Source organism: Panthera tigris, chromosome E2 (assembly GCF_018350195.1).
Source record: "Panthera tigris isolate Pti1 chromosome E2, P.tigris_Pti1_mat1.1, whole genome shotgun sequence".
NCBI classification, from domain to species: domain Eukaryota; kingdom Metazoa; phylum Chordata; class Mammalia; order Carnivora; family Felidae; genus Panthera; species Panthera tigris.
The window spans coordinates 3,042,841-3,176,084 of record NC_056674.1 but is presented as its reverse complement, the minus strand read 5'-3'; the positions used below and the strand labels follow the sequence as shown (position 1 = coordinate 3,176,084).

Here is a 133,244-nt window from a genome sequence, read left to right as displayed (position 1 = left end):
GTCTCCTCCAATTATTTCCTGCTTTCGCTCCAGGGTCCAAGTCCTGGGTAATCCGCACCCGGTTTTCTCTCCAACCAGGGCCCCGCGCGCGTCTGCCTCGCGCGGTTCTTGACGCCTTCTCTGTGCGTAAAGCTGACTTAGGTCTCGCCTTAGGTTTTTGCCCAGGCCTTGTCTTTACTGTTGCCTCTGTTTCCCCAATTTGTTACAGGCCCTTGCTCATGTTACAGGCCCACTGTAAGGATCAGACGAGTGTGTGCGTGTACGGATTCCTTTCATTTTTTTAACCTGCAGATTTACTTTTTTTTATTTCAGAGACATTTTATTGAATCATATGTTTAGTACATTTTCCTGTTCTTGTTGTTTGTTCCCCATTTCAAGGATGCCAGTTATGCATTTGCCTTTCACATTTGTTAGCTCCTCTGTACTTGCTTTAATCTTTCTCATTTCCACCTGTATTTGCTTATTAACATATGTCTCTTCTTCTGGTCCTTGCTATTTCCAGTGGATTTGCTGCATGAGCTAATTTTTGGCCCTTGTATCAGTTATCTGCTGCTGTGTAACAATCACAACCTCAGCAGCATGCATCTATCATTTTCACAGCTTGGAGCTGGCCAATGTGAAGTTTGGCAAAGTTGGTTCTGTTTCCCATGTCTCTCGTATTCTGGCACCATGGGCTACCCAGGGCACCATCTCACAAGGAAAGGGAGAAGCAGCCCAGGTCGAGCCCATCTGTTAGCGCATTTCAAGTCTCAGGTTGCCTCATATCTGCCACCATCCATTGGTCAAAGCAAGTCACACAATCAAGCCCAAAGTTATGGGGAGCAGGCACATAAATTCCACACACCAACAGAGTGGGGAAGTGTACTTCTCTTATGGAGGTGGAATGGGAGGGAGTAAATATTTCCTGAACAATCCACCATAGTCCTCTATTTGTTTCCTTAGTTTTGCCAATCTTAACCTTTTCATCATTGGGGATTTGTTTTTTGTTGTTTCTTCAATTTTTTGAAACATTTATTTTTGAGAGAGCGAAAGAATGGAGGATGGGCAGAGAGGTGGGGGAGACAGAATCTGATGCGGGCTCCAGGTTCTGAGCTGTCAGCACAGAGCCTGACATGGGGCTTGAACGAACCAGCTGTGAGATCACGATCTGAGCCAAAGTCTGAGCCACCCAGGTGCCTGGGGATTTGTTTTTGTTTTGGGGGGGGGGGGGGTGTTTTAAAATGGACCCAGGTTCCTATTGTAACTCAGCTTGAAGCAGTTGTGATGCATTTCCTTCTGTTCCTCGGTCATCTTTTCTTCAGTCACATTCTTTTGTCTTTTACTCAGCATTTTGCTTGCTTTGTTCCATGTTTGCACAGTTGCCATATTATTTTAACACATAAGCTCAGGAACTGAGAGACGAGGGGTAGCCCTTTTCAACCAGCAAAAGAAACCTGAGAAGTTGACATGGTCAGTCTGGAAGAACCTGGGAAGCTGCAGCAGCTTTAAAGACCAAAATCTGTGTCTCCCCCCTATCAGGACTCACAGGTTGGCGATGCTGTTATGCGTAAAAAATTGGAAGGCGCTTAAAGTGTCTGGTGACAACGCTCATTCCCCATTGTTCACATTTCCACACGGAGGTACTTCTATTGCTTAGTGTGTCTCCCCTGGCCTCTCCAACCCCTTTAGGGGCTGAGGAACAATTTGCCAGATTGGATGGGCATCGTGGCTCACGCCAGCCCTCCCTCTCTTAGAGCCAGCTTGCCCAGTGCGGCCTGCGGCACCCAAGGGGAGGCCTCTGCTCGTCCAGTGCTGCCTGTGACCAGACAGGCAAGCATGTCTCACGCTGGGGGGAGTAGCAGCAAGACTAAAGCTACTTTCTTTGATTGGCCATAATGGTAATAAACGTGATACTTGAGCTCCAATTCTTGGATTCTGTAGCTACCTTTCAATTTATCCTGAACTTGGGAAGAAGGGTGAAATAATTGGCCCATCCCAAATCCCAAGAGTACGAGTAAATGCCACACGAGAGGAATCAGCGTGTACGAAATGGAGCTGGGAGACCAGGGTACAGGAGGAGCACAGCTTTGAAGCCAGCCCGGGTCTGAAACCTAGCTGTGTGAATTTGCCCACGCATCAACACCCTGGGCTCACATTCCTCGTCTGAAAAATGGCACTGGTCACGAGCCTTGGTTACACACGACCAGACTTGGTTGAGCTGACAAGGAATTTATGAAAGGGGGTGAGACCTGTCTCCGGCCCCAATATCTGATAAGGCTGGGGATCTCTCAGTGCTTTGCAGCCGGGAGCAAGGCCCATGTCCAAGCCCTGGGCAAGTAGAGCGCTTCGGGCGGGCCGCGGTGCACCTGCTCCCGCTTTCCCCCCATCTCCCGCGCCCAGAAGCCGCGCGGTGGGCTCTAATTGGTGGCGCTGACGTCACGTGACATGCCTCTGCACGGGATGCTGGGAAGTAACATGGCTCCCGCCTCCGGGCAGGCCCTTTGGACATCAAACGTGGGGGATTCTTCTGATGGAGAAATTGGCGACGCTGGATGGTCAAAAGGGAGGGCGGGTGTCCACCACACTCCCTCTCAAGAGGGCCTGAGAAGATGAGAGACGATGGCTCCGGATTTTAGGGAGCAGCACTTTTCTTTCCAGGTTCCTCCCGCTGCCCTCTCCTCCTCCGTGGCTCCCTCGGTCCCGTAAGATCGTGCCCCACCCCCCAACTATCCTCTAGGGGAGGTGACAAAGGCTGCAGTGAATGAGCTGGAGGAAGAGAAACACCTTTATTAGAACAGTATGGACACAAGAAGGAGGAAGGGCGTGAGAGCACAAGAGGTGAGATCCAGGGAGCCAGAGCCTTCCGCGGTGCCCCTGCAGGGGGCTGAGCAGAGACCGGCTGGCACACCCTGGCCATGCACCAGTAAGGCCCTGCTCTCTCTTGGGAGGCAGGAGGCCTGGGGCTCCACGGAGACAGGCGATAAGCCACCAGGTTTCACCGATCCATGCTGTCATCCGTCGGGCTGGAGAAACAGGTCTGTAGCAGCTTTTCACAGAACTCCAGCTCCTCCTGGATGGGGGTGGGGGTGGGGGGACAAGAGGCGGAGTCCTGAGTGCAGAGGCCCACCCCTGCTTCGGGGTCTCTGCCCTCCGCACTGCCTGACCCAGAAGCCTCCCAGGGTCCTCAGATCTCAGCGGAGATCCATGCCAGCGGGATCCATCATTCTCCCCTGTGCCCGGACTACTGACCTAGAACCAGGGGCCGTGCAGCCTCCATCAAACCCCACTGGTGAGTCCTCCCCTCAGCTCCTTGTGCCCTAACTCCCAGGTACGACCGACCCCTACTAATCACCACTTAAAACTAAAACCCCTTCCACAGGTACAAACACCACTGAAAGACTGGACTGTATGAACCTGAAAGGGTTCTGCTTGGCAAAAAGATGCCAGAAACAAAAATGAAAGAAAAACAACAGTTTGGGGTGAAAAATATTTGCAACTCGTCTGAAAAGGCTAACATATTTAATACTTCAAGAGCTTTAAAATAAATCGATTATAAAAACCACCACCCTGTAGACGAATGGGCACAGGATACGAATGAGCAGTTCACGAGAAAGGAAAGCTGTCTGACGTTACTCACTGCAGAAACGCAAATGTAAGCCGGTCTGGAATACTACTTTTTGCCATTCGGCTTGGAAAAAGACCAAATGGCTTAAGGGACCCTTGGGCGTCCTCATCAACTGGTTCCATCCTTATAGAGAGCAATTTGGCAATAGCTAACAAAACGGCCCCTAACTCTGTACCTTCACTTTAACCTACCTTAACCTGGCCGCTTTTCCCTCTCTGGAAATTGTCCTATAGCCATATTCATGCATATTAAGTAACAGGTAAAAAAGTTATTCCTTTAGCAGAGTGGTAGCAACAACCAGCATGTCCGTTAACAGGGGTCATGGTGCGGAAGAAGTGACCTCCCTTGCAGCTCTCAAAGGAAACAGGAAAAAGCCAGGGCCGCCAACACAAAATACACTCCTCCTGCACCCCTCCCTGAGACGTTATGAAAGGGAATGAGGCAGGGAACAGAAGAGTGGTCAGGACAGGTTGGTTGTGCACAAAAGGGGCACAGGAAGAGGAGAATTTACACGCACATTGGCTTGTGTGCATAGACCATCTGAGGAAGGGCACACACAGAACTGGGGGAGGCACTGGGTGGTTAAAGACAAGGGCAGCGGGGAGACTTTTCACTGCTTACCCTCCTATGCAGCTTCACTTTTGAACCACATGACTACAGGACCTTTTTGCAAGAAAGCATTCATGAAATTTAACTCTTAAATTTACCTACAAAAGAGGACTAAGTCATGACAGAATCACCTTACGGGATATCATGCCAACTGTGTCACTCAATTATGCTGAAATTAAAGCAGACCTCTGAGTATCTGGAAAGATTTCCAAGACAGACACACAGACACAGGAGAAGGCCCATGTGAAAATGGAGGCAGAAACCGGACCGGCACATCCACAAGCCAAAGATTGCCAGCAACTACTAGCAGCTGGAAGCGGAAGGATTATTCCCCTAGAACCTTCAGAGGGAGCACGGCCCTGCCGACACCTTGCCTTCAGACTTCTAGTCCCCAGAACTGCGAGAGCATACCTCCCTGCGTTAAGCCACCCAGTCTGTGGTACTGTTAGAGCAGCCGTAGGAAACTGATATGGCACCAGATCTAACGCATCACTGCCCCGTCTTCTCTGCCCCCTCACGTTTTTTCCGTCAATGTACTTGTAACCTCCTGGTGTCATACTATCCGTGTTAAATTACACTATACAAACACTGCATGTATTATGCATGCACATATACACGCACACACAAGGTATACATGTACTTGTAAGTATGTATTTCTGCGTGTCTGCATGTTTATCAGCCCTGAGCCCCCGTGAGAGCGAAGGCTGTACCCTTTTGCTCCTCCCCAAACCCCCAGCGCCCAGATCAGGGCCTGGCACATGGCTGAGCTGCCCCCGACAAAGGGAGGCAAGGAAGAATAAAGGTTTCCACAGGTGTATCCATATGTCTAAGCTTCTCACGTTGCACACTTTAAATAAGTGGAGTTTATTACATGACACTTATACCTCAATAGAACTGTTAAGCAGGGCGCTTGGGTGGCTCAGTCGGTTGAGCGTCCGACTTCAGCTCAGGTCATGACCTCACGGCTCATGAGTTCGAGACCCTCATCGGACTCTGTGCTGACAGGTCAGAGCCTGGAGCCGGCTTCTGAGTCTGTGTCTCCCTCTCTCCCTCTGCCCCTCCCCTGCTTGTGCTCTGTCTCCTCTCAAAAATAAATGTTAAAAGAAAAATTAAAACCAAATAGAGCTAACAGACTTTTTTTTTTTTTGGAACAAAAAAAAAAAAAAAGGCAAAAGGAGTGCTGGTCAGTTCACAGGTGACCTGTCTCACCAGGAGGGTCCTCACCAGTAGGCCGTGGTATCACCTGCCACGCAGGCGGCTCAGGGATCGAATGCAACAACTAAAGCACTCCCCAGCTGGAAATGAGCCCAGGCCGGGTTGGGGCTCCGTGGACCCCACGATCTGTGGGCACATGTTTCCACGCGTCCCTGTGATGAGGTCGGGGCAAGCCCCTAGGAGTGGACACTGTGCCTCTCCTGGTCATCCCTGCTCCTCACTCCCAGCACCTCTGTGAACTCTCGACAGTGTCACAGAGGAACGGACTCAGTCGAACAGTTGTCCCTGGAGTGTGACACGTTTAATTATCAGCTAAATCACTTAAATAATTAAACAACTGTACGAATATTTAATTAGTTGCTCTTTATCACTTATTTGTTCCTGATTAATTATCTGAGTTATCACTTGTTACTTATTACCTAATTAAATACACGAGTTACTTATCTCGTTTCTTATTCAATTATCTCATTGGTTGCTACTTATCAGACTTGTTATTTAGCAATCTAATAAATATTAATTGTTAAAACTCTGACAGGATGTAAATAACTATACGATTTGGCTATAAATAAATGACTGCTAACTAGCCCCTTACGGCACCCCGGGCTCCCATTCGCCCGTGCAGCAGCGCTAGCTCAGAGCACGAGGCACGCGGCGAGAGACACAGGAAGGACGCAGCAGGTGCCGCAGCCACGCCCGCGGGCCGTACCTGGTACTCCTCGTGCTGCTGTAGCAGCTGGACGCGGTGACGGAGCAGCTCCTCCAGGCCCAGCTCGGGCTCCCGGCATTCCCGCACGCCCTGGGGGAAGTCTGTCACCAGGCTGCGGGGACAGGAGAGCAATCCTTGGGACCCCGCTCTACACAGGCCCGCCCCCACGCTGCTCCCACAGGAGCCCGGGCAAGACAGTTCCCCACGCTGGGCCTCAGTTTCCCCATCCGGATGCAGATCTCACGCCGTCCCCACGCCACCCCAGGGACTACGATGAGACTGGTACAAAATAAGGCACCTGGCACAGAGCCTGGCCTGGAGCCCGCTCGGCACACGGGAGTCGCCGCCTGCGTGACGGGCTGCTCCCCGTGTCCTCTCGTGCAGACACTAATCTGCCAGTACCGTGTGTGGGGGGAGCGGGGTAAGCCTCTGCCCCTCCTCCCAGGCTGCCGTGTCAGCCCTACAAGTGAGGAAACTACTGCTCAGGGAGGGCCAGCACAATGATGCCTGCCCCCTCTGTGGGAAAGGCCCAAGCTCCCGAATCCCATCAGGGAGGAGGCTGGTGGGCGGGAGCCCAGTGGTGCCAGCCTGGGAGGTGTGGGGGGAGGGGTGGTGCCTGGCACAGGCCTCGCCCTCTCGGAGGCCCCAGCATACCTGCACAGGGCTCCAAGCACATGCTCATGGAAGGGGCTGTGTTCTGTCCGGATCAGGGCCACCAGCTGCTGGACCATCCCCATGGAGCACAGGGTCCCTGGGGGAAGGGTCTTGGGGGTCAGAGGGGCGGTCCACACCCTTCCCCCCCACACACCGCCCACCCTCCCTTTGGGACCGTCCCTGGGACCCCCGCCCTGGCTGCCCCACCTTTGTGTTCGGGGTGGCCCACCAGCAGGTTCTGCAGCAGGAACGCCGACTTGACCTTGAGCTTCTGCACCTGCTGCTGCATGGCCCGCATCAACACGGAGAAGCCGTCCAGGCGCAGGAACTGCAGAAGCCCAGCCTCCTGCTCCCGGACCAGGCCTGGGGGGAGACAAGCGGGGGGAGGAACCTCGAGGTCACGGTCACCACCATCACCAGAATCCTCACCACCGTCACCACCATCAACATCAACTTCTAGGGACCCACGCTTCATAAGCATTATATTTTTTTTTTAGGTATTTTTTTTTTACTGAGACATGATTAACACAAGCTATTAGAAGACAACACTGACCCACCTCTTCCCCATCCTGCTCTGGCTCTCGGGACCTCTGGGGAACTGAGTCTCTCTGTCCACCCTCTGTGGCCAAGCCACCCAAGGTCTGCCTGTCCATCTGTCTCCCCAGTTTTGCAGGTGACTTTCCAGATGCCACCTCCTCCAGGACTCTTTCCCGCACCCTTGCCGCAATCCCTTCCTTCCTAGCCTCCCTGTTCTTCTCCCGGGACCACTGTGACATACTAAATACATACTTGATCTCTGCCCCCTTTCCTGACACCAACGTCTCAAAACCCTTGGAAGTTTCTGGGTGATAGGAGCATCTTTTGTTCTAATGAGGTGACTCTGGGTGGACTACTGGATGGGGTTTACTTACCAGAAAGACCAACCCATGATTAGAAACTTGGAACTTCCAGCCCCACCTCCCATCCTCCAGAAAGGAGAAAGGGACTGGAAGTGAAATCAATGATCCATCACGCCTACGTGAGAAAGCCTCCATGAAAATCCCTCGAGGTGCCTGGGTGGCTCAGTCGGTTAAGTGTCTGACTCCTGATTACGGCTCAGGTCATGATCTCACAATTCATCAGTTTTAGCCCCAAGTTGGGCTCTGCGCTGACAGTGTGGAGGCTGCTTGGGATTCTCCCTCTCTCTCTCTCTCTCTCTCTCTCTCTCTCTGCCCCTCCCCCTGCTTGTGCTTTTTAAGTTTGTGCGGGGGTTTCTACAACTTAAAAAAATCCCTAAACTGTGGGGTTCGGAGAGCCACATGTCTGGGGCAGGCAAATCTATGTGTGCAGTAAGCAGGCTGTGGCTGGCTGCCAGGGGCCGGAGGAAAGGGGGCACGGAGGGGCCGCTAACAGGCGTGGGGCTTCTCTTGGGAGCGATGGAAATGTTCTGGAGTTCGGCAGCGGTGACGGTTGCACAGCCTTGAGAATACACTAAACTGTACACTTCAAAGGGATGATGGGGTTTCTGGGTGGCTCAGTCAGTTAAGCATCTGACTTCGGCTCAGGTCATGATCTCACAGTTCACAGGTTCGAGCCCCAAGTCGGCCTCTGCGCTTGACAGCTCAGAGCCTGCTTCTCATCCTCTGCCTCCCTCGCTCTTTCTGTCTCTCAAAAATAAATAAACATTAAAACTGTTTTAAAAATAAACAAAAGGATGAATTGTATAGCCTGTGAATTTCATCCCAACGAAGCTTATTCAAAAAAAAAAAAAAAAAAAAAGACAGAAAGAAACCGTCAAATGGGGGCCCCCAGCATGGCGCACACATAGACAGGGGCCCAGCGCATGGTGGAGAGCACTGCCTGGGCTCCCACCGCGCACCTGCACATCCTTGCAGGGCGCCCGGGTTGTCACTTAGGCTACCTGACCTGGTCTGTCCTTGACGCGGATTCAGTCTCCCTACCTCCGACGGTGTGTGTGCGGGCTAAGCAAGCTAATGCTCGCCCAGGCTTGGCATGGGGCCTGGCACAGAGAGTGCCCCACAGGTGTCGGCATCAGCCCCATCCAGGCACCTGTTCCCCAGGAGACAGCGTGAGTGAGAGCCACTGGTATCTCTAATGGGTGGAGGCCACCCTCTCAGGCAAGGACGGCCCCCTCCTCACGACAAGGAAGGGCAACAGAGACTGACGACTCTGACGTGATGAGCAGCATTCCCGTGGCACTAGGGTCTGGCTCTCTGAGTGACAGGGGGTTGGCAAGCTCACCACTCAGTCCTGGCACCCAGCACAGAGTCTCAACGGGTAATGGGCATAACTGAACATTCAGGTCCCCCTCCACCTGCCCCCAGGCAGATCCCAGCAGGATCTGTGCGCCTCCCCGCAGCCCCCCCGACACTCACAGGAGATGGCGAACAGGGCCTTCACGCGCACCAAGTCAGAGGAGTCCCGGTCGAGAAGCCGCAGCAATTTGCGCAGGGCGCCCAGGCCTAGCACCTGCTCCTGGATGGCCGCCACGTTCTGGCTGCAGGTGCCGATGAGCTGTGCCGCCCGCCACCGCAGCCCCGCGGGCCCTGCCTCCAGGTACCGGCCCACCAGCAGGTGCATGCCTGACAGCTGGCAGAAGTCTGTGCCAGAGAGAAGGGAGACGAGAGTTCGGGTGCTAGGGGCTGAGCTGTGCCCTCCCCCCCAACATTCGTATGCTGAAGCCCCGAGTGTCTAAGGATGTAACGTATGGGAAAACAGGGCCTTTTAAGAAATCACCCAGGTAGAGTGAGGTCATCAGGGTGGGTGCTAATCTGGTATGATCGGTGTCCTTATAAGAGATCAGGACACAGACATGCACGCAGGGAAGACCACGTGTGGACACGGGGAGAAGGCAGCCACCTGCAAACCAAGGAGACCCGAGCCCAGGAGAAACTGACCCTGCCCACACCTGGATCTCAGACTTCCAGTCTCCAGAGGTGTGAGGCGACACAAGTCTGTTCAAGCCTCCCATTCTGTGGTGCTTTGTTACTGCCACCCTCACAAGTTAATACGCCAGCTGAGGCTGGAGGGTGAGGCTGCCTCCCAGGGGAGCCTGCCTCAAGTGCGGGCTTTCTCCAGGCACCCAACCAGGCATCCCTCCGAGGTCTCAAAAATGTCAGCGTTTCTCTTCCCGTAAGCGGCCTGAGGTGATCTCTGAAAATGGTTCGCTATTCACTTGACCCGGAAAACCCGACAAAATCATGCAAATCAAGAGATTCAAATCTTCGTGTTCACTCTAAGAACACACGGGAAACTGCCCAGGCCATCAAGAATGCATATCCGAAAGGCCACCAAGTATCGGTATGCATATCCGAAAGGCCACCAAGTATCTGAAAGATGTCACTTTGCAGAAGCAATGTGTGCCATTCCAACGCTACAATGGTGGAGTTGGTAGGTGTGCCCAGGCCAAACAGTGGGGCTGGACACAGGGTCGGTGGCCCAAAAAGAGTGCCGAATTTTTACTGCACGTGCTTACAAATGCAGAGAGCAATGCTGAACGTAAGGGTTTAGATGTAGATTCTCTGGTCGTTGAGCACATCCAGGTGAACAAAGCCCCCAAAATGCGGCGTAGAACTTACAGGGCTCATGGTCGGATTAGCCCATGCATGAGCTCTCCCTGCCACATTGAGATGATCCTTACTGAAAAAGAGCGGATTGTTCCTAAACCAGAAGAGGAGGTTGCACAGAAGAAAAAGATATCCCAGAAGAAAGTGAAGAAACAAAAACTTATGGCCCGGGAGTAAATTCTGCATGAAATATATGCAAATAAAAGTAAAAACAGAAAAAAAAAAAAAAAAAAAAAGTCAGCATTTGGGGGCTTAGGGTCCCAGGCTGCAGCCCACTGAATTCCGGTACTGACCCCCAATCTCCCTGTGGGAGAACCTCATACTAGACCGGGGCTCGGCAAACTACGGCCCAGCACCTGTTCTTGTAAATAAAGTGGTATCGGCGAGCTTGGTGGTTCCTTGAGAAGTTACACGCAGCGTTGTCATATGACCACTCGTACATAAAGACCCAAAACCACGGAAAGCACAGACTCAAACAGACACTTGCACCAATGTTCACGAGGGCAGTATTCTCAATAAGCAATGGGGGAAATGACCCCAATGTCCATTAACTGATGAATGGATAAGCAAACCCGTGACCTATCCACACAATAGGTTGTTCCAGAGAGGAATAAAGTTCCAGTTACAGGCTCCCACATGGAAAACCCTTGAAAACGTCCACTCGGAGGCCACATATTCTATGATTCCATTGACGTGAAACGGCCAGAAAAGACAAATCCACACCCTCAATGACTATATTATGCCCCTGCGACTGAAAGTAGAATGTCCTCCTTCTACCAGCTCCTCAGCATTTAGAACAAAACCCCAGCACCGACTCTGGCCTGCAAGGCCCTCCACACCCAGCGCCCCCTCCCACCTCCCGCCCTTCCCTCACTCCATTCTGGCCTGTTGGCCCTACTGCTGTTCCTGCACGTCCCAGGTACGTTCCCACCTCAGGGCCTTTGCACTGGCCATACCCCATTAGCTTTTTCCAGAGCTAATCTCATAACTCACTCCACCGCTTCAGGTCTCTGACCAAACGGCACCCCTCGGGGAGACCCTCTCTGACCGTCCTGCCCCGAACCACCTCCTCACTCGTGTTCTGGGGAGTGACAGTGCACACGCAAGAGACCAGGGAGAAATGACCAGTTTGGGAGGATATCGGGGAGGCAGACGTGCCGCCGGGCTGGTGGGGTGAGAGAAGGTCCCCTCCTGATGACAAGGGGACCAGGCAGGAAGAGGCAGGGCAGTCACATCTGGGACCAGACTAGAGAGGGAGAGGCTGGAGGCCGGGAGGCTGGGGGAGAGGCTGACAGTGTGATCCCCGAAAGGAAGGACGGGGGCTGAGACACAGAGGGACCCGGGGCTGCAGAGGAGGGAAGAGACAGAGGGGAGACCAGGGAGAAGGGGCAGGACCCTGGAGGCGGGGGGGGGGGGGGGGGGGGGGGGGGGGGGGGGCGGGGCAGCCCGGGGCGTACCTGCAGCATTGTCCATGTTCTCGCACAGGTCGGCCAGCAGCTCCAGGGCCCCCTCACGCTCCTGCCGGTCAGCGGCCAGTTCGGCCTCCCCAGCCAAGGAGGGTGTAGGCTGGGACAGCACTCGGAGGCAGTTCTTCATCTGTTCCACCTCCTCCCGCTGGCCCCGGAAGGCGGCGGACATGGCCTCCTGCAGCCACTGACGCCTCTGGGGCGCGAGACCGGGCAGGAGGGTGGGGAAAGAAGCAACCCTCTGTCAGTAATTCGTTCGCGCCTAACAGTTGTTGCTAATAACGGCCAACATGCGGGAGCTGACTGCTCCTTCAATCAACAGGTTTCCGTTGAGCGTCTTTTCTATTCACAACTTTCTAGACACGAGATTTACGGAGAGAGTGGCAACGGGGTGGGAAAGAAGGCACTCCTAGGTCTCTGTCCTGAGCAACTAGAAGGAGATGGGGAAAACGGGAGGGGAAGCGGGTATGGAACATGAGGAGTGGAGATTAGAGCTCATTTTTCAACGTGTTCAGCTTGAGAGATCTATTACACACCCAAGGCGAAATGCTGGAGCTCAGAGAGGAGGTCCAGCCTAGACCTGGCTTTCTCAACCTGGCTCTACTGACACCCTGAGCTGGATGGTTCTGTTGGGGGTGGGTACACTGGACGATGTTGAGCGGCAAGCAGCTGCCCTGGTCTCTACCTACTAGATGCCAGCAGCCCACCCCCTGCCCCGAGTTGAACAACTAAACATGTCTCTGCTGGTTGTCAAATGTCCGCAGAGAGATAATATCAGAACCACCGGTCTAGAGATATAAATTTGAGAGTGGTCAGGGGGAAGTCTCAACACAACATGAGCTCACAAAGGAAGTGAGCACAGGTAGGTAAGAGGAGAGCCCTGGGGTACGCATTCATTCAGAGCCTGGAGAATGAGGAAGAACCAGCAGAGGAGAGGGAAGGAGAGCCAGTGAGTAAGGATAAAACCAGGACACTGCTGTTCTAGAAAACAAATGAAGAAAGAGATCAAGGAGATGGGTAGGAATCAAATGCTGCCTGTTAGGTCAAGTAAGATGACAGCTGAGAGCTGGCCACTGATTTCTTGTTTTTTTGTTTTTTTTTTTTTCCAGCAGGTCTGTTAGTGCTCATATGCGGGCTCTGTAGTCACAAGTCCTGGATGAATTTGGGCGAGATGTTAATCCTTCTGTGCCTATTCCTACCTCATTGTCCTAAACGTTCAATGGCATCACTGGATTAGCACAATATTTTGTACTATAATCACCATCGGCCACTAAACATCACATATAACCAGTATTGCTAACTAATCTCCAAGACAACCCTCCCAGGTGAGTATCGATATCCCCACTTCACAGATGTGAAAACCGAGGCCCAGAAAGGCTGTGACTTGCCCAAGGTCACAGTGTCGGCCACCCACAAAGCCTAACGTCAAACCTAAGTGCCTGTCCCCAGAGCCTGCACTCTTGATGAGAACAGCCTGCTGTCTTCAGGAACACTGCCCGGCGCTGTGTGGACCCCTACTTAAACGGGAACCTCAGAAATACCCTATGAAGTGCTGTTATTCTTAGCGTCATCATCAACTTGCAAATAAAGAACCTGCTGCTCAGAGAGGTGAAGTGCCATACCCAAGGTCACACAGCTGGATACTGCCGAAACCAGGTCTGCCCGGCTCCCTTTCCCTTCTCACCACAAAGCTACTGTGCAACTCTGCACCTCGACGGGATGCTGGGATCCAGGGATCTGCCCTCGCAGGCACTTCTGAGATCTGACCTTCAGTCTACTGTAACCCCACCTGGCACACACACAGCCCGCTATGCCCTCACACCTGGACTCCCGCCCCTGCCCAGGACGCACTTCCCGAGAGATTTCTGTCACACCTACCCCCTCTCCCCACTTCCGGGATCCCCACCCTTTACCTCTTCACTCATGGGCTCTGGAGGGGGCTCTGGTTCCTGAGAGCCTGCCGTGATAGCCATCTGCAGAAGGCCTTGGAGGTTTCGCGGGGGCGGAGGATGGCTCGAGTTCCCCGCCGAGGAGCCGCCGCCCCCTGAAGAGCAACCCTGGGAGGCCGGGGGCAGCGCCAGGGGGAGGCGGCTGCCCCCAGAGCCTTGGTCCGCCATGGGCTGTTTGTGAAGGGAAGAATGTGTCTGGGAGAGCGGGTGGTCACCGCTGAGGTAGCTCTGGCGTCCCGTCGGGTCGACTCCCGGGGGTCTGCTGAGAAGGCGGCGTTTTAGGGGAGCTGGGCGCCCGCCCATGACCCCAAACCACTCTGCCCGCACCCACCATAGCCACAGCCCTATTTCCTTCCTGCAGACCCACAGGACCCTTCCCCAAAGTCACACGCCCCTCCTTCCTCCCTCGCAACAGGCCCCACCCACTCCAACTAGCAACCTAGCAACCCCCTCCCCCATCGCCCCTAAGTGCGTTCCCGTCTCTTAGCAACCCCACTGCCCTGCCTCCTTGGCAACAAGCCCCCCCTTTGGACGCCTTAGCAACAAATTCCCTCTCCTTCCTCTCCAAAGAGAGGAGCCAGAGCGAGACGGACCTCCCTAACCCAAGACTCACCTCCCCGGGCTGTGAGTCGCCGCCGCTACTAAAGACAGAGTCGCCCGCACCTGACTCTGCTGGGCGCCGCCATCTTGACCGGAAATGCGCCAAACTCGCCCGGAAGTTCCCGGCGCACCCTCCCAACCTTGATCCAGGAGGCTTTCCCGGCTCTTAAGCCCTTCCCACCTGGCCGGATAAGGCGGCCGGCCCCGCCCCCCGCTTCATTCTCAGCCTAAGCTCCGCCCCGACCCATATCTCGCCCCTTAAGATCCGCGTCCCCTAGTCCTCCTTGCAAGCTCCACCCCTGCCGTGGCTTCGCCCCGCCCACAGTGTAGCTCCGCCCACACCAGTGTTCTCGCCCTGCCACCTCACGCTCCGCCCCTGTTCTGGGCCTTTCGGCCTCTCCCAGCTTGACTCCACCCCTCCCCTGAGCCCCGCCGCGTGCCGGTGAGCCGGCCGCTCCCCGTTAGGCCCCACCCCCTACTTGCAGGTTGGGCAGGTCCCTCAGCCTAGGGCCTTTTCCCCTGCACCTGGACACCTGCTGCATCTTTTACTGGAGCCCTAGGTTCTCACCCCTAATATTTGATGTAAGCAGCCTTTGGCCCATTCCACCCCACTCCTGGCCTCAGTTTCCCCAGTCGTCAAAGGGGGCTCCCTCGTTCCCGCTGCAGCGCCTGCGGACACCTATTATCACCCAGCCTCTGCCTCTTGGAATCTTCCCTGGGTCCTGCCGAGTGCACAGGAAGGGGGGATTCCTGAAGGCCGCAGCCAAAGCAAAATGCTCGGACTAGGTGGTTCGGGAGGCTTGCCAGTTCTGTGCGCCATGTGTGGGGCCCGGGTCTGGGAATATGCCCGGTCTGTAGAGCTATTTGCCTCGAGCTGGGCTTAACCCCTGGTTCTAGTCTTCCATTAGGGGCCCCGCCCTGCCCCGCTAGGAGAAGGTTGCACTCAGCTCAGGTGGCGGCCACAGTCGCACACGGATTGCACATCCTGCTGCGCCAGGAGTGTGCGAGGTTGTATTTGGGACAGAATTGGAGAGACAACGTAAAAGCCCTGGACACCCGCGGGCGGTGTTTGTAGCACTGAGCAAAATAGCTATCAGGGGTCTGGGCTCCTACCCCTACCCTCACGCCCTGTACGCTATTGTATGTCTTTCTATTGCTGCCTTTAACAAATTATGAAAGAAGCGCCTGGGTGCCTCAGTCGGTTAAGCATGGACTCTTCAATTCGTGTGATGGAGCCCTTCGGGGATCCCTGCGTCAAGCCCTGCATAGGGCTCTGCGTTGACAGTGATGGAGTCTGCTTGGGATTCTCTCTCTCCCTTTCTTTCTGCCCCTCCCCAACTCACGCTCTTTCTCTCTCTCAAAAAAATAAACAAATAAACATTTAAAAAATAAATTACGAAAAATTTGGTGGCTTAACACAACACAGATTTATTATCTTACAGTTCTGGTGGTCTGATGTCCAAAATGGTTCTTACTCAGTTAGAATCAAGGTAGCAGCAGGACTGTGTTCCTTCTCGAAGGTCTAGGAGAAAATCTGTTGCCTGCCTTTTCTGTCTTCCAGAGACCACCCACATTCCTTGGATTGTGGCTACATCACATTGGCTTCTGCTGTCTTGGTCCCATCTCCTCCGACTCTGACCGTCCCCTGCCACCCTTTCATAAGGATCCTTGCGATTACCTACAGGGCCCACCCAGATAACCAGGATCATCTGCCCATCTCCAGATCTTCAACTCAGTCACATCTGCAAAGTCTCTTTTGCTACATAAGGTGACATAGGCCCAGGTTCTGGGAAATTAGGATGTGGGCATCTCTGGGGGCTGTTATTCAGCCTACCATCCTTAGATATACCCATTTACAAGTTGATTTATATTATTTACAATACGTTATTATGCATGGTACCATACAACCTATGTAAATACAACGTGTAATTATACATAACACTGTGTATGTTAATATACGTATAATATAATGCTGGCCTACAGGAAAACTCCCCAGGTACCCTACAAAAGCCATAGTCCTTATGATGACCTTATGAGTAGGGTGATCATACAATTTTCAATGCATAGCAAGACTTCAGAGTGCAAACAGACCTCATTAATAATTACAGAATACCAAATAATGATGGTGATGACGATAATTACAGAATACCAGGCATATGGTCACCCTGCTTCTAATAGGGTCCTGTATGATCTGCCTCCTCACCTCATTTTCTGTCTCTCCCCCTCTCTTGCTCCTCCAGCCACACTGACCCTTCGAGGTTCCCACCATGCACCGTAGGGCCTTTGCACTTGCTGTCCCCTGCGTGGAAGTTACTTTGTCCACACAGCTCTGACCTTCATTTTCCTTCAGTGTTCCCTCACTGGAGAAGTCTTTCTTGGCACCGCTTAAAAAATCCTACTCCACCCAACAAACACTTCCTGCACCCCTCATCTGCTCCTCGGCACTTGTCTCCAGAGACTTGACTGTCAAAACATACACTTCGCTTATCTCGTTTATCACCTGCTGTGTCCACTGCCGTGGAAGCTCCACGGGGCAAAGATCTTTGTTGGTGTGGTTCCCTGGTGTCCCCTCACCATGTGGACGGGGCCAGCATTCAGATTTGGTGTTAAATAAAGGTTTACAGAATGAAGGCAGTTGTCTAGGAGACTAGAAGCTCTTGGGTCCACTTTATAGGGGACTTGGGGACTAAACGGGTGTCTAACACCTTTGGGTACTTGATACAGGAGTCCTGGATTATTTGGAGATCTACCTGAGCACAGATCCGTGGATGTCCTATAGTGGGCATGTAGAATTGTATGGAGGCCCACATGAAGACTGAGGGGACCCTGTGGTGGGCACAAAGAATATTCAGGGGTCTCAAAACATACACAGGGACCTGAGGGGGTTCTGGAAGTTTCTTTGTGGAGTACTGAGGATCCTAAAAGGGGGAATGGAACCAAGAAAATCTGAGAAGGTGCACCTGGGCTGTGGGTGGATATGGGGCCCTGATACTAGAGGGAGAAGGAGGCCTGGGTGGGCAGGCTTGAGGGCCTGGTTCGGCAACCCCCAAATTCTTTCCCTCTCTCTGCTTGTCTCCCTCTTTCTGTGCCCCCGTCTTCCCCAGCACGTAGCCCTCCCCCCTGTAGGGACCCCACGGTTCTTTTCCGGTTTCCAGCTCTCTCCTTCTTTTCCCTCTCCATAGCCCAGTCTTTCTTCGTCTCGGTCTCTGTCCCTCCACCTGTCTGTTCTTTTACCTGCCGCCTCATCCCCGTCCACCTGTCTCTCCCACTTCCCTCCTGCGCTCTGACCCTTCATCTTTCTGGCTGCCCTTCTTCTCCCTGGGCCTCGCCTCTACATCCTCCCCTCCCTCTGTCTCTGTCTCTCTGTTCCTCCCTATTTCTCCCCCTCACCTCCCTGTCTCTTCCCCTCACCTGTGCCTCTCCCTGGTTCTGTGTCGCTGTCTCTCCCCCTCATCCCCTCTCCCCTTCTCCATCACATCTGCGTTTCTGCACATCTGTCTCCCGGCCGACTCTCTCCCTCTTTTCCCCCAGTCTCTGCCTCTCCGCGTCGGACTCCCCCGGCTCTGCCCCTGTCCCTGCCTCGCGCCAGCCGGTCTGCTGGTCCGCATCTCTCTCGCCGTCTGCCTCTGTGCCCGACTTCATCTCCTTTTGTGTAGCCCCGTCTCGGCCCCGGTCTCTTTGCTCCGCACGTCTCTCCCTCGCCTGGCCTCCACCCTCTCCCCTCCTGCATCCCTGCATCCCTCCTCTCAGTCCCTCCGGCTCCCAGGCCCGCCCCCTGCCCCCGCTCCCCCTCCCCCCTCCGAAAGGGTTAACTTTGGGGAAGGGCCCGGAGTCCCCGGATGGTGATGTCAGCGTGCCGGAGAGAAAGGACGAGGTGGCGGGGGGAGGCGGAGAGGAGGAGGAGGCGGAGGAGAGAGGGCGCGTGGGGGGGCGGGGGGGACCTCGGCCTGCAGCATCCGCCGGCCCGCACCTCAGACCCCCCCGGCGGGGGGAGGCGCAGGAAGGGGGGGGCCGGCCAGGGACGGGCTGGGGAGGGGGGGCCGCTCAGCCCCCCCCGGGCCATGCTGACTCCCGGGGCCTGACCCCCCCGGGCCAGCCCCCCCTCCCCCAGCTCCGCGGCCCGCCGATTGGGGGGGCCCAGCCCAGCCCCCTGGGGACCCCCGGAGAGGTGGGGAGCAGCCGGGGGGGCCGGGACGGAGCTGTCGCCGGCCCCCACCGGAGGGACGGGGCGACCTGCCGCCGGGGGGGCGGCCGGGGGGCCGGTCGGGCCGGGACCAAGGGCACCATGTCGTCCGGGGCCAAGGAGGGGGGCGGGGGCTCCCCCGCCTACCACCTCCCGCACCCACACCCACACCCACCCCAGCACGCCCAATATGTGGGCCCCTATCGGCTGGAGAAGACGCTGGGCAAAGGACAGACAGGTGAGCCAGGGGAGGGGACACCTAGGGCGGGGGCAGAACAGCTGGGGGGCAGAGGGCGGGACTCCTGGGTATTCAAAGGGCAGGGGCTGATCGCCCTCTGTGAGGGTCCCTCACAGAGAGGGCACTTGGGCTCCAGTCTGCTGGGTCCCCAGGATGGAGGGGGCTGGGGGCTTGGACTCCGGGGGGGGGGTGAGGTGCGGGGCCCTAAGGCTCCCACCTCATGGTGGGCAGAGGTTGGAGGGGCTCCAGGTGGGGAAGGGAGGCCGGCCTGCGGCAGCGGACCGGCCAGCAACGGGAGCCGAGGTCCTTGCTGCAGTCCGGCCGCGGGATGGGGGTGCGCCCTGGACAGCCGCTTCCCTCTGCACCGCTCTGGATCCGGAGGGCCTCACGCTCTCCTGGCAGGCTGTCTGGGTGACCAGCGGTGAGGCTAGGGTGATGGGGCCTGCAGCCTTCTCCCCCTTCTCTGGCATGCCGGCTCAGTGTGGGCAACAGGATGGAGAGGTAGAAAGGTGGATCCAAGAGCATAGCTCCCAGGAGTGGTTGTGGAATGGGGGGGGGGGGGGAGGGCATCCTTTGCTGTTGCTAAACACTGGCCCCAGCTGTAGCCTCTTTCTTGCCAGGTGGAGGGTAGGGGGTTGTGAGGCAGGAGCCGCACACCTGTGTCCTAGGCATTGGTGGGCCCAGGGTCTCTGTGAAGCCGAGGGCCGGGGCATGAGGGAAGTAGAGGCTCAGACCCCAAGAGCCTAGCGGTAAGAGTGTGAAGGTGTCACTGACCTGAATTCCTGAGTTATGGGGGAGGAAGGGGACATGGTCTTAGACTGCTGGGTCTGAGGGAGGAGGGGCTGGGGGCCTGGACTCCTGGGTCTGAGGGAGGAGGGGCTGGGGGCCTGGACTCCTGGGTCTGAGGGAGGAGGGGCTGGGGGCCTGGACTCCTGGGTCTGAGGGAGGAGGGGCTGGGTGGGTTTGAGGGAGGAGGGGCTGGGGGCAGGACTCCTGGGTCTGAGGGAGGAGGGGCTAGGGGTCTGGACTCCTGGATCTGAGGTAGGAGGGGGCTGGGGCAGGACCCCTGGGTCTGAGGGAGGAGGAGCTGGGTGGGTCTGAGGGAGGAGGGGCTGGGGACCCAGACTCCAGGGTCTGTGGCTTTGGGGCTTACCCCTGGGGAGTGGGCATACTCTTGCATGCTCCCAGCTACAGCTGCTATTAAAAGCAGACCCAAAAAGAGGATTAAAAAAAGGTCAGGGTTTGGAAGGAGGTGGAGGAGAATGGTCTGGGAAGGGGGCAAACGTGAAAGTATATTCCCTGGGAGACCTGGAGTCTCCAGATGATTGAAGGGCAGAGAATTCAAGGAAAAGATGGGTTTAGAGGGAGACAGAGGTTGAAGGAGGCAGCAGGGGAGACAAAGCTATGGAGACACAGTGAGGAGAGATTCTGTGGAGATACGGACTTCAGGGGGCACATCAGAAGGACAGAGAATGGGGTGAGAACCGGGGTCGGCTGTGGAGGTGGTGGACAACCAAAGGGGACAAAACAGGGGCACCTGGCTGGCTCAGTCAGTGGGGCATGCGACTCTTGATCTCGGGGTTGTGAGTTCGAGCCCCACGTTGGGTGTAGAGATGACTTAAGGGGGAAAAAAAAAAGAAGAAGAATGGACAGAACAGAATGTCAATGTCTATGGGCAGCAGGAAGAAGAGTGCGTTTTGTGGGAATGACAGCTGTCAGAGCCCTCAGGGACTCAGGTCAGGGTGATTCAGGCCACTGCAGCCAGCAGGAAAAGGAGGAGGAAAGGGGGTGGCAAGGAGGACTGAGGAGCCAGAAGCGGTGAGAGTGCTCTCTGAACACACTCCACATTTTCAATCCTGCTTCCCCAGGGCTGGTTAAACTCGGGGTCCACTGCATCACGGGCCAGAAGGTTGCCATCAAGATCGTGAACCGAGAGAAGCTGTCCGAGTCGGTGCTGATGAAGGTGTGTGTGTGCTGAGGGAGGGCGTCCCTTTGGGGCTGAGGGGAGGGAGGGAGGCCATGCTGACCACCCTGCCGTCCCCCAGGTGGAGAGGGAGATCGCCATCCTGAAGCTCATTGAACACCCACACGTCCTCAAGCTGCATGATGTCTACGAGAACAAGAAATATTTGTAGGTATTTATAGACACCCAGCCCCCCTATGCACCCCCCACTCCAAGTTCCTAGGGTGGGACCTTTCTGGAAAGAAGGCCTGAAGAGGCCTGTGGAAACTTAAGCTCTCCTGGCTGGGCCTCTGAAGGCCCAGTCAGTCCCTTCCCTACTGCACAGAACACACACACACACACACACACACACACACACACACGCATGCTCGCACATAATCCTCCTGTTTCCAGGCTGACTGGCCTGACCTGGCCTGACACTAAGGCCCAAATGTGCCTCAGCAACAGGACAGTTAAGCATGAGCCATCCTGAGTGGGGGGACAGAGGCCCATCCTGCCCCTTCTTCCCCAGCCCCGGTACCCCCCAACCCTGCACCACAGGGAACACTCTCTACTAGATAACCTGGATGTCCTCAAGGAGATCCACCTTGTTAAGAGCAGCTCCCCACCCCAGTTCCATCTGCTGAGGCAACAGGGCTTAACAAAGCCTCAGGCTCAGTGAATCCTGCCTCTTCCTAAACCCCCACTCTGGAGCATTGGAACCCCCCCCTTCCCCGCACATAACTCTGGGTGCTACGATGGACACCCCAACAACGGCTGTCTTACGATTTCCTAGTCTGTATCTCAAAGTTGATTACCCCCCAGGAACATGGGAGTGGAGTCCAGCTGTCCAGGGTACAGACAATAGGCCTTTGTCTGGACTCTGGTGACCCAAGGGACAGCTGGGCTGGGCAGCGGGAGAGGGGACAGACCCCCGCCCCCACCATGCAGTCCTCAGGATGAACTGTCTCCAATACCCATCAGATGCTGGGGCTGGTTTCCCCAGGCAGTACGCTGCTGGGCCCCACGTGCTCATGGGAATTGTCATCTTCAGGCTTCCCCAGGTGTGGCAGCAGGGGGGGGCTTTGTCACCAGCTGGTGGAGGATGTCACTCCCACCCCACCACCTAGGTAGGGAGAGGGGGGGCCCATGGGAGTTTGGGCTTCACAGAGGATTATCAGCCTTCCAAGAAATTGAGCCTTTGTTTCCAGTGGTTGATGGGAATCAGAGTTTTAACCTCCTGGAGCCTGATGGGATTTGGAGTCTTAAGGATCCAGTTGCTGATGGGAATTAGGAGTCTATGTCTCAGAGGCTTATGGGAGTTGGGAGTTTTAAACCCCTTTAGAGCTTATGGGAGTTGTAGTCTTTTACCTCACAGACTTTGACTTAGATTGGTGCACACTACAATCATTTATTGCCAGGCATTATTGAGAATTCGAGTTTCTTCATCCCAGAGGCTTATAAGAATGAGAGGCTTGGCTTTCCAGAAGCTAATGGGAGTGAGGGAGGGAGGTGTCTTTATTTCCCAGGGTCTTGTGAGAATTGGGGTGTTTCTGTCCTCCAGGTGCTAACAGGGTTGCCTTATCTCCTGAAATAACTAGGAGTCAAAGTACTATACTCCTAAAGTTGACATAGGATTCTGGAATTGAGTTTTGGATTCCCAAAGGCTGAGGGGTATTGGAGTCTCTTTTGCCCAGGGGCTCATTGAAACCTCCTCCCAGGGACTCATGGGAATTGGAGTCTCTCCCCCTCCCAGGAACTCATGGGAATTGGAATCTCCCCCCCCCCCCGCCCCCGCGCCTCCCGGGGACTTATGGGAATTGGAGTCCCACCCCCTCCCGGAGACTCATGGGAATTGGAGTCTCTCCCCTCCCAGGGACTCATGGGAATTGGGGTTCTCTGCTGTCAGGGGCCAGTGGGATTGAGGTCTTGTGCTGGGGTCCAAGGGCTTTTGAAAGAGGAAGACCAGGCTCTTTGGTCCTCCACATGCCCCTTCCAGCCCTCTGCCCCCTCCACGTCCCCCAGGTACCTGGTTCTAGAGCACGTCTCTGGAGGTGAGCTGTTTGACTACCTGGTAAAGAAGGGGAGACTGACACCCAAGGAGGCCCGGAAGTTCTTCCGCCAGATAGTATCGGCGCTGGACTTCTGCCATAGCTACTCCATCTGGTGAGGGGGCAGCGTGAGGGGAGGCCGGGAGGAGCACTGCCCACGAGGCAGGCCCTGGAAGCACATGGCAGCTGAGGGGAAGCCAGTGTGGTGCGGCCCCGACATAAATCTTTATCCCTTTAAAAAAAACTGAGCTATAACTCACGTATCATAAAATTCGCCCCTTTAAAGTACACATTCGGTGGTTTGTAGTATAGTCAGTGCTGTGCGTTGCTGCTATGTAATTTTGGAACATTTTCATCACCCCCAACATCATCACCTCGTACCCATTAAGCCGTCACCCATCCACCGCCCCTGCCCGCAGCCTCTGACAACCACCAGTCTGCTTTGTGTCTCCACGGATTGGTGCATTCTGGACATGTACAGATGGACTCATACTGCATGTGGCCCTCTGTGTCTGGTTTCTTTCACGGAGCAAAATGTTTTCGGGGTTCGTCCATGTTGTAGCATGTCAGTACTTCGTTCCTTTTTGTGGCTGATAAATATTCCATCGCGTGGATATGCCTTATCTTGTTTATCCATTTGACAGTTGATGGACACTTTGGTTGTTTCTCCATTTTTAAATGTTGATTATTTTCGAGAGAGAGAGAGAGAGACAGGGCATGAGCAGGGGAGGGGCAGAGAGAGAGACAGGGCATGAGCAGGGGAGGGGCAGGGAGAGAGGGGGAGACACAGAAAAGGAAGTAGGCACCAGGCTCTGAGCTGTCAGCACAGAGCCCGAGGCAGGACTCGAACCCACAAACCATGAGATCATGATCTGAGCCGAAGTCGGACACTAAACCGACTGATCCACCCAGGCGCCCCTGTTTCTCCTTTCTGGCCATTATAAGTAATAGGGACATGTGAATATTCACGTGCTAGTTTTGTGTGTACCCGTGTTTTCGGTTCTCAGGTACGTACCCGGGGGTTGAACTGTCTGGTCATATGGGAACTCTGCTTGGCCTTTTGAGGAAGTACCAGATGATTTTCCAAAGCGGCTGCGCCCTTTAACACACCCTCCGCCCCACCAGCAGTCCATGATGGTTCCAGTCTCTGTACCTCCTTGCCAACATTTGCTACTATTTGACTTTTTTTTTAAGCTTATTTATTTTGAGAGAGAGAGAGAGCACAAGCAGCGGAGGGGCAGAGAGGGAGAGAGGGCGAGAGAGAGAGAGAGAGAGAGAGAGAGGGGGCGAGAGAGAGAGAGAGAGAAGAGAATCGCAAGCAGGCTCCACACTGTCAGTGCAGACCCCGACCCAGGGCTCGATCCCACAAACCGTGAGACCGAACCATGAGACTGTGACCTGAGCTGAAACCCAGAGCTGGACGCTTAACCGACTGAGCCACCCAGGCGGCCCATTACTGTTTGACTTTTTGGTTATAGCCGTATGCTAGTGGGTATGGAGTGGTATCTCATTGTGGTTTTGATTTGCGTTCCCTCATGACTAATGATGTAGCACATCTGTTCATGTGCTTATTGGCCATTTGTTTATGTTCCTTGGGAAAAATGTCTGTTCAGACCCTTTGCCCATTTCTTTTGAGTTATCTTTTTTGATTATTGAGTCGTAAGACTCCGTTATTCTAGGAACGAGAGGTAGCTCTAGGAATAACTCTTAAGAATTATTTATTCTAAGGACAGATCTTTTTTTGTAAACGTTTATTTATGCATTTATTTTGAGAGAGAAGGTGCGTGAGTATGAGAGGGGAGGGGCAGAGAGGGGAGAGAGAGAGAGAGAGAGAGAAAGAGAAAGAGAGAAAGAGAATATCCCAAGTAGGCTCCACACTGTCAGCACAGAGCCCGACTCGAGCCTTGATCTTACCAACCATGAGATCGTGACCTGAGCTGAGACACCCCTAAGGACAAATCTGTTATCAACTGTATATTTTTTGAGTATTATTTTCTCAGTCTGTGACATGATTTTGCATTATTAATATATTTTTAAGGTTTTTTTTTTTTATTTAACGAAGTAATCTCTGCACCCAGCTTGGGGCTCGAACTCATGACCCTGAGATCAAGAGCCACGTGCTCGCTCTTCCGACTGAGTCAGCCAGGTTCCCCTCTTTTGCGTTTTTATAGCAATGTCTTGTGAAAAGCAAAAGCTTTAAATTCTGGTAAATCCAATTTTGTCATTTTTTTTTTTTTACAGTTTATGCTTGTTCTGTCCTATCTATAAATCTTTGCCCAGCTCAAGGTCCCTAAGGCTTCCTCCTACATTTTCTTCGAGAAGTTATATAGTTATAGCTCTTGCATTTAGTCCTGGGATCCATGTCAAATTAATTTTTGTCTATGACTTGAAGTAAGGGTTGAGGTTCGTGCTTTGGCTTGTGAATGTCCATGTGAAAAGATCGTCCTGTCCTCTCTTCTGCTTTCAAAACAGGATATTAAATATGCAACATTTTAATGATTCATTGAGGTGCAAATGGATGCCTTCCGTTGTCTTTCAGCCTCTTTTGTTTGCACACCTCCCTCTCTGGGGTGGGGATTGGCGTTGGGGTGGGTATCAGGGTGGAGGGGCTCAGAGTTGGGGGTAGAGCTTGGAAATGAAAAGGCAGCCTGTTTAAATTGTCAACACCTCCCGTCGAAACCCTGACATTAAAAACACTGGCCTCTAGGGGGCAATAGTCAACATACTGAACAAGTATGACCCAGTTACTGAGCTGACCGCTTCCGACCGAAACTCTAGAGTCCTCAGGCCCCATCTCCTCCCAGACATTAGCTCTTAAAACTTGAAGGATTTTGCTCCAGGGGAGAGGGCAGGTGTCTCACGAGGGACCAGTGACTGGCTTGGGGTGGCAATGTTTTTATTGTTCAGCACGGAAGTATTTCAATAGCTCAACGTTAACTCTTCTTACCTCAAAATATCTCACTTCATACATAGTCAAGCATTTGCGGATAAAATGATATGCTGTCTGGCGTCTCCAGTGAAGGGGCGCCTGGGTGGCTCAGCTGGACGAGCGTCCGACTCTTAATGTCGGCTCAGGTCATGATCTCACAGTTCGTGGGACTGAGCCCTGCATCCGGCTGTGCACTGACAGCTTGGGATTCTCTCTCTCTCCCTCTCTCTCTGCCCCTCCCCCTCCCCCCCTCAAAAATAAACAAAATAAACTTAAAAAAAAAAATCCAGCGGAGGAAGGAAACAGTACGTAGGGGTATAGGCGAGAGAAGATTTGCCCTGAGTTGATAATGGGGGGGGGGGGGGGGCAGCGGGCAGGTGCATGGGGCTTCCTTGTATCTTCTCACTACTTTGGAGCGTGTTTGAAATTGTCCATAAGACTTTGCAGAAGTCTCCCCCCCTGAGAGATAGCGAACTGGGCCTCGGCCCCCAGGAGGAGGGCAGAGATCTGAGCGCCACCTGCCTGCCTGTCTCAGCCACAGAGACCTGAAGCCCGAGAACCTGCTTTTGGATGAGAAAAACAACATCCGCATCGCGGACTTTGGCATGGCGTCCCTGCAGGTGGGGGACAGCCTCCTGGAGACCAGCTGTGGGTGAGTGGGGGCCTGGCCCCTGTAGTCCCAGGGAGGGGGTGAGAGGCCGGCCGGAGGCTCACACTGCCTCTCTCCCTCAGGTCCCCCCACTATGCGTGTCCGGAGGTGATTAAGGTGAGTGAGCGGGTGGAGAGGCGGGAGGAGTGGAAGGAACGTGGTGGAGAGACGATGTCACAGCTGGTCCTCCTTTGTAGGGGGAGAAGTATGACGGCCGCCGAGCGGACATGTGGAGCTGTGGAGTCATTCTCTTTGCCCTGCTTGTGGTAAGGTGCCCCTCACCTCTCCTGCCCCATTTCTAGGACGACCTAGAGCCCAGAACATTCGAGTTCCGTCCTCCCCTCAGGGGTACCAACTATTTCACTGAGATCAGGAAGGTGGGAGGTCTTAGCCAGCAGACCAAGATCCTGGAGCACCCCCCTCTGTGCCCAGAGCTAACCATTCAGTCACACAATGGCGAGCTAATCCGGGTGTCCCAGAAAAGGACAGGGCAGCCGGGAGCCCTTGGACGGCTCGGGACGGTGGCTGCGCTAGGGCACCGCAATATGACAGTAGCTCGTACAGTCAGCCCGGCTCTTCCCGCCTCAGCTCCACACCTGCGCTTCTCTGCCCAGAACGCTCTCCCATCCCGACCAGTCCCGTTGCTCAGCTAGGTTACACCGAGACTTTTGTGGTGGTGCTGTTTATTTATTTTGAGAGAGAGAGAGGAGAGAGAGGGAGAGAGAGCATCCCAAGTAGGCTCCACACCTCCAGTCCGGTGTCCAACACGGGACTCGAACTCACGAACCTCTTGATCATGACCTGAGCCGAAGTCGGCTGCTTAACCGACCGAGCCACCCAGGCGCCCCCCTTAGACTCTCTTTTTGCTTCAATTCAACTGCCACTTCTCCAGGAAGCCTCCCCTGTCCCCCACGCCCCACGAGGTCGGATCCTCCAGGGTAGGCTCTGGGCTTCCCGGCGACTCTCGGTTGCCATCGTGCATTTAGTCGTTCGGTTCCTTGAGGGGGCGTCTCCCTTCCCTTCTAGATCATCGGCTCCCAGAAGTCAGGGCTTTTGTCTTTGTGTGTCTTATTTCGTGGGCTCGCGAGTGGGACCTGAGTTGGCACACGGTCGGCCCTCAGGAACACGTGTGGTGTGGACGAATTAGTGGTGCACTCCATGCGAGGCGCTGTCACAGGCACGTTATCCTCCGGACCTCTCCCAACAGCCCCGGAGAGAAGTGACCGGCCCACGCTGCTGAGAAGTGGCAGGTCTGGGATCAGTGTTTGGCATCATAAGCACTAGCCTATGTGACCAGGGAGGCTCCGTGACACTGAGGGGAACGAGGCCGAGTGGGCGCTCCGGGGCCCAGGGCCCCCCGGGGAAGCTGGAGAGGCGCCCGAGAGGCAGGCTCCAACACTACAGGCCCCAGCCCCTCTGCAGCTGGCAGTGCGGGAGCCCATCCAGCTGAGTTCAAACCCCCGCTCCGTCACCTTGAGCAAGCAAATCACCGTCCCTCTCCGGGCCCCTTTCCTCACCCGCCCAGTGGCGACGGTTAGGGTACCTGGAATTGTAAGGGTTTCGATAGCGTGTCGTATGCTCAGCGTTCTAGGCGGTTCTCGATAGTTACTGGTACTCATACTTCATTACTATTATTATTACAGATGATTCTCACGACTTACGGATTCTGTATTGCAAAGTTGCCCACTCACCACAGTTTATCCATGACCTCAAAATCAACACTCTGGGTGCTTTTGAGGTCATTCTCAGATGTGCACAGAGCAGAGAAAAATTGGAGTCCCCACCACACGCGAGGCAACCCACCCTCTGCTTTTTATGTATTTATTTATTTCCTTATTTCAGCTCATCTCGTAAGCAACTGTGCTTTTTGTGGTTTATTGAGTGCAATATATTTGCTTTTTTGTGCTTTTTATTGGTGATTTTATTTTATATTATTATTTTTTTAAGTTTGTTTATTTTGAGAGAGAGACAGAGACAGAGAATCCCAAGCAGGCTCTGTGCTGTCAGCGCAGAGCCCAACTCAGGGCTTGAACTCACGAACCGTGAGATCATGACCTGAGCCAAAATCAAGAGTGAGATGACCAAGCCACTCAGGCGCCCCTATGTTATTTTTTTTTTTAAATAATCTCCACACCCAGTGTAGGACTCGAACCCACAACCCGAGATCGAGGGCCACATACTCCACTGACTGAGCCAGCCAGGTGCCCTTTTCTTGGGGATTTTAAATGGTCCTCAGGGTAGTGTTGAAGTGCTATCTTGCGTTCCTAAGGGCAAGAAGGCTGTTTTGTCCCTCATCAAGGAAAATGTATGCGTTAGATACGCTTCATTCAAGTGTGAGTTATAATGCTGTTGCCCATGAGTTCTATCTATACGCCATATATATATATATATATATATATATATATATATATATATATAAACAAAGCCTGATGTGGGGCTTGGACCCACAAACCCGTGAGATCATGACCTGAGCCGAAGTTGGATATTCAGCTGACTGAGCCGCCCAGGCACCCTTATATATTTATATATTATACACATGTATTTATATATATATATTTTATATAAATATATATTAATATATACATATATACATATATATGTGTGTGTGTGTATATATATATATATATATATATATATATATATATATATAAAACAAGAGGTCTGTCTTCGCTTGGGCTGCTCTAACAAAAGTAGACCGTGCAGCTTAAACAACAAACATGCACTTCTCACTGTTCTGGATGCTGGGAAGTTGAGGGTCCAGGTACCAGGCAAACAAGAAACACAGGGACACATCGAACAAGACCGACAAGCAGAGTCACATCCAGGCTTCCTGGCCCTAGACCAGCATTCAGGGGCGCCCTCTCCCAGTTCCCCCAACCCCAACACCCGGCATTCTCTGTCCAGAGGCCTCTGACACCAGGGACAGCACTGTCACCCCTGTGAGTCTCAGTCCAGCGTCACCTCCCCCACGACCCCTTCCTCGACTCCCTGGCTACACCCAGCTCACGTCCCGCGTTGCCTGCTTGTTCTCTGTCCTCATCACCCACATTCCCGTCCATGTGTTGTTTGCCTCGCCCACCAACAACCGTTGCCTGTTAATTACTGTTCTACACAAAGCTCCGTGAGGACAGGAATCTGGTTTTGTCCTGCTCCAGCCCTAGTGGCCAGATCGGAACCCGGGCGGCAGCAGGGGCACCATCAGGTGCTGAATCCATCATGAATGACATCGCAGCTAATGCGCGTCCACTCGCCGGCATCTCACGGTCCCAGAGAGCGAGGGCTCATTTTGTCGGTTACTAGATCCCTGACCCATAATGGATGCTCACCTTTTGTTGAGTGAATGAATGAGTGTGACCGCATCTGAAACTGGTCTGGGGAGAAACCTGTTCTTAAGATGCAACCCCAGCCTCTTAAGCACTGGAGCCTGACTGTCCATTACCAGCTCAGAGGCCCCAGGCGAGTTGCTGGACCACTCCGTGCCTCAGCCTCCCCACCTGTAAAGTGGGGTACTAACAGTTTCCTACTTCCCGAGGCCTGTGGTAAGGACTAAATATGTCCGTGTGTGGAGCACTTAGGCTCTTACCTGGTACATGGTAAGCTCCGTAAGGGGTCCTGTCATTTCTCACTCAGGGGGCTCTGCCCTTTGATGACGACAATCTCCGCCAGCTGCTGGAGAAGGTGAAAAGGGGCGTCTTCCACATGCCCCACTTCATTCCTCCAGACTGCCAGAGCCTCCTGAGAGGGATGATCGAAGTGGAGCCTGAGAAAAGGCTCAGTGTGAGTTGGGGGGGCAGGGGGGGGATGGTGGGTCATGAGGACAGAATCCCTAGGGGGCCCATAAAGATGGCTTTCCAGGACTTGCCTGTCAGCTTGGCCCCGGGGGGGGGAGGGGGGGGGTTGTGTCGTGGAATGAGCCAGGGTCTGCCCAACCTGCCGCTCCAAGCTGGGAAGGTCCCCCACCGCGGGAAGGATGCATGCCCCAGGCAGTAGTTGTGGGTCAAGGCACTCAGTTGCCACTAGGGGAGACCAAAGTCATCCTGACCCCGGTGGAGAGGAGGGGGCATCGTCAGGGACCCCCAATGCCACGTCATCAACTTTCGACCTCACTGGTGCTTTTCTACGACCCACCCTCTTCACAGCTGGAGCAAATTCAGAAACATCCCTGGTACCTGTGAGTATGGGGAACTGGGTGCCTGGTTCCGAGAGGACGTGGGGAGGGGGGCAAATGTCAAGCACCAGCTAGGGGGTGGGATGCCAAGGTTCCTCAAGGAGGAGGGGCCGGAGACTCGGATTTCTGGGTTCCCAGGAGAGAGTGGAGTGGGCTCGATCACGGATGCCCGGCCCCCTGTAACGTTTCTCCGTCTCCCAGGGGCGGGAAACACGAGCCGGACCCCTGTCTGGAGCCAGCCCCAGGCCGCCGGGTGGCCATGCGGAGCCTGCCATCAAACGGAGAGCTGGACCCCGACGTCCTGGAGAGCATGGCTTCGCTGGGCTGCTTCAGGGACCGCGAGCGGCTGCACCGCGAACTGCGCAGCGAGGAGTAAGGCCCCCTCGCCCTCGAACACCCGCGCCACCTGCCCACCTCCGGCGAGCTGCTGCAGCGCCCCGGACGGCCAGCAGGGGGCGCAGCGGTGCCTCGCACCCGCGCAGACTCCCTGGGGCGGGCGTCAGGGCCGCTAGACAGGGCAGGGCTTAAAGGTCCCACGTGGAGCTATTCCCCGAGGAACCAGGAGGGGGCGGTAGGGCCAGCGGAAAAAAAGATGCCGAAAAGTATCAACAGGTGCTGACGCAGACTTAGTGCCTCACGTGGGTAGTGCTTGCAAATAGTAAGTGCTTCGATATTATTATTACTACTACTACGGTTATCATTGCTGACTAAGGTGAGGGTAGGATGTACACCGACACAGAGGAACTAACCGTGCCGCTACCTAGGAAGATGGAAGCATGGGCAGAGATGTTGGGTGTACCGAGCCCCAGCTGCGGGGAGGGGGTGAGACCTCGGAGACCCGACCTCTGATCCCAATTCTCCTCCTACCCCCTCACGCCCCTTGCGTGCCAGGGAGAACCAAGAAAAGATGATCTATTATCTGCTTTTGGATCGGAAGGAGCGCTATCCCAGCTGTGAAGATCAGGACCTGCCTCCCAGGAATGATGTTGGTGAGCAGGCAGGGCTGGGAATCCAGACCCCGGATTCCGGTGGGAGGAAGGGGCTGCAAGCCCTTAGCTTCTGGGTTTAGACCCCCTGACTTGCCCTGTGACCTTGTCACAACTCTCCACTCTGGGCCTCCGTTTCCCCATCTGCATGAGTGCCTTGTGCAGCTGGGCGAACATGTCTTTTGATCAGGTTGAAACTCTCTCCGCCCTCAGACCCACCTCGGAAACGTGTGGATTCCCCTATGCTGAGCCGTCACGGGAAGCGGCGGCCAGAGCGGAAGTCCATGGAAGTACTGAGCATCACGGATGCTGGGGGCGGTGGCTCCCCAGTGCCTACCCGGCGGGCCCTGGAGATGGCCCAGCACAGTCAGAGGTGGGAGCCCCCGCCCCTCCAGCGGATCACAGTCGTGGCGGGTGAGGGGGGGTGGGAGTTCAGGGTTCTAGCCCAGCTGCCCCTCGACCGTGCTGTGTCGTTGGGACAAGTCATCTCCCCTCTCTGGGCCTCATGTCCTCATCTGAAAGGAGTGTGGAAGGGAGAGGACATCTGAGCCTTATGAAACCCACACAACTGATTTAAAAAAAAAAAAAATGTCTCCTGGAAACAGGTCTCGTAGTGTCAGTGGAGCCTCCACCGGTCTGTCCTCCAGCCCTCTGAGCAGCCCAAGGGTAAGGCCAGGTCCCCGATCACTCAAGGGATAAGGGGGCGAAAACACTGGAGCAAAGATTGGCAGAACTACAATTCCCATGAAGTCTTGGGGCATTGCCTTTTTGTCTCTAAAAGGACCAAAACCTAAGGCTGCATTAAGTATTTTATTTTAGTACATTGGGCATTTCACCTCCAATAGGATTGGGTTTTTAGTGTGTCAGAGGTTCATTTATTCATTTAACAAAAGCTAAGTGAGTCCCTACCGTGACCAGTCACTGTGCTGGGTCTTAGAGCAGCGAGCATGATAGAAAAAGTCCCTGTCCCCTTAACAATGTGGTTTGGGAGACGGAAATAATGGACTACAAGTTCCAGTGTGCATCGGTGTCCACCTCTGTGAGCATGTGAGACTGAGGCTCCAAGAGCCTCCTGGGAGTTGTAGTCTGCCATCTCACCCATCTCCACTCTTTCGCAGAGTCCTGTCTTTTCCTTCTCGCCTGAGCCCGGGGCTGGAGATGAGGCTCGGGGTGGGGGCTCCCCGACTTCCAAAACGCAGACGCTGCCTTCTCGAGGCCCCAGGGGTGGGGGCGCCGGGGAGCAGCCCCCGCCCCCGAGTGCCCGCTCCACACCCCTGCCTGGCCCCCCAGGCTCCCCGCGCTCCTCTGGGGGAACCCCCTTGCATTCGCCCCTGCACACACCCCGGGCCAGCCCCACCGGGACGCCGGGAACAACGCCACCCCCAAGCCCCGGTGGTGGTGTCGGGGGAGCCGCCTGGAGGAGTCGTCTCAACTCCATCCGCAACAGCTTCCTGGGCTCCCCTCGCTTTCACCGGCGCAAGATGCAGGGTACGGGGTCCCTGGGGGTGCAGGGGCTGGGGGCACGGATTCCTGAGTCCTAATATGAGGAGAGAGGTAGGGGCCTGGATTCCCACGTCCTAGGAGAAGAGAAGATGGGTTTGGGAGGAAAGATTCAGGTGTTGGGAAGAGGGGGTGTGGCATCCATCTCTGGAGGAGGGGCCTCCCTGAAGGACACGCCCCTTCCTTGCTCTGGCTCATCTTCCCATTGGCTCATGGCAAGCAAGTTCCACCCTCGGGGGGCGTGGTCTAACGGGTGGGACAGCATCCCTGGAAGGACCATCAGTCAGCATGCCATTTGGGGTTTAGCTACTGGGAGGTGAGTGGGCGGGCGCTGGGGTCTGGAACCTCTGGTTGGAGGTGATTGCTAGCCTGCGTGCTGGACACCAGGATGACGGACAAGTGCTGACCATACTCTCCCCTCCCTATCCCCCAGTCCCCACTGCTGAGGAGATGTCCAGCTTGACTCCAGAGTCTTCTCCAGAGTGAGTCTGACGGGGAAGGGAGAGGAAGGAGGGAGGGATTTAATCCCTTAGCCCCCTCCTGACCCGCCTCCAACCATCCCCTTTCACTCAGGTTGGCAAAACGCTCCTGGTTTGGGAATTTCATCTCCTTGGACAAAGAAGAACAAATATTCCTTGTGCTAAAGGACAAACCTCTCAGCAGCATCAAAGCGGACATTGTTCACGCCTTCCTGTCGGTGAGGGCCCTGGGTCTTCGTGTGTCCTGGGCAGCATAGGACTCCAAATCCCAGAAGCCCTTGGGAGATTCCACCCCCCCCCCCCCCCCCCAGCTCTAGCCTGGCTTCCTCCTAAGGCTCATGGGATCTGTAGCTTTCCATTCAGAGTTGGGTTTGGTCACTGTAGGGGCAGGGAGGTAGGAGGGGTTTACTGTGTCCTGGGGTGCTTTGCTCTAGGAGCTAGTGGGACTTAAAGGTTTTGAGACAGATGTGGCAGTGCTTGTGGAGGAGATGTTTGTGTCATGTGGTTCTGGAGCCTGGGGCTGACACCTAGATATGAGGGTCCTGTTATGTGGGGATCCAGTTGCTCAGCTATTCCCCTTATACCCTGCCTATAGTTGGACAAGAAAACTACAAGTCCCAGCAGGCAGTGGGGGCTCCCAATGGCTTTTCTGTTATTCTTTGCCCCAGTGGCTGATGGAACTTGTAGTTCCTTGGGCAGAAGTAGTTGTAGGGTTGGCTCTCCATTCCCTGGAATCAGGTCACTGGAATCACCCCCTCTTTTTGTCCCCCTCCTGCCTCAGATCCCCAGCCTGAGTCACAGTGTGCTGTCACAGACCAGCTTCAGGGCCGAGTACAAGGCCAGTGGCGGCCCATCCGTCTTCCAGAAGCCCGTCCGATTCCAGGTAGACATCAGCTCCTCAGAGGGCCCGGAGCCTTCCCCACGAAGGGATGGCAGCGGTGGTGGTGGCATCTACTCTGTCACCTTTACTCTCATCTCCGGTAAGTTTCCCTCAGCTACACTGCCTCCAGCCTGGTGTTGGGATCCTCAAGACAGCTGAGATAGGATAGTGGCCCACGAGGGCAGCAAGAGCGAGGAGGAGGAGGTGGGGCTCAGCTAGTGCTGACTGACTGTGTGAGCCCCCTGCTCGTTCCGACCCCTACCTCCTCTCCTTCCCCCTTTCCTCGTTGACATTTAGTGGATATTTATGATGTTCCAAATGCTTTCCTTGCACTATTTCATTGAAGCTTCCCAGTAGCCTTTGTGGTGTTAGTAATCACCCATCTCACAGAGGAGAAAACTGAGTCCTCTAGAGGTAAACAGACTTGACAGAGTCACACTACAGACCATGACAGAGCTGGGCTCAACCGAGCCCTTGACCTTGAAGTTCAGAGCCCCCTTCCTACTTCCTTAAGACAGTACAGCAGAAGGGCAAAGACATGGCCCGCCCGTTGTCAAATGTCACTGCTGCACCCAGAGCAGACATCAGCAATCGACCACTGCACGTCTTCCCGCTGAGCTCAGGTGCAGCCTGAGAAACTTCAGGCCACCATCACTAATCAGGAGTTGGCACAGGAGACGAAAACCACAGAGGTGCCTTGCTTCCGGTTCAGCTTGGTTCCTGAGTCCTGCTAACCAAGGGTTTGAATGACCAGGGCTGCTCCTGTTTCCCAGCCTTGTGAGCTGTCTTAGTGTGTCACAGCTGGGAGATGAGCTTGCTCTCGGGGTTTCTAAACCAGGCTTCCCCAGAGCACTGCGGTGTCATCACCGAAATGAATGACGGCGCGTTGTTTTTCCTTTCCCTTAAAGACTAATACACAGGACTTCCTCGATTTTAAGATTTTATTTTACTTCCCATTTCTTTTCTTGCATTTCTGGCTCTACATGACCTCACCTTGAAACTAACAAGGAACAGGACCTATTTAAGTGGAAAACGGCACCCATCATTATTTCAACTCAGACCTTTCTTAGTCCCCTTTGCAGACCGAAGTTTAGTTTTATGCCCAACACAGGGCGGGGAAGTTGAGACCGAGAGAAGAGTCCTTTGCTGGGTTTCACAGGGTGGGAGGGCCTTCCTTGTCCCGGTCGGTCCCCAAGTCAGTCTGTCTCCATACCCCTTCCAGGTCCCAGCCGTCGGTTCAAGCGAGTTGTGGAGACCATCCAGGCACAGCTGCTGAGTACTCACGACCAGCCCTCCGTGCAGGCCCTGGCAGGTGTGGGGGGGTGGGGGCGGCAATGTCTCCCTCTTTGATCCTGTGGGCTGGAGGGGAGACCCCCTGCTGAACGAGTTCCCCCCAGGGCTCCGGTTTGTGTGAGCTCCATCCAGGGAACCTGGCCATCCTGACCGAGAAGGCCTCGTTGCTAGGGAGGGCACCTCCAGGGGTCCCCAAGAGGGTGAGTAGTCTCATTGTTGGGCGTAGTAGAACTTTCTGCTGACAGAAGTTCTGGAAGTGTGTTCTGGAGAAGGGGAATCTACCATCCGGGTTTGTTCAGACCCCCAAATGGCCCATGTAGGCTCCCCCGGGCCCTATTGCCAAGGAGCGTCCTCCCTAACAACCAGGGTTGGGAGGAAGGAAAGGGGACCTCTGGCTGTCATCCCCAAATCTGAGCTGCTGCTGCGACAGGCTGTCCCTTAGCGAATAGCGTCCTAGCCAGAGTCTGTGAGGACGCCTCCTGAGGGTGGGCCGCCGGCTCTCACCGGGACTCATTTGGCCCCGTTCCCACAGTCACACAGCTTGGAGGGGCCCAGGAGGTGTGACCTGCCTTCCTGAGATCTCCAGGTCCGGCTGCAGATGTGTCCTCCCGGCAACCGTCTCCCCAGGCTTCCAGCCCCATGCGGCTGCCGGAGCATGTTCCTTGGGGGTTGGCAGCCGTGAGGGTACTGAGGCCAGACTGCTTCCTCCTTCACAGACGAGAAGAACGGGGCCCAGACTCGGCCTGCTGGTACCTCACCCAGAAGCCTGCAGCCCCCGCCTGGCCGCCCAGACCCAGAGTTGAGCGGCTCTCCCCGCCGAGGCCCCGCTAAGGACAAGAAGCTCCTGGCCACCAACGGGACTCCTCTGCCCTGACCCCAGGGGGCCGGGGAAGGAGGGGAGCCCCCTCCACCCCCCTTCCCTGCCCCCCAACTGTGAATCTGTAAATAGGGCCCAAGGAGTATGTAGGGAGGGGAGAGATACAACAAACCCGGCCTTGCCCCGCAGGGATGGGGCTCAGGGGGCCGTGCCCAATGGGGGGTGGTTCTAGGGGGGACTGAGGGGGGGGAGCTGTTTCTATTTTATTTATTGATTAATTTATTATTTTATTTATTGATCAATCTCTCTGCGGGGCGGGGTGGGGGAGGGACGGGGGCTGGTTGGGGTGGCTTAGCAGATCCGGACGGAGAGGGCCATCTGTCCCTGTGTTCCCCAACTCCTCCTTCCCGGGCCCCCCCTTCCCCGGTTCTCCCCTTCCCTCAACAACCTTCTGTACGGATTTGCTCTCCGGAAGGAATTCTGGTTTCGCGTGACCCTGCCTGCGTCCGTGTCTCTGATTCCGCCGGCGGCAAAAAAAAAAAAAAAAAAAAAAAAAAAAAATTAATAATAATAATAATAAATAGCCTTGAGCAGGGATGGCTGGCTGGCCTTGGCCTCTCACTTCCCGGGTGGCCGCGATCGATCGCAGCACCGGGGTCAGACCACACCGAGCGGACTGCCGTTCACAGGGGGATCTGCAGGGAGAGCGGGGAGGCGGGTGGGGAGCTGAGGCTGGGGCCCGGCCGGAGAGTCAGGGTGCAGCCGTCCAGGCCGGAGAAGTCCACAGCAAACAGGCCAAAGAGCGTGAACAGCAGCATGGCCACGGCCCACTCGCAGGCGGCAGAGGCCGAGCGCAGCAGCCAGGAGTGGAGGATGACCACTTCACGCTGGGGTCAAGGGCCACGCCGAGCAGAGAGGACCCCGCACCCTCCCGCGACAGACTCTCGGTGAATGCCCGCCGACCTCTGTGCCTATCTTGGGCTGTGGCCCGTAGGTTCCTCCCGCTCCTGTCGCATTTCCGACATTGCAGAACAAAGTTTCTCTTATCCTTGGCCTTTGCTGACGCCATTAAGGCTCCACCCTCACCATCTCCCCACCTGCCCAGCCAGACAAGCAGCTCCCAGTTGCTTCTCCCTTCAAATAGGCAGCGTTTGCTAAAGATCCCCCCAACCCCGGGTGCCAGCGTCAGGCTACGTTGGCGACTTTCTTCCCCAACCACCCACAGCCCTAGGGCCCCTCCCAGTCATCCCCTGAAATATCTTCTTCCTCTTCCTGGTGTCCCCACCCGGTGACAGCCCTGCCACCCACTCACATGCCTAGCGGACCCTGGGGAATCACCCTCGCCCCTGCCCCTCCCCTCCCCCTCCTCATGGCCAGCTGGTCACCCCAAGGCTTGTGCTGTTGGTCTTGCCCACCTCTGTCCCGGGCTGTCCTGTCCTGTCTCCAGCTTCTTAGTCCCCTGCTCCTAAAAACCTTTTTTTCTTCTTCCCTCCCTCCCTCCCTCCCTCCCTCCCTCCCTTCTTCCCTTCCAAGTAAACTCTATACCCAGTGTGGGGCTCGAACTCACAACCCTAAGAGCAAGAGGCACATGCTCCACTGACTGAGCCAGCCAGGCGCCCCCTGAAAACCTTCTTCTGCCAGCCCAAGCACACTCCGAGCTCAGCCTAGCAGAGAGGCATCTCGCTTTCTGGGACACCCCCTCACCCAACTCCCTGCAACAACTTTCTTGCTTCCCACATAAGCTAGCACTCTCTCACTGCCCCTAGATCGGTTTAGACATTATTCCGTTCACTGAAGGATTTTTAGACCCTGAACAAGGCTGACGTCACCCCTGACCCCATGAATCTTAGAGCAAAGGAGAGGTGGGAGCACCCGAACACAGGGTGGTTACCCCCAGAACTGACCTTGTTTCTCCCCTGCTCATCAGCTCCCCATGGCTCCCTATTGCCCCTGGGCAGAAACCCAAGCCTTTCAAGCCTCACAGTAGCACTGGAGATCCTCATCTCCGCCCCGCCAGCAGCCTCATCCGTGAGCTGGTCTCTCTCCACCCTCTACACGCACCTGCAGTGTTGCCCAAAGTAGCTCCTTCTGCAAGACCAGTTCAGAATCTGTCAGTTCTCGGACCCATCCTTGCAGACACCCAGCCCTTATCACACCTCGCTGGCCATCTTTATGGTCCATCTCCCAGCCCCACAGAAAAAGGACCCTGCAGCCAAACTGATTAGCAGCCCAATTTTCCCTAAGTCAGACCACACAGGATGTCAGCTGGTTTCCCTCCAGCCTCTTCCAAACGAACGTCAGCAGTCTTCTGGCCTCCATTCCACCCTCCCCAAGGAGATCAGTCCCTGAGGGTGAATTTGCAGCCTCCCCTCTCTCAGAGCAGTTTGCCTATCAATAACCACTGTTACTATGATCAAAACAAGTCCGTCTTAATCTATGGGGACTGAAGTGCCCAGAGTCACCTGAGTCACCCAGAGGCAGCCGTGCTGGCGGAAGGCATCTGGGCTCAGGTGACTCAGCACGGGGCTGGGTAGAGTCTTCACCGGGTGCCAGGTATGTTGGTAAATGGTTAACAACCGGCCACGATTTACAGCATTGGCCAATTTCTGTGTGGTAAATACTCCCACCAAGGCCAGTTGGAGCTGCTAATATGACATCACCGGATGTGGAGCTGGGAAGAAACCCGGGCTGCTCTTGAGAGCCTGCTGGAGCTCTGCCATTGAACTTCATCACCGGTCTTGGCCAAGACACTCCCCCTCTCTGAACCTCAGTTTCCAGTCTTAGCCAACATGATGCACGGCACAGGGCAGGCTCCCCAAACAGATCCCTGCTCACTCCGTGCTGTTAGCGCGGAGCCTGCTTCGGACCCTGTTACCCCCTCCTCCCTGCCCCTCCCCTGCTTGTGCTCTGTCTCCCTTTCTCTTTCTCAAAAATAAACAAACATTAAAAAAAAAAAAAAAAAAAAAAAAAAAACTCCTGAGGAGACAGAGGCCCAGACAGGACAGGGCACTGTGCACCACACGTCGCACACCCAGCCCAATGGACAAACCCCCAGCCCTGCCACCGACCCCAGTAAGGATACTGGTCACCATGAGGATGGTACAGAGGCTGCAGAGGCCCAGGCGGAGTGGCCCGATCCAGGGAGGCCCAGGCTGGGGCAGGCTCTTCATCCACCAGAAGAGTAAATGCTGCATCCAGAAGTACAGGTTGCCCACGAAGAAGGCAAAGAAGGCCCCTGTCAGGTGCGTGGGCAGCTGGTTCTTTTGCTGGGAGAAAAGGGACAAGAGGGGAGACGAAGCTACATACGTGGGGGGAGGGGTCCTTGATCCACCCAGTAGACTGTGTTGGAAGACTGCCACACCCAGGCACCTGGGCGGCTCCGTCGGCTAAGCATCCAGCTTTGGTTCAGGTCATGATCTCACAGTTCACGAGTTCGAGCCCCGAGTCTGGCTCTGTGCTGACAGCTTAGAGCCCGGAGCCTGCTTTGGATTCTGTGTCTCCCTCTCTCTGCTCCTCCCCTGCTCATGCTCTGTCTCTCTCTCTCTCTCTCTCTCTGTGTCTCTCAAATATAAATAAACATTAAAGAAAAGGATAAAAGAAAGAGTGTTGGGCATTGTCAGCTAGAGGAGGACAGGCACTTAAATTTGTTGCCCACTGCTGTGGCCTTGGTCCCTAAAACAGTGCCTGACACATCGCAGACACTCAGTAAATATTAGTGAAGTATATCTTTCATTTTTAACCAGGGTCAGGGAGCCTAATATGGCCACTCGGGGGGTAAGAATTTGCTTCTGGAGAATGAAAAATTCTCAACTATTACAATGGTTTGTGGCTTGCAGATATATGGTATGTTATTTAATATATTCTAAATACTAAAGGCTTAATAAGAGAAAGCATTAGCCAAGGGGAAATGTCTTTAAAAGGTCCCTTAGGCGAGGTGAGCCTGGGTGGCTCAGTCAGTTAAATGTCTGACTTCAGCTCAGGTCATGTGCTCCTGGTTCATGAGTTCAAGCCCCACGTCTGACTTCAGGCTCCGGCCATGATCTCATGGTTCATGAGTTCAAGCCCCAGGTCAGGCTCTGCACTGACAGTGAGGAAGCCTGCTTGGGATTCTGTCTCTCTCTCCCTCTCTCTGCCCCTCTCCACTTGCTGTCACCCTCCCTCAAAATAAATAAGCTTTAAAAAAGACTTCTTAGGAGAGCAATATAGTATTTTTAAAAAGTTAAAGTTGAGGAACCCAGGAATAAATGAATGAGTGAAATGAATGCTATGCAGAGGTGATTGGGAATTTTTATTAAGAAGCCCAAGGAGGCAACCTCTTATCTGAACACCGTGTGGTTTCTTTAGGTTGGAGAGGTTTGGAATCCAAGACAAAACAGTAAAATTAGGGGCACCTGGGTGGCTCAGTCGGTTAAGCGTCCGACTTCAGCTCAGGTCACGATCTCGTGGTCAGTGAGTTCGAGCCTCCCATCGGGCTCTGGGCTGATGGCTCAGAGCCTGGAGCCTGCTTCGGATTCTGTGTCTCCCTCTCCTTCTGCCCCTCCCCCGTTCATGCTCTGTCTCTCTCTGTCTCAAAAATAAATAAACATTAAAAAAAAAATTAAAAAAAAACAGTAAAATTAAATAACAATGTAAAATAAATCAATAGGCTTTCTCCAACCCAATGTCCATTTATTTGTTCTACAATTATCTACTGAACTTCACAGTGAAGAATGCGGGTTCTAGAGTCTGAATCTGGGTTCATTTCTTTTCTTTTCTTTAATGTTTTTATTTTTGAGAGAGAGAGAGAGAGAGAGAGAGAGAGAGAGAGAGAGAGAGAGAACGAGTGGGGGAGGGGCAGAGAAAGAGAGAGACACAGAAACAGAAGCAGGCTCCAGGCTCTGAGCTGTCAGCACAGAGCCCAGGGCAGGAGCTCCAACTTGTGAACCGGGAGATCATGACCTGAGCTGAAGTCAGAGGCTTAACCAACGGAGCCACCCAGGCGCCCCTGGGTTCATTTCCGACCTCCAGAGACCAGCTGATTAAAACAACAACAACAAAAACCAACTCTGTCGGATTTGACCAAAAAAAGGTGTACGTAGGGCTCTTGTGGAGATGGATGAAGACACACACAATAAAAGCCTAGCGCCCCGCACCGAGCCAACACTCCAACTCTGTGGCAACCCTAAGAATGAGTGGCTCCGAGTACTTATATCATTAAAAGGGGACAGGGGCAGGGGATGGCAATCAATTACCCCAGCCTTCTAGAGTTCAGTGAAATAACGAAGCCAAGAGCCTCCCACGCGGAGCTCTATTCTGAGAGCCGAGGAGCTCACCCCTCCCTCCACCCCGACCGGATGGCCACAAGAGAAATACAAGTCCCAGAAGGCCATGCGCGGACGAGCCCCCGCAACGGGAAGCCAGCGGCCCCGGGGGATGCTGGGAGCTGTAGTCCCAGACTTGGACTGTCAGAACCTCCTGCCGGGCTCACCTGGAAATTGCCCACCACGGAGGTGCCCAGGGCACACAGGAGTCCCGTCCACAGGATCAGCAGGTTAAGCCACTTTCCGACCCCCAAGTCCCGGAGCTGGTGGTAACGGATAATGCAGATCCAGGCAGCTGGGAGGAGAGGGAAGTGGGCGGGAGCCCCGGACCCGGACTCCTAGGGCAGGGGGTGCGGAGAGACCGGCTATCTAGGGGTGGGGGGGGCCTAACCCCCATATCTGGGGGAGCGCGTGTGGGCTTGGACTACTGGGTTGAAGCTGGGGCTGGGGGGGAGCCTTGGCTGGGAGGAGCTCGCCCGAACAGAAAGGGCTAGAATATTTACCCATAGCAGCTCCCATGTTGAGCAGCTGGCTGAAGATGCAGCTCTGAGGGGGGTAAGATCCACAGAGGCTGGGGAAAATGAAGGATCATCCTGGGGCTCCTGGGACGCGGGCCCCCTCCTCTTCTCCCGCGGAGCCCCCCACCCCCACCCCGCCAGCGCCATAAGTACCTGATATAGGGGAAACCCTCGGTGAGGTTCACAGCCCTGTTGGCCACTGCAAGGGCAAAACTGAAGTACAGGGACACATCAAGGTGGTTTTAACGACACCTTTTCTTTCTGTTACCCACAGAAACAGGGACTTCTAGCTCCCTCCCCTCGGACCCAGGAGTCCAGACCCCAGCGCCCTCCTCCCTCACACCCCTGGGATCCTGCTCCCAGCCCCTCCTCCCTCAGACCCAGGAGTCCAGACCCCCAGGACCTCCTCCCTCAGACCCAGGAGTCCAGGCCCCCAGGCCCCCCTCCCTAAGACCTAGGGGTCCTGCCCCCAGGACCTCCTCCCTCAGACCCAGGAGTCCAGATGCCCCCCCCCGCCCCTCCTCCCTCAGACCAGGAGTCCAGCCCCCCAGCCCCCTCCTCCCACAGACCCAGGAGTCCAGACCCCCCAGCCCCCTCCTCCCACAGACCCAGGGGTCATCCTGCCTCTAACACTCACACAGTCCAGACTCCAGTGATAGCCCAGACGGCCAGGAAAGCAGGCAGCAGAGACAGGTAGCCCCACATGCCGGGCTCTGCAGGGCAAGTAGAGAGCCACGAACCTCTCTCTCTCTCTCTCTTTCTCTTTCTCCGGTGAGGAACCTGCCCTAAGGGTCCAGATGCATCAGAAGGTGGCCTCCTGGCTCTGAGGCCCCCATTGGCTCCCAGGCGGAAACAGTCGGCGAGGGTCCGGGCTGCCGAGGCCAGCTCTCAGCCTGAGGCGTTTTCCCTCTTTTAACAACTGTCTTTCCATCCGGACCTCCCAGTTTTTCCAGGCTGGCCTCCCCCAGCCCAGCTTCCCAACCTCTCCCAGCCAGCCCTCCACCGGCCTGGCCTCATGGCTTCCCCCGAACGCTCACCTGTCCTGAACCCGCTCCCTCTGGCACTCCCGAGTCCTGGGCCTGGGGGCTGTGGGAGAGGTTGAAAAGGGAGCAGGGGATGGGCGTGGAGCTGGGTGGTGCTGTGGCAGAGCCAAAGTCCAGCCCGGGAGGCTGCAGGACAGTGTCAGGTCAGGAGTCTGACGGTCTCACCACCACTGTCTCCGGGACCTCACCCCCAAACTGCCACTTCCCCACGCAGAACCTAGCAGGCACCACCTTAGTTAGCTTCGAGAGGCCCCCAACTTCCTTCCTCCAGCTTTCAGCAGTTCACCGTCCAAGAGCCCAGCCCTTGTCCTTCCCAGGACCCACAATCTGAGCCTGCAGCGCTCCCCACCCTTCCTCCCTCAAAGACCCGGTCGTGCAGGCCCCCAGTCCCTTCTAGAATACACGCACTTGTAGGGGCACTCGGGCGGCTCAGTCGGTTAAGAGTCGGACTTCGGCTCAGGTCATGAGCTCACAGTTTGTGAGTTCGAGCCCCACATCGGGCTCTGTGCCCACAGCTCAGAGGCCACTTCAGGTCCTCTGTCTGTCTCTTTCTCTCTCTCTCCCTCTGCCCCTCCCCTGCCCGTGTTCTCTCTCAAAAAATAAACATTAAAAAAAAAAAAAGATTTAGAACACATGCACTTGTTTCTAGCCTCTGGGGTCCCACCTTTAGGTCTTACCTCCTCTGGGACTTCAGAATCCAGGCCCACGGGTCAGACTCTGTGCTGGGAGTAGTTTCTGTCCTTATGCTGCTGGATGTAGGGCCTTGCTGACCCGGCCTCCTCGCCCTCACTTGCCTTCCCCTCTCCCTTCCTCTGGACAGCTGCTGGAATTCCCCGGTGGGCAGGCTCAGGGTGGGTGGGAAGGGAGACCTTGGTGTTGACATCTCATCCGATGAGCCTTCCCCGAAAGCAATTGCTTCCTCTGCCCAGACCATTCTGTTGTGTCTCCCACATGGCAACCCTCAGATTTCTGGTTTCCTTCCTTCTTGGTGATCAGACCTTTGGGCCCGGCCTCCTCCTGCTTCCTGTGGACCCAGGAATCTAGGTCTCCAGGCCCTCCTCCCTTAGACCCAGGAGTCCAGACCCCCACCCTCCTCCTCCCTCAGACCCAGGAGTCCAGACCCCTCAGCCCCTCTTCCCTCAGACCCAGGAGTCCAGACCCCTCAGCCCCTCCTCCCTCAGACCAGGAGTCTAGACTCTCAGCCTCCTCCTTCCTCAGACCAGGAGTCCAAGCCCCCAGGCCCCTCCTCCCTCAGACCCAGGAGTCCAGACCCCCCAGCCCCTCCTCCCTCAGACCCTGGAATCCAGAACCCCGGCTCCTCCTCCCTCAGACCCAGGAGTCCAGACCCCTCAGCCCCTCTTCCCTCAGACCCAGGAGTCCTGCCCCCAGCCCCTCCTCCCTCAGACCTAGGATCAGGCCCCCAGCCCCTCCTCCCTCAGACCTAGGAGTCCTGCCTCCAGCCCCCTCCTCCCTCAGACCCAGGAGCCCAGGCCCCAGCCCCTCCTCCCTTAGACCCAGGACTCCAGATCCCCGACCCCTCCTCCCTCAGACCCAGAAGTTCCAGCTCTCTTCTCCCTCAGCACCCCACCTCTTTTTGTTCAATTTGAGGCAAAATTCACAAAACATAAAATTAACCATCTTACAGTGAACCATTCAGTCGCGTTTGGTACATTCCCAAGGTTGTGCAACCCCCACTTCTATCTAGTTCCAGAACTTTTTCACCACCCCGGAAGAAAACTCTCCACGCATCAAGCGTAGGCCCTCGCCATCACCTCCTGTCCTCAGCCCCTGGCCACAACCAAATGGCTTTCTGTCCCTATGGATTTGTCAATTCTGGACATTTCCTATGTTTTTTGAGTTTTGTCCACGTTGTAGCACACGTCAACGCCGCATCCCTTTCTGTGGCCAAATAGTATTTCACTGACCCTGCGTCTTTGTGGACTTAAGAGTCTGAGACCCACCTTTTCTTGCTGGTACTGTTGTGTTTCCAGGACCCCAGCCGCTGGAACTTCAGGCTGTCGGCTTCCTCCAGAGCACAGATGAGACAGACAGAACATTCCTTGAGGCCAGAAGCCATCAACCCATGGAGAGTTCGCCCCTGGCCACAGTGGCTTTTCCGGCTGGAGGGCAGGCACACTGGGACCCGAAAAGGAGGATACAGGTACGATAATGAAGGTAACACAGGGTACGGTGGCCCCTGGAGGAGGGGGTGCTGACTAGAATTGGTGTCCAGAGTGTTCTGGCTGTGAAGGAAGGTCAGGAGATTCTCACAAGCTATACGTAGAAGGAGGCTGTGTGCAAGTTTTCAAGCTTCAGGAAGGCTTTCTCAGTAGAGTCCAGGTGGCCCCTGAGACCTAGCCCATGAGGGTCGAGTGCCTTTGTCTGCTGGGTTGTACAGTGTAGACCCACTAGGAGACATGAGCCAGGCCCCAAAGTTCTCCATTGCCATAAAGGGCCTGGACATTATCCTGAGGGTAATGGGGAGCCATGGAAGGTTCTTGAGCAGAGCAGATGGAGGAACGGACACTGTGCAGACAGGGAGGAGGTGTAATAATAAAAACCATTGACACACCTGAGTGCCAGGCACTGCCCCGTGACCCTGAGGGGGGAAAAATCTGGAATAATTCCAAGCTTCTCACTTCCAAGAGACAGCCCGGAGCGTTCAACTCGGCCAGACTTGAGTTCGAATCCCATCTCTGCCCCCTTAAGAGCTGACTGCCTGTATGAGCTTCCAACGTCTGCTGTCACAAAGCGCCACAAATTTAGGGGCTCAGGACAACACAAATTTGGTAGCTCACAGGTCTGCAGGTCAGAAGACATCAGTGCAGCTGGTTCCTCTGGAGGCTCCAGGGGAGAGTCCATTTTCCTGCCTTTTCCAGCCTCCATAGGCAGCCACACCCCTTGGCTTGTGGCCCCTTTCTCCATCTACAGAGCGCCTCGTTCCAACATCTGCTCTGTCATCACGTCCCCTTCTCCGACTCTGACGACCCCATGACTGCATTGGGCTCATCCACATAATCCAGGATAATCTCACCTCAAAGCCCTTCACTGGATCACGTGCGCAAAGTCCTTTTTGCGTGTAACGTATCATAGTCACGTGTCCTGGAGATTAAGATGTAGACATGTTAAGGGCGCCTGGGTGGCTCAGTCGGTTGAGCGTCCGACTTCGGCTCAGGTCATGATCTCGTGGTCCGTGAGTTCAAGCCCCGCGTCGGGCTGTGTGCTGAGGGGCTCAGAGCCTGGAGCCTGCTTATGATTCTGTGTCTGCCTCTCTCTGCCCCTCCCCTGCTCATGTTCTTTCTCTGTGTCTCAAAAATAAATAAAAATTTAAAGATGTAGACATTTTAGGGATCATTATTCTGTCTCCCACAGTGAGGAAGCTTTGGTTTCTTCAATCTGTAAAATAGAGGCCATAATATTGCTCTGGAGACAGACTTCCTGGTGGTAGTAAGAAAACCACAGCCCCAAGGGGCGCCTGGGTGGCTCAGTCGATCAGGCGTCCGACTTCGGCTCAGGTCATGATCTCACGGTTCTTGGGTTCGAGCCCTGCGTCGGGCCGTGGGCTGACAGCGCAGAGCCTGGTTCCGATTCTGTGTCTCCCTCTCTCTCTGCCCCTTCCCCGCTCATGCTCGCTCTCTCTCTCTCTTAAAAATAAATAAACATTAAAACATCAAACAAACAAACAAAAACGCAGGCCTAAAATGGAGTCACTTATGTAAAGGGCCGAAGTCAACAAACCAAAGCTCAATACCCAACCCAGGTGCAGGCTTAGCCTCCCTGCCCCCCCACCCCACCCCAGGTGGTAACATTTAACTAGTCAACCTGGAATTTCCTGGTTAGCCCTAGGAAATTTACTGATAGACTCTTTGATCCCCCTTAGGAGGACAACCTTGCCTAAAATGATGCATTCTTTGCTAATAATTTTTGTTTCCACTCCCTAGCTACCTTTAAAAACCTTTCCGTGGGGCGCCTGGGTGGCTCAGTCGGTTAAGCAGCTGACTTCGGCTCGGGTCACGATCTTGCGGTCCGTGAGTTCGAGCCCCGCGTCGGGCTCTGTGCTGACAGCTCGGAGCCTGGAGCCTGTTTCAGATTCTGTGTCTCCCTCTCTCTGACCCTCCCCTGTTCATGCTCTGTCTCTCTCTGTCTCAAAAATAAATAAACGTTAAAAAAAAATTAAAAAAAAAAACAAAAAACCTTTCCTTTCCCGGAGCCGGAGCTCCCCTCTACTTGCTGGATGGGACGCTGCCCCATTCATCAGCCACCTGATAAAGCCAACCAGGTCTTTAAAACGTATTAGGTTAAATGTTTGTTTACCACTGAGTTTGTATCCCCGCCTCTGCTTCTTGCTGTCGACTTGACCTGGGCAAATGGCCTGTCTCTCCGCACCTTGGCCTCCTCATCTGTGAAATGGGGTGCCGACTTCAGAGTCCTGGGGGGCTGGATCTGCGTGTCAGTCCGCTTAAGGTGCTCAGAACAGCATCTGACAGGTTTGTGTTTCTAAGAGGCAGCTGAGGTCAGCATTGCCTTTATCTGAGAGTTTGTGTGCGGATCAGAGAGGAAAAAAGAGGCGTGGTCAGCCTTTGCTCTGGTTATTGCTGGGTGCGGGGCTGCTTCTCCTGGGGGTGTAGCATAGCTGCCCATGGCAGGAGGGGGATCAGAGTTCCTGTGTGGGGGGGGGGCGGTTGGTGGTTGCTGGTTTTGTGTGTGTGTGTGTGTGTGTGTGTGTGTGTGTGTGTGTTTGCCATTGAGCAAATATTGATCGAGGACCCACTGTGTGCCAGCCGCTTTTCCGGACACTAGAGAGACCGCAGTGCACAAGCAGAGAAAAACTGGAGGCATGAAACTAACAAGGTCCCACCCTGCCCCAGGCCCCAAGTGCCTCTCCTGCTGGTCCCCTCCTCTGGGGGGAGTGGTGGCTGTTCCAACCACTGACTCAGTATCTTCCTCCTGAATCCTTTGTTCACTCTCTCATTTACTCAGTGAACATTCCCCTGAAGTCCCTGGGCTCTCAGGAATGAATCCGATCCAGCCCCTGCCCTCAAGGGGCTCCCTGTGTGCAGGTGACGTGCGCCCTAGTGGACGCTTTGCTGAAGGAGCACAGGGGAGGGAGGACCGAATGCTACCTGGTGTCCACTCTGCTGGTAACTCTCTGTCCCCACTCCATGCCCCAGCCCTGCCTGTGCCTGATTCCCACTCGTCTCTCCAAGATGCTAACCTCCAGGTGACCCAAGGCAACACTTTTCCCCACTCTGGGCCCCAGTACCCACCTCTCTGCACCTCTCTGGACTGGCACAGAAGCCGGGCTTACTGGTGTCCCCATGGTGGCTGTGTGACATCTTCAGGATGTCTGCTGAGTGGACAGGAGTGGGGCACCTCAAGTCTGGTGGGCTACGTTCAACTTGCAAATAGGCCCCTCCCACTGTCCACTTGCAGGCTGGGGGTCCTGGACTATTCTGGATCCTTCCGGAAACGAGTGCTAGCCAGGCTTGGCTGAGGGGAAAAGGCTGCACGTGGCCTTCCTCTGGGTGAGAATGACATTGCACTTTCGAGTTTAGGAAACTGCTTCTAGTTGGTGCTGAGGATTGTTTTTTCCTAGACCGGGGAAGCTGCCAGAGCAAGAGACCTCATCTGTCAAAGCAAGGATCATAATGGTGCCCTGGTCACATGCTTGTGAGGGTTCAGGAGTGAGTCTGTGAGAGTCCCCTTCTGCCACAGTGCTGTCTACAATTAGGCGTTAATGTTGTCGGGTCCTCCAAGTTGCGCTCAGTATTTCTTTTTTATTTTTTAATTTTTTTTAATGTTTATTTATTTTTGAGAGAGACAGAGACAGAGCGTGAGCAGGGGAGGGGCGGAGAGAGAGGGAGACACAGAATCGGAAGCAGGCTCCAGGCTCCGAGCTGTCAGCACAGAGCCCGACATGGGGCTCGAACTCACAAACGATGAGATCATGACCTGAGCCGAGGTCGGACGCTTAACCGACTGAGCCACCCAGGCGCCCCACGTTCAGGATTTCTGAGAAGTTGGACTGCTTCACAGTTCACTGCTTCACATTCATAGATGCCTGGAGCTCAGAACATCTTGCTGTGTGATGGGTCCTTCGAGAAGCAAGTGTTGTGATGGTGCTGGCAATACAAGGGATTTATTGGGGACAATGCCAGCAAAAGATAAAGGGGGCAGGGAACAGAGCTGGGAAGTTGGTAGGCCCCCAGTGGAAGATGAGGGGGAAGGAAGGTGAGGGTAGAAAGAGCTTCAGGCCGTTCAGCTCTGAGAAATCTCAGCCAGCCACCAGGGGAGGGGAGGGGCAAGGATTTCTCCTCCCAGATCCCTAGAAACAGAAAGTAGGTTGGTGGTTACCAGGGGCTGGAGGGAGGGGCAAATGGGGAGTGATTGCTTAATCACTTCTTTTTGGGGTGATAAACATGTGAAACCGCATAGAGAAGACACGGTTGCAAGACAGTGTGTACTAAATGCCACTGAATTATACTCTTTACAACGATGGTTGAAGCGGTGAATGTCGTGGTATGTGAATTTTAGCTCAATTAAAAAAGAACAAGATCACATTAGAGGAGCCCGCATTGGGTGGGAGTGGCCAGGCCCTAGTACCCTCCTTCCCCCCATCCCAACCCCACCCCTGATGATTAGTCGGGGTTGGGGAATGCCAGAAGAGAACACGACCTGGATCCAAACAAACTAGTGACTTAGGGCAGCTGGCGGCTGTCCTCCCAAGGCACTCTTCACAGTTGACCAAGATCTTTCTTCTAGGGAGAGCCACCTCGGCTACCACACTTACCCGATGTCGCTGAGCAACAGACTGAAGGAGCTGGGGCCAGACCATAGGTCTGTCTGACTCTAAAATGTTGTTCTTTCCCACATGCCAGGCTCCCTCCTCAGATACCCATCCAAACTTCCACCTGCCCCGTCTGTTCATCTGTGCATACGTTCTTGCCTTTATGCATTTATCCAACTGGGTATTCACCCTCCCGCCCACCCACCTGCCTATCTGTCCAAATATCATCTGTTTAGATATTCTTCCAGCTCTCCAAGCTCCATCCATCCATCCAGCTCTCCATTCATCCGGCTCTGTGTTCTTTTTTTTTTCTTTTCAAAGTGTATTTATTTATGTTGAGGGGGGAGGGGGAGGGGCAGAGAGAGAGGGAGAGAGAACCCCAAGCAGGCTCCACACCATCACCACAGAGCCCGAGGTTCTGTGAGCCCAAGCTTCAAACCCATGAACTGTGAGATCATGACCTGAGCCGCAACCAACAGTCAGGCGCTTAACCGACTGAGCCACCCAGGCATAACCCCCCAACTATATGTTCTTTCATTCTTTGAGCCATTCTCTCAATTCCCTCTTCCCGTTTATTCTACAATCCATCCATCAGTTTAACCACCCACTTTCCCACTGATCCAATCCACTTAATCAGCTGTCTATAGTAGTTTTCTGTGGCTGCTGTAAAATATTCCCACAAACCTAGGATAATCCAGGATAAGGTCCTCCTTTCAAAACCCTTACCTTAACCCTATCTCTTACCATAAGAAGTAATACCCGCGTTCTGGGAACTGCAGATGTCTTTGGGGGCGTCACTGTTTTACCACATCATCGATTCAACCCCCTGCACCCACACACACCTCTCTCTCTCGGTCTCTCTCCCTCTCTCTCTCTCCCCATCCATCCACCCACCCATGCATCCATTCATCCAGAGGTTTTTATCTCTGTAGGAAACAAAGCTATAAGGAGATAGTTACAATCACTGACATGGTTGAGATCGGTGCTATTGAGCAAATATGCAGATCTGTTGAGTTGACTGTCACTTCTGCCCACCTCTTTGTTCCCACCGCCACCACCTCCACATTGGGAGAGGAAAGGAATGTGGAAAAAGAATGACCCAAACATCCAAACATTTTTCTTTAGTTTACTTATTTATTTAATGTTTTAAATGTTTCCTTATTTAAAAAAAATTTTTTTAACGTTTATTTATTATTGAGAGACAGAGACACAGTGTGAGCAGGGAGGGGTAGAGAGATGGGGAGACGTAGTATCTGAATTAGGCTCCAGGCTCTGAGCTGTCAGCACAGAGCCCAACACGGGGCTGGAACTCACAAACTGCAAGATCATGACCTGAGCCGAAGTCGGTCGCTTAACCAACTGAGCCACCCAGGCGCCCCAATGTTTACTTATTTTTGAGAGAGAGAGACGGAGAACAGAGACAGAGCATAAGTGGGGGAAGGGCAGAGAGAATGGGAGACACAGAATCCAAAGCAGACTCCAGGCTCTGAGCTGTCAGCGCAGAACCCAATACGGGGCTCAAACCCACAGACCGTGTGATCATGACCTGAGCCGAAGTTGGACGCTCAACTGCCTGAGCCACCCAGGTGCCCCTATTTATTTATTTTAAGGGTGGACAGCAGTAGAAAGAGAGGGAGAGGAGAATCCCAGCCAGGCTCCTTGCTGTCAGTGCAGAGCCCAACGTGAGGCTTGATCTCATGATCCGTGAGATCATGACCTGAGTTGGAATCAAGAGTTAGACACTCAACTGACTGAGCCACCCAGGTGCCCCACCCAAACATTCTTCATTCTCCTTAAATCTTCCATCCCACTCATTCCCAGTCCATGAACATGGTATATATCTCCCTGTTTTAGATTTTCTTTCAGGTCTCTAAATAAGGTTTTACAGGTTTTCTGGAAGAGGTTTTGCACATATTTTGTTAGATTTATTTCCCCTTGCTGGATATTTATAAATATTGTGAGTCATATTTACTTAAATTTTTATTTTAAAACTTTGTTAGTTGTACAGAAAATGGTTAACAAAGCAGATCCATCCAAATCAGCTATTCTGCTTGCAAGTTTGCCTTGGGCTGGTGTCTGGGGACTTGGTTGCTGAAATATTCTGAGTGGCTCACTGTGCCTGGATTGTGCAAACCATATGGTTAATGCTGAATTCCTGCTTTCTTTCTGGGAGTCTGGAATTTTGGTATGTGCTAGGCAGAAGGTGCCTACATGATCAGTCGTTAATAAAACCTTGGGTGCCGAGTCTCTGATGGGCTTCCTTGGGCAAAAACAGCATGCACATTGTGCTGCACTTTTGTTTGGGGAAAGAGTGAGTTCTGTATGATCCTCATGAGAGGAAGAGAGAATGAGGAAACCTGCATGTGATTTCCTCCAGTCTCAGCCTGTGACTTTTCCCCCTCATGATCCTACATTGTTGTAATAAAGTTTAGCCATGAATACAACTCTGTGCTGAGCTCCATGAGTCCTAGTGAATTTCCAAACTTTGGGTGGTCTTGGGCACCTCCAACCCACAGGTAAAAAAATGTACAGTTGATATTTGTATATTGGTTTTGTATCCAGCAACCTTTCTAGATTCCGTCATTAATTCTGACATTTTATCAGGAGCTTCTTTTGGAAGCTTTGGATCTTCTAGATACATAATCATATCTGTGATTAATGGCAGTTTTATTTCTTTCTCTTCAATTCTTACACTTTTTTTTTCTTTTACTTGCCTTACTCAGAACAGCACAGAATGCAGTGGTAAGGGGACATCCCTGTCTTGTTCTCGACTTCAAATAAAGAGCTTTCGATGTTTCACCATTAAACATGGATTTTCTCTAGATTTTTTATTGTGGTTAAATATACATAACATAAATTTTGCCCTTTTACAATTTTAAGTGTGCAATTCAGGGGTATTAAGTACATTCACAGTGTTGTGCAACCATCACAACCATCTGTCTTCAGGACTTTTTCATCATCTCAAACAGAAACTTTATACCCATTAACCAGTAACTCCCCACTTCCCCTCCCTTAGCCCCTGGCAGCCAAAATTCTACTTCCTGTTTCTACAGCTTTGACTATTTCAGATAGCTCATATTAGTGGAATGATATAATATTTGTTTGTGTGTGTGTGTCTGGCTTATTTCATGTAGGAAACTGTTTTCAAGGTTCATCCATGTTGTAAAGTGTGTCAGAATTTCCTTTCACATTTTGTTTATTCATTTATGAGTTGATAGATATTATCAAGTTGGTTCTAGATATTATCTAGTTAGTTCCACCTTTTGGCTATTATGGATAATGCTGTAATAAACATCCATGTACAAGTTTTTCTTGTTTCCTTCTTTTTTTTAAGTTTTTGCTTATAAGTAATCGCTACACCCACATGGGGCTCGAACTCACAACCCCAAGATCAAGAGTTGCATGCTTCACTGACTGAGCCAGCCAGGCACCCTGAGTTCTAAGTATTATTTTTTTCTTTTTCTTTCTTTCTTTCTTTTTTTTTTTTTCAGTAGGCTCCACGCCCAACGTGGAGCTTGAACTCGCGACCCGGAGATTAAGAGTCATATGCTGCACCAACTGAGCCAGACAGGCGTGCCAAATATTCTATATATATTCTAGGTTACAAACCTTTTATCAGATATATGATTTGGAAAAATGTTCTCCCATTCCATGGGTCCTCTTCTGAGGTACTCTCTCTCCTTCAGGGACAGGCTTCTTTCATTGTTTTTATTTGCTTAATCATTAAATCTGTATCGAATGCCAGTGATGTGCCAGGCAATGCCCTTGACGTTGAAAACTCAGCTGTGAACAAAACAAGGTTCCCTGCCCTCCTAGAGCTCATGTTCTAGTTGGGAAGAAAGACAACGAACAAATAAACCAAGAGATGTATAATGTCAGGCAGGGCTAGGTGCTAGGCAATGCTCGTTTTGTAGGCGTGTGAGTTGTATAGTGGCTCAGGGCCTCACGTGGGTTGAGTGCTTCATTGTGACTGTCCTGAAACGCTTAGCAATTTTTGAACAAGGGGTCTGCGTTTTCATTTTGCTCTGGGACCCAAAAATTATTATATAGCTGGTCCTGGGGCTATAAAGCAATAGAGCAGAGTCAGGGAATGACTGGGGTAGTTGGGCTCTCCCAGCCAGAACCATTAGGGACGGTGACCTTGAGGAGGTGACATTTGAGCAGACACCTGAAGCAGGCGAGAGAGTGAGCCCTGCAGACAGTTGTGGGGGGTGGATCTCCTAGCAGACAGGACAGCAAGGAAAGGCCTTGCTTCCATCAAGGAGGCCAATGGGATTATAACAGAGTGAGCGATTCAGAGAATAGTTGATAATGAAGATGAGAGGAATAATGGGGGGCCATTGTGAGACTGTTGGATTTTAGCAGCGCCTGGGTGGCTCAGTCAGTTGAGCATCCAACTTCAGCTCCGGTCACGATCTCATGGTTTGTGGGTTCCAGCCCCGCATCGGGCTCTGTGCTGACAGCTCAGAGCCTGCAGCCTGCTTCGGATTCTGTGTCTCCCTCTTTCCCTCTCTCTCTGCCCCTCCCCTGCTCACGCTCTGTCTCCCTCTGTCTCTCAAAAATAAATAAATGTAAAAAAAAAAATTTTTTTTAAATGTTGGATTTAAATCTAGGTGTGTATCAATATACTATAGTGGCATAAAACATCGATAAGGATTTGTCATCTCACAGTTTCTGTGGGTCCAGAATCCAGGAGCAGCTCAGCTGGTTGGCTCTTCAGGTTGTAATCAAGACGTAGACAGGGCACCGTCTGGAGATAGGAGGATTGTTTCCAGGCTGGCTCACTCACATGACCGTCAAACTGTTGGCAGGAAGCCTCAGTTCTTCCCTGGCTATTGACACAAGGCTTCAGTTCCTTGCCACATTGTCTTCTCCACAAGGTGGCCTTGATAACCTCTCTGGGTTCTCCCCAAGGAGCAATCTCAGAGATAGCGGGGATGGAAGCCAGAATGTCTGTGATGACCCAGCCTTGGACACACCATCATTTTTACACAATACCCTTTCCATTACACCAGCTCAGCCCTGTTCACTGTGGAAGCAGGAGCTCAAGGCTGTGAATTCCAGTGGGGGAGATTGGGTCCCCGAGGGTCACCTTGGAGGCTGACTGCCAAGGTGTGAATTCATTGCAGAATTTTGAGGAGGATGATGATGATGATATTAGATAGATATAGATGTGTGTGTGCATATACATATACATATGTATATATGTTGATAGAGGTATTCATGAAGTAACATACAGTATATAATACTCATATTTATTCTATCATTTTATACATTTCGTTCTTACACAAGTAATACTTGACAACTGAGAGACAGCTTCCCCCCCATCATTTATGTTTCTCCAGCTTTATTGAAGTATGAGTAACAAACAAAAAGTGTATACAGTCAAGGGGTACAATATGATTATTTGACATATGAACACATTGTGAAGTGATCCCTACAATCAAGCTAATTAACACGTCTGTCACCTCACAGTTCCCCTTTGTGCGTGTGGTGAGAAGGCTAATGATCTATGACCTACTGTCTTCGCAAGCTTCAATTACACACTATGGTATTGTGAACTTGAGTCACCTATTTAGCTCATGTACACTTTGTCCAACCTCTCCCCTTTTCTCCACCCTCTCCCCCCACCACTGCCTCCGGTGACCACCCTTCCACTCTCTGCTTCTAGGAGTCCGACTTTTTTTAGATTCCACATACATATGAGATCGTGCAGTATTTGTTTTTCCGTGCCTGTGTTATCTTATTCAGGATAATGCCTTCCAGTGTCATCCGTGCTAGGATTTCCTCCTTCCTCACAGCTGAATAATATTCCATTATATATATATGCCCTACGTTTTCTTTTGTCGTTGATCCCTTGACGGACACTTAGGTGGTTTCCACGTCTTGGCCGTGGTGAATAATGCTGCAGTAAACATGGGAGTGCAGATATCTCTTTGCAACAGTGACCATTGTCTTTGGATATATATCCAGAAATGGGATTGAGGGACAACGTGGTAATTCTATTTCTAGTTTGTTTTTAATTTTTTAATGTTTATTCATTTTTTTTGAGGAACAGAGAGACAGAGCGCAAGCAGGAGAGAGGCAGAGAGAGGGGAGACACAGAATGTGAAGCAGGCTCCAGGCTCTGAGCTGTCAGCACAGAGCCGGACGGACGCAGGCCTCCCAAACCACGACCTTCGAGATCATGACCTGAGCTGAAGTTGGACGCTCAACCGACTGAGCCACCCATGGCCTGAGATTCTTCATTCCCACCAAGCACCCACGTGGTCTTGCTTGATGACGCTGGTACATAGGCCACATTTTGGGCAGCGGGCATTTGGGCACCTTGACTAAATACTCAACCGGGCCTTCCGGAGGCTGAGACTTCGAATGTACGTTTTTACAATATTCCCCAGATGATTATTTCTCTCCCTCTCTCTGTCTCTCTCTGTCTCTTTCTCTGTTTCTGTCTCTCTTTCGGTAGTAAAATACACTTAACATCCAATTTACCATTTCCACCATTTTGAAGTGTGCAAGTCAATGGCTTTCTGTACACGCACGGTGTTCTGCAACCAGCACCATTCTCTGGATCCAGAACCTCTTCATCCAAAAAGGAAGACCCACCGCTATTATTAGTCCCTCCCCCATTCTCCCCCCCCCCCCCCCCCGCCCCCAGCCCCTGGAAGTCATCATGAATCTGCTTTCTGTGTCTATGGATTTACCTCTTCTGGATATTTCCTAGAAATGGAATTCTTCCATATGTGAATTTTTGTGTCTGGCTCCTTTTACCTAGTGAGTTTTCTTTTTTCTTTTTTTTTTTTTTAAGTTTATTTATTTACTTTGAGAGAGAGAGAGAGAGCACGAGCAGGGGAGGGGCACAGAGAGAGGGAGAGAATCCCAAGCAGACAGCGCAGAGCCAGATGTGGGGCTCGAACTCAGACGCTTAACCAACTAAGCCACCCAGGCGCCCCCTAGCCTGTTTTCAGGGTCCATCTATGTAGTAGCATGTATCTGTGCTTCATTCATTCATTCTAAACATTGAGAACCGGCTGGATCCTATCTGGGCAATGTAGCCCAGAGGTTGAGAAATAAAGCCCTGGTGTCTGATGGCCAGTTAAATCCCCTCTATAAGCCTCAGTTTGCTCATCTGTAAAATGGGGGTAGTAACAGCCCCTCCCTGGCAGGGCTATTTACAAAGTTACCAGCATGTGCCAACAGCCCAGTAACTGTTGCTTATTCCACTGGCAGATATCCTGTAAGTGGTCCAATCTTCTACTGTTAAACAGTAAGGCTTTTCGTATCTTTCTGCGTTTAATTTTTTTTAATTAAAAAAAAATTTTTTTAATGTTTTTATTTATTTTTGAGACAGAGAGAGACAGAGAGAGACAGAGCAGGAGCAGGGGAGGAGCAGAGAGAGAGAGGGGGAGACACAGACTGGGAAGCAGGCTCCAGGCTCTGAGCTGTCAGCACAGAGCCCGATGCGGGGCTCGAACTCACGCACCTTGAGATCGTGACCTGAGCCAAAGCCGGACGCTTAACCGACTGAGCCACCCAGGCGCCTCTCTTTCTGCGTTTTAAACAACACCGAGGCGAAACAAACATATTTGTATATAAATATCGTAATGCTTGTCAGTTATTTCCTTAGACTAAAACCCTGGAATGGAATTGGCGAGTCAAAATTTTATTTGTATTATGAAATATTTTTCACACACAGAAGAAGAACAGATAGTGATAGAGTGCACTCATGGTCTCACCTCTGGGCTTTAAAAAAGAAAAAAAGTGCAAATATCAATGTCCCCTGTAGCTTTCCTGATTGCAGTCCAATGGCCCCACCTGCAGGGGTCACCAATAGGGCTTTCCCCTCCTTTTCTCATGCCCGTGCACATTTATATACATTTAAAACACGTCTCCACACACAGTCCCTGTTTTATGGGTTTTAAAACTTCCTACATTCGACTCTACAGACTTCTGCAACTAGCAGAAGGGGTTGGGGTTGTCAGGCTGAGCTACAGAGCGCTCATTCCCTTCCACTGCTGCATGGCGTTCTCCTGAATGAAAATGCCACGATCCAGTTATCCATTCTTCATGGGATGGACATGTAAGCCGTTTCCAGTACCCCCTCCCCCCAGCGCAACTGTTGGGAGCTTATCTTTTCGTTCACATTTGCCAGCGTTTCTCTGGGGTGGACACCCGCGAAAAGAAGAGCTGTACTTCTAAGATTCAGACATACTGATAGGTCTTTTCCGGAGAGCTGAGTTTTTAGAGTCCTTTCTGCGTGCCTGCTGTTTCTCTCCTCTGAAACTTGGGCCATCCTTAGGGGTAGGGGTGTGCCTGTGTTGGGGAGGGGGGGGTGCCTCAGGGCTGGGGCATAAACAGAGAGGGCAGGCCACCTCCCCGACATCACATAGCGACGCGGAAACCGTCAGCGTCATCCTCACTGGCCGGTCATGCCTGCATTCATTCGTTCGGTACCTACTGAAGCACCTACTCCGTGCCAGGCATTGTTCTAAGCGCTCAAGATACACAGCAGTGAGCAAAAAGAACAAAGCCCGCCTGCTCCAAGTGCGGAGCTTGTTATTCTGGGCGTAATTACGATAAATTGCTAATTATGTATGCCTCCAGGATTGGAGCCAGGGGGGTGATCCCAACTGGGGGAGGGGGTTGCCTCATGGGAGACTTCTCCAAAGCCCCTACTTGTCAGGCTCCTCCTTTCCGACCCGTTCACCCCCACAGAGCTGTCGTGGGTGCTCACGGAACTAGACGGGGTATTCGGGGCCAGGAAGGTTGTCCCGCAGGGAGGGACAGAGAGGCGCCCTTTGCAGCCCGGCCGGGCTGTCAATAAAGTTTTGTTGCCTCGGCAACCGCAGGCCGGGCGGGGTCGACGGAAGAACCCGCGCGCCCGCCCCAGCTTTCTTCCCGCTGTTCCCGAAGGGTTCGCGGGAGAAAGAATAGGCCAGGCTCGACTCTACCGTGATGGGCGGGCGCCTTCGCCTATTGAAGGACGAGCTATTCCAAGGCCAGCCAGTCACACGCGGGCTATGCACGGGCAGAGCCCGCCCCCTCCCCACTTGGACCTGAATAACCTGACCTAAACCCGAGTTTTGCCGGGAGCCACGACGCTTTCGGCCAATGGGGACGCCGACTCCGGGCCGTGGGCGGGGCCGGTCTCCATGGCAGCGGCGGAAGGACAGCTACGGGAGCCATTAGCTGCAGTTGGCGGCGCTTGGCAGCGGCGCGGGCGGAGCAGGGTTTCGTGGGGGCGCCGATGGTGGGGGCAGGCGGGGAGGGGCCGAGTTGGACTCCGCCAATGGGAGCGGCGTGAGCGCCACAGCCCCTCAGGAGTGGCGGTGGCTTCGGCCAATGGGAGCTCCCCCTGGCCGTGGCGGGGCGGACCCAGCGGGGCAGACGGGAGGCGCGGCGACCGTGTCTGACGAGAGCCGGAGCAGGCAGTGGGAGGTGGTGGCGGCGGCGGCGCGGGTGCCTCAGGAGGAGGAGGAGGAGGAGAAGCGGGTGAGGGGTGGCGCGGGGCCCGACCTCTGAGCCCCCTCTCGGCCCCCACCCCGCGCCGCCTTGGCTCCCGGTCGCCCCCAGCCCCGACCGTCCCCCGCCCTGCCCGGCCCCTCCTCATGTCCAGGCGCCCACGTCTCCTGGCCCTTTGGCGGGCCCCCGGCTGCTCTCGGCGCCCAGCCCCTTCCCTGTGCTTGCTCACCCAGGCCCCTCCCTGCACTCCCGGGCCTAACCGGACCCCTGGGGTAGCCCGCGGGCTCTGCACTCCCCTCCCTGGATCTCACTGCGTGCCCAGGCCCCTGTCCCAGGACCACCACCGCGGACCTCAGCCCCTGCATCTGGACCCCTCACTGCCTACCCAGGTCCCTCCCTGGACCCAGGCTCGCTGCTCCCTGAATGCCTACCTGCCCCTTCTCTGCTTCTCCAAGCCCCGTTCTGGACCCTGCGGCCCCCCTTCACCTTCTCGGGACCTGCCCTCGACTCTAGGTCTCCACCCTGGCTTTCCTGGGGTCATCCCTGGATCCCCAGGCCTTCCCCCCGCCCCGTGTCTCCAGCAGGCACCCCCGGCCCTTCTTTGCCCCAGCTCCCCTCCGTGCAATCTGCATTTTGTCTTTACCCACATACCTCCCTGCAGCTCCCGCCCTGTCCCAGCGCCCTCTCGCAGCGCCCCCTCTTTATGTATCCCCAGCCTTCCTGTCTTTTCTAGACCCCCTTTCCCGCAGCTCTAGCTCCTGATCTCCCTTCAGCTCCCCCTTCCTTGCGGTCCCCCATGGACTCTCCCTGACACACTGTGGTGCGGATGCCCAGCAGGCCATCCGTAGGCCGGGTTAGGGGTCTCGTTTTCTTTCCTTTTGCTGATTCCCTTCTTTCTCCCCTTTTTATGGAGCTGTTCTGCCTCTCCGTGTCATTCCTCTCCTCTCCCCCCTTCCCTGCTTTGTCCTTGGAGCCCCCCCTCCCCGGAATCCTTGGAGAGGGAGCAGGTGCTGGGATCCTTCCTCCGCTCTCCCTCCCCTCACCCCCCTCCAGGCTGCCTGGGGCTTCACCGAGAGCTTCCTGATGATTCCCAAAGGCTGCTGGGGGAGTGGGGATGGGGGGGGTGGGAGGGAGGTGGAGGCTGAAGCCAGGAAGAGTGAGGGTGGGTGGAGGCACTGTCTGTCCCAGTGGGGTGGGAAGTCTTGGATTTTTCCTTGGTGAGGGCTGGAGGTGGGGATGGGTTCCCCCTGACTCCCGCCTCCGCAGGGCTAAGCCTTTAGGGTTATCCCTGACTGCCAATTAATCAGCCTTCCCCGGGCCAGTAGGGACATGCGTGCGTGTGCGTGTGTGTGTGTGTGTGTGTGTGTGTGTGTGGTGTATGGGGGCATGAGGAGATCTGCGCGTGAGTGTGTGGGTGTGCACAGAGGGTGGTCGTGTGTGGCTGGGGGATTTGTGTCTGCACCAGAGCGTGATACCGACTGACAGTGACTGATATTTCTTTGGGGGCTTCTCCACTGTCACAGTACTTGTTGCATTCTGTCTGCACCGAGAGCCCCGTGAAGTCAGCACTGCTTTCCTCCCCGATTTGTAGATGAGACTGGAGACCGAAACGCTTGCCAAATCCTGCGCAGCTCACAAACGGCCTTTCCCGGGGCGCCGCCCCTGCCCCTGCATTGTGTCCCCGACTCTTGGCCAGAGGCAGCATGGTCCGCGGGGCACCATGGGACCTGACAGAGTGACAGCCAGAGAGCTGTGTGAGAATGACGACCTTGCCACCAGCCTTGTCCTGGACCCCTACCTCGGCTTCCGCACCCATAAGATGAACGTCAGGTGAGCGGCCTGGGACAGGGTGGCCCCAGGGCTCCGGGACCCCTCCCCTGCCTCCACGGCCCCTGCAGCCCCAAGTGGGGGTGGGGGCAGGGCCCGGGAAGGCCCGGATGGATTAGGCCAAGGCCCTGGGACCCAGGCATGCCCTCTCCCCCAGCCCCGTGCCCCCCCTGCGGCGACAGCACCACCTGCGCTCAGCGCTGGAGGCCTTCCTGAAGCAGCGGGACCTGGAGGCTGCGTACCGGGCCCTGACGCTGGGAGGCTGGATGGCCCACTACTTCCAGAGCCGGGGCCCGCGGCAGGAGGCTGCCCTCAAGACCCACGTGAGGGCACCCCTCTCTTCCCCCACCCTCAGCCCACACGTCCTCCCTGTCACCTCGGCCTGTCCTGGATCCTTCGCTGTGGCAGGCAGACCTCTGGAACCCCAGTCCCTCTGCAAAGCCCACCCCCCCACCAGACTCCCTAACTTCCTAGCTGTTGGGGCCATCTGAGACGAGGCTCAGAGAATCCTAGGAGAGTTGGGGGGTCCTCTGAGATGGAGTACAACCTCTTCATTTGACAGATGAAGAAACTGAGGTCCCGAGAGGGGAAGTGAGTTCCCCAAGGCCACACAGCGGGTCAGTGGCAGAGCAGGACTAGAACCCAGGAGAGAGAGGGCTGAGGACGAGGCTGCCCCACCTCCTCACCCCGCCCACCCCGTCACCTCCCCCAGATCTATCGCTACCTCCGAGCCTTCCTGCCTGAAAGCGGCTTTACCATCCTGCCCTGTACACGCTATTCTATGGAGACAAATGGAGCCAAGATTGTGTCTACCAGAGCTTGGTAAGAGGGCCGAACTCACAGCTACGGGCTCCAGAGGCTGCTGGGAGAAGAGACCCCTGGAGATCAGGGGGGATACCTCTGGCGTTGAGGCCAGGAAGATGTCTTTGTTCAGGGGTGGGAAGAGACAGTTTCCTGCTGAGACGAAGGAGGCCAGGCCTAGTCCCAGAGACATTCTTCCCCCACAGCAGAGCCGATGGGGGTAAGAACCCCCATGCGACCCCAGGCTTCCGGGGGCTGCTAGGAAATCACTGCCCTTGTGCGCAGGACTGTGGCAGCCCTCGTGCCGATGGGGTCCCTGCTGCGTAGCCAGCGCCGCCGGGTAAGGGACAGGCCAGTGAGCAAGATGGACCCTGCCCACTGATCTCAGTGCAGAGAGAAGGCAGGCGGTAGCCGAGTAAACCCGCAGGTGCTGATCACAGTTGCTTGGTGCTTTGGGAGCCACCAGGGAACTTTGAGTGTTCTTGGGAAGCAGGCCTAAGCACAGACCCACTGGAGGGTCTGGTGAAGTGTGGGGGTGGGGGGTGGCAGCTTGTGGTGAGTTCACGGGAGTCCAGGCAGAAGGACTACTGTGCAGGGCCCAAGGGGAGTTGGTCGCGAGAGGAGAGCCCGAGTGACGCCTGGGTCCACTTGGGACGGGGCCATCCCATTCCAAGGACCTGGAGCCAGGAGACCCTCCAGGCAGGTGTGGAGGCGGTGGGGGGGGGGGGTGGACTTGAGAAATCTGGGAGGCGGACCACGGCGGCACAGGCAGGAGGCCCCCTGGTGGCCCAGCTGGGGCTTGGGGAGGCGCAGCTCAGACAGCGGCCTGGCCTGGCCTGGCCTTTCTGCAGGAAGAAGAACGAGAAGCTGGAACTGCTGGTGGGCTGCATCGCGGAGCTGCGGGAGGCTGACGAGGGGCTGCTGAGGGCCGGCGAGAACGACTTCAGCATCATGTACTCCACCCGCAAGCGCAGCGCACAGCTGTGGCTGGGCCCCGCCGCCTTCATAAACCACGGTGGGGCCGGGGCCGGCCCGGGACAGGGCGGGGCCAGGGCTGGTGGTGCCCGCTCACCTCCCTGCTCACTTGAGTCTCTTCTTCTCTCCCCCGCCCTCCCCTCAATGTTCCAGACTGCAAACCCAACTGCAAGGTGAGGCCTGGGGAACCCCCACTGAGGAGTGGGCTTGGGGGGAAGTAAGGGGGCCCCGGGGAGGGGCATTTGGGTCAGTGACTAGCCAGAAACTGCCCGGAGTCTCCCCACCTGGTACAGCTGCCTCCTGCCCCTGGCCGGAACCTTGTGTGCATCTGCAGGGATCAGGGATCAGGGATCAGGGAGGAAGGGGCCCTGCGGGTCTCCCTGGATCTCAGGTTGCCACCTGCTGGCAGCCTTCTTCCCTCTCTGAACCTGAGCTCACTTGGAGGGGGGAGTGTGGTGGACAGGGAGACAGAAGGTGCCCCCGCGCCTGGAGCCCACCGGCCACAGCTGTGCACCTGTCATAGCAGGACACAGGGGAGCTGAGCCCCAGAAGCCTGGGGTGAGGCCAGAGCGAGCCCCAGAGGATGAGACTCTGGGAGGCAGGACTTCCAGGCAGAGGGAGCGGGATGGAGAAGCAGCTTTGCAGGGAGAGCCACTGCGTGTTCTCTGTGGCGGAGCACAGAGTGCCCGAAAGCAGAGGAGTCTCGTAAGGCCTTGGGTGTGCATCCTGCTGGGTGTGGGCCTCGTCGCGCTGTCTGTCGGAGCCCCAAGGTGCGACCGGGGCTCTGGAGTTAGAACTGGGTTTGAGTCCTGGCTCCCCCAGCCCCCAGCCTGAGTTACTCTTCTCGGGTGGGAGACGGTGAGAACGTGTCTCCGGGGATGGTGGCGAGGGGCCGGTGTGAAGTGCACCCCCGTGGTTCTCGTGTTCTGTGACTCTGTAGACCCATTACATGGACTTGACGGCGGAAAATGTGCTGGGTAGGACAGAAAACGGGGCAAGGCTTCATGACAGAGGCTCTGTGGTGAGGTGGGTGCCAGCCACCTCAGGGCCCGGGCACCAGGCACCGGTCTTTTACCTAGCGGTGCAGAACCAGGAGGCCGCACAGATGTTCAGAGCCAGGCGCTTGAGGAGGAATAGGACTTTCCAAGGTGTCGAGGAGAAACTGAGGCGTGCTAGGCCATCCCAGACAGGCACATCTCAGCGGAGGGCCAGGAGGCATGGTCGCCATGGTGACTCTGGCCTCGCGTGCCACAAAGGAGCTCAGGTCTGCCCCACGGGTGCTCCCACTGGGTGAATAATGGGGTTTGGTTTTTAGATGGCCCTGGCAGCTCAAGAGCTAGAGGCTTGTCAGGACAGGGAGGGGCCAGAGGCTGGCGTGTGACCCGGTGTGTCACTGAGTGAGAGGTTGGCTCCAGATGGAGTCGGGGGGATACAGAGGGCAAGGACGCGAGGCCCCGTGCACGGAGGCTCCGGCCAGTTGGCCTGGGATGAAGTGGGCAGGTGGCCGGAGCCACCCCCAGGTGTGTGTCAGGCTAGAGTCGGGGGAGAGATGGGAGTCCACTCCTCCCAGAGGGGGAGCACGAGGCAGGAACAGGCACAGGCGAGAGTGGCCTCAGGGGGCAGTAATCCCGGGCTGGGGCCGCAGGGCAGACAGGCACCTGGGGTGGGGGGAGACGGCGAGACCGGCAGAGCTGGGACCTCGCTGCCAAGGTGCAGGCTGCCAGGGAGTGGGGAGCGGGTGGGGGCCTGTGGGAGGGGTGGAGGAAGGGTGCAGGAGGGAGCAGGCGGTGCTGTCTGCCAACACTGCCAGGGTCAGGTTAGATCATCATCCTGCGGGGAGGGCGGAGGCCAGCACGCGGGCAGGAAGTTGGGGAGCGTGTTCAGAGGGCAGGCCCTGGAAGCTCCTGGGGGCTCCTGGCTCCTGGCCCCTGCCCGTCCTGGGATCACATTCGTCCTGGGTGGGGTGGAGCCAGACAGCCCCCAGGACCTGTCACTGAGCAGCCCAGCCCCCAGTTTGTGCCCGCAGATGGGAACGCAGCCTGTGTGAAGGTACTCCGGGACATTGAGCCGGGGGACGAGGTAACCTGCTTCTATGGCGAAGGCTTCTTTGGTGAAAAGAATGAGCACTGTGAATGCTATACCTGTGAGAGGTGAGGGGTGAGGTGGGGAGGGACCCAGGAGGGGTGAGGTGGGGAGGGCACCCGAGAGAGGTGAGGTGGGAGGGCCCCCACCAAGGGTGAGGTGGGGAGGGCACCCGAGAGGGGTGAGGTGGGAGGGCCCCCACCAAGGGGAAGGGGGGAGGGACCCAGGAGGGGTGAGGTGGGGAGGGCACCCAAGAGAGGTGAGGTGGGAGGGCCCCCACCAAGGGTGAGGTGGGGAGGGCACCCACCAAGGGGGAGGGGGGAGGGCACCCGAGAGGGGTGAGGTGGGGAGGGCACCTGAGAGAGGTGAGGTGGGAGGGCCCCCACCAAGGGGGGGGGGGAGGGACCCAGGAGGGGTGAGGTGGGAGGGCCCCCACCAAGGGGGAGGGGGGAGGGACCCAGGAGGGGTGAGGTGGGGAGGGACCAGGAGGGGTGAGGTGGCAGGCCACGGAGGGAGGTGGGGAGGCCCCGCAGGAGCACACTGCAGTGCCCGTGAAGAGCCTCCTCAGGACCCGCTTCCGTCCTCTCCTTCCGCCCGCTCACAGGAGAGGCGAAGGGGCCTTCCGACTGCGGCCCAGGGAACCTGCGCCCCCGCGGCTGCTGGACAAGTACGAGCTCCGGGAGACCAAACGGAGGCTGCAGCAGGGCCTGGAGGGTGGTGGCCGGCTGGGCCCCAGGGCCTGTGCCCACCTGTCCCCACTGCTCCGGGACCCGTTCTGTGGTAAGCTCGGGGTGGGGACCCTGTCCTGCCAGCCTGTGTCCATCCCGACCACCGACCACCGTGTCCCTCCATCGCCCTCCCTCCCCTCACCCCATATCCCCCCCCCCCGCCCCGTGCCAGTCGCCCTGCTCACATCCACCCCTTTCTCTCCCCTCCCCCTTCCACAGCTGCCTGCCAGCCCCTACGCCCCCTGCCCTGCGGCGCCCGCCCTGACGCCTTGCCCCTCTGGCTCCAGTGGCTGCCTCAGCCCCAGCCCCGGGTGCGCCCCCGGAGACGCCGACGCCCCCAGCCCCGGAGGGCCCCAGCTCCCCCCCTTCTCCGTGCTGCCCGAGTCTCCTTGCACCAGTGGGGAGGCTGTGGCCCCCGATGCTGCCTGCAGGCGGAGGCCCTGGTGGCCCTGGGCCCGGCCCCCCGCGCCCACTGGGCCCCTCAGCAGGACTGGCACTGGGCCCGGCGCTATGGGCTGCCTTACGTGGTGCGCGTGGACCTGAGCCGGGTGGCCCGGCCCCCACCTGCTGCCCCCGCCCCTGCCCCTGCCGGGACCCCAGGCCCCACCCCCATCCCCAAGCAGGCCCTCGCCTTTGCCCCCTTCTCCCCACCCAAGCGCCTGCGGCTGGTGGTCAGCCATGGCTCCATTGACCTGGATGTCAACGGTGACGGGCCATGATGGGCCGGAGGGGAGGCCCCGGGCCAGGAGAGGAAGGGATCCTGCCTAGTCCCCCCCTCCCCCGCGGCCCCATGTTCTCCGAGACTCACTGACCTCTAGAAGGAGCTCTTGGACCTCTGGGAGGGAGCTGGCCCTGGACCCCAGCACAGTTCTTACCGGGCTGGGGGCTGGGTCGGTTTGGAGACACCCAGGGATCTGACCCCTGACCCTTTGTGACTGCTGACCCCTGAGCCGCCCCCGCCCCATTGGGTGCCCTGGCCGCTGCTGCCCCACCCCCATCCCCACCTCCAACCTCAGGACTACAGGAGCCGTTCCCTTCCCTACCCCCCTCCTGCCCAGGGAGCAAAGCCATAAGGGGTGGGGGCCGCCCCTTGGTGTCTCCCCGGAAGCCCAGGCCTCAGGAGGCAGTGGAATTGACCTGGGGGCGGCCCCCCCTAGAGACTGCCCTGCGGAGGGGAGTGGGTTTGGGCTCAGCTCTGCGACTGTCTGAGGTGGGGGGGCAAGGTGGGGGGATGTCTGGGACACGTCCTCACCACCCCGTGGGTCTCAGGGAGGCCGGACGCGACCTCATCTTTCTCATGGTGCTGTCCCTGGTGCTACTGGGGTGTGGGGGTCCCTCCCCTCCCCCACACCAGAACGGGGTATGTTGGGGGATTGAAAGCACTTGAACTTTTTATTTTATTAAAACCTTGTTATAAGCAGCGTCCTTTGTAGCTTTTCATTTTGGTTTATGTGTCGAGGGGATGTTTGTGGCGCTTTGGAGGGGCGAAGGGTCGATAGGATGGCCCCGAGGATGGCGGAAGACAGAAGCGAGAACCCCATCCCTGCTGGAAGGGTGCTGGTGAAGAGTGCGCGGACTCCCCTCTCCTTCAGATGAGGTAACAGGTCCGGCAAGTAGGGTGACTTGGCCACGGTCAGGTGGGGCCCAGCTGCCCCCATAGCCTCGTCCGTGTCTTCTCGGTAGGCCCGGCTCTGTGGGACCAGGGCGATGATGCTCCAGATCTGGGGCCTTAGGGAACACCACATCACCTTCGTGGTCACCTCCTCCCTGCCACTGTGCCTGAGACATGGGGACAGCTACCCACCGGTGAGCGCGTCCTGCTTCCGAGGGCTGGCGCTGTTCTAGAGCTGAGGCCTCACATGAGGGGCAGAAGCGGCCAGGGGCTGAAGGGAGGGCGAGAGGGGCAGGGAGAGGCCGCTGGGGGTGGGGGGTGGGCAGGGCAGAGCGGGACGTGTTTACCCCGAATCCCTCTCTTTCACAGAGCACCTGTCTGTCTGACTCCCACTGAGCCTGTTGGTTTGAAAGGAGGAAGGCGAGGAGGGCGTGGAGGGCAGACTCCAGTGCAGGTGCCTCACGGTGGCGTCTAGACCAGCAGCACAGCAGAGCCGGAATCTCCTCCGGGATGGATGGACAGACAACCACGGGGCGGGGGGTTACAAGCACTTCCAGAGATCCTGTTGTAAAGTGTAGTAACTGCACGTGCGCATGTGCACTCTTCTCGGGAGAGGGCTTGGAGCCTTGGTCCGCTTCCTCAGAGTATCTGGAACCCAAGTGGTCGGAGGCCCACGCAGAGCCCGCTCATTCTGGGTTGTAGGATGAGGCGTTGCCCCGCCAGCCTCCGCCCACCCGATGCCAGTAGCAACCCCCTCGGTTGTGACAGAAATGTCTCCAGACGGTTGTGACAGAAATGTCTCCAGACGCTGCCAGACGTCCCCCTGGGGGCCAGCGCCACCCCCACTGAGAAGCGCTGGGCTGGGGCGGCAGGGTGATGGGGAGGGAGTCGCGCGGCTTGTGTGGCCTGGCGTCCGTCTTCACGGCTGCGCTCCCAAGACCACCCCACCCCCTTTACAAACAGCCTGCGGAGGACAGTGACCACCTTGCTGCCAGGTTCTGCCCCGAACTCCCCCCCCCACCTCCACCCCGCTGAGTCGATGGCTCCTACCACGACAGGACAGCACAGGCCCCGGGGAGGGAAGAATGAGAGTTGGCAGGTCAAGGCAGGGGCTCGAACCCCATCGCGCAGCCTGAACGAGGGCGTAGGGAAGTTGGCCGGGAGATGAAGGGAAGAAGGAACTGAAAGAAGCAGGAAATAATCACAGCTCACGTGCTCAAGGTCCATGCTCTGCCTTCTCCTTCGCCTCTGGTGGCTGGGCCGGAAGCAGAGCCGAGAGTGCCATCCAGGCTGGGCACCCCAATCCTGGACCCACTCCTTTCCTGACCCTTTTACATGCACACGGCATTGGCCGGTTGTCTCCAGGAGCCCCGGGACCCTGTGATGGGTTGGCCATCCTGGAGGGCGATTAGTCACTCCCACTGTGCGATGTGTCAGCCACCAGTATGAACCAACACGCTTCCTCGGATTGCTTACACAGGCAGAGACCCCCCACACACACCCGGAGAGACCTGGGCCCAACAACTAGCCTGTGGTTCACAGCATGGTCCTCCCCAGCAGCCCTACGAAGTGTAGGTGCGGTTATCAGCAGACTTTGGATGAAAAGACCACGGTGCAGACGGCTTGGGGAATTGGGGGCCACGTGGCTGGTAATCTGTGCAACTGGGACTTGAGGCGTTTCAGAGTTCATCAGGCTGCAGGATCTTCAGGATGAGAAGGAGGCTGGCTCCAGAAACAGGAGGCTGGAGCCGTGCCCACTGGGGACCAAGGGACAGTGAGCTGGGTCGCGGTGGCTTCCATGGGGAGGAGAGGGAGAGGGGGTTCCTTCAGAGTTTGGGTTCCCAGAGCAAAGGTGAAGGGCAGCTGAGCGTTTCTGATGGGGAAGTGCCTGGAAGCCTGAGCCTGTCCATGGATGGGGAGGAAGGAACCGGCTGGCGAGGAGCTCAGAGGCAGGGGAAGAGGGCAAGAGGTGGCCTGAGACGGAGGGGATGGCGCTGGGGGAAGAAAGGGGGAGGGGGAAGGAGGTGGTGAGGAGAGCAGGGATGCGAGTTGGGGAGAGGGGCGGGAACGGGACCTCCTCTGACCTGGGAAGCTGCCGCAGGTCCCTGCTGCTGGCACTGGGGCTTCAGGGAGCAGTGGAGGCGCTGTTCAGAGTTCAAGGCCTGGGGGTGTGCTGTGCTGTTGACCCAGACAGCCATAGTGCACGAGGCCGGACCCCGCCTCCAGCTCTGGCATCCTTAGGGTTGGTGGCCTGGAGTATAAACAATGCTCCAGAAGTGGTTGAGGGATGGGGCGCCTTGGTGGCCCAGTCGGTTGAGCATCTGACTTGATTTCAGCTCAGGTCATGATGTCACCATTCATGAGTTTGAGCCCCGCATCGGGCTCTGCACTGACAGCGTGCAGTAGGCTTGGGATTCTCTCTGCTCCACCCCTGCTTGTTCTCTCTCTCTCTCTCTCTCTCTCCCTCCCTCCCTCCCTCTCTCCCTCTCCCTCCCCGCCCCCACCAAAATAAACTTTAAAAAAAGTGGTGGAGGGCTGATGGTGGGGACAGAAAATGGAGAGTTGAGAGTGGCTGCCGGGCAAGGGAGAGAAAGTGCCCTCCAGGCAGGGGTGGCCTGCTGAGGTCCAGAGGCTGGCTGGGGCTGTACAGGTGGCAGGCTCTGTGCTCAGATGCTACCTAGGTGACCTCACCGAGTGTCAGCCAGCAGCCCTATTTGGTGACTCGGAGAGGTGCCTTGCCCGTGTGTCACCATCGGCTTCCCTGCCACAGGGGCAGCGCTCCCGGCACGCCCTGCGCACTCACCTGCCCCCCTGCCTCTCAGGCTGTGATTGGAGGAGGGGGGGGCAGGGTATCTGGGTGAAGCCATCCCAGGAGATGAGACGGCTGGGGTGCGCCCTGGGTGGCTTGATGAGGCCAGCGTGGAGGGTGTGCCTGGGGACAGTCATCCAGGAGGCTGGGTGGAGCCAGTCCTCCAGAGTCCGCTCAGCCCCTCCCATCATCCCACCTGTCCTGGTAACGGGACTGTACCATCTCTGTTTCCTGGGGAAGCTGAGGTGCACACAGGTCAAGAAGCTTGTTCAGGGTCACCGACAAGTTGTTCTGATCAGTAACAGCGACCTTCGAGCCCCGGATTAAACTGGCCTCGACATGACTTGAGAGAGCCTGGCTCCAGGCTGAGTCCTACAGCTTCAGGGAGACACAGTGGAATCCAGGACTCGGTCCGGGCTAGAAGCCCAGGGCTCTGCGCTCTGTTAAGGGTCACGCCTCAGCCTCCGGGCGGGGGGTGGGGGGGGTGGGGGGGGAGGGGGCAGGTGGTTGGAGAGGTGACCTTTCGGGGGACATTTGGAATGAGGATGGATTTTGGTGTTGCCGCCTCTGAGCCTGGGCAGGCCCGGTGCCCGGATGCGGCAGGAGCAAATTATTCAGACAGGAGCTTGGAGTATCCTGGGGAAATGGAGAAGTCGGGGGGGGGGCAGCCGCCCCTGTTCTTTGGGGGAACAAGGAAGAGGCTGCTCTGGCGGGGCGGGTGCTGACAGGGCCAGGCGTGCAAAAGACTGTTGGGAGGGGCTCACGGGATGAGGACAGGATGGCAAATGGAGTCAAACAGGGGCACGGAAGTGACGGAGAGTGGTGAAGAAAGGGTCCAGAGCAGGGGAGGGAGGGTTGGGGTCAGCGCTGGCGGGGGGGGGGGGGGGGAGGGTGTGCACAGTAGACTCCCCCCACCCCAGAACTTGGGAATGGAAGTCCCAAAGGAGGTGGGGGAGGCGTTCAGGCCAGAGAGGAAGAGGCTCCTGAGGGAGGAGACGGAGGGCGACTAAGTGTGGGGATGGACAGTCAGGGGCACTCTGGTGGGCGCGCGTGGTCATCCAGAGATCCAGAGAGGACCCCGGGCTGGTGGCGGCTGCTGCTGGAGGCAGCGGGGCAAGGGCGGACGGGGCTTGGCTGCTGCCACCCTGGACACCTGCCTACCCTCCCTCCATGGCAGCCCGACGGAGCAGAATCCTCCCCTGCCCCCTCCTCCATCAGAACCAGTAGTGTTAGCTGCAGGCCACAGACAAAGGTCTTCTCCAGCCCCCACGCCAGATAATAAGAAACGTCAGCAGCAACATAGCTTTATGTGTGGCTTAGAGAGTCTCGGGGAGACTCGAGGACGGTGGGGGGTGGAGGGTGTCAGCGCGCTGATCCTTCGGGGCGTCCGCACTCAGGCCGTCAGATTTTGCCTGCGAAGGTCCCTCCCTGGATCTGCTCGGTCCAGCGCTGCACCTGGGGAGAGGCGGGCGGGAGGGGAGGCGGCGGGCTCTTGTTCAGCTCCGCGGGACCCTCCACCCTCGCCCGGCCGGCTGCCGACGCCCCCTCGGCCCCCTGCTCACCCAGCTCTTGGGGCACAGCGAGTGGAACACGCGGAAGTAATACTCGCAGGGCTGCGTGCTTTTCCCACGGCGGTTCATTCTCTTGACGCAGCGGTGGTAGTCTGAGGGGTGGGGCGGAGCGGGCCGCGGGGTTGCCTCGGTCCCAGTCCCAGCAGACCAGGCCCCGCCCCCCCAGGACTTGGTCCCCAGGCCTCCAGAGCAGGCCCCGCCCACTCCCAGTCAGGCCCCGCCTCTCCACGGTCGGCCCACCCCCTCCAGGCCATGCCCAGCCCCTCCAGGACTCGGTCCCGCCCCTCCAAGCCAGGCCCCGCCCCCTCCAGGCCCAGTCCTGGCCCCTAGACCAGGTCACGCCCCGCCCCGGACAGGCCCCGCCCCTGCTGGGTAGGCCCCTCCTATCCCTCCCTTGCCTCGGCCCTCCAAGACTCGGTCCCGCCCCCCACCGGATAGGCCCCGCCTATCTCTCTTTCGCCCCTCCCCTCCAAGACTCGATCCCACCCTCCAGGACAGGGTCTCCTCCCCTCCAGACAAAGCCCCGCCCACGCTGGATAGGCCCCGCCCATCCCATTCCTCCCTCGCCCCGCCCCTGCAGGATTTGGTACCCGCCCCTCCAGAGCAGGTTCCACCCTCTCCTGGCCAGGCCCCCGCCCATCGCACCCTCGCCCCACCCCTCGGCCCTGGCCCCTCCAGATAGGCCCCGCCCACTCCCCGGCGAGGCCCCGCCCCTTCCGACCATGCCCCCCCCCCCCCCCCTCCCCTCCCACCCCAACGGTCACCGCCACCGAGGCCGGTCCGGGACCCTCTCCCTGTCTTCAGGTGGGGCGGACCCCTTCCCGCCTCTTCTGTCTCCCTCCCCCTAACCTGGCCCGCAACGTCTCACCCAGGAAGTTCTGGTAGCAGTTGCGGGTCTGGTTCTGGTTGGGGAAGCGCGGGTCGAAGGGTGGTGTTGTCCATTTCCCCTTGGGGGACTTCTGGAACTCAATATCCAACATCCAGGGAGGCGGCAGCTACTGCAGGGGCAGGGGGCTCCGTGAGGCCTGAAGGCGCCTCTCGCTCAGACCCGCACCCAGTTCCTGGCCCCCGCCCCAAAGCCCAGTCCCTGATCCCACCCGCCCTGCCCTCACCAGACTGATGTCAACGTGTCACTGGGTCAGCTGTGCTTGTGGCTCCATCCGGCGGTGCCCCTCGCTTCTGAGTGTCGGGGGTCCCAGCCCAGGAAAACCACGACTCCTGGCAGGATTGGCTGGGGCCCCTGGAACCCCAGCCAATGGGAGCCGCTGCGCTGCAGGGGACGCTCTGGGCCGCCAGGCAGGGTCTGCGTGGACCACCTCCCCCACCCCCGCCGCCTCCCACCTCCAGCCCGACGCCACCCCGCGCGCACACACTGGCACCCAGTCACGATTTTTGCCGAGTCTCAGACTCAGGCTTTTAATCTCTGCGAAGCTGGGCCGCTCCGCGGGCTCTCCCCCGCCCCCCGCCCCCCAATATATAAACGTATAGATAGCTCTGGTCTCTACCCTAGAGGGAGCGTCCCCCCCGCCCGGGCTTTTCAGCACCCTGCTTCTTACGGTACAGGTGCACAGCACCCTGGGGGCCTGTGGGGAAGAGGAGGAAAGAGTAAGGGTGGTGTCCGAGCCGCCGGACTTCAGTACCAGGACTAAGGCGGGTCCGCAGGGTCTCTGGCTACCTGGTCACGCTGGGCTCCTTTGGACACTTTGGCGATTGAGATTGACTCCCCCCGAATCCCGCTATTGAAGGCTCTGGGAACTCTGTATGCTGCGGAGAGAGAGAAAGCCAGAGGGGGTCTTGGAGGTCACAGGAAGAGCATAATGAGGGCTCAGTAAATCCCTGCTAAAATGAAGCGTGAGCTGGAATAAGGGTCCCCACCAGTGTCTTCCTGTCCCTGCTGTCCCTCCCAAGTTTCTCTCCCTCCTGCCCAGTTGCGGGGGAGCCCGCCTGTGGATCCTTCACACCAACACGCAAATGCTAACCTCTCTCTCCTCTTCAGCACTCTCGTGCTCACTTCCTACACCAGCTACTTCTTGCCATGTCCCTCCTCCCCTTCCAGCAAACTACTTGGAAAAAAGCTGCTGGACCCCTCCTCTCTGCGTCCCCTCTTTGCATAGCACGTTCATAGGAAAGTACGTGTACGTGGGTGGGTGGGTGGGTAGGTAGGTAGGTATATAGCGGGGAAATACACATCACATAAAATCTACCGTTGCAACCGTTTGAAAGTGCGCAGTTCGGCGACACTAATTACATCCACAGTGCTGTGCAACCACCACCTCCACTTAGCTCCAGAACATTTCATCACCCCAAAAGGAGACCCCTGTTCCCGATAAGTCATCCCTCCCCATTCCTCCCATTCCTCCCAGCTCCTAGCAACCACCATTCCGCTTGGATTTATTTGCCTGGTCTGCAAGTTTCCCACAAATGGAATCACACACGATGAGGCCTTCTGCATCTGGTTCCTTTCACTGAGCATCGTGTTTTCAAGGGTTGCGGCAAGTGATCCCCTGCTTTCTGTGCTCCCGTCGGCCTGCCCCATTCGGGTCTTTGTTCCCACCATGCAACAAATAATAAAATCCTTGCTGGTAAGCCCAGGGCTCCTGCCTCAGTCCCGTATTCCTTCACCTAACTGCAGCATTACACACAGCTGCCCCTGACACCCAGGCTGTCACCATTCTGCCAACTCTCACTATGGTTTCCCCTTTTCTTTAAAAAAAAAAAAATTTACATTTATTTATTTTTGAGAGACAGGGAGAAACAGAGCGCTAGTCGGGGAGGGATAGAGAGAGAGGGAGACACAGAATCCGAAGCAGGCCCCAGGCTCTGAGCCATCAGCACAGAGCCCGACGCGGGGCTCGAACTCACGAACCACGAGATCACGACCTGAGCCAAAGTCAGACGCTTAACTGACTGAGCCACCCAGGCGCCCCTGGTTTCCCCTTTTCTAAACACTTTGCACCCTCTTTGTCGACGCTCACTGGCTGGTGACCTCCTCCAGTCTCTTGGCTTGTGGTAACTATCCATGTGCCGATGATTTCCCGTCACTCCCAATTCATATATCCAGCTACCTGCCCCACTTCTTCACCAGGGATCTTAGACGACCCTGATCCCCTCCCTGCCACCTGCTGCATTCACAGCCTCTCCGTCTCCCCAGTGTCTCAGACCCCAGACCCTACGTTTGCCCTTGACACCACATGGCCGTGTCCAATCCATGAGCCAATCTGTCGGCTCAACCATCCTGCCTTTCTCACACTTCCAACACCTCCCTTCTTGTCTCATGCCTGGATCGTTGCAACTGCCTCCTCCCTATTCTCCCAGATCCCATCCTTGCCCCCCTTACCTTCTCTGTGCTTTGGCCAGAGAGAGCCTTTTCAAATATACACCAGTCCCAGCCATTCTGCCCCAAATCCCCCAGCTCACTCAGCATCAAAGCCAAAGGCCTTAAAATGGCCTGCAAGGTCCCACGTGACTACCACCGCTTGCGTGACTTTTTCTGACTTCATTTCCTACTCTTGGGGTCCCTTGGAACTCACTCTTGGTCCAACGTATCACACACACACTCATGCCTCAGGGCCTCTGCGGTGGCTGTTTCTTCTGCAGGGAACATACTTTCACCAGATGTGTGCATGGCTTCCTTCTTCCCCTCCTTCGGGCCTTTACACAAATGACATCAACTCACTGAAGCCCTCCTGCACCAACCAGTCCAATACAGGAGGCTGCCTATCTTCATCCCTAGTCCCCCCCACCCCCCTGCTCTTTTCCCATGGAGCTATCACCTTATAGCGTGCAATATAATTGACTTAGCTGTTAATTGTCAGGGCTCCTAACTTCAGCACTACTGATATTTTCTCTGGATCATTCTCTGCTGTGGTGGGCCATCCTGTGCATTGTAGGACATTGAACAACATCCCTGGGCTCTACACACAAGATGACAGGAGCATATCCTCCCCAAATTGCTCAATGCCATATCTCTAGTGCTTAGAACAATGCCTAGCACAAGTCAACACTCTCTATACATTGAGTCCGTGAATAAAAGTGAAAAAAGGGAATGATCCTCTTTTTATCTTGCAGCTAATGGAGTTGACAGAACGTGTCAGCTGTCACCCCAAATACCTGGCTGAAGGACTGTAAGCACCCGGTTCCTCTATGTCCTCCACCTCGGGGGCCATGCCCATCATATTCTCATTTTCTACGAGCGTTGGTAAGATAACATCAGAGGACAACTTTGTTATGGCCAGGGGACTCTGGTCTGACATCCCCTGGAGCTGGTCTGACATCCTCTTGAGCTGGTCTATCCTCTCAAGCTGGTCTGGCATCCCCTCGAGCTGGTCTGGCATCCTCTCGAGCTGGTCTGATATCCCCTTGAACTGGTCTGGCATCCCCTCAAACTGGTCTGGCATCCTCTGGAGCTGGTCCGATATCCCCTCAAGCTGGTGTGGCATCCCCTCAAGCTGGTCTGGAGTCCTCTCGAGCTGGTCTGGCATCCCCTCCAGCTGGTCTGGAGTCTTCTTGAGCTGGTCTGACCTCCCCTCCAGCTGGTCTGACTGCCCCTCAGGCTCAAGAGATGCTCTCTTTGGCTGCTGGAACACACTGGCCTTCGTCTCTGAGATGGGGGTCAGTGAGATGGGCCACGGGGGTACCTCCTCCCACCTTGATGCAGGCAGACTGATGGGCTCTGGGGAGACATTGTCCATCATCAGGCTGCTGGCCTCATGCCTGGGGAGGCCAGGCACTTCGGAAGCCTCTTTTGGAACCTGGGGCTGTGCCTCTACCCAGCGATACATGCTCCCTTCAGCCCACGGATGCATTCTCTCCTTCACCCAGGTGCCAAACAGGGACTGCTCTCCAACCACCTCTGGTGTCCCCTGCAGCAAGGGCACCTCACTGGGGCTGACTGTTGACATGTCAGGCATCGGGGGGTTCGAGAGCCAGGAGGACGGATTGACTGTTGCGGGCCTCAGGGGCGGTTCCTTGGAGTTGGCCATGATCATCAGCTTGGCAAGGGTGAGCCCCTCCACCGAGAACGGCCTGCTTTGCTCCTCTGGGGGTCCCTGGATGACCACCTCCTGGGTCTTGAGCCACTTCTGCTGTTGCCCCACCGTCTGGGAGGTTAAGCCAGGCTTGTCCAGGGATATCTCCTCCTTCTTTCTGTGGACCTTGTCCTCCAACTTGCCCCTGCCCTTCAAGCCATCCAGGGTGATCTTCAGGGCTTTAGTGAGCACGACCTCCTCCGACTCCTTCTTGGTGGTGGTAAAAGGCAGGTCCTGGGATGTTTTCTGGGTCCTTGTCTCTATCAGGTCCATCTCCTGGGTGCCCACAAACATCAGTGGTCCTGGCGTCCCCTCACGCTGGCTTCTCTCGAGCACACGCCGTCTAGGACCTCCTGTGGGCAACGTGCCCAAAGTGGCAGTGTCCGGTGTCATCTTCTGTTGAGTAGGTGACGTCAGAGCCTTCTGGGATGGGGCAGGTAGGAACACGGATTTCCTTCCTGGGACAGAGGAAGATACAGCCTTCCGGGAAGTAGGCGATACAGGTGGGGCCTTCCGGGCCGGGCCAGGACTGGCTGCGGCCTTCCGGGAAGTAACGGATACAGGTGGGGCCTTCCAAGGGGGGCCGTGTACTGTTGGGGTCTTCTGGGTAACAGCGGGTACCACTGGGGCCCCCCGGGGTGGGCCGGGTGCAGTCGACATCTTCTGGGATGGATCATGCATTGCTGAGACCCTCTTGGACTGGTCACGGAGGAATGGAACCTTCCAAGCGGCCACGCGGGCAGCTGCGGTCTTCTGAGAGGGTGGAGGCCGCTGCCTCTGCCCGGATCCCAGAGCCTGGGCCTTTTCCTTGCGCCTGTGGGAGGAGGAGTAAGCGGCTGGGAGGGAGAAGCGGGGAGGGTAGCTGGCTGGGGAGAAGGAGGACGAGGACAAGGTGCTGGTATCGGGGTCCATCAGGTTTTCGATGTCCTGCTGCCACAGGTACGTGTTGAAGGGATCATAGGATTCCAGCAAGGAAATATCAGGGGTGTCTGCGGAGGCACAGCGGATGGGGGTCTCAATTAAACCGCCCAGGACTGTGGCCGTGTCTGAGTCAGAAGAGCAACACTGTAGGTGGACAGAGAAGAGGGGAAGAACGGTCACGGCCAGGGGAGGCTCCCAGAGCCCAGGACACATGGCCCTCCTCCCTCAGACCCAGGAGTCCAGACCCCCCGCCCCTCCTCCCTCAGACCCAGGAGTCCTGCCCCCCAGCCCCTCCTCCCTCAGACCCAGGAATCCAGACCCCCAGCCCCTCCTCCCTCAGACCCAGGAGTCCTGCCCCCCAGCCCCTCCTCCCTCAGACCCAGGAGTCCAGACCCCCAGCCCCTCCTCCCTCAGACCCAGGAGTCCTGCCCCCCAGCCCCTCCTCCCTCAGACCCAGGAATCCAGACCCCCAGCCCCTCCTCCCTCAGACCCAGGAGTCCTGCCCCCCAGCCCCTCCTCCCTCAGACCCAGGAGTCCAGACCCCCAGCCCCTCCTCCCTCAGACCCAGGAGTCCTGCCCCCCAGCCCCTCCTCCCTCAGACCCAGGAATCCAGACCCCCAGCCCCTCCTCCCTCAGACCCAGGAGTCCTGCCCCCCAGCCCCTCCTCCCTCAGACCAGGAGTCCAGACCCCCAGCCCCTCCTCCCTCAGACCCAGGAGTCCCGGCCCCCAGTCCCTCCTCCCTCAGACCCAGGAATCCAGACCCCTCAGCTCCTCCTCCCTCAGACCAGGAGTCCAGACCCCCAGCCCCTCCTCCCTCAGACCCAGGAGCCCAGACCCCCAGCCCCTCCTCCCTCAGACCCAGGAGCCCAGGCCCCCAGCCCCTCCTCCCTCAGACCCAGGAGTCCAGGCCCCCAGTCCCTCCTCCCTCAGACCCAGGAATCCAGACCCCCAGCCCCTCCTCCCTCAGACCCAGGAGTCCTGCCCCCCAGCCCCTCCTCCCTCAGACCCAGGAATCCAGACCCCCAGCCCCTCCTCCCTCAGACCCAGGAGTCCTGCCCCCCAGCCCCTCCTCCCTCAGACCCAGGAGTCCTGCCCCCCAGCCCCTCCTCCCTCAGACCCAGGAATCCAGACCCCCAGCCCCTCCTCCCTCAGACCCAGGAGTCCAGAACCCTCAGCTCCTCCTCCCTCAGACCCGGGAGTCCAGACCCCCAGCCCCTCCTCCCTCAGACCCAGGAGTCCCGGCCCCCAGTCCCTCCTCCCTCAGACCCAGGAATCCAGACCCCTCAGCTCCTCCTCCCTCAGACCAGGAGTCCAGACCCCCAGCCCCTCCTCCCTCAGACCCAGGAGCCCAGACCCCCAGCCCCTCCTCCCTCAGACCCAGGAGCCCAGACCCCCAGCCCCTCCTCCCTCAGACCCAGGAGCCCAGACCCCCAGCCCCTCCTCCCTCAGACCCAGGAGCCCAGACCCCCAGCCCCTCCTCCCTCAGACCCAGGAGTCCAGGCCCCCAGCCCTCCTCCCTCAGACCCAGGAGTCCAGACCCCCAGCCCTCCTCCCTCAGACCCAGGATTTCAGACCCCCAGCCCCTCCTCCCTCAGACCCAGGAGCCCAGGCCCCCAGCCCCTCCTCCCTCAGACCAGGAGTGGGCCCCTAGGACATAGCTGCCTTGGAAGAGGACTGTGTGTGGTTGATGGTGTTGGAGACGATGCTGAAGACGGTACGGATGGTGATGCTGGGCTTCTCTGGGCGGGAAGAAGGCAGAGTGAGCCCTCGGGGGAAGGGCCAGAACGTTGGGGGTCCACACGGGGAGGGCGAGGTGTGCTCACCGGTAACCTGGATGTGGGTCTGAGATGTGTCAGGGTGGAGGTTTCGTTGGGACCTGTAGGGGGCAATGTGGGGTGACTCTGGTGGCCTCCACACCGGGGTCCTCGCCCTTCGGCCTCCCGCGGGCAGCAAGACCCCAACCAAGCCTACTTCTTTTCTGCAGATTTCCTTCTAGGCTCAGCGTGCTCCTGCCGTGACCAGATGAGAGGCACAGAGTCGCCCACGGCCTGAGACTTGAATTTGCGCTTGAGGGTCTGGCGGTGGGAGGAGGGACGGCGGGCAGTCAGGAGGCGCGGGGCCCCCAGCCCGGCCCCTCCCCAGCCCGGCCTGCCCAACCTGCTCACCCTGGCCTTCCTCTGTTTCTGAAGTGTCAGCATCTTGTAAGGAAAGTTGGGCTCCACAGTCATGACTGCAGAGGAGGGGAGGACCTCCAGTCAGGGTCCCCGACAGGGAGGACGTGAGGCTCGGGCAGGGGAGGGGGGAGAGCTCAAGGGCTGGTAGGTGTGGCCACGCCTGGGGCAGGAGAGGCTGACAAGTAGGGAAGGGTCTGAGGACACGGAGGCTGCTCACCCGAACGTCGGGACTGGGGCTGGTCCTGTGGACGGGGAGGGGGTCGGTCAGGACGGGTTCCTCCTCCTGGTTTCCACGTCCCCATTACCTACCCCGCTCAGGACTCCAGGACCCCAACCCGTCCCCATGCCAGGACCCAGGGGTCCTGCCCTCTGCTCCTGCAAACCCTGGAATCTAGGCCACCAGCCATCTCCTCCCTCAGATCCTGGAATGCGGGCCTCCTCCCTCAGACCCAGGAGTCCAGGCCCCCAGCCCCTCCTCCCTCAGACCCAGGAGTCCTGACCCCCAGCCCCTCCTCCCTCAGACCCAGGAGTCCTGACCCCCAGCCTAAATCTTGGGATTCTGGATTTCAGCTGTTGGTCCCCGCTCTGAAATCCAAAACCACGGCTGCTCCCAGGGTCTGTGGGGGGGCACTGCCCACCTGGAGGCGCCAGGTGGAGGCAGGAGGTTTGACGCTGGCCGGGTCCCTGGCGGGCCCATGCGGGGTCCTGGGGAGCCAGGTAGTGGCGGGCTCCTGGAGCAGATTGATGAGCCGGATCCAGCGGTCAAACAGGAAGCCGGCCTCGTTGCGGGGGGCATCCAGCTCCAGGTAGTAGCAGCGGCCCGTGACCAGGCGCAGTTTCAGGCGCCAGGAGGACAGGTCATGCACGTAGAGGCGGGTCAGGTCCAGCGGGAGCATCCTGGGGGAGGCAGGAGACAGACGTGGTGGAGCGGAGGATGGGGCAGGGCAGGGGGGGTGGGGGACGAGGGACTGGGAGAGGTGGGAGAGGGACATGGTCGAGGGGGGATAGGGCAGGCCTGGGGAGCCGGGGTGGGGGGGGTGCGGAATGGAGGCACCTGGTGAGGACGAGGCTGGAGCACTCCCTGCCCTCCGGGGGCTGAGCGATCAGCAGGATGTCTGGCAACACCAGGCCAGGCTGGGAGGCAGCCACACCCATGGTCACACGGTTGGTTCTGTGGTGCACGTACACGGGGGCCCCTCGATTGGTCACCTGGGGGGCCAGGGAGAGGGGCTGGGACCACTCCTTTCTCCAATGCTCCTCTGGCCCCCCCAGCCCAAGCCCCCTACCACCTGAGCCTCCCCACCCCCGCGGCTGCCTAGTCAGTGCCTGCCTGGGTTCGAACCCCCCAGTCCGGAGCGGGGGTGGGGGGGTGGTGGTGTCTCAATCCCTTCCTGCCCCTCTCCGCCCCCAGGGTGCAGGAAGCTGGGGACCTGAACAAAGTTACTCTCGAACATGGGCAGCGGGCGGAGGGGCAGGTACTCGCCCCTCTGGAGGGTCTTCTGCAGCTCGCCTAGCGTGGGGACCCATTTTGAGGGTCCCTGGAATGGCTCCATGCGCCTGATGTTCTGAAGCCGGTTCACGGCGGCTGCAGAAAAGGTGGGTCACCCCAGACACAGAGTCAGGGACCCGGCACCTGGGTGCTTGGCCTGCCCAGTGTCCCCCAGCCCACCCGCCCTGGCCCTTTAGGCTTGGCAGGTGCCACAGCTCAGGGGTCCCAGAGGGTGGGGCTTCCCCAGGGCTTGGCCATGGCCCTGTGGTGGAGGGTGGTCAGCCCTGGCTTGGGGGAGGAGCCTTGGGGGGGGGGCCTTTGTGACCTCATCAGACACTTGTAGGACTCTTTCTGGGAACTCTCTGGGGGGGGGGGGCGTGGACTCCCTTCTCCTCCTGGGATGTGGCCTAGAGTCTCGAGGGCTGGAGTCTGTGAATCAGAAGCCACGACTGCAGACCCAAAGCTACTGAAAACTCAGGGCCCCCGGCAGGATCTGTCTTGGACATTATAAATGGATAATTAACCAAAGAGTTTCCCACTTAAGAAGGGAGGCCCGAGCATGGCCCCAACTCACCACTGACCCCTTTCAGGGACCTTGAGGAAGACTCATACCCCCCCACTGAGCCTCAGTTTCCCCATATATAACCGATTTGTGTCTGTGGCAGTGATTGCTGAACATTGGTTATAAAGAAAGGGGCACGGGCTTTGGAAGGAGCTGGACCTCTGGCAGAAACACAGTGGTCCCTTTCAAGGTGTGACCTTGAACACCATGTCCCCTCCCCTGCCAGCCTCACTTTCTCTCACCTGGAAAGTGGGGCATGATGGAGCATTCAGGGGATCATGTAAGTAAAACCCCACACTTAAGACACGGCCCAGAGCACACACTCAGTGAGCAGTCATTCCTGACTCCTTCTGAGGTCTTGCTTTGGGGGAAGGGGTTGGCTGGCATTCCGTCCTTCTAAAAAGTGTGTATTTTTTTTTTTTAATGGGTCATGCAAAACACATGGTCACTGTAGAAACTCTGAGTAATTCGGACAAGCACAAATAATGAAAGCACCCATAATCCCACCCTGCCTTCCACCCTGAGGGGACCACGGTCAACATTTTGGTGTATTTTCTTCTAGGAGTTTTTTTTTTTTTTAATTATTATTTTAAAGTAAGCTCTATGCCCAACGTGGCACTTGAACTCACGGCCCAGAGATCAAGAGTCACATGCTCTACTGACTGAGCCAGCCAGGTGCCCTGTGTTCTAGGACTTCTTAAAAAAATCTATATATCCATCCATCCATCCATCCATCCAGAGAAGCAAAGTGGGAATCATGCAGTGGTTAGTAGCCTGCTTTCTCTATGTCTTAAAGCCGCCTCTGTATCATCCCCCCTTTATGGCTAATAGTTTTCCATCACACAGTTGGGTGTCATTTATTAAACCATCCCTCACTGTTGAACATCTAGGTTGCTTCCAATTTGCTGTTGTGAACTGCCATAATGAATGACCTCGAACTTGCAGCCTTGTCATGTACAAGCACTGTAGGGCACTGGATGACCTTCTGGAACCTTCTATTAAATATTTATTGAGAGTCTATGAAGTGCTGTGCACCAGATGAGGCTCAGACCCTGCCCTGGAGGACCAACCATCTCCCCTCTGCTGTCCTGCCCACTAAGGGTCCCTGCCTCCCTCTACTCCAGGGACCCCAGCCCCCAGCCCTCAGAGAAATCACCTCTAAGTGGATGTGTATGACAAATTTAATTTCCCCTTCTGTATCGTACAAAAGTTTCTCGCATTTTGTACAAAAACCCAGGCCTCTTTCCCTTCCCTCCCCACCCCAACACAAAAAGTAATTGTTTAATAAATAATATATGCTCCTGCCTAGGCCCAGAGGCGTGGGGAACAGGGAAACACTGTGGCCAGACGTCTTAGAGATTCAAGAATCCAGGACTCCTGTTCCCTCACCCTTTGGTCCCCAAGCCCACCCACCTCCCACCCACGCCCTTAAATAAATAAGTATAAATAAGGCACAGATGCCCCCCCCTCTTCTGCCCAGGTCTCCTGGAGGGACCGTCTCTAATCAGGGGGAGAAGAAGAGGGGGGTATCTCCTGACCTCCATGCCCCTAGTCCCCAAATAAATAAATAAATAAGATGTGGCATCGAAGGACGTTGGCGGTTCTGTGTAGCTGGTCACAACCGAGTCTTCAGCAGCAGCAAGCCCCGCACGGCCCAGTCAAGGGTCAGGTGCAACCCCCCAAGAATGGCGTGGGCTGCCCTGATGCCTCCCCAGGCGGAGGCTGGGGGGGCCAGTGGGGGAGCTGGTGGGTCTGGGGGTGCTTGGGGTAAGGCCAGGCGGGACATCTGTTGGGAGAAGACAGAAGGTTAGCAATGGGTGGGGGTGCAGTGGGGGTCCCGGGAAGGGGCGTTTGGAACCTGGGAGTCCAGGCTGCATGTTTCCAGAGGGTCTTTAACCTGCAGGGTAGGGTTTCTGGGTGGGGAGTTCTCAACATGTTGGGTTCAGAAAATGGAGGCTGGGGCCAAAAGGTGGAGGTCTCAAAGCTGGAACTCCAGGGCCAAGCTCAGGGGATTGAGGGGTGAAGTCTATAGAGTCAGGGCTGGGATCCTGATGCTAGGCGAACGCTGGGGGCTGTAGGCTCAAGTCTGGGGTCAGGTCCAAGATCTTGGGGCTGGTGTCTTACATGTGGGGTCTCTAGGATCCAAGCTCAGGGACTCGTGGGTGAGGGCTGGGGTCTCAGAACTGGGAGCTGGAATTTGAGGTCCAGGGTCTTTGTGGTCAGGCCCAGGAACGGGCAACTAAAGTTTTCTGATCTCAGGTTCTTGGGTCTCAGGTTTTGGCGGTCAGGGTTTGGGGGTCTTAAGGGCTCACAACCAGCATCTGAGGTCTTAGAGACTCAGAGCTCAGGATCTGGGGTCGTCTCACCCGAGATCTCAGGATCTAGGCTCTTGAGGTCTGGAGTTTGCAGAGTCAGGGTCTCCAGGCTGGCTTTGGGTCAGGGTCTGGGGCCTCGAGGGGGCTGGGGGTCTCCGAGCAGGCCTGGAGTCTGGGGTCCCAGGGTCTCAGGTTTCAAGTCTAGGTATGGGGCCTGGGAGCTGCGAGGTCGAGGTCGTACCAGGAGCTGCAGCCGGCGCAGCAGTCTGTCCAGCCGGGCCTGCAGGGCGCCCAGCTCCGGCTCCAGGGTCCGCAAGGAAGGGCCGCCCGCCCGCCGCAGCCACTGCACGTGCCGCAGGTAGGAGAACAGGTCTGCCCGCAGCCGCGTCAGCACACCTGGGAGCTAGGAGGCAGGGCATGGGGGGCATCAGGGAACACCTGCCACACGCCTGCTCTGGCCCCCAGCCCCCCTTGCACCCTGGCCACCGCCCAGCTCTCACCTTTGCCCCCTCTTCCCCTTCCCCTCCCCTTACCTGTAGGGCTCCCAGCGCCCCTGCACTCATGGCCAAGGTGGGAAGAGAGTCCAGGTTGTGGTCTCCGTCGGCTGGAAATTTGTCTCTCTGTGGGGAAAAGAAGCCTTGAGGGGGACCCTGCCCGGCTCCAAGGGTCCCCCCATCCTGCAGACAGGCCCCAGACTCCCCCCTCCCGCTGTTTCCGTGCGAGCCCAGAAGCCCTCCACACTCCGGGTCCCTGTCCCAGCCCAAGCCCCGGCAGGCTCTCCCACCAGCTGCGCAGCAAGCTGTCGAGTGTCCGCCAGGAGAGAGCGGGTCAGGAGGACGGCGCTGTCCAGCTCGGCCCGAGGGTCTGGGGAGGCCCGTGGGGGGCCCGGCGGTGGCCCCGGGGCAGCAGCTCTATCCGGCCACAGGCTCAGAGCGACCAGGACCAGGCAGCAAACACCTGGGGGCGGGAGAAGGCAGAGGGAGCTCAGACCGGACTGGTGGGTCCGGGGGAGGAGGGACTGGGGGTCCCGAGTCCCGGGGTGGCGCGCCCAGGGCAGGTCGCGGGCCCGGGGCGGGCTGCCCTCTCCCTCTCCCGCTCTGGCTGCCCCGCCCGTCGGAGCAGACGCGGCCCGGGGCGGGTAGACGGGCCGGGCGTCTCCCGTCCGCCCCCGGACGCCGGAATCTGGGCCCCGGGGCGGGGCGTGAGGGGGGGAGGCACAGGCCAGAACCTGCCCCCTCCCCGGGCCTCGGGAGCCCGAGCCGGACTGAGAGCGGGGCAAGGAGACCGGGACAGGAACCCGGAGGCCCAGACCCCTGCCCAGGGGGACCGCGGAAGGCCGGGCCGTGGTGCCGGGGATGCCCCCGGGGCACACCTGGGCGGAGGGACGCAGAGACGCGGGCGCAGCGGGGACGCGGGAGGCGGACAGGGACCCGGCGGCGGCGCGCTCCCCGGGGGCTCCGGCCCGCTGGTTCCCCGGCAGCCCATCCCCCAGCCGCCCCGCCCACCCCCGCGCCCGCCAGCCAATCAGCGCCCCCCGGGCCGCCCCGCTCCCGCATCACACCCCCAGCCCGCCCCCCGGGCCCTCCCCGGCCGCTGTCTGTCCGTCGGTCCGCATCTGTCTGGCTCTCCCGTTCCTGTCTGCACCACTGTCTCTCTTTCTCTCCTCCCCCTGCCTGGGGGGTCGGCGTTCGGGACTTGCGCTCACCTCCTCGGGCTCCCTGCCTCAGTTTCCCTCCCGGAGCCTTTCTGTCGGGATGCCCGGGTGTCTGCCGACTCCCAGGGCGTCCCGCGCTCTTGGGGGTCACCTCCCGGCATTTGTCTGTCTCTGTCTGTATGTCTTCATGTCTCTCGCGCTGCCCTGTCTCCGCGTCTCAAATCCGTCCTCCTGTCTCTGCCCGTCTCTGCTCCCGGCCTCCTGCTGCTTTCTCTGAATCTCCTTTCCTGTCCTCCGTCTCTGCCTCCCCACGGCTCCCTCGCTCTCCTCTGTCTCTCTCTGTCCGATTCCGCTGTGTCTGTCTGCTCCCCACCCTCCTCGCCGCGGTCCCTCCCTCCTCCCTTCCTGTCCCCCCCCCCACCCTATGAACTTGAACCAACTTACTGTTCATGTCCCCACAGGGCAGGGATTCCCCAGGGCAGGGGGCAGGGAGCTGGGGGCCTTTAACCCTTCCCTGTCCGCTGCCGGGGGGGAGCCCTGGGGGTCAGCTGGGCCTCGGCCTGGGGAGGGGAGGCATGTGCGTGTGAGCAGCGAGGGCCGTGGCAGTGAGGGAGTGTGGATGCCTGGGGGGTTATATAGGGGGCCAGGGCGGGCGGGCGGGGGGCAGGCGGCAGGGGAGGGCGGCCTGACACATCCTGACTCACCCTCCCTGCCTGCCTTTTCCATTCAGACGGAGCCGGCTGCCTCGCAGGGCTCACGCTGCCTTGCTCAGAGGAGGGCACGGAAGGAAAAGTTGGAAAAGTTGAAAAGAGAAAGGGGGGGGTGGTCGGAGAGGGGCTGGTGAGGTCATTGGCGTCCCCTCCCTCCACCTCCTCGGCCGGCCGCCGCAGGGGCAGACACACACGGCGCAGAGGGCTGAGGCCCGGCTGCGGGCAGCGGGCGGGGGTCCACAGGACCAGGACTGGCACTGAGGGACACGGAGAGCTGGGGACGGGGCCACAAGACGCAGGATGGGGAGGCAGAGCGACCCCGTGGGACGAGGAACGGAGAAAGAGAAGGGGACGGAGCTTGGAGACCCAAGCAAGGAGACAGAGACACTTGGAGAGATGGGGACATTGGGGCAGAGATAGATCCTCTGAAAGGCAGAGATAGAGAGACGGAGACACTAAGGAGATACACTGCAGTCGCAGAGAGACCCCAGGAGGAAGAGGGACAAAGTTGCAGTCATAGAGGGGAGGCAGGCTGCAGAAGAGATACAGAGAAAACAGAGGAGCAGGTGACAGAGCAGAAAGGCCCCAAGAGACAGAGGCAGGGGGACAGACGCGCTCAGAGACAGAGGTGCTGAACATTGAGGACAGAGAGGGGCAGAGCCTTTCCCCAGGAGACAGGTAGGGATGTGAAGGTGGGGAGAGAAGCAGAGATGGAAAGGAGGTGCGGTACCCCTCTGTGCCTCAGTTTCCTCACCTGTGAAATGGGGGTGACCGAGTACCCATCCTACCCCCCAAACGCCGGGGTAAGAATGACTTCACCCATGCAAAGCACGCAGTCAGCTCTCAGGAAATATGAACCATTGTTATTCTCTTTCTTGATTTTTATTAACACATGTGGGGAGACCCAGAGAAAGAAGGGTGGAGATGTTGCGTGAGCAGAGGAGGCAGGGAGGGTGACAGAACTGCAGAGAGAGTGGCTCAGCCAGGGAGAGGAGCTGGGGACAGGGCACGGGGGACATCTGCATAGAGATCGCGGTGCAGAGAGGCATTGGCGCCAGAGGGGGAGACGCACACAGACGGGGGAACAGCAGCGTGGACATGGTACCCGGAGGAGGGCCAGGCACTTGGGCAGAGCCCCTGAGGGAACAGGTCCAGAGCTCCATTCCCAGGAGCATTCCCCCCCCACCACCACCACCCAGGACAGAAGCGACAGTGGAAGACAAAGTGACGGGACTTTCCAAAGGTCCCCCGGTGGACTCCCTCTAGGCTCTGTGCTGAGCTGGCAGGGGGGACTCTGGGGATGAATGGAGGCTAGAGTTCTCCCCCTCCCATCCCCCACCATGGGAGGGGGGGGACGACGGCTCTCCTCCCCAGGGAGGTGAGGTCACAGCCCCCCCATGGTGGGACATGACCTCATTGCTCAGGTAAGAGCTCTCTCTCCCTTGGTCTGTCATGGCCACCCCTTCCAGGGCCCCCCAGGGGCCCTTCCCAGCCCCCGTTCCCGCAGGGACCCAGGCCTCTGACCACTGGGTCTCCGCCCCTCAGGGGGCCTGTTTCCGGCTGAGTCAGCGTGGGGGGCCCAAGGCTGCGTCAGTGAGGGGAGAACTGACGTAGCCCCCCCCCCAGACCGGCGGGGCCAGCCAAGGTGACTCAGGCCACCAGCCTGGGGGATGGACTGGCCTGAGGGGATAGGGACTGGGCCCGGGGCCAGTCTGGGAGCAACAAAAGGGATCTCGAAATGGCAGCCCCTTCCACCTACAGGGAACCAGACCCCCTTCTTCAACCCAGGGGTCTGGACCCCCAGCCCCTCCTCCCTCAGACCCAGGAGTCCTTCCCCCAGCCCCTCCTCCCTCAGACCCAGGAGTCCAGACCCCCAGCCCCTCCTCCTTCAGACCCAGGAGTCTAGACCTCCATCTCCTCCTCCCTCAGACCCAGGAGTCCTGGTCCCCAGCCCCTCCTCCCTCAGACCCCATGCCCAGTGTCCAGGCCCCAAACCCTGGCTTCCAGGTAGAGAAAAAAGTGTTGCCTTTTATAATTTGGAGAATACGCTACGGAAAAGGTCAGGAGTCTGGGGCCAGGTCAGTGGTGCGTGGCTGGGGCCAGTCCCCCCGCCCCACCCCCAGTGTCGCCTTGGCCATCACCCAGGGCTCTGGGGTCATGTTTGCCCATCTTTCATCCTTCCCGGCTGCAGGAGGCTGAGGGAGATGTGGTGGGCGCAGGACAGGACAGGAGGGCGAGGGCAGGGGGAACTCTCCAGACTCCTGGGTCTTCCCCAGGGTGAGGGGTGCTCCAGCTACTTCCACTACAAGGACAGTAAGAAGGAAGGGGTGGGGTGCAGACACTGAGAGGCAGGCCTTGGGGAGGTGACAAGATGACAGGACAAGCAGGAACAGAAACTGTAGCACAAACCCCCAGAGTGACAAACAGACAATGATGTAAAACAATGGGATCTAGGGACACAGGAAGAAACAAACTCGGAGATCAGGGGAGACCCAGTGTGTGAGGCTCTGGTGGGGGGTCACAATCTTGGGGGAAGGTACCCCTGGGATACTAGCGGGGAGCCGGGGTCCTTGCGTGTGCCGACCCCCTGGGCGAGGTGGGGCTGGCTGGTGTGAGGTCAGCAGGTCCGAGGCTGTGTGTGTCCGTCTGTCTGTCCCTGGGGGGTCCTGTCTGGCCTCTGGGGGGTGACGGGGCAGGCGGGCCGCAGAAGCAGCCCAAACCTGTCATTAGCGGTGAGGGCCGTGACGGCGGGGGCCCCCCCAGTCCCAAGTCGCGGTCCAGGGCCCTGGCAGCCCCGCCCCCCACCCCCTCCTTGATCCCTGAGGAATCCCGGGAATTGCGAAGTGGGTCCAGATGATGTTGACACAGGAAATGGTCATCAGCTGCTGGCCTCAGCTCCACAACCCCTATGACCCCCCACCCCCGGCCCCCTGCTGAGCCCCCTCTAACCTGTGTCATCTCTGACGGAGGCAGCCCAGGGCCACTCAGCTCCCACCAGGATGTTTACAGGAGATGCCCAGGGCAGGGGGTCAGCCTCACAGGGCTTCCAGAGAAATGGGATCTGGGCTTCTGGACAGTTGCCCTCAGAGGAGTCCTGGCCTCCTCCTCCCCCCTCAGACCCAGGAGTCCAGACTCCCAGCCCCCTCCTCCCTCAGACCCAGGAGTCCAGACCCCCAGCCCCCTCCTCCCTCAGACCCAGGAGCCCAGGCCCCCAGCCCCCTCCTCCCTCAGACCCAGGAGCCCAGACCCCCAGCCCCCTCCTCCCTCAGACCCAGGAGTCCAGACTCCCAGCCCCCTCCTCCCTCAGACCCAGGAGCCCAGACTCCCAGCCCCCTCCTCCCTCAGACCCAGGAGCCCAGGCCCCCAGCCCCCTCCTCCCTCAGACCCAGGAGTCCAGACCCCCAGCCCCCTCCTCCCTCAGACCCTGGAGTCCAGACCCCCAGCCCCCTCCTCTTTTAGACCCAGGAGTCCAGGCCCCCAGCCTCTCTCCTCCCTAAGACCTAGGATCAGGCCCTCAACACCTCCTCCCTCAGACCCAAGAGTCCAGACCCCCAGCCCCTCCTCCCTCAGAGACTAGACTCCCAGCCCCTCCTCCCTCAGACCCAGGAGTCCTGGCCCCCAGCCCCCTCCTCCCTCAGGCCCAGGAGTCCAGACCCCCAGCCCCCTCCTCCCTCAGACCCTGGAGTCCTGGCCCCCATACCCTTCCTCCCTCAGACCCAGGAGTCCTGGCCCCCAGCCCCTTCCTCCCTCAGACCTAGGAATCAGGCCCCCAGCCCCTCCTCCTTCAGACCCAGGCCCCCAGCCCTTCCTCCCTCAGACTCAGGAGTCCTGCTCCCCAGCCCCTCCTCCCTCAGACCCTGGAGTCCAGACTCCCAGCCCCCTCCTCCCTCAGACCCAGGAGCCCAGGCCCCCAGCCCCCTCCTCCCTCAGACCCTGGAGTCCAGACTCCCACCCCCCTCCTCCCTCAGACCCAGGAGTCCAGACCCCAGCCCCCTCCTCCCTCAGAGACTAGACTCCCAGCCCCTCCTCCCTCAGACCCAGGAGTCCTGGCCCCCAGCCCCCTCCTCCCTCAGGCCCAGGAGTCCAGACTCCCACCCCCCTCCTCCCTCAGACCCAGGAGTCCAGACCCCCAGCCCCTCCTCCCTCAGAGACTAGACTCCCAGCCCCTCCTCCCTCAGACCCAGGAGTCCTGGCCCCCAGCCCCCTCCTCCCTCAGGCCCAGGAGTCCAGACCCCCAGCCCCCTCCTCCCTCAGACCCTGGAGTCCTGGCCCCCATACCCTTCCTCCCTCAGACCCAGGAGTCCTGGCCCCCAGCCCCTTCCTCCCTCAGACCTAGGAATCAGGCCCCCAGCCCCTCCTCCTTCAGACCCAGGCCCCCAGCCCTTCCTCCCTCAGACTCAGGAGTCCTGCTCCCCAGCCCCTCCTCCCTCAGACCCTGGAGTCCAGACTCCCAGCCCCCTCCTCCCTCAGACCCAGGAGCCCAGGCCCCCAGCCCCCTCCTCCCTCAGACCCTGGAGTCCAGACTCCCAGCCCCCTCCTCCCTCAGACCCAGGAGCCCAGACTCCCACCCCCCTCCTCCCTCAGACCCAGGAGTCCAGACCCCAGCCCCTCCTCCCTCAGACCCAGGAGTCCTGCCCCCCAGCCCCCTCCTCCCTCAGACCCTGGAGTCCAGACTCCCAGCCCCCTCCTCCCTCAGACCCTGGAGTCCAGACTCCCAGCCCCCTCCTCCCTCAGACCCAGGAGCCCAGGCCCCCAGCCCCCTCCTCCCTCAGACCCTGGAGTCCAGACTCCCACCCCCCTCCTCCCTCAGACCCAGGAGCCCAGGCCCCCAGCCCCCTCCTACCTCAGATCCAGGAGTCCAGACCCCAGCCCCTCCTCCCTCAGACCCAGGAGTCCTGGCCCCCAGCCCCCTCCTCCCTCAGACCCAGGAGTCCAAACCCCCAGCCCCTCCTCCCTCAGACCCAGGAGTCCTGCCCCCCAGCCCCTCCTCTCTCAGACTCAGAAATCCAGGCCCCAAAGCTACACGGCCTCAGGAGGCCCCTCCTCACTGCCCTGCAAAGCTGACTGGAAGTTCACCTGAGAGAACTAAGGATCGCAGTCCCAACCCAGCTCCCCAGTTGGGCTCCTCCTCCTTACTGAGGGGAACCAAATGGGAAGCTTGACGACCTCCACATGGACTCCTTTCCCCATTTGTAGGTGGACTGAGGCCTAGGGAGAAGCCACCCTCAGGGCCCTCACATCCCTAAGGCCCCCTACACATGCCCCATACTTTCTCCACGGGGAGGCCCGGAGTGCCTTTGGGACAAGGGGACTCCTGAGCAAGTGCTCCGCCCCCCTCCCCCGGACCAACCCCCATCTTCCCCTTGTCCTCCTAGGCCATCTCGTTGTGGGGGGGGGGGCCTCCCTAACAATGGGGCTCAGGGAGCCTCAGGCCCCTGCCCCTGGTTGCTAGGGGGAAGACCCCAGGCTATGAGCTGCCCCGCAGGTATCGGGTTACTAAGTGGAGGGATTCCCTGGCAGGAAGGTCCCCCAGGCCCTACCCCGTGGAGTCCCCTGGTTCACAGGGAGCAGACGTCTTACACCACCACCGCCTCCTCTTTCTGCCACGGAGGCTCATTTTCATGCCCAGGCCCCCACCCCCACCCCACGGCCCTTCCCACCTGGTTGCTAAGGAAGCAGCTTCTTAACAAGCAGGCGTGACCAGGCCAGTGTGACCCCCTCTCCCTTCTTCCCCATGTCAAGGGGGCTCCTTGGCAACAGAACTTAGAACCTTGAAAGCTGGGTGGGCAGTGGGCGGGGCCCAGCTGGTTGCTGGGGTGATGGCCTTCAAGGTCTGTCCCCACAGAGGCCCCAGGGGTCTAGGGAGGCGACATGGTGGGCTCTGGGATCCCAGCTTTGAGCCTCTTCCTGCTGATGCAGGGCTCAGTAGGTGAGGGGGCCAAAGACAGGGTCAGAGTGCTGAGCAGGGAGCCTCCTCAGCCTTCATACCGCAGCCCCAACACCAACCATTTTCCTTCACAGATGGGAATGGAATCCAGGGATTCTTCTACCCATGGAGTGAGCAGTGGATGAAACCCGGGCCCTCCAAGGACAGGGAGCCAGACTAGACTCCTGGGTCTAAAGGGAGTAGGGACTGGGGGACTGATCCCCAGTCTGAGGGAGGAGGGGCTGGGAGCAGGACTCCTGGGTCTGAGGGAGGAGGGGGCTAGGGTCTGGACTCCAGGGTCTGAGGGAGGAGGGGCTGGGGGTCAGGACTCCTGGGTCTGAAGGAGGAGGGGTCAGGGGCCTGATCCTAGGTCTGAGGTAGGAAGGGCTGGGTGCCTGGACTCCTGGTCTGGGGGAGGAGGGGCTGGGGGCCTGGATTCCTGGGTCTGAGGGAGGAGGGGCTGGGGTCTGGACTCCTGGGTCTGAGGGAGGAGGGGCTGGGGTCTGGACTCCTGGGTCTGAGGGAGGAGGGGCTGGGGGTCTGGACTCCTGGGTCTGAGGGAGGAGGGCCTGGCGGGGGGGGGGGGGGTCAGGACTCCTGGGTCTGAGGGAGGCAGCGCTGGGGGCAGGACTCCTGTGTCCCGCAGAGTAAGCACCGGGCAGACAATCCCAGAGCCTGCCTTTGGGACTGCGGTGTTCTGATGCTCCTGGCGGACTCTGTGGCATAGCTGACACGTGTGGTTGGTCCCAAGGCTGTGAGGGAGATGTGTGGGACCGGGAGAGCTGTGGGGGCCAGGCGGCCATCGAAAACCCCAATCTCTGTCTGCGTCTCCGATGCTGCTACCGGGACGGGGTCTGCTACCACCAGCGCCCAGACGGTGAGTACCTGGCAGCAGGGTCCCCTGGGGCTGTGGCGGAGACCCCTCCCCGCCCACCCCGGTCTCAAAGCTGCCTCCTCTGTGCAGAGATGATGCGGAGGAAGCACATGTGGGCGCTGGGCTGGACGTGTGGGGGCCTCCTCTTCCTGATCTGCAGCATCTGCCTGTTCTGGCAAGTGGGGCTGGGACTCCGGGTGGGACCCCATCCCCAGAGGGGCAGGTGGAAGGTCGAGGCTGAGTGTCCGTCCTCCCCGGCAGGTGGGCCAAGCGCCGGGATATGCTGAACCTTCCAGGCTTCTTAAAGGGCAAATGTGACCAGTCGAGGACCGAGTCTCTGTTGTCCAAGGACCGGGGGAATCTGAGCTACAAGAAGGGGTCCTCGGGCAGCATGCCGGCCTCCCTTCCCCTGGAGGGGAACCTGGACACATCAGGGGCCACCGAAGGGGAAGGGACGACAGAAGGGGGTGAAGAGACGGAAGGGGGAGAGGATGATGATTAGGGGCACTCCTGGCGGGACCCCTCAATACAGATCTAGCATATGGACCTGTGGTGCCTTTTCTAAGTATCATGGGAGCAGGAGATGGTCGAGCTCTGGGGCAGGGAGTGAGCGTGTGTGTGTGTTCGAGTGTGTGTGTGATCGTGTGTGTGCGTGATCGTGGGAGGTCTGGGCTGAGGAGGGGGGGCAGTGGGTAAGCAGGGGGTGGCCTGGGCTGAGGCCGCAGGGCTGAGGGGTGCCCGAACTGGGCTGGGGTGGCATCCTGCCGCCATGAAAATGTGGTCCTCAGCTCTCCTGCGGGAGCATCACGGACTGTCGGCCTCTGCCTGCTGCCTACCCTTGGGATCCTGTCCCCAAGCATGTGCCTGGCTTCCCATCAATGCCTGAGCATGGGAGGGGCCCCTGCTGGACCCGGGCTGTCTCCAGTGGACAACTTTACTCTCAGGCTCTCCACAGGCCAGACAGACATTTTCGAGGAAGTGCAGACAGTTGAAGACTCATCCTGACCAGCCCTCCCCCCAATCTCAGGTGTCACCAACTACCCTCCATACATGCTTCCTCCCAATAAATATTTTGCAAGTCTAATTTGTCCCTCTGTGTGCTTCTCGGAGGACCTCCCAAACCACCAGAGGGGCCTGCGCTGAGGGAGGTGTGGACTGAGGGAGGGGGCATCTGTGCTCAAGATCCTGGCCCCACTCTCCCACCGCCCTCTGTGGGGGGTCGGTGTGAAGCGGGCTACAAGGTCCCCAAGGGCACGGGCAGCTCCTCTGGGGGTGTGGCCCGGCCCCAGGGCTGTCCCTCTCCCAGACAGACACACAGTGCTAGGAGGCAGAGCCATTTATGGGGGGGGGGGGGATTGGGGGAGGACTGATAGGCATCCTGGTGGCCAAATGATTTTGGGCACAGCTGCACATCCTGGTCCAGTGCCAACAGGTGGGGCCATGGGTTCGTCTGCAGGAGGAAGGGAAGGGTTAGTGGCTATTCGGGACCCCTCTCAGTATCCATGCATCTGCTGGGTCCCCCACCCAGCGGCCTGAGCGTGCAGGGGAAGGGAGCCCCTTCTTGCTGCTTTAGCCCCAGGGAGCTCACACACCTTCTCCTTTGTTCCTTCATCTCCCTCCAGGCCCCCCTTCAAGGCAGCACCTGTGGGCCTTTAACTCACCGGAGCCCAGTGGTGCCAGGTAGAGAATGAGTGACAGGAAAGTGAGAGAGGAGAGACAGAGACGTGTAGAGGGAAAGATGGGCACAGAGACCGAGACAAAGAGGCACAGGAGACAGGGACAGAGACAGAGACACAGGGACAGAGAAAAAGGGAGATTGACAGAGAAAGAAAACAACAAGAGGGGATAAATAACAAAGAACGGTAGTGGCTCTGTCTGTCCACTCAACGGATTTTGGCTCCAGAGGGAGAAGGGAGTGACCCAGAGCCAGAATCTTCAGGTCCCTGTGTTACAGTTCAAGTTCTCTGTCCTTCATGCACTGGAAACACTTCACCCTGCCCACTAAGGAGTCCTGTGTTTGAACAGGCCTGTCTTCCTTCTAACAGGGGCCTTCGCTCCAGTCAGCTTGGCCCATGTTTCTGGCAGGCAGGTGGCTCCAGCTGGAGATCCATCCAGATGTATTAGACTTTGGGGCAAGGTAAAGGATTTTCAGGGGTCATTTTAACCACTGGTGAGTATTTCTGCATTATATGCCAAATTTTGTGTTAGCTGATGCTTCAGCTATGCAAACATCTTCTATTTTTCTTTCTTTCTTTCTTTCAGTAGGCTCCAAGCCCAACATGGAGCCCAGAGCAGGGCTTGAACTCATAACCCTGAGATCAAGACCTGAGTAGAGATCAAGAGTCAGACGCTTAAACAACTGAGCCACCCAGGCGCCTCGCATACATCTTTTCTTAAATCAGTCTCCTCATCTGAACTACAGAACACAGCAGATGATTGGAGTGACTATTTTCTGAATTCTCACAAAGAAGGGTATATAAGTAGTATCATTCTGAATACATAGGAGAAAAGTTAATTCCTCACATACAAAGAAGGTCTTAGGACATCAGGATTTCACTCTTTTATGGAAACCCATTTGAGAGAGTGATTCAGTCACTCATCCATTCATTGTTCTACCTAGCCGTCCACTCATCGATCCAACCATCCATTCTCTCATCTATCTACCTACCTATCTGCCCAAACTATCCATCCAACCACCCATTCACCCATCTACCAGTTCATCAATCTAACCATATCCATCCATCCACCCCTTCATCTATGCACACATCCACCCAACAACCCATCCATCCACCCACCCATCCATCCATCCATCCATCCACCCATCCAACCATCCACCTACCCACTTATCAACCTCTGGTTTCCCGAGTTTACTTTTTGCTAGGCCATGCTAAGAATGAAGACACTAGAGGCCCAAGCCTTACCGTCAAGATGTTGCCTGTCCAGCGGGAGAGATAGTACCAGCACACAGATACAACAAGACAGATATAAGAGATAACAGGGGTAACTCAGACAATATGAAGACCCAAAGAACGGCAGCAAAATTGAGTTGGGCCATAATGAACACATGGGAAGTTTTCTGTGTGGAGTACAGACAGCAAGGGCGCTCCTGCTATAAGGGAAAGCACGAACAGAGGTCAATTGACATGAGGGAGCCTGGTGTCCATGCACGGAGGGGTGCCATCATAACTGCAAAGAAGACAGGGGATGCGGGGCTGAAACTTGTGGGGCCCACATGCAGTGAGTGGCTAGGATTTTCTCAGAGGGCAACAGGGAGCCATAGCAGGTGTTTGAGCAAAGCTGGAGAGTGTGTGTTTAGGAAAGGAGATAAAAGGTAGAGGAGAGAGAAAAGGGAAGGAAAGAGCAGTAGAGCCTTCCCTGCATCTCACACTCCTCCCGGTGTTCTTACTCTTTCCCTCTTTTTCGGAAGAATCCCAGCTGTGTGCCCTCGGGCAAGAGGCGGCACCTTTCTGGGCCTCAATGTCCCCTACAGGGATGGGGATGATACTAGGAGTGATGGCAGAGACCCAGTTACACAGAGGGGATTAAATGGGACCTGGTGCCGCTGGGGGCTGGGGTGCAGAGCAGGGTCTCCAAGTGTGGGGGTGAGGTAACAGACATCCCTGAGCCTCATCTGGGGGGCAGGGTCTCCTTGTGTCTTCCAAGTCCACTGTCATGCCTTGCTGTCTGAGCCTCCACCCTCTAGGCCTTGCTACTCTCCTTTCTAACCTTGACCCCTGGGTTTCCTCCCTATTGTCTCCCTCCATCTCCATCCCCCCATCTTTCCCATTCTTTCCACTTCTATCCCCACCATCTCTCTCCAGCACTCCCCCCCACCCCGCCCGTCTCTCCAGCTCTCCCCCTGTCTCTCCACCTCCCCCTCCCCGCCTCCCCCGTCACTCTGGCTGTCTCTCCCCTGTCTCTCCAGCTCTCTCCAACTCTCCCTGCCGCCCCACTCGCCGCCCCGCCCCTCACCTCGGGCTCACTCGGTGCCGGCGCCCGCCGCCCCGGGCCCGGCCTCGAGCGTGGCGAGCTGCAGGCGCACGCGGCGGGAGCTGGCGGCGGGCGGCGGGGGCGCGCGGGCGGCACGGCGCGCTCCCCGGGAGCCGGGCGCGGCGCGCGGGCCGGAGGAGGAGGCCGGGGCGGACCAACGGCGGGAGAGCTTGCGCGCGAGGCGGGCGAGCGCCGAGGGCCGCAGGCCGTAGTCGCGCTCGAGCTCCTGGCGCGAGATCTCGATGTTGCCGGTGTACCAGAGGATCCAGCCGAGCAGGCTCAGGAAGACGAGCAGCGCTCCCGAGTAGATGAGCAGGTCGCCGAAGTCGCGGCCGCGCACCTGCAGCTGCGCGAACACGCCGGTCAGCAGCGCCGCCATGCCCGCCACGTCCAGCGCCACGGCCAGCAGCAGCGCCATCCGGCAGCGGCCCAGGCCGGACGCAGGCCCTGGCGCGGCGGCCGGCGGGGACGGTACACCCGGCGGGGGCCCCTGCGGGGCGCCCACCGCTGGCGCCGCGGCCATGGCCTTGCTCCGCCAAGCTGGCTCCCCCGGAGAGCGTTCCGGGGTGCGGCCGGGCCCGGGGCGGGGTCAGGGGACGGCGCCAGGTGTGCCCGGCGCCCTCCTGGTCACCTGAGCTGGCTGGGTGCAGACCGGCCCGGCTTGGGGGAACCCTGGCCGCGGTTTCTGAGCACGTCCCGGCCCTCAGAGGCCTGTGCTGGGGGACAGCCTGGCTCACAGATAAAGGTGGGAGGGGCCTTATTCACCCCCAAGGAGCATGAAGGATCAGGGTTGTCTAAACAGGCAGCGTGGGGTGCTATGGGAGCCCCGAGGTTGTTTCTGCTCAGTGCCTGTCACCAGGGCCCCCTGCGCACCAGCGCCCGACGGCTGGGCCAGGCGTGGAGGTGGTGGGGGGAGAGGAGGCTTCAAATACAAGAATCAGACAAGGCCCCTGGACCCCAACGAGTTCCGGGAGGCAAAGAATCAGCAGTCAGGGTGCCCTAATGGAAGAAACATGGGCCCTACGGAGCTTTCTCTCACTCATTGCCTGTCTCCTGGGGCCTCTCGTGCGCCTGGGAATGAACCTAGAGGCACGAAGGTGGATGGTTCTTGCAGCCCTGTGCACACCAACCATTAGATCCTGGGAGCTCTGGTGCAACGCTGCTGGTTATAGCGGTGAGCACAGCTGCCTTCCAGACTCCGGGCGCTCTGATGGGGGCAGCAGGCCGATCCCCTGGTTCCCGTCTGCTCAGGAGGTTTTCCCTAGTGCCTCTGGACTGCCAGGACTCATTCGGGGTGAAGCCCAAAAGCATAGAGAGGGACCAGACGAGGCTCCTGCCCTCAAGGAATTCCCAGAAATGATCACACATCAGGGTGCCATTAATAATGGGGTCGACCTAAGCCACTGCCATTCCTTTTAGTGAGCTGGGGTCCCCTGATATCCTCATCACCACCAGCAAGCGCCCAGCCCCGTGCTGGTGAGGCTGAAGCCACAGATCTACATCAGGCAAAAAATAAACCTCCAGAAAGTTTAACGGGTGTGACAGTGGGCACACTGGAGAGGGGAGAACGGGGGCGGAAGGCAGCAAGGCACGGAGAAGAGGCTGGGCCAACAGGTATGGACCCCCTAAAGGAACCAAGACCTTTCCCACGCGAATCTCTTTTCCTCCAAGGAACTCGATCTTTAGAGGGAATCTATGCCCTCCTGGGGTGGCAGTCTGCGAGGAGATTCCGTCTAGCTTATCTCTAGACTCTAAACTCTAGATTCTAAACTCTAGACTCTAAACGGTTTAAGAGTTTATTTTTTTTATGTTTACTTATTGTTGAGACAGAGAAAGAGCATGAACGAGGGAGGGTCAGAGAGAGGGAGACACAGAATCTGAAGCAGGCTCCAGGCTCTGAGCTGTCAGCACAGAGCCCGACGCGGGGCTCGAACTCACGGACCACGAGATCATGACCTGAGCCGAAGTCGGACGCTCAACTGACTGAGCCACCCAGGCGCCCCTAAGAGTTTATTTTAAAAGGACCTGAGGCGGGCAAACTGAGAGGTCTGTCGGGATTAGCTACAGAATTCTGAATGTGGCCGAACGGAAATCGAGTGTTTCCGAACAGACCCGAAAGGGCAAGCGCCAATAAGAGAAGGCCACCACCCAGGGGGAAGAGCGTTTCCTGAGATTTCCGAAAATGGCCGAGCGGGCCTCCGTGCCTTCGTCGGGAATAGCCGAGAGGTTACGAAGAGCGGAAGGATCCGAAGACGCTGGAGCTGGCCTTAGGTAATTCACGCATTGGCACGTTCATTCATAAAGCAAATGCTTGTTGAGCGCCTATACTGTGCCAAGCGCTGGTGAGCAACCCCGGAGAGAAACCGCTGAGGAAAGGGACTTGGGGCCTCTGAACTGGACCCACTGGGAAATCCAGCCGTGGAATTCCGAAAACACACGAAGGGCCCCCGGCACGGTGGCGCTCCGCCTCCGAGAACACGCCCTCGGGTCCCTGCCCGAAGAGTTCCGAAGGTCTTCGGGCGGCAGGAGACCAGCTGGCGGAAGAGGCCGAACATTTCCGAGCCGCCTCGGAGGCGGACGGAAGGAGGCGGGGACAGGCGGGGGCGGTGCGCGCTCACGGAGGAAGCGGAAATGCGTGTTGGTATTAAAGGCGTCGCCCCGCCCCCTGCTTGCCTCTTTCCGTCTCCGGCTGCTGTAGAGAGCGGAGGTGAGGTTTGGGCTCTCCGTCGGCCCGCGTGGTCGCAGCACTTTTCCGCGGCCCTGGGTCTCTGCCTTTGCGTGGCCTCAGTCGCTGCGCCCCTTGTGTCCTTGGCTGTCCCCTCCCCCCCGAGTCCACCGCTGGAAATCGCTGTGAATTCTCGAGTTCTCACCCCTGCGTCCCCCGCAGTTAGTCTCGGCCTCCCGAGTTCGGGCCGCCGCCTCCGGTCATCCAGCCCCGTCTGGCAAAGTGCTAGTTCGCTGTGTGCCCCTGGGGACCCCTATTCGCCCTGGTTCCCAGTCACACCCTGCCCCTGAGGCGCCGGTCCGCGACTCCCTTTGATTCCTGTCCCTGCCCCTTTTCCCGCAGCTGCCGCCATGTCCGCCCACCTGCAATGGATGGTCGTGCGGAACTGCTCCAGCTTCCTGATTAAGAGGAACAAGCAGACGTACAGCACCGTGAGTGGGGCTGGGACGCCGGGGTCTGAGGGGGGCACCCTCGCGGTCGCGGGGCCCCTTCCCTCCTCGCGACCCCGATGCGTTCTCCTTCCCAGGAGCCCAATAACCTGAAGGCTCGCAACTCCTTCCGCTACAACGGGCTGATTCACCGCAAGACTGTGGGCGTGGAGCCGGCGGCCGACGGCAAAGGGGTGGTGGTGGTGATGAAGCGGAGATCCGGTGAGCATTCGCCCTGGCTTGGCTCCGGGCTGCAGACCCCTCTCGGGCCACAGCTGTAATGCTGCGGAATCGAGGATTCCCCAGATCGGGAGGGAAGCTGTGTGAGCATCTGTTAAGCTAGCAGGATCTCATCCACACCAGGTGGTTCTAAGGGCTAAGTTGCAGGATTGCATGGTCGTGTGATGTTTTCAGGTTAAGTCCTTGAAGCATGTCGGGGAAGGTAGATGTCCCCATTTCACAGGTGGGAAAACAGGCCAACAGGTAAGAAGTGACAGGCTAGTTCTGCATGGGAAGCAGCAGTGATGTGACCCCCATAAACTGCTCTGGGGCCTGGACAGGTGTCTTTAGCAGGTCACGGGGACAAAGCTTCAGAGGCTGGTAAAGGTTGAGTCTGCATCCCAGCTCCACCATCTTTGTTTGTTCTTGGGGAGGTGGGGAGGGGGGTTAGTTTAAGCGATCGGAATGAGGATTTCCCTGGGCTCTTGAGTACGGCTGCTTTCTCTTTGGGTTCGCAGTCCAGCATGCTGTTCAGTGACAGCAGTGGCCATGGCCTGTTGGCTCTTGATGGGACTCCTGCCCACACTAGAGGGGGATTACTGTCCCTTCTGAGGAGCACAGCACCCGGAGCAAGAGAGAGCTTGGAACGAGCTTGTAGGGTTCCGGTACTCCCAAGAACCCTGTTCTGGTGCTCTGGGCCCTGAAAACTGTACTTTCTTCTCGCGTTGGGTGGCCTCCCCCGGGCTGTCAAACGACTGACATGAGGAGGTAATGTTTCTGCTCTGAGGTCAGCAACTTGGTCAAGGCCAGTGTTTAAAATCACTGGTGTGGTGCAGCGTCCTTGGTTTCTTGGGTGACCCCTTTTATTACAATCTTTTTTTTTGGAGCCTGGAGTCTACCCAGGACCCCACTGTTCTACTTGAGATCCTAAACCTAGGCCTGCAGCTTTGTGGCACAAGAAAGGGGGTGCTTTCCTTTTGATCGTGGGTAGCGGGAGTCCTGGCTCTGCCTGTGCAGGCATGCGGGAGGGCAGGTGCTTGGCCCAGGGCTCTTCCTCACCTTGGCCTTCTCTGGCCCCTTCATGGCTTTCCAGCAACTCAGCCAAGCCTCACTGCTTGTCTCACACCCTTGTTCCAGACGGGGTAGCCTGGGCCCTGGGGTAGGGCAGGAAGAGACCAGAGCTTTGGTGTCCAGAGCACTGGCTGCCTGGCCAGCATGGGGGTTGTGCCCGCAGGGCATGGGCAGATAGCCTGTGTTCACCTAACTGCTGTGTGCCTGTGACCTTGGATGAGAGTTCTCCTTCCAGTGCTTCTGCATTCCTTTGTCAAGTGAGTTGATGACTGTTAGGGACACGGGAGAAGACCTGTCAGGGTGCTCGGCTGGGCCTGGCCTGTGGCAGTACATGGGTGGATGGCGTTGGCACCTGTGTGTCCGGTGTGAGACCACACCACCATTGCCTGGGAGGTCCACTAAAGATCCAGACGACTTTCAGGCTGACCCTGCCACCCTCTAGGCCAGCGAAAACCTGCCACCTCCTACGTGCGGACCACCATCAACAAGAATGCCCGGGCCACCCTCAGCAGCATCCGGCACATGATCCGCAAGAACAAGTACCGTCCAGACCTGCGCATGGTGAGTGGGGCTGCCAGAACTGAGGCGGGGCCTCTGCCGACCCCTCCTTGGGGGAGGACTGGTGGGCTGAGCCCGTTCCTTGTCGCTCTAGGCCGCCATTCGCAGAGCCAGCGCCATCCTGCGCAGCCAGAAGCCGGTGATGGTGAAGAGGAGGCGCGCCCCGCCCCACCAAGAGCTCCTGAGCACCTATTTCCCCCTCCCAAGCAATAAAGATGTCAGCCACCTCGCCTGGGGCTCTGCGCCTGTGTGTGTGTGCCTGCTTGTGCAGGGTGTTCTTCGCCATAACATACAGGTCACAGCGTCCGGGGACCGGAGGGCCCAGGGAGGGGGCTGGTGGAGCCCAGGCCCAGGTCTTGCTGGCAATGTCCAGGCCAGCGTTCCTGCCCCTCAGGCTGGGGTTTGGTACAGGGTCTTCCTTTTTCTTTTTTTTAATGTGTATTTGTGAGACAGCAAGCAGGGGAGGGGTAGAGAGAGGTGAGAGCATCCCAAGCAGCCCGACGGGGGGCTCGAACTCCGGAACTGTGGGATCCTGACCTGAGCCGCCCCGGTGCCCCTGGTACAAATTCTTACTCTGAACATCAGAGGTGACTGTCCAGTGCAGCAGATTAGAAAGTGGATGCTAAACACGTAAAGTTGACTACAGTCCTCACCTCACAGTCTCAGACTCTGTTGACACGGGACACAGCTTCAAGAAAGACTGGTGGAGCCTCAATCTCATGGATGGGGATTGGGGCCAAGGGTCAGCCCACTGTCATGTCCTGTTCATGTCCTGGTTCGTGCCTCGTGCATGTGTGGCCTGTGAACACGAGAGTGTGGCCTGTGAACACGAGAGCACGTACGCTTTAGGGCTTTGTGGTCTCAGACTGGACAGCGGACCCTTCCTAGAGGGTGTCCAGTTGGTTCCTGACGGAAGCGGGTCCTGGGACAGCTCCCAGCCCTCATGGGGATTAAGCATCAGGCCCACGGGAGTGAAAGGTCCCAGAAGGGATGGGCAGAGCCCTGGCCATGGGGGCCAGGAGTGTGTCCATCTCTGCCTCGCCCGTCTGAAGCCAGAGTTGCTGGTCTTGGGCTCAGTGGTGGCTCCTGAGTGCTCAGCCCCCATAGTGGGCAGGAGCCACCAGCTACGGGTGACCTTAGGCATCCTGTTCGGGCTGGGAACCACACACAACCCCTTCACTGGGCCACCCCTTCTCCCATCCTGAGGAGCTAGAGTAGTTTCTGGTGGCTTCCACCCCTTTCCTCCTGGTGTTTAACAGCTGGTGATGGCTGCTAGGCATGGGACCTGGTTGCCTGGGTCCCACCAACATGTCAACCACTAGCTGTGTGGCTCTGGGCAAGTAACTGGACCTCTCTGTGCCTCCTGTCAGAACTGAGTGGGCTGGCGAGAAGAGGGCCGCCTGCACAAGACAAGTGCTCAGTAGCAGTGGGTTTTTGGTCTTCCAGAAGCAAGTACAGCAGGAAGCGGGATGTGTTTGTGTGCAAATCTGTGTGTGTATATGCAGACACATGGGGAGTGGCGGTTTCTCCCAACAGCTGTGGTCACTCGACAAAGCAGGTGTCCTAGGCTCAGGTTGGGAAGGGGTCACATTGTCATTGCCCTGACCTGTTTCCTGCATACACACCCTGTGCCAGCCAGTATGCCACAGGTCAAGGATCCCACACAGGAGACCCCTGGTCTCTACTGTTCTGGAGACCATGTCCTGGAACACCCCTGCTCCCTGTCTCCAGAGCCCTGCGGCCAAAGGCATCTTGCAGAGGCCCCCCTGTCTGCATCAGGGCAGGACCCCTGCCTCGAGGGGTGCCTTTGTGGGTGGGTCACCTGGTGGCTCAATGCCTCAGTTTCCCCATCTCTGAGAGAAGCATTTCAAGTGCCTGATTCTTCGGGGGTCCACGAAGCAGAGATTGTGGTTTTGTTTGCTGCTGCGTCTCCAGCACTAGCTCAAAACGTCTGCAGAATTGAGGGTAGGACACACCCTTGGCTGCTGTCACAGGGTCACTCAACACGGGGGCTCGGCTGAGAGGCTGGCCTTAATTATACTATATTTCCATTAGCACTGGCATATCAGATACGTTGAGGTATGTGTGTGTACATGTATGCATATATATGCATATATACATATATATCCATCCATTACATACGTACACACACAGATACTTGCATTGCACTCCCTGGTCCTGCAACCTTGGGCAAATGACTAAACTTCCCTATGACCTTGTTCCCTCATCTGTGATGTCTACATCAACAGATCCTACTTCCTAAAGCTGTTGAGAAGATACAGTGTGCAAAAAGCTTAGGAAGAGACCTGCCATGTCATGCCCACAAATCATAATTGCGTGAATGAATGTTTATTATAAATTATTTTGACTGGATGGACTCAGACAATCGGAGATGCCTTCCCATGTTTATAACTCTGCGCGGGAAACCATGTGTGTTTTCCAGGGCACTTGTGAGCACACGTGCCGAATCCATACACCCCAATACCCTGTGGTTCCCAAGTTCATGCGAGTGGCCGTGTGTGTTTGTGAATGTCGTGACATCTGCAGCATTTCTGATCCAGGCTGTGCAGCAAATTTGTTGATCTCCCTTTGTTTCTCTTGTAGTCACTTGGCTGGAATAAAACCATCTACTCTTTTAAAGTCATTATGAGGGGCGCCTGGGTGGCGCAGTCGGTTAAGCGTCCGACTTCAGCCAGGTCACGATCTCGCGGTCCGTGAGTTCGAGCCCCGCGTCAGGCTCTGGGCTGATGGCTCAGAGCCTGGAGCCTGTTTCTGATTCTGTGTCTCCCTCTCTCTCTGCCCCTCCCCCGTTCATGCTCTGTCTCTCTCTGTCCCAAAAATAAATAAATAAAAAATTAAAAAAAAAAAAAATAAAGTCATTATGAAAATAACGTGTGCACGTGGTTTGGAGATGTGCAAATGGAAGAAGAGTATCCAGGGGCAAAGGGCCCCAGCATCCCAGCCCCTGGCTCCACAACCTGTTTGTCGCGTGTTGTTCGTGGAAGTTATCGGAAACTCTTCACAAATACCCACGTGCATGCCCCGTGCACGTGTGGGGTTTGAGCAGCCTGCTGAGTTAGCCCTTACTGTATGTTCACCCCTGGCTCTGGGCTTTCAGCAACACCAGCAACTTCGTTTTAGCGTCTACATGTTTTCTTTTTTAAGGTTTGTTGGTTTTGAGATAGCGAGTGCACACACGTGCCTGTGCATGGGGGAGGGGCAGAGAGGAGAGAGAGAATCCCAAGACCAATGCGGGGCTCCATCTCACAGACTATGAGATTATGACCTGAGCTGAAGTCGGACGCTTAACTGACTGACCCACCCTGGTGTCCCTAGCATCTACATTTTGTATAGTATTTATGGGAGAGAGGCAGCAATAGGGGACACTTTTCATAATTTTTCCGTAAGTCCAGAACTGTTCTAAAAAGTAAAGTCTGTTAAAACAAAAAACAAGATAGTCTGTAACTCCCAGACTGGGAAAAATCCAAATGTTGGGTCAAAATCAAAGTGCTAGTGAGGGCATGGGGGAATGGGCACCCTCATATTGCTAACAGAACGCAAACTGGGACAAACCCCACGGGGCACAATTTGGCAATATCTGTACAAATTACAAACGTAATTGTAACACTTTGGCCCAGTAACGTCATGTATAAGATTTGCTGTAAGGACATACTCCCTGTGTGCCACAAGACCCACCTCCAAAGATTATTCGTTCCAGCCTCGTGGGTTGTTGGTCAATCAATACAGGATGTGGTAAGTCACGGCGCATTTATATGATGGGACACTAGGCACCTAAGAGCAGGGAAGTGCTGATTTGGACAGACTTCCAAGACTTCTAGTTACGTTGAAAGAGCAAGGAGCGGCATGCGGTGTGCAGGACGCTGTGTGCTGTGGGAGAATAAAAGGATTAACAGGATTATATATTTGACTCTGCCTGCATTTGTGTAGAATCTCTCTAGAAAAATATACAAGCAGCTGGTAACACTGGTTGTCCCCGATGAAGGGGGCCGTTGGGGAGATAGGAATTAGAGGGATCTGTTTCTTTGTAGAAACTTTTATCTTAAAAAAAAAAAAAAAAAAAAATCAAGTCTTTGTTTTTTGAAAGAGTAACAATCACAAGGTATCCCAAGCTTTGCTTCCTTGAGGCAATTAATATTTGCAGGGTCTTTTTTTTTTAATTTTTTTTTTTTTTACATTTATTTTTGAGAGAGAGCACAAGGTGAGGGAGGGGCAGAGAGAGAGGGAGACACAGAATCAGAAGCAGGCTCCAGGCTCCGTCCAAACTGTCAGCATAGAGCCTGACGCAGGGCTCGAACCCGCGAGAACTGCGAGATCATGACCTGAGCTAAAGTCGGATGCCCAAACGACTGAGCTACCCAGGCGCCCCAATATTTGCAGGTTCTAAAGTAACCTTCCAGAAGCTTTGAGTGCATAGGCAAACAAATAACACATACCCTATTTTAAACAAAATAAAAAAAAAATAATAGTTTGCACTGTTCACATGTTGCTCCCCCCACCCCCACCCCAACTTAATCTAGTTTGGAGATTGGTCCATATCCACACATAAAGAGTTTTTTTGTTTTAAAAATCCTCAGGGACGCCTGGGTGGCTCAGTCGGTTGAGCATCTGACTTTGACTCAGGTCATGATCTCACGGTTCGTGGGTTCGAGCCCCGTGTCGGGCTCTGTGCTGACAGCTCGGAGCCTGGAGCCTGCTTCAGATTCTGTGTCTCTATCTCTCTCTGCCCCTCCTCTGCTTGCAGTCTCTCTCTCTCTCAAAAATAAACATTAAAAAAAAATTTTTTTTAATCCTGAAATAGTGTATTTCAGGATTCAATACTCACACACACACACACACACACACACACATATATATAGAAAAGAATTATAAAGCAAGCATCCACATAATCAACACCCAAGTAAAGAAACAGGACTACCTGCTCCCCAGAAGTCCACCTGGGTTTCTTGCCAGTTTAAGGTAACCAGAATGCCCAACTTTACGCAGACAATCTTTTACAGTTTTACAACCTACGTATGTATGTTCAGCAGTACAACTTATTTTTGCCTGCTTTGGAATTGTGCACGAAGGCATTCGAATTGTGGGAATCTTTTATGACTTGCTGGTCTGGCTGATCATGACGTTTGTGATTTTTCCCTGCTGCTGGGAGCAGTGGTAGTTCATTTTTTGTCCTATGGTATTGTTTCTTGAACCTACAACTGCGTTTACAGTGCGTGTAATGAGGACAGATGTTGTTTAAAGCCTGCTGTGTAAGAATGCCGAGTAACAAGGTACGCGTGCTTTCGACGTTTCCGCGTGCCTTTTAGCATTTGCTGCTCCCACCAGGGCCACACGACGGGGTCTGTGGCTCTACAACCTTGGTATTGTTAGACACGAACGACCGTCATTAGTTCCGTGGGAGTGGAGCGGTATCACTGTTGGCTTACGCTGCATTTTCTCAACTACGAGCGAGGAGTAGCTTTTGGATTTCCTCTTTTGTGACGTGCTTTCACCAGTTTCTCTTTTGTGTTCTTTTTCTTATTGATTTGGGGGGGGGGCTCTTTATACATTCTTTGAATTAGTACTTTTTGGTTATATGTCTTGCAAAATCTTCTGCCCCACTGACTTATCTTCTACTCCAGATAAATGAAGTTATTGGCTTAATTAAATAAGCTTCGTTGATACAGTTTACATAAAAATACACCCATTTTTAGTTGAAGTTTTGACAAATTTATGCACTGTGTGACCACCGATATGATCAAGATCTGGGATATACTCACTCCAGAAGGTTGCCCCTGCCCCTGTACATGTTTTCCTTGATTGCAGATAGCCAGTGACCTGTTCTCAGCCACTAGTGACCAATATTGCCAGTTCTAGAATTTCATCCGTAAGTGGAACCAGATATTTTGTACACTTATGTATAGGGCTTCACTTAGCAGAGAATATTTTTGTGATTCATCTAAGCTGGTTTTTGTATCAGTATTTTGCTGAGTAGTATTCCATTCTATGAACTCACAATTTTAGTCCATCTGTTAAACCTTTGGATTATTTCCACTTTTTGTCCATCAGAAAGGGAGCAACTCTGAAAGTTCATGTACAAGTCTTTATGTAGACATGTTCCCCTTTCTCTTTTCATGATCATTTTTTGACAGGGGACCACAAATTTTGTTAATGGACAATAAGCCAATTTGAAGCCAGCTGGCTGCCGGGCCTCTGCCTTCGAGGTCCCTCCCACCCTCCCACCACTCGGGCTTTACAGCCTTTACCTCTGCCCCACCCCCCATCAGTCTGAGACCAGGACCACCAGCCTGCAGTCCAGAGGGCCAGGCCAGTAAAAGCTGCCTGTGTACAGGAGGCTAACCTGCCCCAGGTCCTCCTGCACCACCCCCCTCCCCTGGAGTGGTGGGGCAGAATCTGTCAATTTGACAGACTGGTTTCTAGGATTAGGTCACAGTCACCTGGAATTAAGCAGGAGCACCTGGGAGGCTTCTGCCCATCAGCTGAGCCCTTCAGAAGGACCTGGCCCTTAGGTGGGGCACTTGAGCTTCCAAGAGCTGAGGACAGCCTCTGGGTGACCGGGTCCTACAAGCCTGAGGATAGCTAAAACCCACCAGGAGGGATCCCTTGCCGGGACTGGAGACTGGAGATAGGAACGTGGACGGGGCAGAGGCCTTCAACTGTGAAACCAGAGGACAGTGGCCAGCTCACCGCACCCGGGCTGCAGACCAACGGAGACAGGTGGATGGGCATCGTTTTAGGCCTAGGATTTGGGGAACAGGCTTTGTTGCCGAGCTGAATCAGGTGTGGAGAAGCCAGCAGCTTCCCCCCCACCTGTCACCTGACTGTCTCGGGAAGAAAGGGACACTGCTGCACACCTACCTCAGGAACGAAGACAACAACTATCAAGAACAGGCCTGGCCCCCCCCCTTTAGACAGGAAATCAGGGTCCTCCCCCACTGCCACAGGATGAGCGAGCTGCGGCCCTACATGGGGACTTAACAGGGGGACCCGTGTGGCTGAGGCCGTGGTCCTGGGGTGTCTGTGAGGCACAGCAGCTGCTTTTCCAACTTTATTTAGAAAAACAAATCCAGGTCCCGGTGCCCCCACACCCTCCCCCACCCCAGCCATAATTTAAATAACTTAGAGACAGAGTTGGGGGTCAGTGTTGGGAAGGGGGAGGTGGGGAGGGCTGGAGAAGAGCCACTACAGCCGCCGCAGCGCCCGCTTCTTGTCCGTCTTTTTCTTGGCTGCCAGCTTCTTGTCCCGCTCACCCGCGTGCTTCTTGGCCATGGGGCCATCGGCTCCTCCAGGACCCCCGGGAGCCAGGGGGTCAGCAGAGGGGGCTGCGCCCGCACCCGGGGCCCGGCCGGCCTCTGCGCTGCTGGGCCCGCTGGCGCCCCCGTGGATCTCCGTGAGCAGGCGGGCTCGGGCGGCGTACTCCTCGTAGTTCTCCAGGAGCAGGCGGCCAGCCTCCTCGTTGAGGGCAGACTCGGGGTTAGGGTGGATCAGCAGGCACTTGATGGTCTGCGGGCAGAGGACCAAGGTCAGGGGGCTGGGCCTCGTGGCCTCCACACCGGCTGCTCCCTGTTCCCGATGCTGTCCCCCAACAAGACGCTGGACCAGCTCACACCTGTGTCCCCTGTGATCGAGGCCCGGACTGGAGAGGGAAGGGACTTGCCCGAGGTCACTCAGGAAGCAAGGGAGACAACTTAGGAACTCACACCTGGGCCTGCTGGGACTCCAGGGCTGTTCATCTCTCAACATAAACAGGACACATAAAAACCCAGGGCTGTCACCAGAGGTACCAAGGAAGAGCCAGACTCCGGTGGGCGGGCCGGACCGAGAAAGGCATCAGGGTGTAAATAAAGGGACCTGGCCCGTGAGGAACATCCAGAGGGAAGTGTAGGAAGGGAGCCGATCCCCACACCCCTTTAAGTGGGGGGTAAACCGAAGCCAGACGTGCACGGGCTCCGTGAAGGGGTGGAGCGAGACCAGCCACAGTGGGGTCTGTCCCAACCCCCCTTTTGGCCACTATGAAAGGGAGCCTGCAGGGCCCTAACCGTGCCTCAAGCAGGGGACACGACCCTTCTGGCCTGTAAACAAGGACAAGAACAGGTGGTCCCCTGGCTGCTGTGACAGGCAAGGCACATGGCCCGGCAAACACCACTGATGCTGAGCAGGGACCCAGGACCACACCCAATTCTAAGCTCTGGCCCCACACCCACAGGCTCCTCAGGGGCTCCCTCACGGCTGGGGCCAGACCCAAGGCTCCTAGGGATCATCGGGGACACAGAGTCACTCTGTGAGCTCACCTCCAGAGTCCCTGGCAGCCGCTGCAGACACGACCGGGAGAGGAGGACAAAGTACGATTACCTTGGAGCTCCATCCTCCCCAAGTGCCCAGCAGGAAACTCCGCGTCCCCACCCCTACCATCTGCCCCAGGGCTCCAGAGCAATTCCATTTTCAAAAAAATGTGTTTTCTGAAGTAGCCCCCATGCCCAACATGGGGCTGGAACTCACGACCCCAAGGTTAAGAGTCACAATCCTACCGACTGAGCCAGCCAGGTGCCCCTCAGAAACCTTTTGTAAGCCTTGAGTGGGGTGGGGAGGCAGCATGTGACCTAAATGCCTTAGTCGCCGTGGAGATGGGTGTCTCCACCTGGGCTCAGTGGACACAGAGTCCGAATCACCCTCTGTGAGGCCGCAGAGCAGCACGAGCGCCTGGGCTTCCCACTCGATGCGACAAGTAAGAGTCCCCTACCACACACCGTCCCTGGTGGAGCAGAGTTGCTCCTGGTGGAAACGACAAGTTTGAGCTACGGCAGTGACGGCTGTACAAATTCTGTGACTCCCGCGTAACCAATGAACTGTATGGTCCAGGAATTTCATACTGTAAATTATAACTTGAAACCAACCCCCCCCCCGCCCCCGCCCGATGCCTGACTTGCTCCATCAGGAAAGTGTCCCATTACACAAACCCCTTGCGCGTTCCACGCACAGCAAAGGTACACCAGGCACGGCACAACCTGTACAACCACGCTCAGTGGGTCAAGCACTGCCAAGCCTTCCAGAATTTTCCAGCTGGAAACTTGGACTTTTACACAGAAGCCCCTAATAACTTCAGAGTTTATTTAAAAAAAGAAAGAATGCACCACAGCCCAGGCGCCACTGGGATGTCCAGGAGGGGGGAGCCCCCCGCCAAGAACTCACCAGCAGCACATGCCGGATGCCCAGCTCCGCTGTCCAGTCCCTTTTGAGCACGTTGACGCAGATCTCACCGTTGGCGCCCACGTTGGGGTGGAAAATCTTGGTCAGGAAGTAGCCCTTGGGCGGGGAGGCGGGAAAGTCCTTCCCCAGCAGGAGCTTCATGCGGAACAGGCCTCCGGCGTAAGGGGTCCCCTCTGGAGTGCAGGAGGGGGCCGGGTCAGGACGCCCAGTCTCCAGTCTGGCTGCGAGCCCAGTGCCCTGCCGCCACCCCCCCTACCCCCCCCAAGACCGAGGCTTTCGTGAGAGTGGAGTGAGGCTCAGCTCCCTGCCTCAGGGTGATGGCCCTGACCTGGTGCTGGTAGCCACCCCCGGACGCCTCCTCTCTCCTTCCCGAGGGCAGACGCTCCCACCCACAGATCTTCTAGGAAGCAGGAAGATCTCTGAAGGCCCGCAGGCAAATGATGGGACTGTTGTCAACTCCAGGTCTGCCCGCCAGCCTGCCTCAGTGAAAGGTTCTCGTCCACCCACTTGCTCATTGACACACACACACACACACACACACACACACACACACACACACACGAGGGAGCGGTTCTGTGCCCACTGTTGTTCCTCGTACCCCAATCCCCACATCCCTCAGTGGTAGCCTGGCGACTGACGTCTAGGCGCCCTCCTGCACCTGACCCCGCCTCTAGGGTCACCTCTTTCCCGAAGCCAGCGGTTAATAGTTTCCTGACCGCCCTGCCCCCTCCCTGTCAAAGGAACACTGCAGCCATCACATCTTTGAACCCACCAATGGCTTCCTTTCCCAACTCCTTACAGACTCTTCTGCTCCCTGAAAGCTCCATCAGTCTCTTCTCTGTCCCTACAAAGTACCCACGGCGCCTGCCTTGGAACCCGGCCTATCACCATCGAGCACTGCGTGATAATAACCCAGAAGTCTTCCCTGACGCCCTCCCCACTGTCCCATGCGCGGCCAAGTCCTTCACCACGCGCTCTCGCAACCTCTTGTGTCACTGTGTAGAAGCAGCACACTAATTCACTGCACGGTTAAACGATCACACATAATCACCTGGTTATTACTGTTCCCTCTTGCAACACCGTGTCCGGCTAGTTCCCTGCTCTGTCCCGTGGGTCCCGGACATGACAGCAAGGAGTCTGCGGTCATCCGGCCCACCCTCCAGGCCCCAGAGAACCCCTACCTGACAAGCCTGCTACAGCCCCCGTTAGATGCTCTCACCACCTTGCAGGAAACATGTACACGGTCAGTGGATGTGGTGTCCGGCCCTGCAAGCCGTGAGCGCCAAGTCAGAGGGCTCCCTGGTCCACCACTGCGTCCCCAGCACCCGGCACAGTCCAACTTGTAACTGGAGCTTCCTATTGTTCTAGTTCTGCTTTTTCGGTTTGTTTGTTTTCTAGATGCCACGTATAAGTGAAATCACGTGGAAACGGTCTTTCTTTCCGACCCATTCTCCTACTCAAGAGGAACCCACAAGCACACTCCTCCTGCCCACACTCACCAGGGCCCTCGATGGTGACCTGCAGGTCAGTGAGGTCTTCCTCGTTGGGGAACACCTTGATGCCATCAGGCGGGTCAGCAGTCAGCGTGGTCACCTCCTTATACACCAGGCGAATGATGTGGGGGGCAGGTTCTCCACATTGGAGTTCTGGACACAGAAGAGAAGGGGTGGGTAGCTGGCGGAGCCGGGGCTTCCTGGATCTAAGGATGCAGTGGCCACCCTGGTGTTGATCCCGCAGTCCCCAGGTCCCCCACCCAGCATGCTCCAGATGGCCGTCCAAAGCTGACCTCCCACTAGAAATGGGGACGGGCCTTCCAAGGGGCTTGTGGATGGTTCTGCCTTCTCCAGAGGCCCCCAAGTCTTGCTCACAGTCAGGCATGGTCCCCAGTGTTTCGGGGTACGCCCGAGGCCTACCCTGGTCCCCCTCCCTACCTAACCTTGGTGAAACCATCTTCGAAACCCCAGCTCGGGCCTGGAGATGGAGGCGGAGCGTCCTTGCTCCCGGAACACCCACGGGCGAGCCACAAAGCCCCAGAGCCCTCTCCGGGACTCAGCCGGGCCTTCCCCTCTGGGGAACCTGCGGGCCGCGCAGGTTCCGCTCCTGCCCCGCCTCCAGGAGGGCCCGCGGGCCCATCCCAGGCCCGGGACCCCAGACGGGCCCCCCGATACCCCAGTGAGTCCGCGAGAGGCTCCTGAGACCCCGCCTCCTCCTCCAGGGGGGCCCCTGACCGCCCCTCCCGGGCCTGGCCTCCGCGCTCACCATGACTGTGGCCGGCCGGGGGCGGGTCCCCCCGGCCCCCTTCCTGCGCTCTGCGGGCCGCCGGCTGGGGCGGGGGGCCCAACTGCTGCCGCTGCGGCCCTAGGGAGGCCCCGGCAGCTCCGCTCCACTCCCCGCTGCCTCCGACGCCCGCCGCGCTGAGCGCCTAGAACTCTTCCTGCCCCGAGCGCCCAGCCGCACTGAGCCGGTCGCGCGCGCACCGCCGCCCTTTTGTAGCCGTCCGTAGGCCACACCCCCCCCCCGCGGCCCCGGAGCGCCGCGCCTCGACCCGTGACGTCACCGCGCAAGGTCCTCGGCGTTCGGGGCGCTCGCTCCCTTCCCGCAAGCTGCGGGCAGAAGCAGGAGAAGTTGGGGAGGGGGACGCGCGGCAGGTCGGCCAATGGGGACGCACGGGGGTCGTAATGGGGTCCCCGGAGAATGGGGGCTCTGAGGCGGGAGAGTAGAGAAGGAGAGGAAGCGAGAGGCAACGCGACCGCTCATTGGGCCGTTTGAATGAGACGCCTCCTCCGCCCGGCGTACGCGCGCGTGCCCTGACGCCCAGGAAATCGCGCACGCGAGTAACGGTCGGCCGCGGAGCCGGGGAGGGGCATGGGAGGGCGGGACTCGGGGGGTTTAAACGGATGACGGAAGGCTCCGTGGCCAATGGGGACACGTAATGGTGGAATGGCGTCACGGGGCTCGTAAGCGCCAGTCCTTGATGGAGAAGGCGGTGCCAGGGGGGCGGGAAGGAGTGGAGAGTAACCAATGGGAACCTTGTCTAGGTCGGGCCAAGCCGTTCGTAGCCAACGAAGTTCGTCGGTTTTGTATATGCAAATTAGGTGTGCGCGGCCGTCCGCGCCCGCTCCTCAGCCCGCGGTGGGGATGGGCGCTGGGAGTCGGCTGCATTTTTCTACGAGGCGCCATTTTGTGCGGGCACTGCCCCGTGACCCGTGTCGTGTGTCGCGGGCGGGGCAGGAGCAGGTTGCACGGCCTTGAGGGCTTGGCCGTCTGTGGCCTGTGACTCTGGCCAGGTGGCAATCACGACGTCGGGTTTCTGTTTCCCCACGCGGGAAGCGGGCGCAGGGCTCCCTCGGGATGTGCCGGAAGGAGGTCGGGGCCTGGCGCTGCCCGCCAGTGGTCCTCGGGTCTCCACCCGGTAGCCCCGCGGCGGTGTCCCCGTGTCCCCGACGGACCTCGCCACCCTGCAGCCCCGCGCCGGGGAATGGTGTCCCCTTGTCCTCGCCGTGTCCCGGGCACCGGCCTCGGCCTCCCATCCCTGCCCGCCACGTGTCCCGGGAAGACCCCTGAGCCGCCTCCCTCGTGCATGCGGCCCGAGCTCCAGCAGCAGGGACCCCACTGTTGTGCTCCGTAAGCACCCACGGAGGATCCGCCGCGTACTGGCGAGCCCCACCTGGTCCTCAGTACCAGCCAGCCGGTTGCAGGGGACTCTGACCCGAGGGGCGCTCAAGGACACTGAGGGAAGAAGCAGGGGCCTCGCCCAGGTTCCCCCCACCCCCCCAAGCAGAGACAAGGTCGAGGTGGTATGGTAGTCAAGCCCGGCCCTGCTGCAAGGATGTATCCAAAAGACACAACCGTGCCGATAGTGACGGTCACGATGCAGCCCCTGCGAGCTGTGCGCCAGGCACTGCCCTCGTTCCATTGCAGGCGGCAACCCTGTCGGGTGGAAGCACGATGTGCACGCACGAAGCTTTTGGAATAGGCGGAGGGTAACAAGGGGCAAAACCCCTGGCGGCGTGGGGCTGACGCTCTCCTGGGGGTGCCAGGCAGGCAAGCAAATATATAACGTGCTGTGGGAGTGTGATAAAGACCGGAGGAGGGAATATCAGGGCCTGCGCTGGGAGGGCGGGGGAGACAGGGAGTGATGGGGTGGGGGGAACCTTTAGAGAAAGGGAAGAGGCAGGTCTCGGGTCCAGGCCGCAGTGAGCAGAACACTGTGTTCTTTCCTTCGATCAAGGAGGAGCCGCGGGAGGCTCTGAGCCGAGCGCGACTCCGTCTGACTTCCAGTCGAGAACAGAGAGGCCGAGGAGGAGGTGCTGGCAGCCATGGAGGTGGGGATGAAGACCGTGCTGAGCAGGTTTGTGGCAGTCGGGGTGGGTCGGGGGGTTGGGGTTCCGTGAAAGTCAACAGGACCTGCTGTGGGGGAGAGGGAGGGGTCGCCTACCCCCTGAACGGTCATCTTGAAATTGAGGTCAGCAGACCTTTTCAGAAAAGGCTTTCAGCTTTGTGGACCGTGGGTCTCTGTCTCAACCCACTGCTCAGCCCTGCTTTAGTGGCCTCGCCAACATGAAGAGGAAGGGTGGCCGTGTTCCGCTTAGGCTTTGTTTACAAGAACAGGTAGTGGCCCGAGTGGCCCTTGGGTAGGTCCTTGTTTACCATCCCCTGGAATCCCAATCCCAACAGGCACTGTCCCTGCTGGAAACTTCGCAGGACCCTTCTGCCCCGCTACATTTTGACTAGACCCCAAGCTTCCAACAGCACACTCCCCAAAGCCCCCTGGGCTGCCTTTCTGTTGGTCCCTGGTATCTGCCAAGCTGTCTGACCTGAGAACACTTGGGCGTGGGTCCCTTGTACCTGGAGAACTTTCCACTGCCTTGCTTGCTGGCATACTCCACCCTCTTTGATCCCGGTCTGTCGAAATTTGTCATTTCTTGATCACTTAGGACGTGTTTATTGCTGTCACCGCTGATTAGGTGAGCTCCAGGAGATCAGGGACTCTGTCCTCAGCCCCCAGCAGGATGCTGACAAGTCAGGGGTGTTCATTCACTCAGCAGGTGTTTGCTGAGCACCTAGTGTGTGCCGGGGACCATTCTGGGTGCTTAGGGTACCTCAGGAAACAGACAAAGATCTTTGCCCAAGTGGGGTTTGCTGTAGTGGGCCAGGGCAGACATAAAACAGTCCAATAAATTCGTAAGACTTGGAGTATGTAGAAGGAACAAGAACCGTGGACAAAGAAAGAAGCACAGGAAGGGGCTCGGGGCACTAGGTCCTGCGAATGTTAAGCTAGGTGGCCAGGGTAGGCCTCGGCAAGCAGGTGTCATTTGAACCCGGGTCGGAAGGAAGGCGAGAAGTGAGCTATAGGCTTATCAGAGAAGAGCATTCCAGGCAGCAGCGGGAACAGCTGGAACATCTAAGGAACTGCATGGAGGCCAGTGTGGCTGGAAGGTAGGGAGGAGTGCGGGGTGGGGGGAGATGAGGTTGGGGTGGGAGGTCTCATGCAGGGCCTTCCAAGCCATGGTTAGAACTCTGCCCCTTTCTCTGAGGTAGTAGGGAGCCACTGCAGGGTTTTGAGCAGAGCAGTGCTGTGGTCTGACTCGGGTGTTTGCAGGTTACTTGACTGCTGGGTGGAGAAAAGAATGAACAGCCCTGCCTCCCTGCCAGGGAGGAGACCGTTGCAGATCCTGAGAAGGGACTGTGGTGGCAGGGAAATGATCTGTAAGTGGCCAGTAAGCATGTGACAAAAATGCTCAACAGCATTAGCCATGTGGGAAATGCCACCTAAAACCACAATGGGATCCCAATTTACACCACCAGGGTGGCAGTTATAAAAAAAGTCAGCCTATAGCAAGTGTTGGAGAGGGTGTGGACAAATTGGAACTCTTTTTTTTTTTTTTAATGTTTATTAATCTTGAGAGAAAGAGAGAGTACAAACAGGGGAGGGCAGAGAGGGAGAGAGAGAATCCCAAGCAGGCTCCATGCACTGTCAGCACAGAGCCCAGCGTGGGGCTTGATCCCTTGAACTGTGAGATCACGACCTGAGTTGAGGTCAAGAGTTGGACCCTCAGGATGCCTGAGTGGCTCAGTTGGTTAAGTGTCCTACTGAGGTCATGATCTCACGGTTCGTGGGTTCGAGCCCCATGTTAGGCTCTGTGCTGACAGTTCGGAGCCTGGAGCCTGTCGTGGATTCTGTGACTCCCTCTCTGTCTGCCCCTCCCCTGCTCACGCTCTGTCTCTCTTTCAAAAATAAGTAACCATTAAAAAAAAATTTAAAAAGAGTCAGACACTTAACTAACCAAGCCACCCAGGTGCCCCAAGAGATCAGAACTCTCACACATGGCTGGTGGGAATGATAAATGGTACCACTGGTTTGGAAAACATTCTGGCAATCCCTCAGATGTAAATACAGCTACCGTGTGAACCCATGGTTCTGATTATTACTCCAGATAATTGAAAACAGACGTTTGCGCAAAAAGTCACACTTAGGTGTTGCCAACGGCATTATTCACGATGACCAAAAGGTGGAAAAACCCAGAAGTTCATCAGCTGAGGAATGGCCACACCAGCTGTGGTGCCTCCCATACAATGGGCTGTTCTATGGCCACAGAAAGAATGAAATTCCTGCACATGCTCCAAGATGGAGAAAACTCAGATGCCTCATGCTCAGGGAAAGAAGCTAAAGCGGTGGCCTTGGCAGTTGGAGAGAAGAGGACAGATTGGAGAATTAGTCGGGAGGTGGCCTAGTGATGGCCCTGAGTCAGTTTGGGAGAGGTGGGGAAGGGTGGGCATAGGGTGCCTTCCCTTTGCTAAATACTGGTGACCCGGAAGCTTACTCTTTTTTTTTTGTTTGTTTGTTTTATTTTTGAGAGAGACAGAGCACGGGGGAGGGGCAGGGAGAGGGGGACAGAGGATCCGAAGCTAACTCTGTGCTGACAGCAGAGAGCCCCATGCAGGGCTCGAACTCACAAGCCCCGAGATCATGACCTGAGCCAAAGTCGGAAGCTCAAACCGAGTGAGCCACACAGGCGCCCCGGCCCAGAAACGTCTTCTGCATTGAAACCCAGGTTGTCCCTTCAGCCTGAATTCTAGCCTCACAAATCGATTTTCATTTCTCCTGTTTGTTTGTATTACATGATGAGAGAAGTAGGTTCTGGGGGGAGCTCGCATGGCTACTGAGGTGCAGGAAGGAAAGACGGGAGGTGCAGCTCTTGTCCTCCCCCCCACTCACGCACACCCCCTCGGCTACCCCTGTGAGCACCCCGGGGGTCCCGGAGCGGCTGTGCTCACATCTGTGTGCGCACGTCCACACACACCTGCCCTGGGGGGGGTGGGTGTGCCCTGCTCCTCGGGAAGAGCGCCCACACTTTCTAGCACTCTCCGACCCGTGAGCGTTTACTCCAGGTCCAGTCCTTGGCTACAAGCTGCAGGGAGCACACGTGAGCATTTACCTTTGGGCACTGTCCTGAGCTTTCCTGAGGGAGAAGCGCCTAGAAGTGGCCCTTGTTTGGATCCTCACCACCATCAGGACCTGACCTGTTTAACAAGTGTTTTACTGTTGTTGTTGTTGTTGTTGTTGTTGTTGTTTTTAACGTTTATTTATTTTTGAGAGAGCGTGTGAGCGCAAGTGAGTGGAGGAGGGGCATTGAGAGAGAGAGACAGACAGACAGACAGACAGAATCTGAAGCAGGCTCCAGGCTCTGAGCTGTCAGCACAGAGTCCGTCATGGGGCTTGAACTCACAAACCGTGAGATCATGACCTGAGCCGAAGTCGGACGCTCGAGTGTCTGAGCCACCCAGGCTCCCTAACAAGTGATGTTTCTTTTTTCTTTTTCTTTCGTAAGCACCATCCGTTTGCCAAGCGCTGTTCTACGTGCTTGGGACAGATCCAAGAGCAGGACAGGAGACAAAACCCTGCCTTCCCGGGGCTTTCGTTGTAGGGGAGATAGGTAGTAAACACCAAGCACAAAACCCAGGTGTTCAGCTGTCCTGGTTTGCGCAAGACACAGGACTTTCGGTGCTAAAACTGGGAAAGTCTCGGGCTAGTACGTAAGGAAGGTTGATGGTGTGAAATGGTACTAATTACTGAGAAATCAGAGCAGGGTAAGGAGTATTGGGAATGCCGTGGGAGGGCATTTTAGGCAGGGTGGCCACGGTGGACTTTCTTGAGAAGGAGGCGTTTGAGTACAGGCTTAATGGCGGTGAGGGAGCAAGTTTTGTGGAAATGTGGAGAAAGCCGTTCCGGGCAGGGGTGCAGCCGACGTCGATGTCCTGATTCAGGAATGAGCCTGGATATCGGCGATCTTCAAAATGCATGATCGATCGCGGGCAGACCACGGTGCTTTCCCCTTCAGCCCTGTCTCCTTTCCTCCCGGTGTGGCTGAGCATTTTCCATGTGTAAATACCCCCATCTTCATTTCTGAGGCCACCGTCTGTGGTGGTCAGCAGGTCCTCTGCCCCTGGGGGGCTTCAAACCTCTAAGCACTTGGCCGTCTGCGGTTGACTCAGTAGGTGATTAACAACACCGCGTGCCCTTGTGTCCCAAGAGCAGGAGTTCGAGCTCTCCTGGGTGGGAGGGACCTTCACTGATTGGAAGGATGCCCCGAAATGGATCAGGCAATGGACACGCTGGTAATGACCCGCTTCTTCCGCCGGCTATTCCAGGCACTAGAAACCCTAGAAAGCAGTGCAGACGTCACGTTGGCTGAAAACACACTTCCGTGCACCAGGGCCTTCCTTTAGTGGCTGTAAAACCAGTACCTCTGCTGCACACCCAGACCAAGCAGGGTAATGATCAGTGCCGGTGAGGACGGAGGCAGAGAGATGTTCGCACATCCACGGACCCGGCAGGACTTCTGAGGCTGCAGCGTGGCATTTGAGTAGCAAATGTGTAAAACACACCACCGTGCAACTCAGACATTCGTCTCCTGGGAGCTCATCCTAGGAAACGAGAAGCGAACGCACCAAGCGGTTTGTGAAAGATGTTCCTCCAAGCATTGTTTACAGTAATGGAAAAGGGGAAGAACCCAAACGTTGTGTGGGTACGGACGGGAGTCTGTCACTTCCATGTGCCATTGAGAGTCCTGGTGAATTTGTTGTTGGAATCAGTGGTGTCTCACAGAGTCTGACGGGGGTACTGAATCCTGTTCCCCTGGAATGATCGTGTGCAAATGCTAAGTAATAAATGCCAGAGGAATGGTGAAATTAGAAAATTATCATTCGGCAGACACCACAGTAAGAATCACCCAGATTCTAGGCAAGAGAATCACCCAGGGAGGCTTGAACCAGCAGGTACAAGTTCAAGGGAGGCTTGAACCAGCAGGGGGAACAAGTCCGAGGGCCCTCAGGCAGGGTACTTCCTGTTTGCCGAGGGGGAAACAGCCCCTCCTCGGTGCCCCGGCCAAGTGGTCCAAGCTAACAGCAGCAGTCCCAGCTGGTGGCCAGCACAGGCTGTCCCCATGGTGATGTGCCAAGAGGTTGGTGTCACCGCTGAATCTCCTGCCGGACGTGCACAGCCTGGGCCTATTCATGAGGAGACCTCGGACCGGGTGCAGGGACATCCTGCAAAAGAGCCATCCTGGACTCCTGAAAAGCATCAATGGCGTGAAAAAGACAGAGGGACTGATCAAACTAGAGGAGCCTCAAGAGACAATCACATGCAATAGCTCGTCCCCAGACAGCAGGGACTGCAAAGAAACTGCTCCAAAGCAGGGTTGGGACAGTCGGTGAAACCGGAACATGGGCTTCATCAGCGTGAAGTGCTTGGTTTCGGTCCCTGTGCTGTGGATGTGGAAGAGAACGTCCTTGTTCTCCAGAAATGCCCCTTCGCGACAAAAGGGTATGACGTGCACAACTCACCCTCACGTACCTTGGAGAAGAAAAAAAAGGTGTTTATATGGAAAGAGAATCCCGAAGCAGTGTGTTGCAACGTTAACAACTGGTGAATGGGCGAAGGGTGTACAGGTGTTCTCTGACTTATTCTGGTAGCTGTTGAGCAAGTTTGAAATTATTTCAAAACCCGAAGTTAATGGTGGCAGAGGGGAAGGCACATGGACACGGCGTCTGGTGTAGATTTCAGGAGCTCGCAGGCCCTCCCTGTCAAACGGGTTAAGAATAGTCTCGTGGGAGCTGTATTTATTGACACAGCGGAGTTGCAGACTGAGCAAGTGTTAGGCTACGAAGGCAGAAATGCTCACGTCAGACCATAGCCTTGACTTGCCCATCCAAAGCACAGTGTGTGTCGATCGGATTGTTCTTTTCTGGGTGGAACACAAGTGAAGAAGGCGACTGGACTGGCACATGGAGGCCGTGTCCAATGAAAAGTACGTGCCTTTAAGCCCTGGCCTTGCAACTCATTGTGGTCACTCTGCAGGGCCAAGGAGTGAGACTGGGACCTCCCATCTTGCAGTCCCTCCTGGGCACACGCTCAGCGAGGGGAATGCCAGTCAAAGCTGGCACCGTTTACATTTAAATTTATATTTGATTTTAGGGGCGCCTGGCTGGCTCCGTCGGTCGAGCGTCCAACTCGATTTCAGCTCCGGTCATGATCTCACAGTTTGTGAGTTCGAGCCCTGCGTCGGGCTCCCCACTGACACAAAAATTCAGAAGCACAAAAGAGGATATGTCGAAAAGCCTCTAGGCACCCATCCCCCCCCCCCCCCCCCCCCCCCCCCCCCCCGCCACAGGCAACCTGTAACAGCCAGAGTGGACTACACTGTGCTGCAGTAACAAGTAGCCCCCAAACCCCCATTGTTAAAGGAACAGGGTTTATTTCCCACTCACACTGCATGTCCATCGAGGCTTGGCTGAAGTCGCTATTTGGGGCCCTGGCTGATCTGTCTTGGATGCAGGCCCACAGAGTAGGCATCACCTGAAACATTGCCAGTGGGGAAAGGAAGAGTGTGGGGATCTGTCTGCACATGGGCTCTCGGAAGCTTCTACCTACCTCTGTTCCTACTTCAAGCATATCACGTGGGAACATCTGATCTCAAGGGGACAGGGGAGTACTGTCCTTCTGTGTCCCTATGGGGAGAATTGTCGCGTGCTCAGGGAACCCATACTTGGATGCGCAGCATGGTCACCTCTCCCCCACCCCCTCCAGTTATCTGCAGACAAAGACGCCAATGAGAAGAGGTGGTTTCTAAGAATATGCAGACAACCCTTGTGCTCACCAGGTGACACATTTAACGAGGGAGCATAACACCAAGATTCGAGTGCACTGCACGCGTCCCTCCTGCCCCACTAATCTACAGCCAAACAAACCTGACTAGGTGAGCTCTGGCCAGTGCTGAACAGTTGACCACACGGAAGGGGATGAGGCTTTCTCCAAAGCAGATCACACTGTCCCTCCAGCAAGCTAGGAGTGACCACTTCCCCACAAGGACAGTGCGATGGTTAGATTTCATGTCCACTTTGCCAGCCTACCATTCCCATTTGCTGGGTCAAACCCCAGTCCAGATGTTGCTGTGAGGTATTTTGTAGATGTGATTAATGTCTAGTATCCGTTGACTTCAAGATCACATGGGTGGGCCTCACTCAATCAGTTGAAGGCCATAAGACCAAAGATAAAGTATCTCAGAGAAGAAGAATTTTGTGTCAAGGCTGTAACATGGAAAGCCTGCCTGAATTTCCAGCCTTTGACCTGCCTCACAGACTTTGGATTTGCCAACCCCACAATCACAGGAAGCAGTTCCTTAAAATGAATACACACACACACACACACACACACACACACACACACACACACACACACACAGTCTTATTGGCTCCAGTTTTCTGGAGAACCCTGACTAATCAAGTAAAATCTAAAATTTGGGAAACGGGCTCCTGGGTGGCTCAGTTGTTTAAGTGTCTGACTTCGGCTCAGGTCATGATCTCCTGGTTTGTGAGTTTGGGCCCCATGTCAGGCTCTGTGCTGACATCTCAGAGCCTGGAGCCTGCTTCGGATTCTGTGTCTCCCTCTCTGTCTGCCCCTCCCTCGCTTACACTCTCTCAAAAAATAAATAAATGTTAAAATTTGGGAAACAAATGCACCAGAGAGGGAGGGATTTTCTTTTCCTTTTTAATAAAGGATTTTATTTTTAAGTAATCTCTGCACCCAACATGGGGCTCAAACTCACAACCCCGAGATCAAGTGTCACACACTCCCCAGGAAGTGTGTTATCTTCGAGATGAAATTAGGCTTCCCAGGAAGGGGTTATCTTTGAGATAAAATCAATACTGGAATGAACCGCACACACAATCCACCCCCAGAGGCATGTGCAAAGGAGCCCTTCAATGTAAGATGGAAGTCTACGATTCATGAACAAACACTTTGGTGCCCCTAGGGGACAGGTGTCCTAAAGTTCATAAAGCCTTGCAGGCACCTACTCTCCCCAGTGTGGCTTACTGTCAGCTCTTGTCCTCATTATGCAAATATTTTAATGCACTGGGGGAAAAATCCTTCCTTGTTATCACAAAAACTGGTAATTGAATGAACCGTGCCATGTAACACCCCCTGTTATGGCTTGAATTGTGTCTCCCCCTCCCCCCAGAATAGAGACATTGAAGTCCTTCCTAATCTCCAGGACCAGTGAAGGTGACCTCTTTTGGGAGTAGGGTCTTTACAGATGATCGGGTTTAGAAGTCACTGAGGATGGGCCCTATTCCAACATAACTGGTTGTCCTTAGAAAATGGGGAAGTTTGTACCCAGAGACAGAAAAGTACAGAGGGAAGATGATGTGAGTGTAGAGTGCCAGCTGTTGCCAGCAAGCCACCAAAAGCTAGGAGAGCGGCACAGCACCAGTTCTGCTCTGCCTCAGAAGGAACCAACATGAGACCCTTTGCTCGCAGACCTGCAGCCTGCAGAACCAGGAGGTGGCACATTTCTGTTGGGTGAGCTGCTCGGTTCAGCGGCCCCAGCAAACCAACAGCACGGAGCACCCCGCTTCCGCCAGACTCAGCCAAAGGCCTCAGGTAGAAGGAGGTGCAAGCACATGCTTAAATGCACAGAGGGAAGAGGCTTTCTTTGGAAGAAACCGAGGACTTTTCAAGGTGCTGTACCGGTCCCTCCCACACCCAGCTCCTTTCTTGGTGACACATTTGGGGGGGGGGGGGGCAGCCCTGACCACCTCTATGGACTCTTAGATGCCCACCCCCGCCTCGGCCAGTGACACAAACGCAGAGGTGGAAACCCATTTCTTCTCGACAGTAAACCTTGAGACTGGGGCTCAGGAAACATCTGTTTATTCCAAAAAATACCAAGTTACCACTCCACCGCTGTCCTCACCAAGGAACTGGGGGGGAGGGGGGTCTGGTGTAGAGCCCGGGAGGGGCAGGGATAAAAAGCTGTCCAGCACTGTCTGGTCCAGAATTGTTTGGCTTCTCTCTGCACCCCTCCTCTTGCCCCCTCCACCAGAAGTGGGGGGTGGGGGAAATGTGTGAGTGTGCGCGCATGCGCATTTATCGGGGGCGGAAGACTCAGATGGCGAGGTCCCGGCTCCGGAAGCATCGAGGGTGATCGGGCAGGGCAGGGCTGCTTCCTCACCCCCTTGAGACCTCTCCCCACTATGGCTTATTTGAGATAAGAGGTCAAGGCCCCGAGGTCAGGCGGCCTGTGGCAGAATGAGTGCGGGGAAGGGGGAATGAGATTCCTGGAATCCAGGCCAGGAGAGAGCAAGTTGAGGTGTGTGGGGGCGAGTACAAAAGCTGAAAGATCCCAAATCCCCAAATTCTGGGGGCTGGAGAAAGCTGAGTGCTCAGTGGGGAAGGTGAGCAGAGGGTCTGCAAGGGGGGCAGGTGCCCAAGCTGGCTCCTTTCTTGGGAAGTCACAGTCTGCCTGAGGGGCACTGGGCGCGGTGAGGCCCTAGGAGGGATTGGAGGAACCCAGAGGAGCAGCCATAAGCATGGAGTCAAAAAACTGGCACTGGGGCCCAGGTAGATGGGGGTGGCTCCCCAGTTCCCTCGGTGTGGTGGGAGCTGAGGGCCAGTTCTCTGCCCCAGGCTCCTGACAGGAAGGGATGAGCTGAGGTGCCAGTTTTGGGCGGGGGGGGGGGGGGGGGGGGGGGGGAGGGAGACAAGAGGGAGAGGGACGGCCCAGAGAAGGGAGAAGAGGCCCCCTCGCCTTGCCTTGGGGGCTGGGGAGGGGGTATGTAGCCCTTTAAAAGTGGGGGAATGGCCGCCCCCCTGCAACATGGCTATATACAAAGGGAATTGGGGCAGATTGTGCATTGGGTGTTGAGGAATCCCCAAAACCCCTGGAGGCTCCCTGGTGTGTGAGGGGGAGGGAGGGGGAGAACACTACCTCTCCGTCGTCTTGAGATGATGCAGATCACCACCCCACCATGGCACTGGCAGTGGCTGTGGCCCTCAGGATGGGCCTGCTCCACGATCAGGCCAGCAGAAGACATGATTGAAGGCCCCAGAGGGGCCACAGCTGCCCACCCAGCCCATGGGGTCAAGTCTGGCCCAAGCCAATGGAGTGCTGTTTTGGATAGGGGTCCAGGTAACAGGGGCAGTGATATCACCTGAGACCTGTAAAGCCCCCCCCCCCCCACACACACTCCCTGGTGATGATAAAAGGTATTTGTGTTGACCCTGTCACCGATGAGATGGTTGGGTGAAGGGCTGTGAGTTACCAGGAGGGGCCTGGATGCCCTCACCGGGGGGGTGATGGGGTCTGGCCAAGACCAGGTCTGTGGCGGGGTTGATGCAGGCATCAGCTTAAGTCAGGGGAGAGGCAGTGACATCATTAAAAAGGGGCAGACTAAGGATGATGTCATCAGAGGGGTCCTCACCTTACTCCATTTTTGAGGGAATAGGAAAATGGTGTGTTATTGTGCTAGTTCCCCTTACGGGAACGATTATAGGTGCCGTGGGACCCCAGAACACAACTGAAATGCAGCCATTGTCGTGCTTGGCCCTCAAGATGATGGATCCTGGAAGATGACGATGCATATGGTTGAAGTGGATCCTAGTAAATGATGACATATTTGGGTGTCATGGATCCTAGGAGATGATGATGCTATGGTTATGGTGGGTCCTGGGAGGTGATGACACCATGGTGGGAGTGGATCCTGGGGGGTCATGACCCCATTAGCTCTCATGGGTCCTGGGGGGTGATGACACCATGGTGGGAGTGGATCCTGGGGGGTCATGACCCCATTAGCTCTCATGGGTCCTGGGAGGTGATGACACCATGGTGGGAGTCGGTCCTGGGGGGTCATGACCCCATTAGCTCTCATGGGTCCTGGGAGGTGATGACATCACGGTTGAAATGGATCTTGGGGGGTGATGACTCCATTAGCGCTCATGGATCCCAGGAGGTGATAACCCCATGGTTGAAATGGATCCTGGGAGGTGATGACATCATGGTTGAAGTGGATCCTGGGAGGTGATGATAGCATTGGCTTTCATGGGTCCTAGGAAGTGATGACACCACAGTTGTCAGGGACTATGGGAAATGGTGGCATCATCAGTGCTAGTGGATCCTGGTAGAGGATGCTACCATCAGCCATTGAGGATTCTGGAAGGTAATGACATAATATGTCATGATGGGTCCTAGGAGATGATACAATGGTTGTGGTAGATCCTGGGAGATGGACACCGTAGGTCATAGGGAATCCTGGGAAATGATGTCATCATCAGACATGGTTAGCATTTGACCCCAGGTACAATGCCATCATGAGTGGTGGAAGTCTTATGGCACCGATGATATCATCAGCCAAATCAACAGTGGGCACACCCCAACCAACCCCATCCCACCTCACCCCCAACAGAAATCCAGGAGTTTGTTGACAGAGGCAATGATGTCTCTCGTTATGGCAGAAAGAAACGAGGCCAGCTTTTGTGCCACTGTGAGTCCCACGACTCTGGGAGGCTGGTGGGCTAGAGTGGCTCCTTGAGGAGTCACACAGGAGGTGACATCACTGCACAGGGATGGGGTCTGAGGCCCAGCCACCCTTTAGAGGGAGAGTCTGGTGGAAGTCCTGCAGGGCATGTCCTTGCTGTCAGGGACAGGAGTGACAGAGTGAAGTCATGGCAGGACAAGGCAGAAACTCGGGTGACACCATCACAAATGATGGCCCTCCAGAGCAGGCAGTGTCTGTGGTGATGTCATCACAATCCCGGGACAGAACCTCAGCGGGGGCCTGCTGCCAACAACCTGCAGTCAGACCATTCTCTCCGGGTGGGGTTGCCTCCGCAGCAACAACATCCCTCAGATGTCTCAGCTCAGGGCACTTTCTCTGGTGACCCTGGGGGGGTTCTCATGGATTCTGGGCGTGCCCTGCCTTCTCATGATCGGGCAGGAGCAGTGCAGGTGTCTTACAGCATCATCTCCGAGCAGGCAGAGTCCAGTGGTGATACCACAGAAGGGGCCTCATCCTGGAGTGCCCCAGGGGCAGGTTGTCACCTCTGGTGATGACATCACGGGAAGAGGCACGGTCCCTCTGATAATGTCATAGGGCAAGGCACCTTCTCTGGAGATGGCATCACAGGAAGGAGGCAGAGTCCCCGTGACAATGTCGTGGACAGTCCTATGGATGGCGAGGACACAGTTGGCAAGGCATTTTGCTTGCGATGTGTCCCAGGAAGATGGCTTTGTCTGTAGCGACAACATCATAGACACAGGCATCTTCTCTGGAAGAAAATATTTTCCTGACGATGATGTCAGAAGAGGCCTTTTGGTGCCGGAGATGACATCATAAGGGTGAGACTTGTCTCTGCAATGACATTCACAGGAAGGAATCTTTGTCTCTAGGGATGATGTCATAGGGTAAGGCATTGCCTCTGCTGTGACCTCCCAGGAAGAAAGTCTGTGATGACTTCATGGAACATAGACATGGCCGCTAGTGTTGACTTCAGGAGCGGGCCTATTCTTCCGTGACGGATTAATGGGGAGGAGGTTTTGTCCCTGTGATGACATCACAGAACACAGACATTTTCACTAGTGATGAGCTCACAGGCAGGGCTCTTCCTCTGTGATAACGTCATGGGAAAGAGGCCTTGCCTCAAACGGCGACATAGGAGGAGGGATCTTATCTACCGTGACATCCCAGAAGGAGGTTTTGTCTCCGGTGACGATTTCATCCAAAGCAGTGTCCTCGGAGGCAGCCCCCTGGCCACAGGCTGATCCTGGGTCCCAGGCCCCTGGAGTGTGTTGAGGGATCCGGGCTGGGATGGGGGCCCCCGCGAGGCCGCAGCCCCCAAGCCCCCGGGCCTGGCCTCAGACGGTCACCTCGTTCTTGCTGGCGGTGCGCAGGTGCTGCGGCAGGTGGTGGCCGGGGATGAACTGCAACTGCTCCAGCGTGCCCTGGCGCTGGAAGGGCGGCCTGCGCGCCAGCGTGCCCCCTCCCCCGCCGGCGTCCGACAGCCAGGCGGGCTGCGGCGAGCCGTGCAGACCGTGGTGGTGGTGCGGGTGCAGGCCGGGCGGCGGGGGCAGCCCGTGCAGCGGCGTGGGGGGCCCCCCGGGTCCCAGCAGCAAGTTGGAATGGGACGCGGCCAGACCCGCGCGGGCGGCGGGCTCGGGGGGCAGCGCGGGGCTGCGCGGGGGCGACAGCAGGTGCTCCCGGCTCTGGCGCAGGGCCTCGGGCGACGAGAGGAGCAGGTGCTCCTGCGACACCAGGCGCGCGCGCGGCAGGGTGAATTCGTAGCGCGCGCGGCCCGCGTCGCCCAGCAGGTGCTCCTGGGACATGACGCGCCGCGGGTTGGGCGCGGGCGCCAGGCCCAGCTCCTCGGGGCCGCCCCAGGCATCCATGCGGTAGCCGCCCCCCGTGCCAGGTCGCCGAAGAGTGTGCAGGGGCAGCGTCCCGCGGGGCATCTCCCCCAAGTGCCGGCGCTTCAGGTAGGCCTCATCCAGATCCTTCTCCGCTGGGGGAAGAGGGGGAAAGGCCATACAGGTAAGTCCCCAACCAGTCCAGAACGTGCCCCCGCCCCCCTGGCTTCCGTACATCCCACACCCACGAGGACCCCAGGGATCACCAGAATGCCCTGGTCATTATTAGCCTGGACACAGGTAGGTGACATAGGTGACATAGGTGGAGGGATCTTATTTAAATAAAAAAAATTTTTTTTTAACATTTATTCGTTTCTGAAAGAGAGAGAGAGAGACAGAGTGCAAGCTGGAGAGGGGCAGAAAGGGAGACACAGAATCTGAAGCAGGCTCCAAGCTCTGAGCTGTCAGCACAGAGCCTCAGGCGGGGCTCGAACTCACAGACCGCGAGATCATGACCTGAGTCGAAGTTGGCGCGCAACCGACTAAGCCACCCAGGCGCCCAAGTGAGTCTCAAATTTTAGCCGGCCAAAACCATCAGGCTAGCTGTGTGACCAAACGCACATTCCTAGGCCCGACACAGATGGTGGGCCAGCAGATGTGGGGGGAATTTCCTTCCCCCCGCCCCAAATTTGGAGATGTGACCTATTCGTGGGTTATGAAGTCAGTTTTGTAGAGGGTGAATGGCATTTTAAAATTAACTAGAATAGAAAATTTTCAGAAAGCATCCACACAGGGACGCCTGGCTGGCTCAGTCAGTGAAACATCCGACTCTTGGTCTCGGGGTTGTGCATTGGAGCCCCACACTGGGTGTAGAGATTACTTTAAAAAAACAAATAAACATTTAAAAAAGTTATTAAAAAAGAGGCATCGGTATACTAGGGGAATAAGGGTAAGCAACCTGTTCCTAAAATTTTTATTTCAGTTATGTTTGTGTTATTGAAATATTAATGGATGCAGTGACAGTACCTGGGGTTTGTTTTAAAATAATCCGCTAAAAGTGTGCTGAAGGGAGTCTAGATTAACAAAATGTTGCTCATTGTTGAGTTGAGCGATGGGAACATGGGGATTCGTTTTACAATGTCTTCTAATGCTGGGCATGTTTGAAAATGTCCATAACAAGTTTCAAAGTTTTGCTGTAACTAAAAATTATACATATTATATGTGTCTCAGGGGTCATGATATAAAAAGCATTTCTTAATGTGGCTCTCAGTTTAAATCTTTTTTTTTTTTTTTTAATGTCTATTTTTGAGGGGGTGGTGGAGGGCCAGAGAGAGAGGGAGACAGAGGATCCAAAAGCCAGACTCGGGGCTTGAACTCAGGAACCGTGAGATCATGACCTGAGCTGAAGTCAGATGCTTAACCAAGTGAGGCACTCAGGCGCCCCTGGCTCTCAGTTTAAACTGTTTGAAGGCTTAGGGTGCTTGAGTGACTCGGTCAATTCAGCGTCTGACTCTTAATCTCGGCTGGAATCATGATCTCGTGCTTTGTGGGTTTGAGCCCCACATTGGGCTCTGCGCTAACAGTGCGGAGCCTGCTTGGGATTCTGTCTCTCCCTCTCTGCCCCTCCCCCACTCTCTTTCTCAAAAATAAATAAATAAACTTAAAAAATAATAAAATGTGGGGTGCTTGGGTGACTCAGTCAGTTGAACGTCTGACTTTGGCCCAGGTCATGATCTCATGGGTCGTGGGTTCAGGCCCCGTGTCAGGCTCTGTGTTGATAGCTCAGAGCCTGGAGCCCGCTTTGCAGTCTGTGCCTCTGCCTCTCTCTGCGCCTCCCCTGCTTGTGCTCTGTCTCTCAAAAATGAATAAATGTTAAAAAATTTTTAAAATAATGAAATGTTTGAAGGCTCTTGCCACTGACCCAGAAATGTCCAGAATCACAGTGATTGGTCCAGGGATGAGCGTGTGACCCAATTTGGACCAGTGGGATCTAGACCTGGGAATGCTAGAATCATTGGGAAAGACCCTTTTCTGCTGGCTGAATAGCATCTTGAAATTTCTCAGGTCAGTCTTTGCTACCACTAAAGAAGAATCTGTCTGAAAATAAAGAAGAGATGTAGAATCCTGGAGATAGCTTTTGAACCCCTGGATCCAGCCATACCTGAAGCTCATGATTCATAGACTTTACCATATCAAGCCAATGTAGTTGCCTTTTGTTTTTGGCTTAAGTTGTATTTCTGTTAATTGTAAATACAAGTCCTAATGAATACAATAGATCTTAGGGGGGCACGGATATGCATTTTTAAAAAGCACTTTCAGAGGCCTATTGGGCCACTGTCCACACTCCTAAACCCAGGCCCTGGCCCCACCCCATCACCTTTGCCCTCCCCTTCCTGGGACTCACCCAGTCTCTTGAGGGAGGAGTAGCGGTTGAGTTCAGATTTCACAGCGGCCTCATAGGACGGGGGCAGATGTGAGAGGTTGTGGAAGGACCGAGAGCAGGACAGCGTGGAGTAGTGCAAGGAGGGGCTGGGTGGCGGAACGGCACGCCAGTCTGGGGCAGAGGGGCATGGCAGGGGTCAGTCCAGCCCCTCCTCCCTCAGGCCCAGGAGTCCAGGCTCCCAGCCCCTTCTCCCTTTGACCCAGCAGTTCCAGCCCCCAGCCCCTTAGGGAGTGGAAACCAGGGATTCTGGCCCCTCACGGATACTTGCTCCCCCGACCTCAGGAGACAGGCTCAATGCTGGGGAAGCAGGTCATGTCACAGGAAGAGAGGTAACTGGCACGTGCTCAGCACCTGCTGTGTGCCTGGCCGGAGGCTGGAGGGGCCGTCCACTCCACACATTTCCCCACAAGCCCAGGCAGGAGAGAGATGAGACTGGGAAACTGAGGCTAGCTTGGTCACCTGGCTGGACTGGGAGGCCAGGGCTCACAGGATCTCACACCTGCTCTATCCTGGGCACCCAGCTCAGGCTTAATACAGGCAGGGAAGGAAAGGAGCCTTTGTCCTCCCCCCAACCCAGCCCCAGTCCCTACCCATCGTGGCGGCATGGTGCTTGGGGCTGTTGACGTTGAGGTGCAGGTAGTTGTGGTGCAGATTATCTGTGGGGACCAAGAAGGGAAGTGGTGTCACTGCCATCACCCACTCCCAGCTGGCACTGCTGTCCTGGTCTCATGGGAGGATTTCCACTCATGTCCACTGGGTTCCCAGCTCTGATCCCTCCTATCTCCTGAATCTCTGCTCTGACCTTCCTCACCCTTCTGGATCATCAAATCGGCTTCCTGGCCATTTGGCCAGCCCATCTTCCAGATCAGCCCCGCCCCCCCCCCCCCCCCCCCGCCCCGCCTTGGTAGTACTCCTGACACCCACACCTGCCCCTGCCCCTATGCTGCTGGAGTCTCTTCCCACAGCTGACTTTCATCCACAGGACAAAATCTAAGCCGGGAATGGTGTTTGAGGCTTACTCGGCCCTAGCTGATGCCTTGCCTGAATGAGCCTAGCTCAGTCCTGCCACAGGGCCTTTGCAGATGCTATTATGCTGTTCTCTCTGACTTGAATTCCTTCCTCCCCATCTTTGCCTGAAGAACTACTCATCCCTCAAGACCCACCTCAAATGTCTCTTCCTTATATTACGATTCAAACCCATCTCTTCCCCTACATTTCTGACCCCAGCTCAGGCCTTGTTCTGTATAGCCTG

General features: G+C 56.8%; 13 protein-coding genes and 3 long non-coding RNA genes across 27 annotated transcripts in view; 7 read left to right on the top strand and 9 right to left on the bottom strand.

Annotated features, from left to right (window-relative positions):
• Positions 1-2,746: 2,746 nt before the first annotated feature.
• On the bottom strand, positions 2,747-14,661 carry HSPBP1 (HSPA (Hsp70) binding protein 1). Of its 4 annotated transcripts, none has more exons than XM_042968004.1 (8): positions 14,383-14,661; positions 13,734-14,031; positions 11,812-12,016; positions 9,164-9,388; positions 6,996-7,151; positions 6,789-6,885; positions 6,135-6,246; positions 2,747-3,049 (listed from the first exon to the last, which is right to left on the bottom strand). In XM_042968004.1, the coding sequence occupies exons 2-8, from the start codon at positions 13,935-13,937 to the stop codon at positions 2,975-2,977; spliced, it is 1,074 nt and encodes a 357-aa protein (XP_042823938.1). In that variant the 5' UTR covers positions 13,938-14,031; positions 14,383-14,661; the 3' UTR covers positions 2,747-2,974. The 4 variants fall into 4 exon arrangements, with proteins under 4 accessions (XP_042823938.1, XP_042823937.1, XP_042823939.1 ...); XM_042968003.1 differs by having other exon boundaries at positions 13,734-14,028; XM_042968005.1 differs by lacking the exon at positions 14,383-14,661 and adding an exon at positions 14,101-14,190 and having other exon boundaries at positions 13,734-14,028.
• On the top strand, positions 10,010-10,590 carry LOC107179495 (60S ribosomal protein L17-like). The gene has a single exon (XM_042968006.1). The coding sequence runs from the start codon at positions 10,091-10,093 to the stop codon at positions 10,529-10,531; it is 441 nt and encodes a 146-aa protein (XP_042823940.1). The 5' UTR covers positions 10,010-10,090; the 3' UTR covers positions 10,532-10,590.
• LOC122233985 lies at positions 12,732-13,423 on the top strand. Its single transcript, XR_006211667.1, has 2 exons — positions 12,732-12,837; positions 12,930-13,423. It is a non-coding gene; the product is annotated as an uncharacterized LOC122233985 (long non-coding RNA).
• Positions 14,662-18,563: 3,902 nt separating the features above from the next.
• BRSK1 (BR serine/threonine kinase 1) lies at positions 18,564-36,719 on the top strand. Its single transcript, XM_042968644.1, has 19 exons — positions 18,564-18,790; positions 20,659-20,753; positions 20,836-20,921; positions 22,758-22,898; positions 26,248-26,364; positions 26,445-26,478; positions 26,559-26,627; positions 29,992-30,138; positions 30,501-30,532; positions 30,731-30,901; positions 31,421-31,518; positions 31,729-31,888; positions 32,121-32,181; positions 32,634-33,003; positions 33,449-33,497; positions 33,589-33,712; positions 34,276-34,474; positions 35,597-35,686; positions 36,384-36,719. The coding sequence occupies exons 1-19, from the start codon at positions 18,655-18,657 to the stop codon at positions 36,539-36,541; spliced, it is 2,337 nt and encodes a 778-aa protein (XP_042824578.1). The 5' UTR covers positions 18,564-18,654; the 3' UTR covers positions 36,542-36,719.
• TMEM150B (transmembrane protein 150B) lies at positions 35,680-45,355 on the bottom strand. 4 transcript variants are annotated; one of them, XM_042968646.1, is made up of 10 exons: positions 45,307-45,355; positions 44,023-44,369; positions 43,340-43,388; positions 42,940-43,087; positions 42,456-42,501; positions 42,288-42,355; positions 41,952-42,079; positions 39,567-39,750; positions 36,933-37,364; positions 35,680-36,375 (listed from the first exon to the last, which is right to left on the bottom strand). In XM_042968646.1, exons 2-9 carry the CDS (start codon positions 44,277-44,279, stop codon positions 37,168-37,170), a joined length of 1,077 nt encoding a protein of 358 aa, XP_042824580.1. In that variant the 5' UTR covers positions 44,280-44,369; positions 45,307-45,355; the 3' UTR covers positions 35,680-36,375; positions 36,933-37,167. The 4 variants fall into 4 exon arrangements, with proteins under 4 accessions (XP_042824580.1, XP_015392369.2, XP_042824582.1 ...); XM_015536883.2 differs by having other exon boundaries at positions 42,456-42,515; positions 42,940-43,082; XM_042968648.1 differs by having other exon boundaries at positions 41,952-42,047; positions 42,288-42,330; positions 42,456-42,515; positions 42,940-43,082.
• Positions 41,860-56,763, top strand: LOC122234041. The gene is made up of 3 exons (XR_006211746.1): positions 41,860-42,014; positions 45,337-45,506; positions 56,191-56,763. It is a non-coding gene; the product is annotated as an uncharacterized LOC122234041 (long non-coding RNA).
• Positions 56,764-59,539: 2,776 nt separating this feature from the next.
• KMT5C (lysine methyltransferase 5C) lies at positions 59,540-67,432 on the top strand. Its single transcript, XM_042968645.1, has 9 exons — positions 59,540-59,624; positions 61,186-61,424; positions 61,579-61,744; positions 62,134-62,243; positions 63,074-63,237; positions 63,351-63,370; positions 65,211-65,347; positions 65,884-66,059; positions 66,227-67,432. Exons 2-9 carry the CDS (start codon positions 61,186-61,188, stop codon positions 66,724-66,726), a joined length of 1,512 nt encoding a protein of 503 aa, XP_042824579.1. The 5' UTR covers positions 59,540-59,624; the 3' UTR covers positions 66,727-67,432.
• Positions 67,387-70,839, bottom strand: LOC102952918. Of its 3 annotated transcripts, XR_006211745.1 has the most exons (3): positions 70,648-70,839; positions 69,704-69,870; positions 67,387-69,613 (listed from the first exon to the last, which is right to left on the bottom strand). It is a non-coding gene; the product is annotated as an uncharacterized LOC102952918 (long non-coding RNA). The 3 variants fall into 3 exon arrangements; XR_006211744.1 differs by lacking the exon at positions 70,648-70,839 and having other exon boundaries at positions 69,704-69,977; XR_444824.3 differs by lacking the exon at positions 70,648-70,839 and having other exon boundaries at positions 67,387-69,376; positions 69,704-69,977.
• An 877-nt stretch (positions 70,840-71,716) lies between these two features.
• LOC122234224 (cytochrome c oxidase subunit 6B2) lies at positions 71,717-73,204 on the bottom strand. Its single transcript, XM_042969967.1, has 4 exons — positions 73,112-73,204; positions 72,868-72,997; positions 71,991-72,091; positions 71,717-71,883 (listed from the first exon to the last, which is right to left on the bottom strand). The coding sequence occupies exons 2-4, from the start codon at positions 72,977-72,979 to the stop codon at positions 71,830-71,832; spliced, it is 267 nt and encodes an 88-aa protein (XP_042825901.1). The 5' UTR covers positions 72,980-72,997; positions 73,112-73,204; the 3' UTR covers positions 71,717-71,829.
• Positions 73,205-73,504: 300 nt separating this feature from the next.
• On the bottom strand, positions 73,505-81,723 carry FAM71E2 (family with sequence similarity 71 member E2; the record flags this gene model as incomplete). The annotated part of the gene is made up of 11 exons (XM_042969964.1): positions 73,505-73,582; positions 73,675-73,763; positions 76,110-78,091; positions 79,611-79,687; positions 79,772-79,824; positions 79,920-80,023; positions 80,114-80,178; positions 80,340-80,364; positions 80,761-81,019; positions 81,177-81,331; positions 81,553-81,723. Coding segments are annotated over 10 exons (2,919 nt in total), but the record flags the coding sequence as incomplete, so codon positions are not given.
• Positions 81,724-83,201: 1,478 nt separating this feature from the next.
• IL11 (interleukin 11) lies at positions 83,202-92,675 on the bottom strand. Of its 3 annotated transcripts, XM_042970138.1 has the most exons (6): positions 92,393-92,675; positions 89,802-89,812; positions 85,273-85,445; positions 85,022-85,108; positions 84,730-84,891; positions 83,202-83,959 (listed from the first exon to the last, which is right to left on the bottom strand). In XM_042970138.1, exons 1-6 carry the CDS (start codon positions 92,473-92,475, stop codon positions 83,789-83,791), a joined length of 687 nt encoding a protein of 228 aa, XP_042826072.1. In that variant the 5' UTR covers positions 92,476-92,675; the 3' UTR covers positions 83,202-83,788. The 3 variants fall into 3 exon arrangements, 1 of the variants encoding a protein (XP_042826072.1); XR_444823.2 differs by lacking the exons at positions 83,202-83,959; positions 84,730-84,891; positions 85,022-85,108; positions 85,273-85,445 and adding an exon at positions 89,287-89,529 and having other exon boundaries at positions 89,802-89,895; positions 92,393-92,609; XR_006212071.1 differs by lacking the exons at positions 83,202-83,959; positions 84,730-84,891; positions 85,022-85,108; positions 85,273-85,445; positions 92,393-92,675 and adding exons at positions 89,287-89,529; positions 91,929-92,380 and having other exon boundaries at positions 89,802-89,895.
• TMEM190 (transmembrane protein 190) lies at positions 92,667-94,198 on the top strand. The gene is made up of 5 exons (XM_007080624.3): positions 92,667-92,781; positions 92,874-92,909; positions 93,530-93,655; positions 93,743-93,827; positions 93,914-94,198. Exons 1-5 carry the CDS (start codon positions 92,724-92,726, stop codon positions 94,152-94,154), a joined length of 546 nt encoding a protein of 181 aa, XP_007080686.2. The 5' UTR covers positions 92,667-92,723; the 3' UTR covers positions 94,155-94,198.
• An 802-nt stretch (positions 94,199-95,000) lies between these two features.
• TMEM238 (transmembrane protein 238) lies at positions 95,001-99,368 on the bottom strand. Of its 2 annotated transcripts, XM_042969230.1 has the most exons (3): positions 99,284-99,368; positions 97,625-98,975; positions 95,001-95,102 (listed from the first exon to the last, which is right to left on the bottom strand). In XM_042969230.1, the coding sequence occupies exon 2, from the start codon at positions 98,163-98,165 to the stop codon at positions 97,632-97,634; it is 534 nt and encodes a 177-aa protein (XP_042825164.1). In that variant the 5' UTR covers positions 98,166-98,975; positions 99,284-99,368; the 3' UTR covers positions 95,001-95,102; positions 97,625-97,631. The 2 variants fall into 2 exon arrangements, with proteins under 2 accessions (XP_042825164.1, XP_042825163.1); XM_042969229.1 differs by lacking the exon at positions 99,284-99,368 and having other exon boundaries at positions 97,625-99,043.
• Positions 99,369-100,248: 880 nt separating this feature from the next.
• RPL28 (ribosomal protein L28) lies at positions 100,249-103,115 on the top strand. Its single transcript, XM_007080623.2, has 5 exons — positions 100,249-100,349; positions 100,710-100,798; positions 100,894-101,017; positions 102,528-102,646; positions 102,738-103,115. The coding sequence occupies exons 1-5, from the start codon at positions 100,274-100,276 to the stop codon at positions 103,089-103,091; spliced, it is 762 nt and encodes a 253-aa protein (XP_007080685.2). The 5' UTR covers positions 100,249-100,273; the 3' UTR covers positions 103,092-103,115.
• A 6,586-nt stretch (positions 103,116-109,701) lies between these two features.
• Positions 109,702-126,244, bottom strand: UBE2S (ubiquitin conjugating enzyme E2 S). Its single transcript, XM_042969993.1, has 7 exons — positions 126,139-126,244; positions 121,589-121,679; positions 114,379-114,571; positions 114,128-114,290; positions 113,368-113,514; positions 111,851-112,041; positions 109,702-110,164 (listed from the first exon to the last, which is right to left on the bottom strand). Exons 1-7 carry the CDS (start codon positions 126,242-126,244, stop codon positions 109,844-109,846), a joined length of 1,212 nt encoding a protein of 403 aa, XP_042825927.1. The 3' UTR covers positions 109,702-109,843.
• A 2,815-nt stretch (positions 126,245-129,059) lies between these two features.
• SHISA7 (shisa family member 7) overlaps positions 129,060-133,244 on the bottom strand; it is a 7,198-nt gene continuing 3,013 nt past the window's right edge. The window contains 2 exon segments of the mRNA XM_042970077.1: positions 129,060-129,704; positions 131,954-132,103. Coding sequence (XP_042826011.1) covers positions 129,061-129,704; positions 131,954-132,103 — 794 coding nt within the window. The 3' untranslated portion in view covers position 129,060.

Bases quoted from the DNA above. Each gene is read 5' to 3' on its own strand.
- UBE2S (XM_042969993.1), bottom strand. From the start codon at position 126,244: ATGTCTTCTGCTGGCCTGATCGTGGAGCAGGCCCATCCTGAGGGCCAC. The intron at 114,572-121,588 runs GTTTCACCGACT...CTCCCGCCTCAG, and splicing joins CTGATGAAGCCCATGTTCCG to AGCCCCCATTCTCCGGGGAC. The intron at 113,515-114,127 runs GTGAGCGCGGAG...TTCTGTGTCCAG, and splicing joins CCCGGCCGGCCACAGTCATG to AACTCCAATGTGGAGAACCT.
- HSPBP1 (XM_042968002.1), bottom strand. From the start codon at position 14,072: ATGGGCGGGCGCCCAGCTCCCCTAAAACGCCGCCTTCTCAGCAGACCC. The intron at 6,247-6,788 runs GTATGCTGGGGC...CTGTCCCCGCAG, and splicing joins GTGCTTGGAGCCCTGTGCAG to CCTGGTGACAGACTTCCCCC. The intron at 3,050-6,134 runs GTACGGCCCGCG...ACCCCCATCCAG, and splicing joins AGCAGCACGAGGAGTACCAG to GAGGAGCTGGAGTTCTGTGA.
- BRSK1 (XM_042968644.1), top strand. From the start codon at position 18,655: ATGTCGTCCGGGGCCAAGGAGGGGGGCGGGGGCTCCCCCGCCTACCAC. The intron at 20,922-22,757 runs GTAGGTATTTAT...CACGTCCCCCAG, and splicing joins TACGAGAACAAGAAATATTT to GTACCTGGTTCTAGAGCACG. The intron at 33,498-33,588 runs GTGAGTCTGACG...CCTTTCACTCAG, and splicing joins ACTCCAGAGTCTTCTCCAGA to GTTGGCAAAACGCTCCTGGT.
- IL11 (XM_042970138.1), bottom strand. From the start codon at position 92,475: ATGAAAATGAGCCTCCGTGGCAGAAAGAGGAGGCGGTGGTGGTGTAAG. The intron at 85,109-85,272 runs GTGGGAGAGCCT...TTTTCCCCACAG, and splicing joins GACAGCTTGCTGCGCAGCTG to AGAGACAAATTTCCAGCCGA. The intron at 84,892-85,021 runs GTAAGGGGAGGG...CCTGCCTCCTAG, and splicing joins GGGCGCTGGGAGCCCTACAG to CTCCCAGGTGTGCTGACGCG.
- LOC122234224 (XM_042969967.1), bottom strand. From the start codon at position 72,979: ATGTTGGATATTGAGTTCCAGAAGTCCCCCAAGGGGAAATGGACAACA. The intron at 72,092-72,867 runs GTGAGACGTTGC...CCCACCCCTCAG, and splicing joins CTGCTACCAGAACTTCCTGG to ACTACCACCGCTGCGTCAAG. The intron at 71,884-71,990 runs GTGAGCAGGGGG...GCCTCTCCCCAG, and splicing joins CGCTGTGCCCCAAGAGCTGG to GTGCAGCGCTGGACCGAGCA.
- RPL28 (XM_007080623.2), top strand. From the start codon at position 100,274: ATGCGTGTTGGTATTAAAGGCGTCGCCCCGCCCCCTGCTTGCCTCTTT. The intron at 100,799-100,893 runs GTGAGTGGGGCT...TCTCCTTCCCAG, and splicing joins ACAAGCAGACGTACAGCACC to GAGCCCAATAACCTGAAGGC. The intron at 102,647-102,737 runs GTGAGTGGGGCT...TTGTCGCTCTAG, and splicing joins ACCGTCCAGACCTGCGCATG to GCCGCCATTCGCAGAGCCAG.
- TMEM238 (XM_042969230.1), bottom strand. From the start codon at position 98,165: ATGGCCGCGGCGCCAGCGGTGGGCGCCCCGCAGGGGCCCCCGCCGGGT.
- LOC107179495 (XM_042968006.1), top strand. From the start codon at position 10,091: ATGCATATCCGAAAGGCCACCAAGTATCTGAAAGATGTCACTTTGCAG.
- TMEM190 (XM_007080624.3), top strand. From the start codon at position 92,724: ATGGTGGGCTCTGGGATCCCAGCTTTGAGCCTCTTCCTGCTGATGCAG. The intron at 92,782-92,873 runs GTGAGGGGGCCA...TTTCCTTCACAG, and splicing joins GCTGATGCAGGGCTCAGTAG to ATGGGAATGGAATCCAGGGA. The intron at 92,910-93,529 runs GTGAGCAGTGGA...GTTGGTCCCAAG, and splicing joins GGGATTCTTCTACCCATGGA to GCTGTGAGGGAGATGTGTGG.
- KMT5C (XM_042968645.1), top strand. From the start codon at position 61,186: ATGAGACTGGAGACCGAAACGCTTGCCAAATCCTGCGCAGCTCACAAA. The intron at 61,425-61,578 runs GTGAGCGGCCTG...CCTCTCCCCCAG, and splicing joins ACCCATAAGATGAACGTCAG to CCCCGTGCCCCCCCTGCGGC. The intron at 63,238-63,350 runs GTGGGGCCGGGG...TCAATGTTCCAG, and splicing joins CGCCGCCTTCATAAACCACG to ACTGCAAACCCAACTGCAAG.
- TMEM150B (XM_015536883.2), bottom strand. From the start codon at position 44,279: ATGGTCTGGGCAGAGGAAGCAATTGCTTTCGGGGAAGGCTCATCGGAT. The intron at 43,083-43,339 runs GTGAGCGTTCGG...CCCTTAGGGCAG, and splicing joins AGGGAGCGGGTTCAGGACAG to GTTCCTCACCGGAGAAAGAG. The intron at 42,356-42,455 runs GTACTTATGGCG...CATTTTCCCCAG, and splicing joins GAGGGTTTCCCCTATATCAG to CCTCTGTGGATCTTACCCCC.